Source organism: Ornithodoros turicata, chromosome 2 (assembly GCF_037126465.1).
Source record: "Ornithodoros turicata isolate Travis chromosome 2, ASM3712646v1, whole genome shotgun sequence".
NCBI classification, from domain to species: domain Eukaryota; kingdom Metazoa; phylum Arthropoda; class Arachnida; order Ixodida; family Argasidae; genus Ornithodoros; species Ornithodoros turicata.
Window position 1 is genome coordinate 128,936,265 of NC_088202.1, and position 144,179 is coordinate 129,080,443.

Below are 144,179 nucleotides of genomic sequence, written 5' to 3' on the forward strand. Positions count from 1 at the left end.
CGGAGCAGAACCGGTACCGGACCGTTTATGATAGGACCGGAACGAAAACCGGAACGAAAAACGTTTCGGATCGACACCCTGGTCTCTTGTTCTTCTGGGGATGCGCAGTGCCCCAAAAGAACCAACTGAAACGAAGTCTGGAACAGCCAGCCTAGAGTCCCCACTTAGGGGCCTTGTTTAGCCAGTTTCCGGATCGTTGAATTGATAGCGTCTGATCTTGTGAAGAGTCAGCTTTGGTTGCATAGGAACGTCGTCCTCCGGCTACTAGAAGCGCCAGCTTCACGCCCAAAGAGCCGTCTTACTCTGGAAGGTATACGAAATCGTGGCACTTGTCGAGACAGAAAAATATAATTATAACCAATAATTATAATAACCAAGTTAATTAACCAAGAATAATTATAACTAAGTCATTTGTCGTGTTCAGATTCGTATAATAGCCTTGAGGGTAAAACTATTACTATCTGTACGAGTTGCTTAGATACACCGTCTTCCGCGAGGGACGTTAAATACGGGGCGCCGTGTGGTGAGCTTTCACCGCACGTTAAAAAACCCTCAGGTGGGCAAAAGCAATCCACAGACCGACAGTTGAAGGCGTCACTCATGATCTCAGTTGTCTCGCGACGTAAACCGCAATTATTATTATTATTTATTATTATTATATTATTATTATTATTATACTGTCTTGGTAACGCTGGGCGTCAGTTGCACCTGTGAGATCGAAGCAACGAACTTCACCTTTATTCATTTTCAACGTTCCGACGTGCAAAATCTAAAATGAAGGCACGACAGCAGGAAATATCATCTAGAATAACTCACAAAGCCACAAACAGCGTCTGTCAACAATAGGCTACTGGTAACTTTCAGGACGCTTTCCGACGACCAGACCAATACGGCGATCCCCTCAGCTATCTGACGTAACAATGCAACAACACAGGCGAAGGGGAGGAGATAACTCATTAATCAGGGACCCCCGGGTACTGATTCCCAGAAGGAGCGCAGATTTATTAGCCTAGGTACCATATATCCCCAAAGGTTTCCCCAAATGTTTTCTACTCTTCCCAGGCGAGTTCCCTAGGTCGTTTCCTAGAACGCGGTCGACTTCCGGAGCATCGTTAGCGGGGCCCGAGACCGATTTATCATGCTTTTCGATCCGCTAAGAACAGGGCTACGAACGCGTAAGCGCTGTAGCGGGATTCGAAAGTAGTTTAGGATTCGTATACTACGATTACGGGGCTCTTCAGAGGACCTTGACCTCGGCTACTCTGCTGCGTACGCGGCCTCTGTTACGCTGGAGTGAAATGCATGATCTTGTGAGCTTAACAAGAGTCGTAATGAAATGAACGCAGGGTCTTTCATAATCAGAATGCTATTTTTTCTTTTTTTCAGTCACACGTAGCGCAGGCATAGCATAGTCACAACACATTTCTTGTTCCTGTAATGCCGAGGCTACGCACTAATAAAGAGTTGACTTCGCCGTATTGTACAAAAGATCCCTCATGTCGAAGTGACTCAAGACTTATGTCTAAGGCTGGACACCATTATACTATCACATGGCTGAGCGCGGGTTCAGTATACCCGCGGTTGTTGTTGTTGGTGGTTGATTAAATACCCGCGGTTTTGGCTGTTTGCGGGTAGAATTTAGCTTCGCTGAGGCTCGCAGGTAGCATTCGGGTGTATTCCTGCTCTACATTTGCAACTACACTCTAAGAAAAAAAGGAGTAAAACGGGGAGTAATCGCAGCTTCTACTCCCCTAGTCTGCAATTACTCCCCATTTTAGTCCCCTAACCCGACATTTAGTCCCGACATTTACTCCCCAGGACTGCAAATTGCCACTGAACTTCGCGAATGGTCTCCTGAATGCAACAGACTACGTAAATATGCGCCCTTGGTCAATTTGAACGGCATAAGGCTGTATAACTCAGTCAACGTAGCAATTTTCCAGTCACACAGAGTAAGAAACAGTTAGCGCATCTTTCTTCGCAAATTGTGCACTATGTATGGCCCAAGATTTTATATCACTCGATATATCACGGTTGACGGTTTGCTTCAAAGTATTTTCGTGCATGCACACGAATTATGCACTTGATTTTAAGAAAAAACGTGTGAGGCCCGCAACTCCACATCACTCGCACCAGTTGCGGAAAACTCCTGGAATGATTATGCTATTTATCTTTGTCCGTCAGCACTATACCTCCAACACATGTTGGCTCCGTTGGAGCCTGTAAGCCATCATCACTCTCACATTTCAAAACAATGTCGACATGCAGCGGACACCCTACATGTACTGGTAGCTTTAGATCTCAACAGACTGTGAAGCACGCCGTTTCAGAATCACGACATCACTGTCTGGATGTCCCGGGCGATTTGCAGTCCGCAATGTCGCTGCGCTATCATCATGCAAACGCTACCATTCGAAATTTCTTTTTTTTTTTTTTTTGCAGCCTTACATGTGCTCGATATTTTTGCCGGCACGAGAATCTCCACGCCGTTCTTGATGTGAGTTTATTTTATTATATTTGTTACGATTGCGTGTTAACGCCGCGAAGCAACTGTGGCTATGAGCGGCGTACAGACGTGGACAGATGGAGAGAGGACATCAGGAGGAGTGGGGGATAGAGGGATTCGTATCCTTCCTGGGATGACTTCAAGGGGAACTGTGTCGACATCCGTCTGGAAAGTCTTCGGAAAACCCATGGAAAACCTCAGAGCGTACAGCCTGTGGTAAGATTCGAACCCACCACCTCCCAATCTTCAGCACGACCTTGGTGACCACCAACGAGCGGACGCCTTAGCCCACTCGGCCATGCCGCTGGTTTTTAACAATTACATGCTGGTAGCGAACACAGTTGTAAGTCAGCCTCCATTAATTTCAACATCGAAGTTTAAATGCAACGTTAATTGGGTGTTCGTTTTGCTAACAGATGAAATGGAGAGTTTGGTGTTTGTTTTGCTAAGAAATGATTTGCTGTCTCTGAGGTATAGTAGGCAGTGGAGGAGGAGAGCAGCCAGTACGTAAAAAAAAAAAAGAAGAAAGAAAACATTAAAATTTAATAATGGCGACTATCGTCGCATTGTGTCACAGGAACGAACGCGTCGTTATCAGGCCCGGCAGATGACGACATCAGCACACTATCCAGGCTTGACCGTCGACGGTCGCGCGAAAACACGATGACTGGTGATGGGCACTGGTGCCGGAAACTCTGGCTGAAAATTCGCGGGCGTGTGTGGTCGGCATAAATGCGAAAGTAGTTTATTAGAAGCAGGAGACGCTAAAAGCGACTCACGCCTTTTAGTGACAAAGCAAGATGTATACGTTATGAACGCAGTGCTGCGATAAATCGGACCAATCCATGAATCAGAGATGAACCATGTGTTGTTCTTTTTCTTGTGATTTTTCCCCAACAGACATAATTCCTCATCATTAGAGCGCGGATATTCATGCCAGCGAATGTCTTTCTTTTTTTTTTTGTATGGTTTTGTATCTGGACAATGGAAAAATTACAGTATGATTACGATTGTGCAACGCGAATTTCAGCTGTAGCTGTTGTGTGTGGATGTTGACACTTCTATTGCTGATATATGCACAGCTACTTTAGAATGACGAGTATACTGCCTTGTGATCTGTGAAGCGAGTGGTGATGTGTTGACTTGGGATTAGCGGGAAAATATTACTAAAATCGGGACAAAAGCGGGACAGGAAATACTGAAAAATCGGGACACTTTCCGGGACAACGTACCCATCTCTGAATATGTCAAAACTGCTTTTATATTAGCTTTAGACTATTGTAACTTGTTCTGCGTCACCGAAACCGAAACCTAGCGTTTTGTGATACAGTCACAGCGATTTCCCAAAACATACAGCTACTGCTGTAAGAACAGTTTTTGACTTGGTTTGAGACTGACCAGAATGGGTGCATAGAAATGCATGTTTTTTCACGTTGTTGCACGGTGGCGATGGTGATATAACAAAGAGAAAAAAGGGGGGAAGGATGTGGCATATACACACACACACACACAAAAATGGGATGATGATGTGGTGGGTCGTTCTCCGCCGTTATGGCGGTACACTGCCCCATTGCGCTTGTGGAAGGGATGAGAAAGTGATGATGATGGGAAGGTGTCCTATTAGAGTTCGTCCATTAGTCCAGTGCTGGAGAGGAACTCAGCCACAGCTCGTAGGCCTTGCATCAGATTTTGAGGGGTCCGACCATGGTCCGAGAATTTCGGTTAAGTCGAACTGGCGTTGATCGACGCGTTGGAGAGCAGTTTCGGATGTGGCATATTTCGCATGAAAGTGCATGAAAAGTGCGTACTTTCAAGTGCGAGAGCTTACTTCTTCGCAAAATCGCACAAATCGTAGACTCAAAGTTTGTGGACACAGTGTGACTGACAGTGTGTGTGAGTCACTGGCTGAGTGTCTTTGTCACTCATGGGTTTTATTGTAGTTAGCCATCTTTGTTTTCTTAAGTGATGTGGAGGAGTATAGCCCCGGTTCTCGTACTGAGTGCCTATTTCTCAATTTTTCTTTCTTTCTTTTTCTTATCAACTCAACTCAACTCAGCTTACTTCTTTTTTCATGGATGGTTTTGCTGGTTTCGGGGACGGCGTTGGGTCGTCTTTTGAGAAAATTCTGGTCCGAATCGAATATTTTTCGTGTTTCGTTGGGTTGAGGTGCGGTGTTCAGCTCGTATACATGACATTTTCGGGTAGACATAAACAAGCCCCCGCCACAGCTTCCGGTTGCTAGGAAGACTTAATTCCGGTCCTTCCGCGACTATACGGACACTCAGAACCAGCCCCCATGCAAAATCATATTTTTCGCTTTCCTGATTGGTTGAAAACGGGAGGCGTACGTCTTTTTGTGACAATTTGAGTTGCCACAAAAAGGCGTATACAACCCTCTCTCTCTCAAATCAGAAGCGATAGCGGCATCAAGCGGCACAGCGGTTGGCGCAGAGCGTGTTTGGGGTGAAACCGGATGTCGTTTTGGCACCCTACCGGAAGCGCTGAAAACGGCATGTATAGACGACCCTCTGTTTACAAACACGTGACGTCGGGAGAAGACCGGTTCGAGGTTATATTTTGCTGTGGTGGACAAGAAGCGGGGAAAAGGCGTCGGCTGATAAAGCTGATAAAGCTGATAGTGCCCACCAGCACGCTTTTTGCGGTGGCGTTACGTAGTGAATGACGTACACTCTTAGAAATGAACTTCACCGCATAGCACTCTTCTAGCCAACCATAATCTCGAATGACATCCTTATCTTCCCTAATTTGTTGAAAACGGGAGGCCTACGCCTTTTTTGTGACACTTATGCTGTTCATAATTGTCACAAAAAAGGCGTACGCCTCCCGTTTTCAACAAATCAGGGCAGATAACGATATCATTCGAGATGATGGTTGGTTAGGAGCGTGCTATGCGGTGAAGTTCATTTTTAAGAGTGTAGGGGTGCAGGTCGTCCATAGATGACATTCTCAGGTAAATGTAAACAAGGCCGCGTCACAACTTTCGGTGCCACGAAGACTTCCGGTCCTTCCGCGACTAAAGACGCTCGGAACCAGCCACCATGCAGAATGATAGTTTTCACTTCTTTCTTTGTTTTAAATTCCGTGTTAGCGCCGCGAAGCAACTGTGGCTATGAGCGGCGTACAGACGTTGACAGATGGAGAGAGGACAGCAGGAAGGAGTGGGGCGACACGGGGGTTAGTACGCGTCCTGGGCTGACTTCAGGGGGAACTGCGCCGACATTCGTCTGGGAAGTCTTCGGAAAACCCAGGGAAAACCTCAGACAGCGCAGCCGGTGACAGGAAGTTTTCACTTTCCCGATTTGTTGAAAATGGGAGGCGTACGCCTCTTTGTGGCAATTTGAATTGCCATAAAAAAAAGGCACATGCGGCCCTCTCTCTCCTCAAATCAGAAGCGATTAACAGTATCAGTCGCCATAGCGGTTGGCACAGACCGTGTTTGCCGCGAAACCGGATGACGTTTTTGCAACTAACCGGAAGCGGTGCAGAAGGGCATGAATACAATGCCTGCTCCAGCCTCCACTGCCCGACAGGCGGTACTTCACCTTCGCCACATTACCGTTGCGAAGACTGGCGGCGTTCGCATTTCAATCGGCACGACGCTGTGCCAAACGCAAAGCCATGACGAAACAAGCCTGCAAACAAGCAACACGAAAAAACACGAACATACGTTGTGTATGTTCGTGTTTTTCACGTTGCCCATGTTCAGGCTTGTTTCGACATGGGTTTCGTCCACCAATTAGCCTGTTTCTACGCTACGTTATCAGTCACGAACTCCTAAAGCCTTCAACTCCAATTTGTATCTGAGGCGGAAGTACTCTTTGTTGTGCGCAGCAGAAGGAAAGCGGCTTTATTACCGTGTTATTCCTAATAAGATAAAAGTCTTTTTCTGCATTGCTTTCGTACCAAGAACAATGAAAAACATTGCACCATTGAGAATTTTTACTGCATATTTCGAAGATTTTCAGTGCATATAGTTGCATGCATATTTATACGCGCTTTGCTCATCACCTTTTATACTCCAGACAGACGGGCACGCTAAATGCCATTTCCCTTAGCATTCACCGTGCATTCAGTGAAATGGCATTTATCGTGCCGTCTGACAGGGGTATTACTCAGGTAGAAGATCTCTTTAGCGAGAAACACAGTTTCCTGCAGTGGCAGTTATAACAGGAACAGAACAGTGTGGGATCAGCCCAGTTGCTTCCAAGTAGCAGCTGATCCACGCCACCTGTAGTATAGAGAATTTCAGTCGATATGCGTGATATATACCAGTATATGACCGTGTAGACTGTCTGCGTTCGTGTAAACGTCATTCGAACTGAAGTTATCGTTGATCGACATTCAGTGGAAGTCTGAGGCAGGGGAGAATAACGAAGAAAAATAAACTGAAATTGGATTCAGTTAACTGCAACTTGGTGACCTCAGAGCTGGATATTCGAGGCACCTTGCAACGCATAAGTTATAGTGGGTGGTTTCTTCACGAATTGGTTGCTGGTTGAATTAGTTTTGCACCTACACGTCCAACAACAAGCATCGGAAGTGAAGGCAAACACGAAACGTTTTACATATTAGAGCAAAGGATCGTATACAGTGTCGATCGTCAAAACTCTAGGGCCGTGGGACCCACAATTCAAGCAACGAACGCTTCGCGCTCTATATATAGTCGTGTCTTTCCGGAACAGTGGGGCGAACACAAAGTCTACAGGGTGTTTCACGAAAATCCCCCGGCTGAATAATTCGTGAACAGGTGGCGCTATCGAAGAAATTTCCAATTAGTTAATTAATCTTAATAAATTTTCTTCCGTTCCTAATCTTCCGTCAACCCCGTGTGTCAACCAGGCGGGTGAACACGAAATTGACAGCCGGATAGCTGATCCGAAGAGCGCATTCGTGCACTGCTCCGCGCAAGTAATCTGTAAAACGAAACCGATTAATTACTCAAAAAAAAAAAAAAAACTCTAAGCGTCGATGTGTTTTTTTTATTGCGATATTTTTCGCAGAAGGTCCCGATGCGTAAAACAGAGGTTCCGCAAGCGTGCGAAGTAAAAGTTAAAAGTTAAGATGTTTATTAGTGAGCGTATGCAAATGGGCTGCTCATTACTTAGTTAATGGCCGATGTCCCAAGGATCTTTACCAAAAAGAAATTTCTTCGATAGCGCCACCTGTTCACGAATTATTCAGCCGGGGGGGGGGGGGGGGGGGTTCGTGAAACACCCTGTAGAGCTTGGGGACTTCCGCGAAGAACAATGGAGAGAGAGAGAGATAGAGAGAGATACATTATGACGAAAGACGATGATATGGGGATGACTTTCGCTCATTGAGCAGAATGCCACCCCATTGCTATCGGGGAAAAATGAGAGGATGCATGGTGATGAGGATGATGCTGACGACGCTGACGGGGTCTTAGAGGGAGTCGATCAGGCACCGTCAGAACAGTGGAACTCATCACGTCACTTTATATTTTCGCTTCTTCACTTTTTATTCTCGCACACTCGTGCTGCACTTACTTCACTCGTTCATTACTTTCTTTTTATCTTACTTGTTCACATTCTTTTTTTTTTTCTTCTTAATTTCTCCCGGAATCCCAAGCCGTGGCTGAGCTTTTTGTGTTATCGAGTACACGGACACACGTTTGTGGAATTACAATCCGCATATTTTGTTTCGTATATCCATCCAGTTAATCGCCGAAAGAAAAACGCCGTCGTGACGATCGTTGGCCTCCACGTACTGTGCGCACGTTCACCACGACATCTAAAATATGAAAGATGAAAGTCACTGAAAACGTTAGCCAGCTGTAGGACTCGAACCCACACCTTCTGGATTACCGGTTGTCACCGGTAATCCAGAAGATGTGGGTTCGAGTCCTACAGCTGGCTAACCTTTTCAGTGACTTTCATCTTTCATCGTTAATTTCTTAGGCAACTTGAGGCCTTGTATGTGGTCGTCCCTTCTATGTTGTTCCAGCCTCACACTCTTAAAAATGAACTTCACCGCATAGCACGCTCTTAGCCAACCATTATCTGGAATGATATCGTTATCTGGCCTGATTTGCTAAAAACGGGAGGCGTACGCCTTTTTTATGACAATTATGAACAGCATAAGTGTCACAAAAAGGCGTACGCCTCCCGTTTTCAACAAATCAGGCCAGATAACGATATCATTCCAGATAATGGTTGGCTAAGAGCGTGCTATGAGGTGAAGTTCATTTTTAAGAGTGCAGAACACCAGTTCTCTCATCTAAAATATGACACGCTGGTGTGGTGTTGGTGATTTCTTGTATGGTGAACTATGTTTCTGGTAGCCATGGCCAATCACGTAAGACGTAAGTCAGTCACGTGACGAACTCTATCACGGGCGCAAATAGGGCGGATGAAAAGGCGATCGCGGCGGCCGCGCGTTCTCTGAAAGAGCAGCATTTCTGGGAAGACAGCGCAACGCTTTTCTCATTCTCTCCCTCCCTCTTTCTTCCCCCCTCCCTACTCGATCTGCTTTCCGTTTGCGTTTTTCTTTTTTACACGCGCGCGCGCGACTGGCGCGACGGAGGCGAACATTCCGCGACTGGTGCGTCGGAAACGAAGCAGTGCGCGTCGCAGTCTGCGCCTGTTCACGTCTCAAGTTGCGATTGTGTCCAGTGTCAATCGGAACCACAGGGCCGGGGATTAATGAGGCTCAGGTGAGTGGTCCTCGATATTTTTATTATACGAATATTTTGAGGTAGGCACGCTCGACGCATTTGAAAGACGGCATCCGTTTGAGTGTTTCGTCAAAAATGGAAGGAAAATGAACTGCGTGTTGAAGAAAACGAGTGTTGCTAAAACGTGTAACTGGCTCCAATTTTTATCATTACTTCTGTTCGTGAAGAACTTACGACGTTGCCTACCATAGTAGGCTGTGAGAGGAAATCAAAATGTAATTTCTGTGTGTTGTCCTCTATATTATAGTGCGGTGTGAATATTTTTTTTTTCTCGGGGTCTCACAATTCTAACAGACGCGATGGACAACCGAAATCTACGCATCTTTGCTTCGGCCTACTTATTTGTCCCGCTTTTATTATTTTTATTTTCACAATAGTAATATTATACATGTAAGTATGCAAGTAAGTGCTATAATTACTGTCCATCCCTGGTGTGTAAAAGACTTATGTAGTTTTTTGCGTGTAGTGCGCGGCGTGCAACAGCAACAATTCATTTTAATGTTTGTGATGACGATTTTTTTTTGATAATTTTAACTTTCATGATGTAATAATGTGTTTCATAGCAACAGGTGATGCTCTGCCCCCTTAACAGAGGTTATGTAGAAGATGAGATGCATCATAATGATGAAGATCAAATGAGGACGGAAGTCCTACATTTTCTAGAACGGCGAGCAGTGTTCCTACACTTTAAAAACAGCACTTCACCGCATAGCACGCTGTGCGCCAACCATTGCCACGAATGATAGGATTATCGCTTCTGATTCGAAGAGAAAGGTGGGCGTACGCCTTTTGTGGCGATTCGGATATACGGAAATTGCCACAAAAAGGCGTACGCCCCCTCTCTCTTCGAATCAGAAGCGATAACCCTATCATTCTTGGCAATGGTTGGCGCACAGCGTGCTATGCGGTGAAGTGCTGTTTTTAGAGTGTAAGATAGAGCATTGGCAGTTGTAGTAGTGGCGGCGGCGATGGTGATGGTGGTGGTAGTAGTAGTAGATGTAGTAGACATGTCCTATACCTTTTGAGTCAGGATGTGAGTTCGATCACAACAACGTGGCGTGTGAAACAACAATTACACTCTTAAAAATAAACATCACCGCATAGCACGCTCTTAGCCAACCATCATCTCAAATGATATCGTTATCTGCCCTGATTTGTTGAAAACGGGAGGCGTACGCCTTTTCTGTGACAATTATGAACACCATAAGTGCCACAGAAAAAGGCGTACGCCTCCCGTTTTCAACATATGAGGGCAGATAACGATATCATGATGGTTGGCTAAGAGCGTGCTATGCGGTGAAGTTCATTTTTAAGAGTGTGGGATGCGGTGATTAACCGCAACGATTGCGGCGTGTGAAACAACAACAACAACAATAAATGATGGAGAAGTGATATACGACATGGGATGCTTCCCCGTGGTAGCCACAGGGTCCTACCCCACTTCACAGAGTGTAATGTAAGAGGATGAATTTATGAAAGAGTTCTATATGCTACACGATAGCTATACAGTAACTAGCTATATGCTATATGCTAACCGATGCAATGAATGAGAAAAACGAAAGCGCGAAAGACGGTTTGATTATACCCTCGTGATTGTTTTGTGATTTAGATAGTGTAGAAGGCACTGCCGCTCGATGTGCTCAGACAGCCTGACACTTTTAAAAATGAACTTCACCGCATAGCACGCTCCTAGCCAACCATAATATCAAATGATATCGTTATCTGCCCTGGTTTGTTGAAATCGGGAGGCGAACGCCTTTTTTGTGACACTTATGCTGTTCATAATTGTCACAGAAAAGGCGTTCGCCTCCCGTTTTCAACAAATCAGGGCAGATAACGATATCATTTGAGATTATGGTTGGCTAGGAGCGTGCTTTGCGGTGAAGTTCATTCTTAAGAGTGTATACATACTAGTTGTGTTCAAGCTTGAACGGCATTGCGGGTGCCTCATTTTCGCCCTCTATTTAAGTCGATATATAGTGTTGTTGTTGTTGTTGTTGTTTTTAAGTGTTGAGACAGGTCAGCCAATATTTGGCTTGCCACTCTTCAAAAAAAAAAAAAAGGTTCACCCGGACAAACAAACAAAAATCACACACTCACACACGTAAATAAACACAGGGAAATGAATATGCACACGTAAAGACACAGATAAATAAATATGCGCGGAAGCACGTGTCACAGGTCCCGCAGATTTGCGGTGTTGAGGAATTGTAGCAGGTATAGCCTGCCGCCTTGCGGCAATTGTCGTCTATAGACCATGCACCCAGAATCTTTGCAATGGTAAGTGGCCGGCTGTCCGGTGTCGAGAGACGCTTTTCGAGGACCTTTCTCTCGTCCTCATACTTCGTGCAGTGTAGTAGTATATGGATGTCGTCTTCGCTTGTGTGGCATTGCCTACATGTAGGGTCGTCGGTCATGTTTAGCTTATACCTATAAGCTCTTGTAAAAGCAGTACGAAGTCGGAGTCGATGAATGAGTGCTGCGTCGGTCCGGCTCATGTATCTACAGCCTGTGTATTTATATGGACCATCGAGGGCGACAAGCCTGGGGTGTCTCCATATATATAGTGTTCGAAACCTTGTATGTCGAGTTTATTCGGTTCATATTTACCCTAGACAAAATTTAGTCTCATATACTTAAACGTAACACGAATGTGTTATATAAAGTTCAGCTGCAGCACTGGATACGCCGTTGCTACATTGAATATGTCTGTAACTTCCAGTGTATACCAAGAAGTATGTTTTGTTCTCCCGAGACATTTCTATCGCCATACGCGAGAAATTGTGTTATTCTGGATAACAGTAATTTGATGCATTTTCGCATTGTAAAGGTTCCGAGTATTACGCTAGCGAGGAGGATTCGCGTAGACAACACTCTGCTCATTACGTTCCCATACGAAACGGATAAAATAAAGGACAATGTAAAATCGCTTGCGGCGTGTAATTTGCGATGCGTGTTCAGGTGGCCTTTTTTCTGAGCAAACTGACGAATCCAAGAAAGAGAGCAAATCATCAGAGCAAACGATTACCTCAAATTGATTTTCCGGTAGCCGTCCTCTCTGGTCGATTTCGATCTGGAAGAGAACATCCTGCACACATATGGTAACACTTTTTTTTTACTTTTTTTTTCTTTTAGAAAACGAAACAACAGAGTGGCTAGGATGTGGCCAGTGCGGGGAGGGCTCCCATGTTGAAATCAGGAAACTACTTTTTTACTTCATGGAACGATTTGATTATCAGTGCACACCAAAGGATAACATATCATAGTGCAAGGACGTTGTACGAACAGGTATCGGATAACTTTGAATGAATCTTTGTCACGTAAGCCGCTTGTTTTTCTAAATTTATTTTATTAATGTTCATAATTTAACTTGCTTGTCGGGGGGCGTAATAAGTTGTACGTGTTCAGAATATCTTTTAACACATACTCTGATTGTTCAGTAAAGGACATATAATATTACATTCGATTGTTAGAGGTCAGTCTAGCCAGGCCGTGGTCTAACACATTTCACGAGGAGCTCGATACCTTTCTCCGCTGCAGACAACCTCAAGTGCCTGATTATGAATCACGGGTATATTTGCGTACCCACGTGTCCCCTTGCAGTTCGGTTATTTGTATCAATTTTATATTTCCTAGAAGTGATCGTTGTTTTTATTACTGTATGTGCCTCAGGGTCGTCGGAAGTCCCTCGCCGCAAGGAAAAAAAAAGGGGGGGGAGGAGGAGATGAATTTTGAAGGATGAGTGCATAACGCACTTTCTCCACGCAGAAGAAAAACAAGCAAACATATACAGTCAAACTCCTTTACAACGAAACTCAGGGGACAGCAAAAAAAAAAATTCGCAATAAAGGTATTTTCGTTAAAAAGGATGTCCATTATTGGACCTATAGGGATCCAGCGGGACCGCAAAAAAATTTGCTGTAGTGGTATTTTCGTTAAAAAGGTGTTCGCTATAAAGGAGTTTGACTGTAATAGAAAAACACGTGCTACACGCAGTGCAGGATCTCCTTCTTCTTCTTCTTCGTCTCCCTCCGCAACTTCAACTTACGGCATTCGGCAAATTGGCATATGACTCGCATTTTTCTTTGTGAATAACAAATATGGACAGCTGAAGGCTCAGCGTGTGTCTTAAACGTTGGGTGGTGACAGTATAATGGAATACTAGATTTACGCTGAGAAACAGATTAGCATTACCTGCGTTATCCGCAGTAAACGGTGAACGTGCAAATCCTGTAAAATCCTCATATAGGACGGCGGGTATATACGAGCCACCCTGCCCGATCTTCATGCGTGACGGGGTTAGAGATCTCAACATGAGCTCCCGTATGCCTTTACGACTGTCGCAACCAGAAGCAACCGAGAGAACCAGAGGTTCAAGCTGAAACTACTAAATTATGCCGAAATTGCCCGAAATGAAAGCAAAAATATTCCGAGAGAGCGCTGCGCTTCTCGTCTCGGTAAATGATACGTGTAGCTCGTATCGTGTCTCTTTGCCTCTATGCATTTCCGACTGCTTTCTATTAAGGAGTAGCAGAACCCAGCTTCTAGCGACTAGGATATTTTCACAATATTATCCCTAGCAGCTGCGTATAGATCCTCATCTGTTACATAAACCCCAGTCATCAACAGTAAAATGCAACTGTCGTTGTAGATACTGGTGTCCGTGTTCTTTTGTGATTCAAATCAGCTTTGATTTAGGACTTCGCAACATTCAGAGCTAGCATTACTCAGTAGGCCCAACATACTTTTTAATGACGCGCTATTCACTATATTTTTAATACATGTATACATGAATTGTGCTTGTAATCACTACTGTAGGTATACACTCGGACAGGCCCTTAACGCACTCGAAACAAATAATACAAGTTCGATATGCGAAGAATACCTTGGAAGGCTCTGTGGGAGTGATGCTAAAAGCCAATTTAGGCGATTTGGGCTGATATCGTTCTCGTATAAATAGTGTCATAAACTGAACTGCCGAAACATGCCGAAAACGGTAACGCACCTGATGAAGGCGCTGATTAAATAAGCCGAACAAGCGGGACAAAACGGAAAGGCAGGGCAATGCGGAAAAAATCTCTTTTCGGCTTGTTGGTGGCGTCATCATCACCTCATGAGGAATGGTCATCGAGAGCGACTAGCTGCGAGTGTGAACGAAATTTCATGTCGCTGTACAGAGGTGATGGATGTTCGTGACTATATGTAAATAACGTTTTTCACTGCTGTGATTAAAATGGCGCGCAATCACATTTAAAATCTACAGGTTATGAAACAAACTACAGTTGCGGTGAATTATGGCTGGTAACTTCAAGCAACGGCTATGCTGTAAAGATCTAACGGCAGGAATTTCCACTTTTGGAGTTACATCACACATGGAATACTTTTATTGGTAGGGCAACCAGTGAGGGGCAAAGTGGAATGGGGCAAAAGTGGAAAATCGTCACTGCAGATATCTCACTCTATATAGATATCTCAACAAACATGGATATTTATTCGTGACGTGTCCCTGTATCAGAAATGACTTCCAACTTGGGTGGAGTGTGGCCTGCAAGACCACAAAACAATGAAACTCCCCAATCATCATCATCATCATCATCATCATCAAATGAAGTTTTGGTGGTGGTTTGCCAAAATATCGAAGTTTTTTTAAAGCGTATGGCTTTGCATGTCCATGCGCATTAGCATGCTCCAAAAAAATTCTTGAACTTTCGTATAGCCGATTTACCTGACCTTCCCCTACTAATTCTGTCGTTCGCCTCCGCCTAACGGAAAGTACATATACACAACAATGACGTCTGGTAGCAGGACGTATCCTGAATACTTCCCGGTGAACTTTCTCACCAGGTTGCCCTTGCTCATGATACAGTAGAAGAGACAGTGTATATTCGCGGATCGCAAAATGTCGTCCGTGTTTTCGTTCCAACACCTGCCGCGTTGCTCGCCAGTGCTCTTTCAGGAGCGCACATGTGGCGCTTGCGATGAATGCCACAAACGCACTGCAACGTTCCGTTAAAGCGTCTGTAACACGTCTGGCCATGTTGTGCAAGGAATGGGGGGAGACATCACAAAGCGTGTTGTTTGCTGTACGTCAAGCTGCGTATATTGTCAGTCCCGAGAAATGCATCTGCTGACAGAAGTAATACGTGTACAAAATCACAACGCGAATTGTTTTATGGAATAGAATTGAAATAGAAAGAAAAAACTGGAAACGTAGGTTGCACTGGTGGAGTATACGAAAATTCGATTGTTTAGCGCTATTAACAATGGCTTGCTACGATCGATCATGACTGCCATCAGTTTCTGTCAAGCGCTACGCGTAGATAATATGTATAGGGTTCCGACCTTTCAGGGCTTCCGTTTGGCAAAATTCGGAGGGTGTTTACCGGAGTGTTCAATTTCTGGAAAGTTTCGAGGTTTTCAGAGGTGCGTTTCAGTGACCCTCCGGAAAACTGAAAAATTTATAGAGATTGAAAACTTCGGTAAACGCCCCTCGATATTTACTAAATGAAAACTCCACAAACTACCGTCGTCAGGCTCACAAGGAATACGTAACACGAAGCATAAAAAATAATAATAAAACGTGAAAACATTACAAAGGAGATGCAATAGAATCGGATAGTTGTATTCTAGGTACCCAAGTTTCAAGAATACGATCTGGTTACAACCTGGTGTAATAACGAGTGGTGCTCAGAGAAAACAAACACTGAAGATGTCGTACAGGTCTTTATAACGTCGTTTAACAAACTATTTACATGCCGATATGGCAGAATATCGCTCCGGTGTCGTGCCTTCTGCGACGACTTAAAAGGGAACTGTGCCAGCATTTGCCTTCTAGCATGTCGTGAAGGTCGAAGCTCAATGCAAACAAAAGCTTTACTATGGCCTGTCTAGAGTCCTGCGACTCTACGTAAGCAAACCTCTTGGAGATATCAAGATAGAACAAAACATCTATGTCTATTTGACATTCTGCGTGGTATTATGCTATGCCAGGTAAGCAGCAGTGTTCGAGAGATCCTATCCCTTTCAACAGGCACAAAAATGCAAACGGCCCGCAGGGAAGACATTAAGGATGGGGATCCTCCTCCCCCTGGGGTTCCAACCGGCGAAACTAAAATCGACATGCGCCCTTGTCCGTTCCAAGTCGTGTCTTATATGAAGAAACAACCAACGGGCATATCTGTTATCTTGAAAACTGTAAATCCGGAGCATTCATTTTAGAAGGTGAATCCGAATCTTATCGCAAAGGATGTCATCTGCGCAACCCATGAGAAGATTGTGTCGCACAAGATCACAAGGGATGGGGACCTCGTATGAGTGTACCTTCAGAGGGAGCAGCAGGAAGTCTCCTCTAGGTCACCAGCGTGGATGGCTTTGCGGTATAGAGCCCGCACTACCAGATTCTTATTTAGGGTCAATAGGAAGGATAAAGAATATCCCGAGATGGTGCTCCGACGATGAGCTCCTACGTGCAGCCTTGTGGAGTTGGTACTGCGTTGGTACTTAGTACGGAGTCATCGCAGTAAGGCGTGAATCTTTTTACGAGAGGGAGGAAGATGGTTCGTCCACAGCATACCAACAACAACAACAACAATAAATGGAGAACTGATGATGACATGGGATGGGACAGCATACCGCAAGTCCAGTGTGATCCTTATTTTCGGTCCGTGCCAGACGCTGCCGGAGGATGTCAGACTTGGGTTTACGACACATGTCGTGACGGAATATGTGGCTCCACCAGTCCGATGTTTTAAGTGCCAAGGTTCGGCAGGCCACTACGCAGTAGATTGCAGTGGTAAGTGTGAAATTTTCTCGTGCGCCTACCGCTTCAGCACCTGCACGGCTCGCTAACTGCGGAGGAGGTCATACTGCGTCCTGTGTTCCATATGGAGTGGCTCCTGCCGCGACGGCCTCGAAGGCTCAAAGGGCTCATTCTGGAGTAGCGCGGTCTGTTCGCCCTAATCTCTCACCTACGTGAAGCCGCGGACGAGGGGCACGTCTGCACCAGGGCGCAGGGAAAGTCGCACCCGAAAGGGGTGCGACAACAGAGAAAGATCCCTCGACTAGAGGTTTATTTCCTCCAGTATATCAGGAACACCCGTGGCAGTGGAGCCAGGACACAAAAAAGCTCAGGTAAACCGCGCGAAAAAAAAGATCCCTCTCGGTTACTATATGAGAAGCAAGGGGGTGTCACCTTTGAGATGTTCATGCCACTCCTTGCAGTGCGCTCAATCTTGAAAGCGTTGCAAGCAGCAGCGAAGCTTCCCTAAGTGCAAGCATTCGTTACTCTGGGGCCGGTGCTGAGCAGTAGTAATATCCTCCCTGGGCATGACCGATAGATACAAGTGCACATCTCTATTTCAGTGGAATGCCAATGGCCTGCGTAACAAACTAGGAGACTTTCGTAAATTCGTATTCTGTCACAATCTTCCCGCACTATAGCTCACATGAACCTCGTGTGGATTTCCCCTTCAGGCTTTCAAATCATGCCACATATAGTTTTGCAAGGTCACCAGGAGCCAGCTGAGCTATGCTGTGTATCAGAAAGGACATACCTAGCACAGTTCTCTACACATCCACAGAGGGCGACTTCGAATACGTGGTGTCCGTCCTCCTTCTACACAAGCGAAGGGTAGCTGTGGCCAGCGTATGCACCGCCCCTTCAGTACGCATCGTAGAGGGTGTGGTTAGGGGACTCCCTTCAGCGTCTCCCTAGCAGTTTCATCGTACATGGGGACTTCGGTGATCACTGCGAGAGCTGGGGAAGTCAGCATGCTGATTCTCAGGGACGTTTACTTCAGCAATGCATAGAAGATTTTCACGCTGTGGCACTAAATGACGGCTCTCCGACCCGTTTCTCGCGAACTTTCGTAGTCCAACTGTATCGACATTACTTGTCTGCTTCGTCAGGCTTGCATCTTGCTTGCACTGGAGGACGGATCTCGACACAATGGCAAGCGACCACGTTACTCTTCTTATTTTACACACTGGCACGCCGGGAGGCTCCCGCCTAGAGAAAAGTCACTGATTGAGGAGTCAGGCAGAGGAATTAGTGGTGGATGTTGCCACTTGCACCACTTCACCAACGCAGTCTCAATGGGGATGACAGCTGCAACAGAAGTGTTTCGTGGCTGATAAAGTACAGCAATGTCGATGCGCAGTTCGAAAGGCTGCGGACGCTGCGTCGCCGGGCAGAGAGGGGGTTCCGGTGATATAAGGGCATTATTGACTGATTACTGTAAAGGTTGCAGATTACGATCCGTAATCCGAAGACACTTTCAACTACTGGCTAAACAAAGACGGAGATCTTTCTGCTCTTCGCAATCGCCATTCACACCGACAGGACGCATTTGACATGTGGTTAAAAGCTCGAGTTCCCCGGTTAAACAGCTTCAGCCCTTTCGGCGTTGGCTGTTCATAAGGCTGCATGGGAAATACCGACATGCGTGAGTCTTGCAAGCTTCTCACCAGGTCTTCGGAAGCATCTTCCACTGCAAATCACGGAGTGACGAAAGAAGCGAAGATGCGAGCAATTGATTTCGAAACTAAGGCTCCGGATCCCCATATGAACAGTGACTTTAGTGCCCAAGACAGTGGTGGATCGGGGGGGGGGGGGGGGGTTCAAACGTCCTTCCTCCTTTCGGATTTCCTTCTCTCCCCTCCCCCAATACGCGCTCCTACAAAGAAACTGCCCCACCACCCCCAAACCGAGGGTCTGGATCCGCACTTGGCCCAAGACCTGGATGCAGCCATTCGCCTGTCCAACAAACGCTCAGCATCTGTACCTGACGGGGTCTCGTACACTGCCAGCTTCGTTGGGCACACAGGCGCGTGATGTGCTCCAGACTCTTCTATAAAGTGCTCTTGGGCAGATGGTGTCGTACCTCCGACAAAGAACCCCCCCCCCCCCCAAACTGAGGATCTGGATCTGCCACTGGGCACTGTAGTGCAGTCTTGAAAAGTTGATAGTGTGGACAATGGGGAAAGACGTGTTCCAAACGTTTTTCGCAGTCAATCCAAGACGAAAGACGAGGGAATGCAGTCTGAAGAATTGTTTTTACACGAACGACGCAGAAATATAAATATTCTTGCGCAGGCTGCGGTAAAAGACCCGGTGAACTTTTTAGCTCTTTCCTTGGCGAACCGCTGAGGGTGAAACCCGCTCCAATACATACTATATAGACGCCAAAATACTCGCGACTCCCGATGTCGCTCTGCATGTTTCCAAACCTGTACGATGGGAAATCACAATTTTCTACGTTCCGTGTTCTGTCGAAGGACGTCAAGCCAAATCCCGTACATTACAACGCTCATTGTCATTCTCACCGCTTCGTACGCGTTTTGTGCACCGCTGGGATCCTCAAGAGCCCAGATAAACATTACGAAACCCCAGCAAATGCCGGTGTGAGGACTCATCGGGACAACGATCACAGCACGTCACTTCGAAGCCCGTCTGCACTTGATGGACTGGAAGCAAGATCTCGTATTTCAGTCTCTTATCTAACGAACAAGTTGTCATTAGATGACCTTGAAAGATAACGTGACGCTGCTCATCTGAAATACGTCTCGTCAAAGGAAAAGACTGGCATACAGGTGTACATGCATTATGGATAAGGGGCACACAAGCAGACGTATGTAATGTGTCTCAGCTCGATCTTCAGTGATGTAATATGCATGGGGTATGGGAGGCGACATTCAAGGGTTCAAGACAGTGGATAGCAGGCAGGTAAAATATTTTGTCTCCAACTTCTGGCTTGTTTCGGTAGTGCAGGACTCGGTGAGGGGCTCGTTTGTATTCGTTAGAGGGCGAAGTTATATGTTCCAAGTGCTGCAGCGAAAGTAGCGAATCATAGGGCATGCCAGACAACAGGGGTAAGAAACACGTAAATATAGAAGGCGCTTTGTCGTGTGCGTCTTTCACCTGTTGTCTGACATGTCCTGTTCATTACTTTCGCAGCAGCTCCTGCAACAGAGTACTCGCACAAAACGTCTCAAAGGTACAATAGACAACTTTGAGATTACTTTTAGCTTCGTGTATAGACTTGAGCTCGGAGCAAAACCTGAATATTGAGGTTGCGGTTTCTCAGTAATGCTAAAGTTAACCGCACCACCCTTCCTGTCCTCTTGCATGGACGCGCGGTGGGAAGCTCCAAGGTGAGAATCGAGGATTCTGCGAATCATAAACGACGCCTTTTTCCAGAAATGACTCTCAAAGCCATCCTGTTGCCGTGGGCAGCTCTTCTTATGTGTTGAACTCCCGTCGGCTCATTAATTCGCGGGCATACGCAACATTTACTTTCGGCACCCAAGGCATCACGTCGAACGTCGACCTTCAAACGTTGCTCCCAGGGCATCTTCTCATGACACGAAGAGAACCAGAATTCACATTTTGTTTTCGCATTTGATTGATTTTCATGCCATATAAACTGTGCCGGCACACAAAAGTTAGCAGCCTCACAAGCTGCATGCTTGTGCCATTCTGATTCCTAGCATTGAAGGGCACGTCGGCCCTAAAGTTGGCTTCTCCCACTTATCTGTATTCTTCCCCAATAAACGGGATGTATTTTATCTCGTCTCTTTCAAATATTGAAGGATATTGAAGGGTACGAAGAAATATTTATGTTCTGAACTCTGAAGTATAGCCCAACCCCGGAGGGATTGGGCCGTGCGCGACAAAAAGGCAGAATCGCGGGATTAGAACGTTATATTTTTTAGTTTGATTCTGTCGAGCAATACATCCAGGCATACCGATGCCCCCAATTACCGGACATATTGTAAGCGACACAAAAAGTGTCTAGCATGGAATCGAAAGATGAACTATTGCGTCACACACGGATATTCCCAGGGTTTTCGTCTCGGTCGGGGTTGGGGGTGTTCCGTAAGGTGTGCGACGGCCATATTTGCTGGTTTTCTGATTTTGGGGGTCTTGCAAGATTGGGGGCATTTATTGAACCCAGAGGCACGCCGCAAGTGGCATCTTTTTTTTTTTTTTTGCTCAGGGATACTAAGACCCACGGCGGATCAACACATGCTTTCAAAGTGTACTGTTTCCTGCTGTGCGAATTCCGTCCGCCAGTAGCTTGAACGGCTACTTTACAGTGCATTATTGCCTTTTTTCTATCATGTGGAGTACGACCTAAATTGTTAATTTATAATAATCAGAATTCTGCATGAAACCAATTGTTCTGTAACTGGTAAATATCTTGCCGAGCAGAAATACATAACAGCCATAATAACCATAATAGCATTATTGTTTTATGAAAAGTGTGCTTCTCATCTGTTGTGGTGCTGTCAGTTGTGTCATCATTTGGTCATGCAACGTAGTCAGTGTCTGTTGAAGGCTTCATGAATGGATAAAGCGAAGTTGTTAAAGTTACCTTTGATAGGCATATGAGTTACAGGTAGAGATAAATGGGTTTAAATGTATGTGCGACAGTTACAAATACCTCGTGGGAGAAAATACGCTGATGCAGATACTTCCAGAAGTGTACTCAGTACTTTTACAGTTACTTTTCCATTAAATTGGTTAGGTTGATTTAACGGGCTGTTATTAGTGTTATTAGTTGCATTATGATTAATAAAGCAGATCACCTTGGGTGATACGATGTGATAATGCATAATGTGTTTCATTCTTTTCTTTCTTATATATTCTGCACACACCCCAGATATTAACCATTAGATATCTTTATTTCAAGAGAATAGACCGGACACTGAGCACACCAGACATTAACAAACTAATTTCTCTTCACTTGCATACCTTCTGTGGAGCACAGTCATTTCAAAATTCTTCTCCGTCATGCGGGTTCGAAGACTTGTGCCGACGAGACCCCCCAAGCTAAGTACATAACGGCTCCATCGCGGCACTGCTTGGCAACCCAATGCTATATTTGAGAAATACAGACTTCAGTACAGGGAATGATTGCAAAGCACTCGGACGGGTTGCATAGCCGACTTGTGCCACCTGTTGATGGCGCCTGTCACTCATATATCTTTTTAATGAGATGGAGATCGACAGCGCTTGGTCATAGCTGGGTAAAGTATGTGGACATTGGCAGGGACTACGTTGAAAAGTAACATTACCAAGCTTAGAAGAGGATAATGACACTGATACAAGTTTCCGTTCCTCCTGATGGGACTCATCCACGAACTGTGGCTTTCAACCCGAAGTTCCACTGTCGAGAATGACAGGTGGAAACAGTCTTCCGTCGAGTTCAGTGGACGTCTCGTATTTGTGTGAGTGAGGGCCTTGGCCTGGCCTAGGGCCTGCATGAGCCCTTCTAGTCGTTTTGATGACGGGCATCGGGCAGGATAGGGGTTCTTTCATAACTACATATCAACACCCTGTCGTCTTGGGTGACGCCGCACGAAGTGGACATCTGCCACCTTCTATCTGAATGAGTCTCTCGAAGAGCAACGATGACTGAGGCTCCTGAACGACACGTACCTGATGATCACATGCTCTCTTTCCCTATGTCCTCAGTTCTCCCCGTGTACTTGCATTCAGATTAATGTGTAAGGCATTGACAATTACAACAACAACTTTTTTGTGAGATGATGAATGGGGAGTTTCATCGCTAGGGGCGATACTCTACCCCATTGCTGGAGGTGATGCGGGGAATGAAATAATGAGCCCCTTCACAATAAGGATCGAAGTCCTATGTATCCAGAAAGGTCAAGAGAGCTCTGAGGGGCAGAGCGCTGGTGGACTGTATGTGGCCAGGGACCAAGCAATTTTGTGAGAGACAGCGGGCGAGTGTCCAGCTCGTTAAGGGATACGGAGAGTACGGTTCGGGAAGGTTGATAGCGTGGGCAATGGAGAAGAATGTGCTCTAGATCTTTCACAACACCGCAGTGACTGCATTGGGGATAGTCGACTTGACTCAAGCAAACGCCACTGCGCTGTAGGAGGAGGAGGAGGAGGAGGAGTGTCGTTGGGAGGAACCCGAGAGGTCTGCCTGCCTGATTAGGCGGCATGTTTTTCGGGAAGGGAAAGGTGGTGGAGAGGAGGAGAGGAAAGGGTGAAGTGGAAGACCGAGCGGAATCCGCTCGGGGGGAGGATAGCTGCGTCCATGGGCCGACTTCAGGGGAACTGTGCCGGCATACGCCTATTACACATCTGAGGGAAACCCAGGAAAAACCCCAGACGGCACAGGGGGACGGCACAGGGGGACGGAGGTCCGCGGATTCGAACCGCGGACCTCCCAGTCTCCAAGCGCACGCGTTACCGCTGCGCCACCGGAGCTGGTCCCACTGCGCTGTAAAAGCCACATCGAGGCGCATTCGATGAACTAATGCGGCATCTTGACGAGAGGTATGTCGAGGCATGCGGAAAGCAAGCGCCGGATCAACTCTGCTCAGCACGGCTGGGGGAAATGTCAGCCGTCCATTGGCGGGAAGCCAGGGGAGTCACGAGGCGTCGGAGTACGGAACGACGATCTCCTCTCAGCAGCGCAATACGCGTCTCTCTCCGGGACGAGAGCTGTGTCTGTGGCGTGGTCGGCCTGTTCGTTCCCTTCGACACCGCAGTGGGCTGGAACCCACTGGAGGACCAGCCTGTGGCCTGCGTCGTATAGACAAGGTTGTAAGCCATAAACACATCCATCACCAACGGTGCGCATGAGCCTCGGATGCCAGAATTTTTTCAATTGCTTGCAGCGCAGATGTAGAGTACATCTATACGTACTTCTACACACGCATGAAAAGACAGCAAAAAGAACGTGCCAACGTGCCGAAGGTGCACTTGTGCGATACCTTGTACGTACTTGTGTGGTTCCCCTTTTATATATACAGCTATTACCCGAATTCAATCCCGAATATCATTTTCGTCACGATGGAAATTGATGTTCTGAGGCTGGAACGCAGACGAAAGAAGAACGCGCAAGGGGGCCTCAAGCGCCTAAGAACAATGAAAGAAGGAAGTCAACGACGGGCGTCACGGTCCTACAGCCTGGCCAACTTTTACAGTGACTTCCTTCTTTCATCATTTTCGTTTCCGTTACCATTACCGTTACTGTTCCCGGCGGGAAATTATGAAGCGCAACACCCTTAGCAACAATAATGTACGAATCGAGAGCGAACTTTACCGCAACATTTTATACTACACCCGCGTGGGATTGTAAACGATGTTGTCGTTACAAAGGAGAATTCGTTTAACCTCATTGGGAGCGTGTTGATAAATAATTAGAAGGCTGATTGTATTTATTATGATGCTTATGGATAAGCTAGAGCTTTCCCTTGCATACTTTGAGCATCCATGCCCGGTTGCTTTGTCGCAAAAAATGTTGATGGGTTTTTGCTCTTTTTCGCAAAAAAAAAAAAAAAAAGCGTGTGAGTGGACAATAAACCACGCAGCTTTTCATTTCACGCGCTTTGAGTGGGGAGGGGGGATATATTTATTAGACCATAGGAAAAAATCGGGGGAAAAGTCAGCCAAATGGGACGTCGGCTTGCTGTTCTGCCAAGAAAAAAGAAAAAGAAATGAAATGAACTGTAACCTGTCAACGACGACTACTACTGCAATATAGCATAGTAGTAGCTCTTGATTAAAGCAAGGGAAAAAACTCTGCAAGTTGACAAAGCCCATCGGCAATCTTCTACCTCACACTTTATGACCTTGATTCACCGAGGAAAATTGGCCAGGGCTGGGAGTAGTACTCCTGTCACACCGCAAACTGAATGGCATTCCCAGCGAATGACAGTTGCACCGAATGTCATTCGTTTGCCTTGGATCGAGTTACACGAAGAAACAGGATGTCATTCGCAAATGATGTCACTGTCGGTAATTAAGACACCAGGGCCGTACATATGGTGCCGCATACAAGTACGTTCGCTGTATTTTTATTTCTTTATCTTGATACTAGCGAAACATTAGATCATGTCACAAAATCGTTGGGTTTTCCGGCGACACTTTGTTGGCTGAGTATCACAAGCAAAGACAAGTAAGAAAGAAGCCTATCTGCACCGCACTTGGCAGCATGGCGACTGGGAACGACGGTAGTCCTACGAAAAACAGTCCTTTAGCCTTCGTGTCAAAAGTTACCAAATTCGTGATAAAATACTGGAGTGCAACTTTTCATTCAGCTTTCATGTCTTCAAATGGTTTACCGTTGTCGGTTTTGCTAACTCTTTACTGCGAGGGTACGCAGAGACGGTGCGAGAGGAAAACGCAAGTGAGTTCCCCGAACTCATTCGCATGTATTGCCATTTGGTTTCATCGTGTGACGCGAAACGAATGGCATTCAGTGCGAGTGTCATTCGCTGAGAATGACATTCAACTTACCGTGCGACAGGGGGCATAACATGCGTCCTAATTGTGACCTAGTGAAACACCCCAATAATGGTGCAGTGATACACTACATAAGCTGTAACTACAATGAAGTGTGCAGGAGGGCACGAAGGAAATATCAAAGAAGCCTGGGAGAGGTTACGTTAAAGTGCCACTAACGGACAAAATTCCGTGTCTTCAGTGTTTTACCGAATTGATGCCACGCGTCTTACGAAATATATTCTCAGAAAATATTCTCTCTCTATGTGCCGCGGAAATATAATACAATTAATTTATAGTTTTGAGAAACGCTATACGTCATTAGGTGCGCCATGCTCTTGCATGGCGACCTTGCTCTTAGGAGGTCGATTTCCGTGTCGTAATCACAGGTGCTGTCCGTCTTCCAACGTGGGGCGGAGAGTGGAGACCAAGTAAAACCGGGAAGGGCGCGCGCTGTGCCTGACACGCGACGCCTAGCTGATCAAGTGCAGATTCTACACCAAACGCGCGCCCATAAAACTAGTCGCTCTAAATCGTTTCAATTATATTCTACTATACTTCGTCCGGTGAACTTGGCGCGGTGTTTTTATTTTTGCCTATTTCGGGCTGATTTTTTATCAGTAATGTCCCCTCCTCAAGGTTCTTACTACATACCTTCGTATCATTCAAGTATCCGACATGATTATTATGTGTGTCCCCGGCCACCGTGGCCTTCCACTCACACAGTTGGCAGCCTGTCAAAGATATATCTGTCTGGTCGGCCATTCATGTCCTGCCGCCAATTGTAGAAGTTGTTAGATAAAGAGAGAGGTGTTAACCTAGCGATATCATGGCATATTGCTCGTTGTCAAACACCGTTCCTCTTTCTATCATAGTATCTTCGATAAAAATGCACCGGGGTTGCCCCGAAACCAGCAGGGTGCGGAGTGCTCCACCCTGTATAGGGTAAAGTCAATATCGAAGATAAACCTGCACCATGGCGGTGTTCGTAGTGAGAGACGCCTGATGATTCGATACCTCGAAGTTGAAAAGTTACGCTTTTTGGTTATAGCGTTTCGATTGGCGTGTAGCGCGAGCCCCAGCTCGGCGTAGCAACACGTGGTGACAACGCGAATGTGAGTGCGGCAGACGTTATTGTAGACGGAAGAAAAGATCGGCTATAGCGATGACACAAGCGCAGCTAAAGCAGTTAATTAATGGTTGCTGCCCTTTTTGCGATACTGATCACTGCAAAGCTACCAGATCACATATTGCCACTTAGAAATGTTGTTTCGGGGGTCTGAAGATTTAGGGCATAGCAGAGGTCCTAGAAATCAAATCAGTGGGTGCACCTTATCCCTTTATAGAAATGCTATTTCAACTGACAACTGAGCCCATGGGGTGTAAGAGGTAAGAGTGCTACAGGCCCTCCCCGCTTATTCTCCTGAATTACCGCCAAGAGTTCGTCGTGATTGCTCACCTACGAACTGGAAATAAACGCCTACACCAAGAATGCCATAACGTACGTGTGCTACGGCGTCTGATGCTGCTGTCGCAATGCTCCTTGGGATTGCACCCCGTCGCCCGGTCGACGGTGTGCGTCGGGACAACTCGACTCGTTGATTGCAGACGTCCGGTGCGAACCGGTGCAGTTTATCGAAGATAGGGTGCCGCACCATGGCGCACCGCGTAGTGTATCGAAGATGCTGCTAGTCGAATAGCCCCGACAGACCGAAGTCTACCTGGCGGGCCTCCGGTGTCTTACCCCTGCCCTTTCACCGCGCAGGGATTTGCACTTCCTCAACGTGTATCGAGCGGGATGGCACCGTAGAACATTTTTTCCCCGCAGTCGCTTGCAGTGACACATCCGACAGACATGCTTGATTGCGTCTTTGCGTAAGGGGGAGCTCCTTTTTCGTGTACATTGGCATCAAAGTAGCAGACCAAGCATGCACAGCTGCAGTTTTCATTTGCATCATTATCATTTGGGACAGTGTATACGGAAAAGTGGAGTTTGTCCGTGCCATCTTACATGACATCGGTTGTTACTCACTGTCGTCGTCGCTTTTGGCCTAAAATGCCACTGCGGATTACGAAAATGATAGCTATTTGATTTCGTACTATAAATCAACCTCGTACAAAGACTCAATATGCAAAATGTGAATGCCAACAGTGAACATTCAACGCGTATTCGTTCACAGTTTCGGATTATCCCAGAGTAGATGACGTCACCGCATGAGGAAAAAAAAAAGATCACGCAGCAATATATTTAGCAAAACAAGCAGAAGAGAAACAACGAGGCGGTGATACAACCAGTAAAAAGAAAGCGATAATCTTTTTTGTTGGGCTCGAGCAGTAGCTTATACGCGTCAGCATTGCTTGCCCTTGGAAGTGTTCGCGGTGCTCGACATGTGACGTACAACTTCACCTTTTCATCTCTTGCTCATCCAGGTGCAAAGGTTCAATTCAAACTGCAATGTCCAATGTTGTATGGTGAAACACATCATCTCACCGTCATTCATGTAGTAGTTGTTGTTGTTGTGTGTGTGTTGATCCTCAAGGTGATACGTTTAAGGATCAGCCTGGTGTCGCAAATTTCGTTCAACAGAACCTCGCAGTTTTTTTAATTTAATTTTTTAGTTCTGTGTTAGCGCCGCGAAGCAACTGTGGGTATGAGCGACGTACAGATGTGGACAAATGGAGAGAGGACAGGAGGAAGGAATGAGGGACAGGGGGGGGGGGTTAGGATGAGTCCTGGGCCGACTTCAGGGGGAACTGTGCCGACATTCGTCTAGAAAGACTTCGGAAAACCCATGGAAAACGTCAGACAGCACAGTCGGTGGTCGTAGTTTTCTGGTGAATCCCGCTGGTCGCTTTCGTGCAGCGCAGTGTAGTGTACCGTGCTTGACTTCAGTGGAAAAACGAAACAGAAGGACCAGTTGTAACGCGACTTACATTGCACTGAAGCGACCAATGTAACATGCACACTCAGGACAGTGCAAGTTTTTCTGCACTACACTCTTAGAAATGAACTTCACCGCATAGCACGCTCCTAGCCAACCTTCATCTCGAATATGATATCGTTATCTGCCCTGATTTATGCTGAAAACGAGAGTTTTGCTGCAAAATGCAAAATGACTCTGAGTTGTCGATCCTTGTTTCCAGCTTCTGTTCCCTATCGAGTAAAGTCGTTTCGCTACAGGACTGCGTACGCGTCATCGTGAGTATCTGCCCTTCATTCGAGGGTATCCCGTCACTTCCGCTTGGCTGAAATCCCCAGTTTCACACAGATTGGACATCATTTTTACGTGAGACCGGCAGTCTGGCTCCTCCCGTTACTTTTCCATCGATTACCCCACGTATGGTTCTATTGGACCACCACCACATCCCACTCAACGCCACCACGCGATTTCGCACACACGTTGTAACGTCAGATCGGGTGACATCGCTAATTACCCTCGCCCTTGGAGAGCGAAAAGCGGTGCCCGGGTCATTGCCTTGCATCGGTGAAATATCGCACCGAGAAAAGAGCTGCGAAAGGTCATGCGCTGGGGCTTTCCCCAGCCAGAGGTTTCCCCCCGATGCAGAGGAGAGCGGAAGAAGGTCGGTCCGTTTCCACAAAACGGGGCGGGCGCCGCTCTTCATGGCAGCGAAGAGAGGGGGATGCGAGCGAATGCTAGGGAACGGGCTAGGGACAACGTTTCTTCATAGGGAGTGGAGCTCCCTAGGCACCTTTCTCCGCATCGCGCTGAGCGTGGCGCGTTCGCAATTAGTCATTTTTATCGTTGAACGAACGCTGCTCTCCGTTCCGACGTCTTGCCCCTTTAGAAAGCCTATCGCTGCATAAACGAACAAGAGACAGGAGAAATACGTAACAAAATAGAGAAACGAGCTGCTACCTTTTGAAGTTCAAACTAACAATTGACTCGTTGTTTTGCATAGTTCTGGCACGGCCCTTTGATAGGACCGTGACTCTAGTTTCTTTTATTGTTGTGCGCAGGTGTCCTTCTTTCCTCTTTCTTTTTCTTTTTTTCGGGGAAAGACGATCCCGGGCACTCGCTGCAAAGCGTGATGCTTTTTCAGGAGAGAAAGAGAGAACTGATGTGCTGAGGCTGGAACAACATAGAAAGGATGTGGGTTCGAGTCCTACAGCTGGCTAACCTTTTCAGCGACTTCCATCTTTCATGCTTTTTCAGGGTGGTTACTTATTTTCGGATGTCAAATATTTATGTTTGCGAATGTTCCTGTGCACACGAAAAAAATTTATGAACAAATTACAAAATGGGTTGTGTCAGACTTGTGTGCAAGACTTGTGTCAAACTGAGTCTTGCGTCGTCCTCATCGTCTTGTGTGCTCCTCAAGCTTAAGGAAATGATACCACTTTCTATAGAAATTTACGTTCCTAAGAGAGAATACAGTACTCCATGGAAATTGAAGGAAAGGTCAGATTTTGTAGCTCTGGATATCAGACGTATTATCAAAAACTACGACTTCCTCGTCACGTTTGCATGGAGAGATATGGTAGTGATGAATCAGTTTACTGTGGAGCTCAGTAGAAGTTCGACAATTGGTAATGTCTTCTAACACCCATACATGCACTGGCTTATTTTTCTATATTTTAAAATGCTCCCATCGTATAGAATGTAATTACACAAGTTATCGAAAAACAGTCGAAGCTTTTCTCTGTTTACTCACGACGTGGGTAATCCCGTTGTGGAAAACCAAGTCCAACTACTTAACGAAATTAGTACAATTTATTTCTTCATTTTCAATGCCCGAGCTAAGAAAGTCTCGCTTCGTCTTCTCTTCGGTGTTGCAAGGTGATTTTTATGTCCATCGCTTTTCGGTACTAGGGAAGGCGTCTCTCCCTCTGATCCCTAGGTTCCCTCGCGGTTCGTTTTTCCCGGAATCGCTCCCCAAAAAAAGGAAGCGAGATAAACGAGGTCGCTCCCGTTTATTAAAACTCCCAACCAACGCTGGACAGAACCTTTCAAAAGCATGAAAATACGTATGCGAACACTCGTAAGCTTATCATTTCCCATGCTGGGGAAAAGCAGGAGGATAAATACGACCAATCTTTGTAGTGGTCTGTGGGGTGCATGCCATTTTGCTTGTTCCCATCGTCAGCGTCACGTCATGTCTATTCTCATATAACGCTCGTCTATAGTGCATCGGTCATTTGTATCTCAAGATATAGTAAGTAGCGAGTTTAGTGACGTGTGTTGACCTTGATCTCTAAAACGCATCACGTGCAAAGCCTCGAGAAGATTCCCCGCGCGGGATCTCCAGGAGATCTGCCACTTTATTGTGACGTGTTTCCTGCCGAAATACAGAAAGAATTCTGTACTCTCCATCACACACGCTTGTCTGAATAACACAGTTGTGGATGCAACAACGAGATACGTACGCAAACGTGATCATTTTTCTCAACTGATTCGTCACGCTAGTGAGCCTACCTCTGTACACTTCCAGCTAATGGATTAATGCCGCCATAACTAGAAACGTGGCAAGAACTAAGAGCTGGAAATACTTCCACGGTATACAAAACTTCGTCTGGGCGAACTTCTGTTCCCACCAACTTTTCTTTTTTACAGATATATTCAGGTTATAGAGGCTTGTCGCAACCAGGCTTTCCCGTGGTCTTTAGATAACGTTCTTTCTATGCACTCTAAGAAAAAAAGGAGTAAAACGGGGAGTAATTGCAGCTTCTACTCCCCTAGTGTGCAATTACCCCCCATTTTAGTCCCCTAACCCAACATTTAGTCCCGACATTTACTCCCCAGGACTGCAAATTGTCACTAAACTTCGCGAATGGTCTCCTGAATGCAACAGTCTACGTAAATAAGTGCCCTTGGTCAATTTGAACGACATAAGGCTGTATAACTCACACAACGTAGCAATTTTCCAGCCACACAGAGTAAGAAACAGTTAGCGCATCTTTCTTCGCAAATTGTGCCCTAGTATGGGGCAAGATTTTATATCACTCGATATATCACGGTTGACGGTTTGCTTCAAAGTATCTTCATGCATGCGCACCAATTATGTACCTGGGACTCTTACAGCAGCACGTGAAATGCGGTCTTCACTCTGTGACATTCATTTACTCCCATGCTTATACTCCCGAAAGGGACTATTTTTTGTGGCAATGCAATTACTCCCCAAAAGGAGTAAAAGTACTCCTTTTTTTCTTAGAGTGTACGTGCCTTATAGTAACGATGTAACCTCGGCTCCAAATGGACAAACATGACTTACTAACGCGAAATTTCTGTTCCTTTCCAGTGCCAGTGCTTAGTGAGGGCAACAATACCCTGACGACACAATGACGAAATAAGTACCAACGATGTTGCATGCGTAATCTACAGTCACGAAGGTAAGAGGATCAGCTTCTATACCGTCTCTCTCCATTACTCTCTGTAATCGTCTGCTGCTTAAACGTTGCATAGTAACAGCTGCCAATGAATAGAGTGAAGTAAAGAGTTTACAAAGAGTGAAGTACGCTCGTTCATTCCAGCTCCCATGCGGACGCCGTGCCATAGACAAGGAACGGACTCCGTTCGTTCAGAGGACACTTGAGAGCGTACCACCTGGGTAAATTACTTCTAAAATGTAATTAAATTATATTACTCATTACTCCAGCTAGAATTTAATTAAATTACATTACTCATTACTGCAATTGAAATGTAATGGAATTACATTACAATTCCTACGAAAAAGTAATGACATTACAAAGTCATTACTGCGAGCTTAATCGTACCTGTGTTGAGGATGTGGAAATTCATTGTGGGAGTTGGAATTCGCGCGTTTAACTCGGGAGTTGCAAACTCTCTTTCTGCCAAGTGCCAACACAGAACACAGGCTCGATTCTGTTCTATAAAGTAATGAGTAATGTCATTAAAATTACTGACAAAATGTAATTACGTTGCATTACAAATTACATAATGTCAAAAGTAATGCATTACATTACAAATTACCAGAAAAAGTAATTCATTGCTGTAATTTCATTACAGTATAATGACATTACTACCCAGGTATGCTTGAGAGCGATATAGGCTAAACGTAAATGGCTCTGGGTGTGCGGTACGTATAGCCATGTGATGATTTTCAAAAAAAGAAGAAGAAGAAATCGCAGGTTTCTTTGAACATAATGAAACTGTAGAACGAAACGTAATGAACATGTACCACCAACTCCCCCTACACAGTCCGTTGATTGGTTTCTTTGAAGCCTGGAAAGGAGAATGACGCATGAGGTACGCGGTTGCAGAGAACCAAATGGGGGGTTCCTGAAGAGGCATACAACTTCCAGTAATGCCCTGACCTGCGCAGGAGAGCTGCCAATAGGCAGCCGGTTTCATTCACGAACTACCTACTAGTCTTTCTCTCTCACTCTTCTTTTTTCTTTTTTTGTTATTGTTTATGTATGTGTGTCTGGTTCAACTTGGAACAGCCTCGGCAGTGCTCTTTCATGAGGAGATCTCAGTTGTCTCGCGACATAAGCCCCCAACAGTGGCGTATCTAGAGCTACCTGCGCCCATGGCAACATGGTTAACATGATGTCCTTGGGAATGCGTTTTCGTGTGGTCCGCACTAGGTTTCACACTACAACCTCTCTAATGGCGGGTGCTTTAGATCATTTATGAATGTGCCAGGTTGAGTGCCCGACCTGGCACATTCACACCCGACCACATAATGGCGCCCCTGTCCACCTGGCGCCCATGGCACGTGTCCACACCTGCCACACCCTAGATACGCCACTGGCCCCCAATTATCTTTCTTGAGGAAGAACTTCATGCTCATCTTACAGAGCTATATAGGGACCACTCTGCCATCCCTGGAAGCGACAGAACGTGGTTCACTAAGTCTCGCGTACTTTACTGTGTATTTTTCGTTTGCTTGAATGATATCACTCTTAAAAATGAACTTCACTGCATAGCACGCTCGTAGCCAACCATCATCTCGAATGATATCGTTATCTGCTCCAATTTGTTGAAAACGGGAGGCGGACGCCTTTTTTGTGACACTTATGCTGTTCATAATTGTGACAAAAAAGGCGTACGCCTCCCGTTTTCAACAAATCGGGGCAGATAACGATATCATTCGAGATTGTGATTGGCCAGGAGCGTGGTATGTGGTGAAGTTCATTTTTAAGAGATTTCCTGGGTTTTCCTCGGACGCTTTCAGACATATGTCGGCACAGTTCCCTTAGAAGTCGGCCCAGGACGCACATTCCCCCAGGGCGTCAGTCGTGACGTTGCCCACCTCTGTGAGGCCGACAACGGCGAGCCCTTTTGCCCCCCCCCCCCCCCATTTTTAAGAGCGTACTTTTCGTGTGCTAGAGTGTGGTTCTTCGTACGTTGAAATCTAACGAAGTTTTACTATAGCCTTGCAATGAGAGGAGCCTGCAGCCTCGTCGTGTCTTCCTGTCCGCGTAATTGTTCTTTCAACACTGGATATGTTCCAACAAGCTCATATATTTCCCGTCTGGCAATGAGAGCCGTACTTGCAGTAGAGGTCCCTCTAAACAGGGAAAAAGGTGAGCTTACATACAGCTATTAGCTGCTCTTGCCAGCTGCCCAATGCGCGAGACATACGAGTTTTGCTTCCGAATCGCGCCTGATCCCCATCGAGCACACACTCTGCGGGCATGCAGGTTTATTCATTTGCATTCAGGTTATCAGGGTACATGTTGATGGTACTGTAAAACGAAATCATGGTTTCTTTATTTTCGTGAAGTGCAGGCAGCATCCTGCAAAAGGGCATGTGCGTGACTCCACTCAGCTCAAGTGTACACTCTTAAAAATGAACTTCACCGCATAGCATGCTCCTAGCCAATCATCATCTCCAATGATATCGATTTGTTGAAAACGGGAGGCGTACGCCTTTTTTGTGACACTCATGCTGTTCATAATTGTCACAAAAAGGCGTACGCCTCCCGTTTTCAACAAATCATGGCAGTTAACGATATCATTCGAGATTTTGGTAGGCTAGGGGCGTGCTATGAGGTGAAGTTCATTTCTAGAGTGTACACTCTAGAAACAGAACTTCACCGCAGAGCACGCTGTGCGCTAACCATTGCAACGAATTATAGGGTTATCGCTTCTGATTGGGAGATAGAGGGAGGCGTACGCCTTTTTGTGGCAATTTGGATATATGAAAATTGCCACGAAAAGGCGTACGTCCCCGCCCCCCTTGTCTTCCAGTCACCAGCGATAACACTATCATTCGTGACAATAGTTGGCGTGCAGCATGCTATGCGGTGAAGTTCTGTTTTTAGGGTGTACGCAACGGTGCAGCGCCGATAAGTTGGTCCTTGTTCGTGCATTGGGTGATAATGCGGAAATGCTATCCAAGCAACACAATGAGGCGCGCGGTTTTTAACGGGGGCCTGCATTGTATTATACACTCTTAAAAATGAACTGCACAGCATAGCACGCTCTTAGCCAACCATAATCTGGAATGATATAGTTATCTGCTCTGGTTTTTTGAAAACGGGAGGCGTACGCCTTTTTTGTGACGCGCCTGTGACGGTGTGCACAGCTTCACGTTTTTGGTTTCACAGTTCCGGGCACCGTCACGACTGTACACTCAAAAAGCAGAGCTTCACCGCATAGCACGCTCCTAGCCAACCATCATTCCGAATGATGTCATTCTGTAGATTGATTTGTTGAAAATGGGAGGAGGCGCCTATCTGGGACAGGTTATCTTGTCCCAGATAGGCAACTCCCCCGTGTTTTGAACAAATCAGGACACAGAATGATATTATTCGGAATGATGGTTGGCTAGGAGCGTGCGATGTGGTGAAGATCTGTTTTAACAGTGTAGGTGGAAGGTGAGACGACGCATAAAACGCAAGCAATGGACTCCATCATAATCGCGCACTGCCTGTATTCATTTTTCCTGTTCCAGGCCTGTTCTTTGCCTACTTCTCTCATTCCACTGTCAAACGTGCGTGTCTTCGAAAGCATTTGCCATCAAAGGAACCATTATGTTGGTTTTCCCACCCAACTAACAAAGCTATAAGGAAAGAGCAAGCACCTTAACTCAGAATGAGCTACGTGACATAAGCGGCAGACATTCCTAGCAGAAAACAACAACAACCTTCCTACAGCAACTTTCCTTGCAGAAAGCTCTGCTCTAGGCGCTGGCTAGGTGAGGCTATAGGCTGCCCCTAGCGGCAGTTCTATAAATCGGCAGTAGGAAGCCAAAGTCAAAGATGCATAAGTAGAGGCGGGTATATACCCGCGGTCATGTTCGACATGCGTTACATACGTCGACATGAAAAGCAAGCCGAACCTTAGGAAAACTAGGAAAAATTTGAATACATCCTGGTGACAAAATATTTACTTATCACGGCATTGTAGAAACAGAGCAGCTCAGGGCTATAGGCAGCAGTGTTGAGGGTAACGCGTCACTGTAGCTCAATAAGTTACATTTTTGGTACTTTTAACTCGGCTCGCTACTTTTGAGTTCCGGTAACTTCTTGAGGAACTCGTTTCTTTTTTAGGTTGGGGGTACCAAAAGTCCAAGTCGTTTCTGTTCAATTCTAGAGCTGCACAAATAACGCGAGCTGCGTCTTTTGAAGCGACGGCCATGTGCGGGCCGGTTCAACGCGCACAGCGTGTCTGACTCCGTTTCCTGTGTTGCACGGTGAACGCTACAAATTGTTGTAAAACCATTATTGTTGGCGCGCGCCTAATTCTTGCAGATTGAAAAGTATAGGAATTTTAATAGCACGCGAAAATTTCCAGCAAGGACTGAGACTTCGAAGACAATGCTACAGTTGTTTGCTAGTAAGCGCTTAAACTGCCTTTTCCCACAAACATGTACAATGTACCATTAATTAAATCTAATAAGGTCAATCTAAGGCGTGTCACAAAGAGAGGGAATCAGCCGCGAGCGTTATAGCATCTAGATTTCGCGAAATTTAGTGGCTGCAAGTATGTGGTTGCACCTGATGCGCGATAAATTGGTGTCGTGAAATTAAAAAAAAGATTTACGATTTACAGCACAGTTTACAGCACAAACTGGAATTCATTACCACTTCGTTTTAGAAACGCCACATCGCTCATTTCGTTCAAACTCGCCCTGTGCACAGTCACATTCATACCATGTAATTCACGAGATCGTTAATTCACTGTGATCCTTGCTTGTTTTCTGTGCTAGATCATTTTTAGTACGATGACTCGTAAATATATTCAAGTAAAATCATATAAGTGCTCTTAGCTGCTTATTTGCCAATTTGCTTTGATATTGAGTTGCTTTGCAGCACTTTCTCTCTGGTCAATAACTTGAGGTCCCCGCACTAGTTTTAACTACGGAACCTCTCTCCGTGAAATGACATGTATGGTTTGCACTCAATAAAACAACAAATATACTATATATAAAAAAGTTATGTTATGGCCGTGTATGCGGAAACATAGGTGGCCTTCACCATACACTCTTAAAAATGAACTTCACCGCATAGCACGCAACTAGCCAACCATCACCTCGAATGATACCGTTATCTGCCCTGATTTGTTGAAAACGGAAGGCGTACGCCTTTTCTGTGACAATTATGAACAGCAGTAGTGTCACAGAAAAGGCGTACGCCTCCCGTTTCCAACAAATCAGGGCAGATAACGATATCATTCGAGGTGATGGTTGGCTAGGAGCGTGCTATGCGGTGAAGTTCATTTTTAAGAGTGTAGCGACGAGTGGTGGATTTATAATGAAAGATGGAAGTCACTGAAAAGGTTAGCCAACGGTAGGACACGAACCTACATCTTCTGGATTACCGGTCCAGGGCTCTACCAATTGAGCTAAGCTAACACACATCCCCAGCGACTTCCAAGGGCGCGTCAACGGAAAGGACAGTTAACCACTCTCTCTCACTCATCCCCCCTTTCACTCTTACATTTTTTCTCACTCGTACACACAATCATACGACGGGATCGACGCAAGCGGCATCAGATGAACATGAGACAATTGATGTTCTGAGGCTGGAACACATATAGAAAGGACAAATAGATACAAAGCCTCAATGCCTAAGAAATTAACGATGAAAGTCACTGAAAAGGTTAGCCAGCTGTAGGACTAGGATTTATAATGGCGGAGGTCACTATGTAGAGCTAGATGAAATGCTCCACTTTCATTTCATTTCATTAACTGAAATGCTTATAAGGCGTTACATATCGATCTGGGGGGGGGGGGGGGTCAAACAAAAATTCATTCTCACACGGTCGGATGACATTGTTAGTAACACGGGCAATGTAGGACGGCAGATTATTCCAGTCACGTACACAACACTGTAACGGCGAATTCAGGAAATATTCCGTAGCACAACTTGCGACGAAAGTTTACGGAGCACGGCGCTGGTGTATTCTTCATTGAGGCGACCCCTGCTATAGATATGAGGAAGTGATCGAATAAGAAACGGGTGAACGGCTATATTTTAGTCACCTCTCAGTATATGTCCGCTACGGTGTTCCGTAGTGTATGTCCGCCCAGTGTTCCCTAAAGTTTTGTCCCAAGCTGTACCAAGTACCGAACGCAACATGCAATTTAAATTGGTGATGAACACGGCCAGAGACGAAAAGGGCGCGTTTTAAATATGGCGGTCTGTTGCGAAACAGCTGTTGCGATGGCGTGCAATACAGTTTTCTAGCTCTAATGCCGTTATGCTAATGTTAATGTCATATGCATTATAAACAAAACGCGCAGACTTATTCCGCATTCTCTCCAGTTGTTCTTGCAAATATGTACCTGACATGGGTTCCAGATTTCCAGAATAATCCATCAACAAATACTCGAACCACTTGGCGTGGTTCTTCGAAACATGCGCGCAGTATTACAACCCATCCAACTTAAAATTCTGATATCTGTTTAAAAAAAACATAAAAAATAATATATGAAGACGTCATAGCTATCAAACTCCAATCGGGGGAAGCATCGTGCGGGTGTGATGCGGGCAGGCCCGGACTACCGCGTTCGCAGTGCAGGTACACCCGCATCACACGCCGCGGGTTGCGGGTACGAATGTCACCTCCTCATACACTCTAAAAACAGAACTTCACCGCATAACACGCTGTGCGCGCCAACCATTGCCACGAGTGATAGGGTTATCGCTTGTAATTAGAAGACAGAGGGGGGCGTACGCCTTTTTGTGGCAATTTTCATATAGCCAAATTCCCGAAAAAAGGCGTACGCCACTCTCTCTCTTCGAATCAGAAGAGAGAACCCTATCATTCGTGCCAATGGTTGGTGCACAGCGTGCTATGCGGTGAAGTTCTGTTTTTAGAGTGTAAGGTAACAAAAATGATCTGGGACACATTGGACGACAAATCCTGCAGAGCGTATCGCGCTCAACGCCATCCAGCGCAAATTTTTTTGTACTCCCGGGGTTTTGATTCTGTCGCAACTCCTTCAAGGCGGATCAGCATATATTGCACATGTACCTGGAAATCCCACATGTGCCGCTCCAAGAAACGGCTGGCGCCACATTCTACGAAGTTCAGGAACAGCTGTTGGATACTTCGCTTTCGTGAAATAAATGCGCGGTGCGTACTTGCTTTCTAACCGTTGTGTAATTAGACGAATGAACAAATAAATTCGTTTTTTTTTTTTGCGCTCCGAAAGAAAGGTTGCCGACGGTAGGTCAGTGACTAGGACGCATAACGGATTTACGGAAGCGGAACAAACGAAGAAAATACACGAACCACGCAAACATCGAATTATACACACACACACATAAATGGGATGATGATGTGGTGGGTCATTCTCCGCCGTTATGGCGGTACACTGCCCCATCGCGCTTGTGGAAGGGATGAGAAAGTGATGATGATAGAGAGGTGTCCTATCAGAGTTCGTCCATTAGTCCAGCATCGAATTACAGGCGCCGTTAGAGCTAGCCAAGAAGTGCTCAATGACGTGTCTCGCACAGGCGTCACGCAAACATGGGACGCTCGGCACGACCAATGGAGAGCAGTGTTTTTTTATCGTGTTTTGTTCGCTTGTGTTTGTGTCCCCCACTTCAAACCAATCGACGTCGGAGAACGAAACCAGAACCTAGAGAAAGAGCTTTTTTTTTCTTTCTCCTACCGTCCATGTGGCAAACTAGAAAACGGTAATTGGTTTTGAGTTCGCCGGATGGCGCTGAAGCCGGCACAACGGTACGGTCACGTGACGCTGCGCCGTAAATGGCGAGTTTTCGCGTGAATTGTGATGTGGTGGTGTTAAAAGTTTCATTACGTCCGTAACGCGTCAATAACCCCGTGATCTGAACGAGTATTTCGTGAGAGTTCCGCGCGAACTATCGTTTCTTCTGTTCACTGTAATCGGACCGTGCCAAGGTGAGCTTACGTTCCCAACAAGTGCACCCTGTTCTTAACCCTTTCACAAGGGCTCGGCAGACTGTTTCCTGATGGCTGCAAAAGAGCGTGGTACCGTTTTTGTCTTCCATACTCAGTGTTCGTCATAAAATCACTATGGCGTGAACGAACACAGAAAGCAGCTCTGATTCTGCGCAGACCATATCAGTTATTGTCACTCAAACAAACTGCATCTGTTCCCCAAATTCCATCACGCGCGGGGACGCATACCATTCAGTGAAAACCTACTCTCGGTAAGCCTGTTGATCAGTGTTGAGCCGGGCGATCACGCATAACATATGAAGTGCGTCACAATGAGGATAGTGGTGGACCCTTTCAGTACGTTTTATACGAGTAGACTGAGAGTGTTACAGACAGCACGCATCTGTTACCGGTACGCTTCCGAAGTAGTCAAGGGGGTGCGGTGCTCTCGAACGACAACCTTATTCTCGATAATTACCTGGTGCTTGACATGTTCAACTTGGTCAGTGGGTCATTGCCAGCTTGTCGGAAGGCTTTCATGGGTGCTGTCCACCGTTTGAACGATTCGCGGTGTAACAGGCCAGCGATTGCATTGTCCATCCAAGGATGCTTGTTTTTATATCATACGTCACTGTTCGTTCCCTGACAACCCCAAGCACCAAAGTATGGAAGCACATTAAACGCACATTCACAGATGAATTACGCTGCTGGGCTAGTTTTCACCAAAACAGAAGGAGTTTTGTGACAAAATGGAAACACCAGGATGATTTTTGACTTTGTCAACATCCTAACATGTAGCTCATCATTGATATTTTGATATTGGGGTAGCGATAGCTGTGTGCAGTTATCAAGTATAGTCTTACAGACATAGTCAATCACACTGGCGTTATTTACATGATTTCAATTTATTTATTTTTGAGGTGCTCTTGAACAGGCTGTAAAGGCCTGGGTAACAGTGCATACAATGATGATATGGTGTAGGTGGAAAAGCACATCTCCTGTCGAAGGAGCAACTGATGCTGCAATTCACAATCATATTCATTGTCTGGTAATTGACCACGAAAAACATATTCCCTCGTTGATGCACCATGCTATTTGCATGTCCACTTGGAGGCATTTGAAACCTTCCTGGCCACTATTAGAGCATGCCCCTTCGCACCAAAGCTTCTTGGGATTATCAGTGTTTTTCATTGAAGTGACCTCAAAAGAAATTTGCACTCACTTACATTGCTTTAGGTGCTGGGCAGGAAGGAAATAAAAGGTAGATAAGGTAACATCTATTAAGGCCCCTTTCAATCGAGTTTATTTGTGTAGATTTGAGGTCCACTTAGAAATGAATGCATAATGCGATGATGCGTAAAGTATTGGAGAGATCGTGCCGGGAGACCTACACATTCTACGGATATATACCAATCACTTGGCGCACAACACAGCAGCTTAAGCCCCAGAACGAGTACAGTGGACTTCACCCTATAGTGCCACATCACGTACATTTCTTGAAATACTAAAATAACAAACCAGCTTGCGTGGCATAGTAGATAGGATAACTTTCCGCGCTGGGAGGGTTAGAATCCCGCACAGGCTGTGCTGCCTGAGGTATTCTCTGGGCTTTCCGTCAGTCTTTCCAGACGAATATCGGCACAGTCGCCCCCTGAAGTTGTCCCAGGACACATACTAACCCCATCCCCACTGTCCCCCGTGCCTTCCTGCTGTCCTCCATCTATCCACATCTGTACGCCACTCATAGCAACAGCTGCTTCACAGCGCTAACACAGAATTTAAAAAAAACACACAATGTCGCTCGCAACGTGCTGCAATCCAGGATGGCGTAAGCAGCATCGGTCTCACGGATGCAGAGGCATACACTCTCGACATTCACATCCAACAATTTGATAATTTTAGCCAATAAGGGAACGAAGAAACTCCGAAAACCTAAAACAAACAATGAAACGAATATCCCCCTCACCAGCACATTTGTCCGAGCAGAAGCAGGCCAAATATCTAGTGCAATTACAGCACCAACACCCAGCCATCCTGTAAAACGCTGGCACTGTTTTAGACCTCTTCCTCTCAATATTCACCGATGAATTGGGGAAGTCTTTTCTAAAATACATACTAAACTACTATTACTAATACCTAGTACTAAAAAAATCTGAAAAACATCCGCAAGTAAAATTTCAAAATTCAGATTAGTCCGAAAAGCTGAGCTTCTGGGGATCCAGTAACCAAAAGCGGTAAAAAAAAGTCATGCCCTGGTGATCAGTTGAAAGTGTTAGTTTCCTTTTGTGTCGAGATTGTATAGCATAGCGGGCTGCCCGACCAATTGACAAGGAATGGTGGCACTCTTGATCCAAGCCCACTGTGCAGTGGTCTTTCACTTAACAGTGCACCTAGAAGCACCTTGATATTGGAGTCACTGAATAGAGTACCCTGGTTAGTGACTCTGCTCAGCATGATGACATTTTGAGGTCATTTCCCAGGTCTACTTGGAAAAGGCACAGGCCTAGCATTCACCTCTCTCTATAAATCATGCATCCCCTCCTCCTCACAGCAGACAAAGGGAGCACAGATAACATGCAAGTTGTCCTCTCAAAAGGGCGGCTAGTTGTTGCAACGCAGACCACAAGATGGGATGGAAGCGGAAGCTGCCTTGCGAATATATTCAAAGAATATCTGGATTTGGAGATGTGTACGTCGGCAGCTGATCGAGATACAGATGGTGTTGTCTTCCTGTCGCATAAACGTTTGCGCGTGGCAGCTTCTCGTTCTTTTTGTGAATGTGTCGTTTAATAGCAGGCACTTTTTCTCCGAATTTGCAATATTAGCTCAGGGGTAAAAATAAACAAGGAAAAGCTCAGAATTTTCGCAATATAATAAGCACCCTTCCGAATATGAAAAAAAAAAAAAGAAAAAAAACTCTGATGGCCCACAACCCAGCGTATAACTACGGTTCCGGGGTTGTGGATTTATTGCAAAAAATCCAAAAAACACATGCTGGTAAATTTGGTAAATTTCAAGCGATTTGCAGGGTGTCCACCCACCAAGAAAACTGGGAATTGTCAGGGAATTTACCAAAGAGCAGCTGAAGTCTGGGGAAAATCGCAGACAAGTGCCGTGACGATGCAGCAGTGAATCATGAGTGGCGATAAGTGGTTGAGCGCCCACACTGCACCAGCTTTCCCGCGGGTAGCAGTTTGCCAATACGATAAGCTCGGCGGCAGAAAAGTAGGGCAGCCTCGCTAATACTCAATCAATGATCTGTTTTATGAGGTATTTGTATCAAAACATAGCAGTGGGCACCAAGTTTCCTTGTTTTTGGTCAGGGAGTGGAGATAGTCAGTGAAAACCTGGAAAAGTCAGGGAATTCGAAGGTTAAATTTGGTAGGCACCCTGAATTCGGGTTTATCCGAACAGCTCCGCTTTTGCGGGTTCCAGCAGCTGAGAGCTCAGCAGGGAAAGCCATTCCCTAACACGTGGTTGGGGCAGTTAGTTTCCTTTTTATGTCGAGGCTGCCTTGCACCTAAGGTTACCAGCCAACACCTGCGAGACCGGGAAGGGTGACCCTCTCTACCTAATGCAGCAGTCTTTCACTTAATGATACGCTAAGCAATAACCAATATTGGTGGCTCTGTCGCATGTTGCCCATTAATATGCTGTCCAAGCAAAACAAATATGTGCACATGTGAATAACATGCGAATATTTGGCATTGCTGAGCAAGAAGCAGGATTGTACACAGATTCTCCTGCGTCTTTACTTGAATAATAGTGTTAGCCTATCACGATATTAAAAATGGTCGATGTGGGCTCCTGTGAAGGTCACATGCCGTTGGGATCATTATCTGGCCACTTGGGCTTCGTGCATCATCTGCTATGTTAGGCAATGTCACTTTCTGACAGGCAAGGCATATACCTGCTTGTGAGGCACTTAAGCGTAGGCCCGTAGGACGTAACAAACCGTCTTGGCGCCTGGGAAGGAAGGTGGAGTTTCCTTCTTTTCTGATAAGAGACAGCAGTTTCCAGGGAAATGAAGCTGTATTCGCACGAGTGTGCAGTTCATACCTTTCTGCATCTGTTGGTGATGATGCAAGGCTAACCAGAATGTGTCTTCCTTGAAGTGCCGCTGTTTAGAAGACTTTCAGTCTTCATATTGTTTCGTTCCAAGTAGCATCGCGTGCGTTTCTTGCTAACCTGTCAACGTGTGCGCGACTTTATGTGAGCATCACATGCTGATGCACTTCTTATGCGTTAGATATTGCTGGATACGAACTGTGACCGAATCAGTGATAAGGTAGGTGGGGATTTCACAGAACACCAGAACATTTTGAAATGAATGAGTTCATTTTGTGACAGATTGAATGCTGTCGCTTGCTTTCCGTTCTCATATTAAGTGTGGTGTATGTACCCTTATTCCGCTGTCATTTCTAAGCAGCATTAGTTACATCTCACAACCATAAAAGCATTTTGTTTATGTTACAAGTTATATGTAACCACCAAATATACAAGAAAGGTATATGCTCCATCCAAATGGGAACATTATGCAATATTTTAGGGAGCCACCTTAGCTATTTTAATGCCACTGTGAGCATTGGTTAGATATCTTTCACCTGTCCTAGTTACAGCAATACAGAAAAATAACTACACTAGTGGAAGTAAGTGACTAAGCTATCCGTATATAGCAGCCACAAGCCGGCCATTTGGCAAGTGGAGTTTTGCTGTTCCTCATGACAAGCAAATTTTATGCAGGGCGAAATAGCTGAGCAGCAAGATCTGATCCCAGGACTTCTGATAGTCTTTTGTCAAATTCAACAAAGAGTGGTGTTGGAAACCCAAACTTGCAATAATATCGCAGCAAACACGTGACTGTCTCTGTGTTGCTTGTAAGATCCACCACTATAATAATTGTATACAATGTGCATTGGACGTATATCATTACTGTAATTGAAAGTGGTGTGTACCAAACATGCTGAAAGGTGAACTTCAGACACTGTTCTTCTACAGGGTCCGATAACTCATGAGACCGTAAGTTAGGTGGCCGTAACTATGCCACATGTAGGTTATGGCGTGCTGCAATCAAAAACAACTTTATTTTAACGTTGATGATTGGTATTATGTTGAAAAGGCGACTATGGTAAGATTTGTGCTCAGAGTGAAAATATGGCAGTATGTTTGTCACTTTGATCTTGTCACCTGGACATTTGTTGATAGTCTGTAGCAGTGTATTTCATGTGCACAGAAATAACTTCCTCAGTGGCGTAATCATGGGGGTTCAGGGGCTCAACTACCCCCAGTCGTACCTTTGGTAGAGCATTGGGAGAGGGAAACGAGGGGGAAATTGTCCTCCCCCATGTAAAGTCCTTAGAACCCCTCACAAAATATTTTTCTGGCTACTTCATTGAGCTTACATAATGTTTCTGTCACAATGCCACGCAAGAACCAAATTCTGTTTTATTATCTGTCCTACTAGGACTAGATTAGTGGACTCCAATTAATCCCCCTGCTTCAATTAATTAATCCAAACTCACGGCAGAGAGAATAATAGTTGCATAGAAGCTGAGAAGCTTGAATACTGAAACTGAAGCCGCAGTGATATCGTGACAGTGAACCTGTAGCAGACATCAACTGTGGAAGGGGTCACATGCTCATGAGCAGTGTTGTGGACTTAACGAGTCAAATTGGATTTAAATCAATTCATGTTTTTCTGAACACCGCAATCCAAATCCAAATCATCTGCCAAAATTGTGATTCAATCCAAATCATCTGTCAAAAATGTGATTCAATCCAAATCCAAATCCTCGACATATTTTCCCCGTAAATCAAATCCCAAATCAAATCCACGAGCCCTTTGATGGATTTAAATCCGGATTTAAATCAAATCCCCAGATTTAAATCCGCAACACTGCTCATGAGCATAGATTGAGAAGTTCCCCATCAAAGAGAACTCGTTACGAGATAAGTTACCGTGTGAAAAATGTAACTAAGTTAATAACGAAGCCTAAACTCTAACTGAAACCTAGCTTCAGCCTAAAATGTAACTCGAGTTACTTAAAAAAAGAACGAGTTACCTCCAAGTTACTTCTGGCACAAAATAGCATTAAGCAAGTGCAGCGTGCGTGAGCAGTTGAGTTAGACCTTGAATTGCCTGCGGAGGAGAGCAACACGCCTAGATGGTTTTCGTTTATGTCCAACAATAGACCTCTCCCTGTTTGTAAACAAATGACGTCATAGTGTTCGCCAGCGCCACAAATTTGGTAGAGTAGAACTACGCTCGAAGCTAAAGGCGAACAAGTCGCCCCCGAAAACCATGGTCTTGAGGGGATTACGATGGTTCCTGAAAGGGACGCTTTCTTTGGTCCTACTTTTCTTTCAATGGGAGGTAGAGAACAAGTGCCCGTCCATGGACCCCAGCCGTCTCCTTCCGATTTGTTTCGGTTTCAGTCTGTCTACCAACGTGATGATGACGTTTCTCTGATAGAGGTCTATTCGAACGCTTTGCATCTTACTCCCTGTGGGCGCACAATGGTTCAGCTTCTTTTCAATGGCAGCGGTTCTTACTTCCTGAATAGAATACTGTCATTGATTTAATATCACGTTTCATGGAAGGAACCGGAAAGAAAGCAAGAAAATATGTGGACGTGAGTGAAAAGCGAATTAAAAGTAACTTTGAACTTAAGTTACTTTGGCGAAGTTACCTGAGAAAGGAACGAGTTCCTCTGAAAGTTACCGCGGCTCAAAGGTACCGAGTTAAGTCACAAGTTACCAAAAAAGAATTTAGTTACAGTAATGAGTTACTTGTAACGAGTTACCTCGAACTCTGCCCATGAGAACCAGTAGGAACTATTGAGGCTATCCGTCTTCTAACATCTTAAGTCAAAACAACACTCTGTTCAAAGATTCCTGTATTCACCGCCTATGGCATGTGGAGAAATAACACTTTTGACTCGACGTTCCCACTTGCAGTGCAAAGGATGTGTGATGCAATCAGCTACAAGTGTCAAAGTGTCACCTTTAATGCTGTAGGCTTTCTAGGCTCGGGCTACTGAAGCTGTGGCACCCGAGAACTCTATTGAGTCAATGTATCATTTCAGCACTCATGATACAATATAATTAGGGAGTGACTTTTTCGGGTTAAACCCGATTCCGCCCGGTTATTCCCCCCCGAAGTGACCTCCGACCAATTCGGGTTCAACCCGATTTCTCCCCGAATTCCAGTCACTATGAAATCCTCAAGTGACGTTTCCACTGAAGACTAACAAAGGTCGCCACGTGTAACACATGTAAGAATGGGTCACTTACGTTCCCAGCAATACACCCATGTGTGTCAACACTGTCTATGCCTTCGGGGATTACCGCTGGAAGGTCACGAACCCGAAAAAAAAAAAAAAAAAGAGAGATTAGGAAAGGACTTAATAGACAAGAGGAGAAACAAAAACACCCGAAAACACTCGAAGGCACAATTATCGCCCGATTTCTCCCCGAAGTACAGGTTTAAAAATAGCGCCCGATTTTTACCCCCCGAATCTGAGAAAGGCATTTAACCCGAAAAAGTAACTCCCTAAATATAATTTGTTACGTGGGGTCGCAGTGTTGTAGAAAGCGTGTCCAACTTAATGACTGCAATGCATTTCCTCCTCGTTTACACGTAGATGGCGCTCTGGGCGCGGTTGCAGGAGCTCCCTCGTGAGCAGTTGCGTCAGTGCCAGCTCATCTATGGAGAACACTTCCCCATTGAAGTACGCTGTGCTCTGGCCCCATGGATTGAAGAGAAACCCTGGGTGGATATGGACACTGAGTCCCCCTCGTTGGACCTGTATGCACCACAGGTGTTGGCCACCCTGCTTGAAGAGCTTCAGAAAAAGGCCAACTCTGAGGAGAACTTTGTGATGAGGCTCAAACTTCTTGAAGCAGTCAACTCATTTAAGGTACAGTTTATTTTATGCACAGTGTAGATATTTCCCAGATGTTACAAACAATCTATAAAGTGTTTGCTTTGTAAAGGTTAAAATTACTTCGTTTTACATTTTTGGCACAGTACCAAAAATTAACGTCATACTGTAGTAGTTTTTTTTTTCTTGTGGAACTATTTTTTTTGTGCTTCTCAAAAGTCACGCAGTTATTGTGAAAATGTCCGTCGACATGACGTGTAACATGTTTGACATTAATAACTAAAGAACGCCCTTTTCGATATGTAGCATGCTGCTAGCATTAGTATGTTGTCGGCATTCCACCCCAGAAGTAGCAACCTGCAAATGTTGAATGAGTTAGATGAGCAACTCAATGCTGATCAGTTAAGTCATCGAGGCTGAGGCCTTTTCGTCCAAAGCCCCGCGGGTCTTTTCATACTGGAAATAAAGAGATCAAAAGCGTTACTCAGAACTGCATTCACACGTACTTCCAGTAAAAAAAATGAGAGATTCACGTGATTTTGTCATACAGTGTCGATACTAAACGAAAGGAATTTAGTCTTCTGATGCCCCACTTGGAATGCCACCTTACACAAGATCGACCTCTGAAGTGATGCGAGCTTAAAATTGGACTTCACCTTCAACTTTTCCTCATGAATTTAAGTTCCTGCAAGGTATTTTGCTCTAAAACGTGAAAAAAGAAAAGCAGTAGAATACAGTAACATCATGCAAGCTAGCTGGCATAACTGCTATGGCAGTAGCATCTCCTAGAGTTTGAAGAGTTCTGGAACAAGAACCAATGGATGAGGAAATTGCAGAGGTAGGACTGCACTGGCTCTCAGAGTCGTCCTTGTACAGCGACCACTCAAGCTAAAGGAGATTCTACCATCCTTGCGGAAAAGGACTTCTACAGCGTTTGTTCAATGTTCCTTTATGAACATATTTTACGAACTTCAGTTATTTGTGATAATTCGAGAGTCTAGCTGAACATAAAGAGAAATGGATGAGCAAGCTGGAGTACATTTGAACACTTGAGGTTTGTTCGTTGGTTCCGCTTTTTGTCTAACACCTCAGTTTCAAGAATACTGTCAGTCTTTATTATCAATGGTGCCTCATGCTTTGCGTGAGAAATTTGGAAATATGCCCACATAAAAGTTACCTTTTTTACTACATTATCATTGCCCTAGACCTTTTGCTACTTTTTGAGCTTGCCAACTGTAATTTGAATATGTAACAGCCAACCAATTCAGCCAATAAAAGATGAACTCTGCTTAAATGGAATGTGCCATTATGAGAAATAGCAGCTCATCACCAAGGTACCAGTGCTAAGCAAGCTGGTGTGTTCTTTAGAGCAACTATTCTTTTTGCAGTGCACAAACAAGGATAAAAACTGTAACAGTGAGAGTGTTAGTATAATAACTTTGTCACACTTATCCTTGTACATGTGTAGCAAGATTTGGATTTGTGCTCCTTTTTTTGTGCAGCAAAATTACAGTCACAATCCTGGCGCCCTTATCAGGGTCATCAAGAATTGTCTTGCCACTGAACTGCGCATTGTGCAGCATGCAGAAAACGTAAGTTTCCAATGCAATATGTAAATTGAATCTTGTACTCGTTAGCTATTATGGCTGATTGGTTCTGGGTTTTCAGAGAATCCTTGCATGCTCAGAAGCATGTTTTTTGGAGTGTATTACTTTCCAAGAATTTTGAGTTCTGTCATTGATTTATTTTTTATTTGTATGGTTTCGTGGTGACATAAGCTTACCACACCTCGGTAGATGTCACAAAGGTGTCTGACTAAGATAAAGGTGATTCAGGGTTGTTTTAGGATAGGATGAAATGTGTCCAGTAAATTTTGATCTGACTTGATTTGAGCTTAAGGAAAAATAAAATGGAGATTTCGGCTTCACTAGTGTGAGGCCAGCAACTCCACATCACTTGCACCAGTTACATTGGTGAAAAACTCTTGGAACCATGATGATGATGATTTCCAGCAAGTTTATCCTGAATCAGTTGCTTGATTGTATGCTGAAAGCTCCCCGCAATCATCCTTTGCTGTTGAGTGGCACCGTTCATTGCAGTACATGTGTCTTGTCAAAATTTCCTTGTAAGAAAACTGATCATTCGTTGACCATAAAACTTTGATGGTGTGTTCCTGTCCACACTTGTCCCATAAGACAGAATTAGTCACACCACCGTATACACAAATATCAATCATACCTTTTAACGATACATGCTGATTGATAATTTTTTTAGTAACAGTTGAAAAATACACAATGGTAATTGCTTGGTAACATTGCCTATAATATTGTTGATATTAAAAGCATTGCTGGTGGTGAATTTTTAACTGCAATAATTTTGTATTTGTACGCTTAGCCCTGTCATAGGTTAGCACCCCACGTGGCTGGGCCACAGGACCCACACACAGAGATCTGTCAGCAATTGGAGAAGCTGAGGCGACGTACGCAGGTAAGGGCAGCCGGGAGGTGAAGGAGCATTAACCCTTTCTCTGTTATTTTCAGCTACAGGCCCTGGTGAGGTCTAGTATAATTAGCTTTCGTTCATGCATGTTTCGTTCGTCAGTGAGCATGTATTTTTAACTAACCTTGGATGCCAGCCATTTGTTTTCATGTATTGGTGCGCGAATGGTTAAAGGAAGCGATAGAGCAGCAGTTCTTAACCGGGGTGGAATTTGAGGCTGTCACGAGGGGAATGCACCGTGCAACATTCGTCTCCGATCGGCCCTAAAGTGCACTGTGCATAATATTATGCATTCATAGGACACAAGCAGTTCTCTCGCGAGGAATGCCTTGACGGTACGTCACGACGGCTCTTAGGTGCGCACGATACTGGAAGGGCTCGAGTGTTAAAAACACTGTGGGCTGTGTTATGAATAGACCCTGAAGTTTTAGGGTTAAACCCGATTTTTCCCGGAATTTGCACCCCGAATCAAGGTCCACCTGTTTCGGGTTAAACCCGATTTCTACCCGCAAAACTGCACCTAAGCTATGCACCTGAAGGTAAAGACATACTAATTTTTCACAAAATACACGGTTGACCTCTACTTCTGATACTTCTGACACTCTGGATGAGCGCTAGAACGAACGTTTAAGCTGCAATAAAGCCTGATTTCTCCCCGAATTCAGTCTGATGGTAATTTTTACACCCGAATTTGCATGAATTTTTTACATTAAGTTATTGACCTGATTTTCACCCCCCGAATTTGGAAAAAAATAAAACCCGAAAACTTCAGGGTCTAGTTATGAATAAGTCCTTAGTGGGCTTGGTAGGCATCTGTGGAAATGACTGCCCATCTAGGATTAGCAGCTGGGTGACATTTTTCACTCGGGTTGTGAGCTGGTTTGAAAATAAACTCTGTTTTGTCACTGGTGAAAGCTGTTGTCATTCGCTGCCAAGTACGAGGAGTATTGTTGAAGCAGGAGTTGCTACGTAGCAACACTGTCGTGGGGAACTGTATGGAATGAAATGTTACTATTTGGGTTAGATGGGAAATGCTGGCTGGTGGGAACATTGTGGAACATTTGGAATACTTGGTGCAGGACCGCGTGTTATGCTACATTTTCCATTCTTCATACTCAGGAAACCGAAGAAGAGCTAAGACGTATGATACAGATTCAAGAGTCCTTCGTTATCCAATATCAGGAGTGTCAGAAACTTCAAGGTGAGCTTGTGCATCTGCTATGTTTTTTACAGTTCCTACTCTCAAGCATCTGCTTACATATTTCCAGAAGCAAGATGCATGTTATGTCTTCCAGACTTATCGAAAGTTTATCCTGGGTGATGCTAGAAATTTTTGCAGTCTTGATTAAAAAAATGAGATGGTACGGTAGACAAGTGCATAGTAGCTTCAGATCATGAAAGGGCCATGCTCAGAAGCAAATTTTCCCGTGTTTTAGTTTGTGCAGCAGATGCCACAAATCATGTGACATGTCTGCTAGCCCAACAGTTGCCTTGCATGCAGGTGCGATTAGTGCTGCACAATAAGCCACCAGTGCCCAGGTTATCCAAAAGTGAGATGCCTTGGATCTATGGAGGTCTCCTGTAAAAGCTAATACTTTTTCGAAACAAATGTCTAATCCTGTTTGTTCAGAGACAGAGTCCAAATGATTTCTCTAGGGTACAAACACAAGAAGCAGACATGCAGGTCTCTAAGGTGGCTGATTTCCTGCACTATGATAGTGGCAGTTGCATTGTTAGGGGCAAATTAGTCCTCTGGTATCAAAATAACAGAGTGTAAAATTGAGTACAGTAGGACCTTTCTATAGTGAAGTTGGTCGGACCTCTAAAAAAATTCACTACTTATATCAGTATCTGCACTACATCAGTAGTTAAAAACTGGGGTTTCAACACATTGGGACCGCTCATTTTCGTCACTTTATGCAGGTTCACTACAGAGAGGCTCTACTGTATCAATGTTTATCAATGACAAAAAATGTACACATAGCACACACAACATTTTGATGCTAGAAGTGCCCTTGAAGCAATAAGGTGTGACATAACAAGGAGGCTGGTAGCACAGTTCGACAGGAGTTCACACGTGATACTTCAGCAAAATGCATTTTCTCCACCCTGCAGCACTCTACCAACAACAGTCTGCACAGCCGACAGGGCAAGCAAACATGGAGCTCCTCACCAAAATGCATAACGAAACCAAAGCCATGGAACAGGCTATTAGGCAGAGGGTGTCAGAACTCAGAGACATGCGAATGGTATGGAAACTCTTTTGTTACATGGTGAAATAGCATAAATGGTAATGAATGGTGTAACGGGTGACATAGCATAAACACGTTGTGTAGCATGCACCATTAGGCAAACTCAGGCAACTTGACTAGAATCGTACCATTATTGAGAAAGTGGAAGGGAGCAAAAGTTCCAAGGGACTAGAAAATTATCGTGTGCATTACTGGCGTTGGAAGTGATTGTTCGTTCAAGGTGGCACATCAGGTCCGTCAAGTTGCTGCAAGTGCCATTCACTTCCACATACTCATGCACAACATTAATCGAAACTAGTACATCTGAAAATGCCAGCATGTGCAATGGCTCATTGTCATCATCCTCAGTATGGGTAACCATACTACAGTTTGTGTTAAGTACATCCTCTGTAACGGTTGCGGAACAGATTTGATCATCGCCTTCGAGTCTTCCGTACTCCTCATACGGCATGAAACGTTCTTCATAGTTAACAGCGCCGGCGGGGACCTGTACTGTATCTTGTTGCCACAACTTCTTGCGAAACAAGGGTCGCCAAATAGATACACCGGGCATGTTTTAACAAACTAAGTGGGTTTTGAGGTGTAGGTTCTTCGAATTATGGGGTCAGATTTCAATGCCAGACACAAGACAGCAGAAAACCTTCAAATTAACCAGGGTTTCAAATTGAATGTATACGGATTAGTGAGGTTCTACCGTATGTAAGCACACTTATTCCCTAAGAAATGGAGCTATAAAATTGCTACAAATGAAGGATAGACATGCATTTATTTATGACGAATGACACAACATCTGATAGTTTGCTGCCGAGCCAGCCTTGCATCAACACAGGCTTTTTGAAATGCGGTAGACTCCTCTTAAACGAAACTCAGTGGGTGTTCAATTTGTCGAGCTTTCATCCGAGAAAATTTAGCAGATTTTATGAAGTACAACTTTATTGCAACAGCATCAAGCTCCACGAATACGGATGACTAGGAAAGAGAGTCGATGGCAGTTTGTGCTGCACTTTACGGTTGACTTTTTTGCTAAATAGGCAAGCGTACCTGAGAGGCTTGGTAGGAATTCCATGAACCCCTCGTTTTTTTGTTCCTACAGGCGTTTGCTGATAAGCAGCAAGAGACAGCATTGCAACTGAGCACTTTGCAAACACTAGTGCTAGATGAAGAACTTATTAAGTGGAAACGTGCTCAGCAGTTGAGTGGCAATGGAACTCCATTTGAAAATAACCTTGACCAGATACAGGAATGGTAAGTCTAGGCAAATATTCCCTGAAATAGTTATTCATTGTGCACTGGGGGCCCTGTTGACAACCTGATGGCTCCTGCATGGGTGCAGGTGTGAAACACTCGCAGAACTAATCTGGCAGAATCGTCAGCAAATCAAGAGGGTGGAACATCTCTCTGCCCAAGTGCCCATTGGCTCGGCAGCCAACGTGTCTGAGCGCTTCACTACCCTCAATGCCCAAGTTACCAACCTGCTCTCATCTCTTGTCACTAGGTAAGCATGCGATATGTTGAGTCACTTTTTAGTTTCTATAGAATATTCTTGTACAGCAATTACAGCTCAGTGTTTGCTACTGTTGTGACGAATTACTAATAAGCGATAGTAACCGATAGTTAGGGCCTCTGGCATTCTGCTGCGGCAAACTCAAAATTCCGCGGCAGCGACTTGTAAATTCCACGATTTTCCGCGGCAAGCAGCCCACGGCAGCTTGAAATGGGAAACACTTTATTTTCTTGGGTAATGTGGGAATAAAAAATATTTTATAAACTTAGATTCAAACCACTGTTTTGGCTTAGCATTACATGATATCTTGTGTTCTCCCCTGACAGCGAATGCCATCTGTTGCCAAAAATCATTTTATTTTTAAATTTTTTAATTTTTTAATTCCGTGTTAGTGCCACGAAGCAACTGTGGCTATGAGCGGCGTACAGACGTGGACAGATGGAGAGAGGACAGCAGGAAGGAGTGGGGGACGGGGGGGTTAGTATGCGTCCTGGGCCGACTTCAGGGGGAACTGTGCCGACATACGTCTGGAAAGTCTTCGGAAAACCCAGGGAAAACCTCAGACAGCACAGCCGGTGACAGAATTCGGACCCGTGTCACATCCCAGTCTCGTCGTGGAAAATCATTTTATACTTGCTGAAAGATCTTTCGGTGTCTACAGGGTTTATAGGAATTGACGAATACATAACAATAGACTCTAAATTTGGAGCAAGCACGCTCATTCCGTTCCAAAACCCAATTGTATTTACTCGCATAATTTGGGCACTTTTTCTCCCCCAAAAAAGTCTGGAAAACTTGGGGGTGGGCATTGTGTGGGAACGTTCGTTACGATATTGAAATGACGCAAAATTTCAGAATTTTAGTATGCCGGTTGTGTGGGCTCACGGTAGAGCCGATATTGACGTTATCACTGCATTGCACAAGCGCGAAAGAAGTACCCAAATACCGCACAACCGCCGACGGTCGGGAGGCAAAATGCCGGCCCACTACCGCTGATATACCGGTGAAATACGTTGAGACGCTGCTGGGAGACGCCGCTAGTCATTGCCTTACCGATAGTAACCGAATACTAACCGATAGTAGCACGTGAAAGTAAGAATGTCATCACTGGTGCTGTAGTGGCATATCCTAATTTATCTGATATGGCTTATGCCGTTTAAACTATATGTAATTGCAGAGTGTAAGTACAGTTACCAACCGTTTTTTTCAGACGTGTTTGATTATTCCGCTTCCGTCACGGGACGGTCATCCTCCTATAGAGTTAATATATAACAGTGCCCGAAACTTCGAAGGCCGTACGTTCCATTGCTCGATTTTTTTTATTTGATTTGCCGCCCAGCATGTGTCCCAGCCAGTGACCACCAGGAATTGTTACCACCTTATTAATTATGATCTGTATCCTTGATACTATCTCGAACTGCATCCTATGCTATAGAACTGCTGGCATGAAGGTATAGATAATCGCGTGATAATGCGCATCCAACTCCGCTTTCCTGCCCTGCCGCAGTCATGGCCACCATGCCTCTGTCCTCTGCTTTCAGTTTGAGTGTTTCTGGTGCTTCCCGACACGACGTGTAGAGATCTTGGCCTGCAACAACAAAGCGATTTTGGTCTAAAGTGTTCTAAAGTGATGGCCTTTGATGGCAATGAATATGCTGTTGATGCTGCAATGCTATTGATTAACTGGTCTTAACATTTGCTTGTCAGAAATTCTTAACAAACAATGCTTCGAACAATGAACACTACCACTAAAAAGGTCGTGTCATATGATGCTTCAGGCCTTCCCTTCAGTATAGTCTGTGGCATGAATTATTGCTAGGGCCCGTAATTTTAGGCATTTGAGTGTGCCTTTCAAGCACATGCTGAGTGCTGCATATTGCTTTTCGTTTCTGCATGTTTGTGCCTTTTGTGGCTTCTTTTTGTTCGTTTTTTTCAGTACCTTTGCTTTATAGAAAGGGTTAATGTGTATATGGTCAAAAGATTTGGCCTCTCTTGGCCTTTCAAGTTCATCGAGGCCAGTGAACTAAAAGTGTTGTTCAGTATAGAGTGGTTCTAGGCTGCCTCAGCATTCATGTACCAGAAGTCGTGTATGGTACCGTAGCCTTTAAATGCGCAAGTTTTTAGTGCATCAATTTTCAGGCCCTAAATATTACTACTGCTTGGTTGTTATGCCTGGTCCTGGTACCCTCATTGCAATGCAACACGGCAACTCCATGGGCCCAGAAAGGCCCTGGTGTAATGTTACATGTGATGGATGTGGGGCACCCATTGTTTACAGTCAACCCTCGATTTATGAACACCCTCGGTTCCCGGAAAAATCGTTCAGAAATCGAGGGATTCATAAATCGAAAATTCCATTATAAGTCAATACTATCGAGCTGACGAAACAGTATTTGCGAGTTGGGATTGTGTTTATAATGCAATATATTGAGTAATTTTGCTTTCGACCATGCCTTCTGCTGTACACTCGGTCGTCCCTAACGCGTCCCCAGGAAACCCGTTTGTTGTTCGGATTTCGAGGGGTTAAAACCGAGGGTGCAATACCTGGAAAAAGATTCATCCGCTCCGGCATCATTCATAAGACCACGGAATAATCCGTTCATAAATTGAGGGCAAAAACGCTGGGCTACTCCTAGTTGGTTATCAGAAATTCCATTCATTATTCGGATACCGAGGTTCATAAAATGAGGGAAAAATGCATGTAAAAAGTTTGGTTCCTCATGCTCCTGTTCATAAAACGAGGGAATTCATAAATCGAAGGTTCATAAATCGAGGGTTGACTGTATATGGTTTTATTGTCTTGCTCAACCAGCACCTTCATCATCGAGAAGCAGCCGCCCCAGGTGATGAAGACGAACACGCGTTTCACAGCCACTGTGCGCCTCCTGGTAGGAGGAAAACTCAACGTTCACATGACACCACCTCAGGTTAAAGTCTCCATCATCAGGTACGTTTGACACTAGTGTGGGTCCTCTGGAGTGTTTCATGCACGTTTCTCGAATGCTTTGAGAAACACTCGCTCTTGTGAAATTGTAACTGTTGTGAAATTTTCAGTGAAGCTCAAGCTAATGCACTTTTGAAGAGTGACAAAGTTAGTGTAGGGTGAGTGGTAATAGGGATAGCATAATTTTGGAGCACCAGCTATTCCTAAGGGCACATCATGACTGAAATACTGCTCCATAGGGATGCCAGTGGTGATATCCTCAATAATACCGGCACAATGGAGTACCATCAAGCAACAAGACAGCTCAGTGTTAGCTTCAGAAACATGGTAAGTTCTGTGGGGTGACCTTGATGTTTCTCATTTTTCCAAACAAATGGAATAATAGCAAACAATTTCAGCAGCCTCCATTTTAACATGGCACCATAATATTTGCAATGCATTAGTGGGCTTCAGTTGGGCTCTAATTATGCAGCAAAGGGTTAGTTTATGCTGTGGAACTATCCACATTGTCAATGTAGTTTTTTTTTTTTTTTTTACTGCTTTTGCACAGTGCAGCTCAGAGCCAGTAGCAGATTTCACTTGGTACACGTCTGCATGCAGTTAGTTAGTACATGTATTATTTCTGTAGTGTTTATCACCGTGGAAGCTTTGTCAGTATGTAGTTGTTTATTGTCCCTTTATAAACATAATGGTCATGCTGCATATGTGTTGTTTATTGCGGAGCATTCAGTGTAGCTAAAGCTAACGACACGTTCTGAGCATTGCAAGAAAGAACGTACGTTTAAGGTCAATAATGCTGCGATTTTTTTCTTATTTGTTTAGCAATTGAGGAAAATCAAGAGGGCAGAAAAGAAGGGAACAGAGGTGAGTTTAACTGCACTCTAATATTTAATGCTTGCATCTGATACTTTGGCTCGTGCATTTCATTTGTGCAGTCCGTAATGGATGAGAAGTTTTCCCTGCTGTTCCAATCCCAGTTTAAAGTGGGTGGTGGAGAGCTAGTGTTTCAAGTCTGGGTAAGTGCAGTGCTGTGTTTCTCAAGCCGACTTGTGTCATACCTTGTCTCATAAATCTTGTTATATGTGCTGAGGAAGCTGCCTCAACAGCTTTTTTTTTTTTTTTCATGAAGTTACAAGCATAAAACCATGGAGCCATGTTAAATGCCATCTCATTGCTCCTTTAAGTCCTCGATATCCTGAACAGTTACAGTGGTAGCATAAGACAATAGGTGAAGGGGTGTCTTATGGTCAAAGCACCAGCTGGTCTAAGCTGAAATAAGCTGAGCATGAGCAGGGCCTTGTGTTTTCGGGTTTTATGACATTTACAGAAACGTTTATTTCAGGTGCCGTAAAACAGGGTAAAATCGGGTGATACCCGGTGGGGAAAGCAGGTTATCGGATGAAAGAAAAGGAGCACTTCTCGCATTTTATATGAACACAAAATGCAGAACAGTTGTGCTGAATGTGCAGCACTCAACGTTTTCTTTTGCCCTTATCGATGGCTGAATGGGCACTTTGCCAAGCTAGTTTTCAGGTTTTCCACTAAGTGCTGATGATGCAAATTGGGGGTAAAACCGGTCTTAACCTAAAACAGTGTTCCTGTGTGGTTTTAGCACTTCCACAAATTCAAGCTACTGACAAACCCGAAAGCATGTTAACTTTCTCTTTTTCTGCTTGATGTGATGCACAAACCAGAATGTTGTTTTATGTAATCAATTTATGTAAAGTGTATGTGACTGCTATGATTAAAAAAAAATAAAAACAGAAAAAGTTCTTTCCAGTGCCGTGAGTTTAGCATGCAGAGTAATGAACTTTGCAAGAACAAGAGAAAGAAGAGAAACAAACGAAACATGTAATTACGCAGTGTCCAGTTCTTTCTTTTTTTTACAAGCTTGGGACATAGCAACAGTCTGAAAGATACTATGCTTGCTTCAAACATGTTCCATTCTATGGCTTCTGCACCAGATGCCAGTCCACGTGCAAACTGAACCTGGTCATGAACTGAACCTGGTCATGAACTGAACCTGGTCATGAACTGAACCTGGTCATGAACTGAACCTGGTCATGAACTGAACCTGGTCATGAACTGAACCTGGTCATGAACTGAACCTGGTCATGAACTGAACCTGGTCATGAACTGAACTTGGTCATGAACTGAACTTGGTCATGAACTGAACTTGGTCATGAACTGAACTTGGTCATGAACTGAACTTGGTCATGAACTGAACTTGGTCATGAACTGAACTTGGTCATGAACTGAACTTGGTCATGAACTGAACTTGGTCATGAACTGAACTTGGTAGCGAACGCCAGTGGATATAGGTCGGACCTTGTGTCTTCAGGTTTAATGTTTTTGAAAATTTGATGGGAGGGGGTGTGTAAAAATCTTATTTAATTTCAGAAACCATAAAACAGTAAAATCTGGTTACATTGTGTTGAAAATTAAAAAAAGGGTGGTTGTCGCATTTTAGATGAGCACAAGATGCAGTACAGCCGTGCTGATTGTGCAGTGCTTAGCACTTTCCAGTGCACATATTTGTTGCGGAATTGCCACTTTACCAAGTTCGTTTTTTAGGGTTTTTCGGCTTGTACCCTAAGTGATGACGATGCAAATCGGGGTAAAAACCGGATTCAACCCCAAAACCGTTTTTTAAAACCAGATTTAACCCCGAGAACTCGAGGCCCAGATACGTACCTACCTTGTTTGAACATAACCGATATGCTCTATATGTGCATATCGGTTGCTTTCCCTGCTAGATACAAACCACAGTTCTTGTTCTGCTAGGAGAACTGCTACGTTAGCGATATTAGCAACAGTGCTAAGTATCAAATTACCCAATTGCTTTCCTATACAACAGCTGGAAGCCACGTAAGGATAATGAAGATTTACTCTTCTTTTTTTGGTATCATACTAGATGGGATATTCTTCCATATTATATCATTTTGGCGCAGACACTTTCACTCCCAGTCGTCGTGATTGTGCATGGAAACCAGGAGCCACATGCATGGGCCACTGTCACATGGGACAACGCCTTTGCTGAACCGGTGAGTGATTAATGGCAGACTTCACAGCGACGTTTCAGCGAGCAGGTGTCGGTATGACCAGGCGGTACCAAAATTCGTTAGCTTACAGGCGCAGCTCTTAAAGGAACTAAAAACGATGACACAGGGAAATAGTACAGGAAATTGTATCAATATAGCAAGGTTGCAGATGAAGAAAAAAAGCACTGATTACGTGATGGGGAATACAGTCAACCCTCGATTTATGAACACCCTCAGTTCCCCGAAAAATCTTTCATAAATCGAGGGATTCATAAATAGAAAATTCAGTTAACCGAGTACTATCGAGCAAATGCAACAGTATTTCCGAGTTGGGATTGTGTTTATAATGCCATATATTGTGTAATTTTGCTTTTGACCATGCCTTCTGCAGTATCAATCTCTCAAAGAACAGACGTTAGCGCATTCACACTCTGCGTATTATGCAATACTAAATTGTTTAATTTTGCTTTGGACCATGCCTTCCGTTGTGTCAATCTTGGAAATAAGAGATGTCACCACATTCGCATTGGACTGGTCTCGGATTTCCTCTGGGATTTTTAACCTCCGTTTATTAATCTCCGGGTGACAGCGACCACCTTATTCCTCAACTGAGGTCAGGAACACTTGGTCGCACCTTGTGCGACCCCGGAAAACCCGTTTGTTGTTCGGATTTCGAGGGTTAAGAACCAAGGGTGCAATACCTGGAAAACGTTTTTTCCGTTCAGGCGTCATTCATAAGACCACGGAATTATCCCTTCGAAGGTTTCTGTTGACCTCGGAACGATCCGTTCATAAATAGAGGGCAAAAACGCTGGGCAACTCCTAGTTGGTTCCCAGAAATTCTGTTCATTATTCGAATATCGAGGTTCATAAAACGAGGAAAAAATAAATGGGAAAAGTTTGGTTCCCCGTGCTCGTGCTCATAAAACGAGGGAATTCATAAATCGAAGGTTCATAAATCGAGGGTTGACTGTTCATGGCAGATAAGGTAGTAATGATTCACGAGCCCAGTGTGTTTTGAGAAGTGGTATATGTATGTTACATCGTAAAGTTACATCATCAACATGAAGTACATCATCAGTAGTAATCATGAGAAGAAAGAAGTATGCGAAAAGCCAGTGTGGCGCGAGGATAGTGACATCCGTCCGCGGCTGCTTTCTCCAACTGTTTTTGTAAATTTGATTTCGCAGTTGTAATACCCCGCAGAGCAAAAATATTTTGCGTGTTGACTCATGATGGAGAGCTTGAGGAATGAAACCGGGTTTTTGAGCTGTGTTAGATGTCACAATGTTGCTCTTTAAGAGCTTGGGATGAAGTTCGCAGTTGTAGATGCTATATATGGGAACTGTGATAGAAATGAAGCACAATTTGGAGCAGCCACAATAAATGTGCTTCACTCAACTCATATGGCTGTTAGCAGAGTATTAAGGTTTAGCCATTGGGAAGGCCTCTGTAATTGAGAGGAGTGATCACCCCTGTGATAGAGGGGCGCATGTGCTGCATGGTACATGCAGGGGCGAGTGCCATTTGCGGTGCCAGACAAGGTGCCCTGGCCCCAGCTTGGAGAGGTGCTGAGCATGAAGTTTCGATCGGCCACAGGGAGGGGACTTTCAGAAGACAACCTGCGTTACCTAGCTGGAAAGATATTTCGCAGTGAGTAGTGACTTGAAACTTTTCATTTTTACAATCCTTCATACCCTTGATGTTGTAATGGTGGCAGTATACTTGTTTGCTCCGTCCAGAAATTATATTTAAAGTGAGCGATAAAAGAAAAGCAAGTGGTACTTTTCTGCTACTTGAGTAAGAAACAGGAACTGCTTCACTAGTAGCACCTGTTTCTTATACCGCTGTCACACCAGGCAGTCTTCAATGATCATTGAAACCAACGGCCACTGAATATGCACGTAGGGCCTCCTAGAATGTAATGTGTCAACCTGTCAGAGAGCATTGAATCCAGTGCTGTTTGAGAAGTTGACACGTTACACGCCAGGTGGCGCTACGCACACGTTCAATGGCGGTTTGTTTTGATGATCATTGAAGACTGCCCGTGCGACAGGGGCAATAGTCAAGTAGCTGAAAAGTAGTGCTCGTTTCTCGTTTATTGCTCGCTTTCAATAAACCTTTTGAACACGTTAGAGCAAACACCCTGTATAGTACTGTCTGCCGTTGCCTTTATGCAAAGGTGCCATAACACTTTTGCTGTACGTCCGTGTGTCCTCTGCTTTTGTCTAAAACGTTGAACCAACTTTGAACTCGATAGTGGAAGACTGGCTTTGTGATGCTCGTTACAAGGAGCTGGCCTCCGGCTTTGGTGACCACGTCTACGTCACTCTTTAGAATGTATAGTGAAACCCGCGTATAACGATATTGACGGTAATCGCGAATTCCATCGTTATACGGGGTACATCGTTAAACGAGGGCTGACCTAAATAGCGCGTCCGCAAAAAGTTGCGCGCCACCCCGCGTGTAGCAAAAGAAACAGATGCTAAAAAAAAAAAAAGAAATAACGCGAAGCTGTGTGACATCGCAGTGGCTTGGGAAAACAGCGATCAGAACTCGTGGAGGGAACCAGACAACATAGCAGGACAACTTCTGGCAAGACTACACCGTCACCATTCCGCAAGTCGGCTTCACCTAACGCCTGCGTGCTCTAGGAGAAGCTCGCTTTAGAACACTGTCGCACGACTCGCGGGTGGAAAGCACGTGCTAGGCCTTTTGAATCATCTCGCGAATTTGAGCAGCATTGGCCAAATACGGAGACATAAAAGCGTTACCACCTACCTCTTTCACTGACAGTACTGGAAAATGAACAGTCGCTGTCTATTTTCTTGCCTCAATTTTTATTTTGGTTTAATTCTGTTGATGTGAATTTCGGATGATACGAATTTTTTCCGCTACCCCGTGAGATTCGTAGCATCGAGGCTTATCGAGACTTATCGCGTCGAAAATCGCCACGTGGTTACGCGCACGGGACAGCGTCCAACATCGTTATACGAATACTCGGAACCGCGGTCTCCATCGCTATGCGCGGGTCGTTTCCCCATAGAACCAATGTATATTTTGACGGTAAAATCATGAACCATCGTTTTACGAGGGATATCGTTATACGCGATATCGCTATGCGCGGGTTTTACTGTATATTAAAGATAAAGCGTATATGACTGCGCACAATGATGCACATGTATCCGCTCCAAAGCACCGTTTTGTTGTTCCAAAAATGGACTTCTGCCTACTCCAGAAGAGACAAGCAGCACGGCCGAGCGGGTTGAGGCGTTCCGCTCGTTGGTGGTGGCCAAGGTCTTGCTGAAGGCTGGGAGGTGGTGGGTTCGTAACCTACCACTGGCTGTGCAGCCCTAGGTTTTCCCTGGGTTTTCCAAAGATCTTTCAGACGAACGTCGTCACAGTTCCCCCTGAAGTCGGCCCAGGACGCATACTAACCCCCCTGTACCCAACTCCTTCCAGCTGTCCTCTCTCGATCTGTCCACCGCCATCTGCCCACCTGTCCTCTCGCCGCTCATAGCCACAGTTGCTGCGCGGCACTAACACACAATAAAAATTAGAAAAAATAATAATTTAAAAATGTGTTAAATAATAAATATTTATTAAAAAATATTGTTATTTTATGAATTATTATTTTTATTATTAAAAATATTATTTTATTTTTTCATTAAAAATATTGTATATTAAAAATATTTATTAATTTATTTATTATTTATTTGTTATATTATTATTTGTTATTAAAAATATTATTTTATTTTTATTATTAAAAATACTATATATTAAAAAATATTTTAAAATGTGTACTAGAAGGTGCTCTAAAATGGCTTGGTTTTGCGTTATTTTGCATGTGTGCCCCACATCCTGTATAGACATTGCTGTCCTTTGCAGACCCACAGCTTCAAGACAGCAGCCTAATATTGGTGAGCTGGGCGCAGTTCTGCAAGGAGCCCCTGCCTGAGCGCAACTTTACCTTCTGGGAGTGGTTTTATGCCATCATGAAAGTCACTCGAGAGCATCTTAGAGCTCCGTGGAATGACAGGTGACTATAATTGTATAAAATGGGCCGAAATTCAGCAACTCTGAACCCTGGAATTGAGGAACATGGAAATTAGACTTTGAGCCCTTGTCTGGTGCTGTATTGTTGAACATTGCTGTCAGGGTTCCTAGTTGTGGGCTTTCTCCAATAACTTACACCCACTTTATCACCGTGTTGACGTGAAATTGAAATGCCCGAATTTGTTCTGAATTACAGTGTCGTGTGGGGGTTCGTTGGACGGAGGCAAGCCGAGGATATGCTTCGCCAATGCTGCAATGGAACTTTTCTACTCCGCTTCAGCGATTCTGAACTTGGTGGAGTCACAATTGCGTGGCTGCACGAGGATCCTCAGCAAGGTGATGACTAAAATTCTGGAAATTTTGATCAGAATTGCCATGGTTTGTCGATTAGTATTTTGGAGTGGGCGATGCCTTTGAAGCTTAGCAAATACTTTTTCTGTGATGGGATGCTGTTGAGTTTTTTTTTGCTAGCTAGCTAGGTGCCATATTTGACCTCATATACAGTCATGCCTGTCTATAACGATATTGATGGGAATGCAGAATCCGATCTTTATATTGGAGTTATCGCTATATTTATTCATTTATTTCTTCATTCCTCAGTACCCCAAGGTCCTTGCAGACATTGCATGGGGGTAGTGGGTACGAGTACACATATTACAAGAAATGCTAACAGACACTGACATGCAACACGAGATAATACAATTAATGTAGTAAGCAATACAAACATTTCTTTTGCCTCTTTCATGTAATGAGAGCATTGATATGGTTCAGAAATAGTTTGTGGTCATTGCTAATTCTAATCGGTAGCGGTAGAACAAAAGGAAAGTCCTTGGAAATCCTAGGAAAATCCTTGGCTATGCCTAAGTCACTTGGTTTTCTGCTGCGGCAAATTCAAAATTCTGCGGCACCGACTTACAAATTCCACGACGTTCCACGGCAACGAGTCAACGACTACTTTGAACGCGAAACACTTCATTTTCTTGGATAATGTGGGAACAAAAAATATTTTATAAAATGACAAGTTCAAAGCAGTGTTGTGGCTCAGCATTACATACATGATATCTTGTGTTAACACGGAATGCCCTCTATCATCTGCAATCATTTTATACCTGCTGAAAGATCCGTGTCGTTCATATTCAGCAAATAGCCGAATGTTCGCAAACCCGAATATCGGGTACAGTGAAACCCGCGTATAACGATATTGACGGTAATCGCGAATTCCATCGTTATACAGGGTACATCGTTAAACGAGGGCTGACCTAAATAGCGCGTCCCTGAAAAGCCGCGCGCCACCCCGCGTGTAGCAAAAGAAAAAGAAACAGATGCTAAAAAAAAAAAAAACGCGAAGCTGTGTGACATTGCAGTGGCTTGGAAAAACAGCGATCAGAACTCGTGGAGGGAACCAGACAACATAGCAGGACAACTTGTGGCAACACTACGCATCACCATTCCGCAAGTCGGCTTTACCTAACGTCTGCGTGCTCTAGGAGAAGCTCGCTTTAGAACACTGTCGCGCGACTCGCGGGTGGAAAGCATGTGCTAGGCCTTTTGAATCATCTCGCGAATTTGAGCAGCATTGGCCAAATACGGAGACATAAAAGCGTTACCACCTACCTCTTTCACATGTCAGTATTGGAAAATGAACAGTCGCTGTCCATTTTCTTGCCTCAATTTTTATTTTGGTTTAATTCTTTTGATGTGAATTTCGGATTATACGAATTTTTTGCGCTACCCCGTGAGATTCGTAGCATCGAGACTCTACTGCATCTTATCGCGGCGAAAATCGCCGCGTGGTTAGAACCAATAGAACCAATGTATATTTTGACGGTAAAATCATGAACCATCGTTTTATGGGGGATATCGTTATACGCGATATCGCTATCTGCGGGTTTTACTGTATTCGATTCGCGAATCGAATACTTCGAGTGATTGATTTTTTATTCGAATTCGAGAACTCGAATATCCGCACCACCCCTAAAAATAACGGATGCCATGAAATTCCGTGCCAAACGAAGGATTCCGCGAAATTTCGCAGAGTCACGGAAGACCCAGGGCCCTAGCTACACTGTTTGCATGCTGCAGCCGGTGCGCCGAGCCTCCTTATCTGCGGATGAAGTACAACTCTGTGGCCCCCTCATAGCGTTGGCACACTGACTGCGCTCGCTCCGCGCTTTTCTTTTTCAGTCTTCTCTCCAATTTGCTGCAAAGCCAGCCAATGGTGCGTTGAATAAAATGCGAGGAACAACGCCGCGCCCTTGACAAAGGTTCTGTCATACAGCTGTCCCTCTAAAAAGTAAATCCTTGATATGCCAGCCGGGCAATCTCGTTCGAATAAACCGTCGCACACATTCATTATGTTCAAATTACCGGGCATTTTTCTCATTGAAATACGCGTGGCTTTGCCGACACCCTACCGTCGCTTCGTATTATCCGGAAGTTCGAATTAAGGGATTTTGGATTAACAGGATTGCAGAAAATCTTAATGTACTAGTATTTCATACCTCTAGAAAATGTTCTTTGGGGCAACGTTCTCTCTCAAAGTGTCAGGACGTTTCCGTTGACCGATGACATTGTGCGCTTCTTTTTCAGACACCAAGGAAGTGATTATGATCCAGCCATTCACCTCACGAGATTTCACCATTCGCAGCCTTGCGGATCGAGTGAGCGACCTTCAGCAGCTCACTTACATGTACCCTGACATCCCTAAGGATCAGGCATTTGGGAAATACTACACTCCCATAACAGGTATGCGGTGTCTTCTGATCCCTGATGTTGTGTTTGCGGGGTAAACACCACATGAGATGCGTAGTAGATAGTGGAATAGACAACAGTTTTCAAGGACTATTTTGGGCTGACTTTTCAAGGGCTGAATTTGCTTCAGAATTCGGCACAACATGCAAACTTGCTCACTGTAGCACTTGGCACTTTAGCTCACGTTTGGGCCAAGACATGGCCTGCAGGTATACGTACCTACGATCCTCAATATATTTATTGTAATTTTGATCTTGGGTATCATTTTTGAGTGCTACCTTGCAGTCACCATTTCGAGTTAGGGGTCAAAATAGTAAGCCCGTAACTCTGTAGGAGTGAGCTGCAAAACGTATCAGGATTTAATGCATAGAGCCTGAAGATTTAGGGTTCAACCCGATTATTCTTCTGATTTGCACCCCGAATTGAAGGGTGCCTCTTTAGGGTGAAACCAGATTTTTGCCCGGAAAATTGCCCTCACTGAGACGTCTCTAGGAATGCACTCTGACTTGTTTGGCAGCAAATTCAGTTACATCACCGTTTGTACCAAACCAGTGCACTTAGTTTCAGTAACTGAGCCTGATATCTCCCGAAATTTAGCATACTAGAAGTTTCTTCACTACCTGAATCTCATTTCTAAAACCTGTACATCACTGTACCACTCAAAAGACAAAAGATATCCAAGCAAGCATTAGTGTAATGTTAGGTGCTACAAAGTTTTTGGTCGTGCATGTGGTAGTTTTGTGAGACAGACATAACATAGATAGTTGACTTACTTGACTTACACTTCTTCTGTAGCTATGGCTCAGGTGTTTTTGTTTATATTTTTCGCAGATACCCAATCTGCAACAAGTAATGGTTACGTGAAACCTGTCCTGGTTACTCAGATACCTGGGTAAGTGTGTATATGCCTCTATATTATATTTTAGGACAAATGTATACCATAAAAAAACTTGCACACTCTCTGCTGAGATGCCAAGGTATAAATGTAGTGGTATTTCTGCTGACCCGTGCTTATGCCAAGACATTACAGTCGCCGACCGATTTTGCGAACATGCTCGATTATTTGGACGCGTTCGCGGAACAGCCACAGGCCTCATAGAGTTAATGTATAACAATGTCCAAAATTTCGGATGCCGTACAGCTCCGTCGCTCGATATTTCGGACACGTGTGCTCAGCCAGTTAGCGGTCGCCAGCTCACCACGTGCGCATGATGAGATGTGAAGGTCAAGGAAACCAAAAAAATAAAAATTGAGGCAAGAAAATAGGCAGTGGCTGTTCATTTTCCAAAACTCTCAGTGAAGGAGCCGTGTCGTGGTGCTTCGCAAAGCCGAGCACGTGCTGTCCACCCGCGAAGTAAAGCGAGCTTCACCTAAAGCACACAGGCGTTAGCTGAAGCCCACTTGCGGAATGGTGACGCCTAATGTTGCCAGATGTTGTCCTGATATGTTTCCTCCACGTGTTCGGGATATCGACGACTTGCTGTCTCCCAGCTAGGGTTGCCATCAGGCGGGTATCATATCGGCGCGGCCTGTTATTTGGGCGCTCTGCCGGTTGCCGGTAGGAAGGTGATACCGGCAGCCTTTTGACGGTATTTGTGGCTCAACACCTTTCATAGGGGGTTTTTACGGGGTTTTCCTTTCAACATTCCACTACGGCTTGAATAAATCTGGAGCACAGACCCAACTCCGTAGTCACCGGTCGTTTTCTTAGTTATTCATTATTATCATTGTTGTCTTGAGCGAGTACGCTCCTTTTTTCTTTCTCTCTCTCTCTCTGTACACTCTCCACCCCTCACCCACTTTCCCTTTCCCACGAACATTTTCTTCTTTCCCTCTATTCCACCTCCTCTCCCTCAGCCGGTATTTTGCACTCCGAAAGGTGGCAACCCTACTCCCAGCGCGTCCATCAAGCTCTGTGCTAATGAAGGCAACTGTGGTGCTTTAGTCCGTGTACAACATCATTTCGGGAAGTAGCAGCTGTAGAATGTCAATGTAAATGGAAGTAGAAGCCGACGCTATCAGGCAGAGATGGAAGATTACCTGTTCAGGATGCATCAACAACATTTTCCAGCCTACTAGTACTTAATAAAGTTTACTTTTGAAGCGAAATTCATTTTTTCGGACTCTTGCGCGATCCCTGCAGAGTCCGACATGTTGGACGGCGACTGTACACGTATGATTTCGAGTTCCAGAAAACATCCATCGGTCACGGACTCCCGCCCAACTCGCACCTTCTTAACACCGTCAGCACAAACAATCACGTATTGAACATTGTTTTCGAAGTCGAGCGCTCACAAATTTCTGTGCAGACTGAAGATCCGCTCCCACATATGACACACAATTTCCTCTGGCCCAAATTGCCCCCTCCTCCCCCTGTTACCTTTCGTAGTGCATTTGGAGGGAGGGAAATGAGGGGAAATCCTCCTCTCCTAAGTAAGGCCCCCATAGAACCCCTCCTGAAATATTTTCTGACTACGATGTCGGTGTCGCAGGGTTTTTGTTAGAGATCAGAAAATGGGAGCGCGTGGTGCAATCGAAGATGGCAGCATGCAGTGCCTATTAAACATGTGGAATGAAATATCTGTAGTATTCAGTCAGTGTGAGTCAAACTTGTAACATTGATGTCATTCAGTTATGCCATACCTAGAACTGTGCACAGGTCTGAAATTGTGCTAAGACATGGACGACCAATATTCGCATGGTGGAGCAATAGTGAACGTTTCCTGCAAGTGTGTGGTGCATGCTTTTTTTTGCGCAAGTGGTCTATAGTGCAATTTTCTTGATATTCATGCATCAGTCAAATGCTGACTCAAGGCTGTGTTCAAACAATGCAACGTTAGTGGTGTGAAACTGAGTTGTGCTGACTGGTTGCAGTGTGTGAGTAGTGAAGCCATAATGGTGCAGCTTGGTTTCAGAAGTTGCAGGAGGGATCATTACACAAGCAATTCTTCTTGCAAACTAAAAACTGTCACTTCCCCAGAGATGTCCAATCACCATGGCTTGTTTCCATAACACAACTTCCTATGCTTCCAAAGCTTCCACTGCTTTAGCCGAAACAAGCATGGGGTGTGAGGATGCGGGTAGCATGCTGATTTAGTTTTAGTTTGGAGATTTAGGAAGCATGGCATAATAGTTCAGGTAAAACACTTTGTTACAGTGTATTTTTACGTTACGTCGTTGCAAGTTGTCGACCCTATTTTTCGCTTACCTGGGCAAGTGAAAAGTCACAGCAGTTGATAAACATTTAGGCAAATGAGCTTTTGCACAATGCTAGATATGAATGGAATGCAATATAAGAACAAAAGCTCAAATTTGGGAAATCTTCATTATTTGGGGAACATATCAATAGGGTTCTTAATTTTCGGGTTAAACCTGGTTTTTCGTTTTCGAGAATTCGGGTAAAACCCGATATCTACCTGAAATCCTTGCGGTCCTTCAACTCGTAGTCATGGATAAACCATCGGAAAACTGAATCATAATATCAGCAAAGAGAGCTATTTGTGACATCCTATTTGTCCTCCTTTTATAATCCCCTCCTGCAGGAGAAAAAAAGACTAGCTTTTATGGAGCTCGGACAAGTGTTTGAATACTGCGGTCACTCACTGCCCCCAGTTCCGAGTGGAAATATAAAGATACTTCTTTCTCGTCCCAGTGTCACAGCAGTGGCTTGTTTGATATGCCTTTCGTTTCACCCGAAAATTTTCCGATGACATATCAAGCAGAGTTTGTAGCGCCCTATTTCTCCCCGAGTATAATTTCTCGTGTGTAAACAGCACCCGATTTCACCTCACCCCCGAATTTGAAAAATCATAAAACCCGAAAACGATGTATTGTATTTGTATTTCATTCTTCAACGAACACGGTAGTGTAGTGTGGCATGCAAACCTGCAGTTAGGATGTGTCAAGTTGCATGCTGTCAGAAAGGAACTTACTAAGTGACTCTGACTGCACGTATTGTGCCATGGGAATAGACCCTAAGTATATATTGTGTTTCCTTGCAGGCTAAGTGGCTTCCTTGGCATGGATAGTAATCCGTCCACACCTCAGTCGTTTTTCCACCCCCACTCTCCGGACACCGCGGCAAACACGTACCACGATGGTTCCAGCGCGCTTGACCAAGCCATGCAGTAAGTGAACCGCACAGCTTCTTTTTTCTCTAGCGTTTGAAGATAAGGCACCCCTTGTGAAAGGGTGTCTCCTGGTACCAGGGAAACAACACTGGTCTTGGCAAGACACAATGATTGGTGCACTGATTGAACTGCCCTCGTGGGACCATTGTAAGAACTTCCAAGGGGTACTGTTGCTTGGACTGTTGGACTGTTTTGAGAGGAGGTGCATCAGCCAGACTACAACTGCGTTGTAGCGTGTCCATAATCCGTCCTTTCAGCGGTGCGCGTGTGTGTGTGGGAGGGTTGTTTGGGGTCTGTATCTTTTTGGAAACTTCAGAATGGTGCTGTTTGCTGTCTGCATGTCATGAGAACCTGTGGTGTTTCATGTTAATGGAACGTTTTTATTATCAGTCACTCCCGCTTTGCCAACATGCAAAGAGAACCTGTCCCAGTAGAGCTTGAGTGTTATTCATGTTTGTAAAAAAAAACAAGGAAAAAAAAAACATAATTACACGATTGCTGCACCACGGCTGATCTTGTCAGCTTTATAAATAATATTTACATACATTTTTTTAAATGAGCTTAGACTTCTTACTGAACCAAAGTTGACTAATCATTGTGAAGGCTGTCAGCCTTTTGTGTCTGTAAGTGAGAGGCTGGGATAACTGCGGCAGTAGATCTGGCTTTGGCCAGGCATGAGGCTTGCTGAGCTTTGTGTGCCATAATGGGACATTCTTGTCTAACAAACATGTAAACTGAGAACTGCTTAGTAAAGTGAAGTAGCAGTGGAACTTTTTCCAGATGGGCATGTCTCACTTTGATGAAACTGAACCGCTTTATTTGTGGATTGTACATAACTTGTGTGATGCTGTGTAAAAGTCAGTATAATGTAAAAGAAGGAAACGTCTGCAACAAAACTGAATAAAGGTAGTAAAGGGCATATTTACACTAGTAGTGTGGGTCCTGCAGGAAGCCTTGTTTTTTTGTCTGTGCCTAGCATTGATACAGGCACTCCTGTATGTAAGTAAGCGGGGTTTGTTCAAGCAAATGCACACCCCTGTGTGCGCTATGATGGCTGTTATGCCAGAAAACTTTTAAAGATTGAGGTCTCTCTTTCCTGAGTTACAGTCATGTCCCGTTTATCTGGACACTTCGGTAGTTGCCCTGTATCATTCGGATATCGAATTTCCAGAGAAGCAAAATAAAGCGAGTCTAAGTGTACAGTTTCATTAAATGGTTATGAAAAAAAAAAAAGAGAAAATTGTGCCCTGGCAGACATTATCTTACAAACTCTTCTAGAGTAGACTAGTAGAGTAGTAGACTTCTGACAGAAGTCTGCTTGACGCTCTTCAGGATCACTAGAAAGCCACTTCTCTTTTTCCTGCAGAATGTCATAGATCGTGACCCCAACATGGCGACATCCAGCACATCTTTAGCCCAGACTTGAAGGCTAGAAATTAGAGCTGTGCGAATGGCAAAATTTCCATTGCAAAAAGTTTACGAATATTTCAATTACGCTGTGAATCTAGTCAGAATAATTTCTTCGGATGACGAATTGAATCCGAATAATCAGGAAAGGCCCAATTCTAATGATTTCGAATACCTTGTGGTGCAGTATTTTGGTGGTGGTGTGCTCATTAGATGATGGTCTGCTCCAAACATGTGGCCCTTCTCACCCAGCATAAGATCGTGAGAGAAGTGTCCCTCGGTGTTGTGTATGGCAGACTGCATTGGTGAGATGAATTGCATTGAGGGTTGGTCAACATGGTCCATGCAGCCTGCTTTGTGTGAATCTCCTCAGTTTGATGTTTACATTGTGAATTTTCTGTACTTTTTTTAGAAACTGCACACGGTATTTCCATCTGTTACTGCACATAACTCTGAAAGTTGGGAGTACATTTTACTGGAACCTGCAGTGCCCAGAGTACGGTGTTGATCATGGGCTCACAAAATTCGTAGACTTCAGTGTCACAAAATATTGTAAACAGTGTAATGTGGGCTTCATGTAACGCTCGAGTGTAATGAAGTGAAGCAGACTTGCAGAATGGAGCTGGCACACCGAAAGAACAATGGCGGTAACATGAAGTAAGTTTCTCCTAACCCTTGGACGTAATTAGGCGAAGCCCACTTGCAGAATGGCTATAGCGATACTTTGCTTCAGTACTATTAGAAAAATATTAGAAAATTTCGAACACTGAAAATAGGTTGTGAATAGCATTCGAATAGTACGAGATATTCGTTTCATATTCGAAATTTTGAATATTTGCAGAGCTCCACTAGAAATACTTTCACTAGGCTTGTCTAGCCAAAGTTCACATATCGACTTGTGCCCCCATGGAAATCTGCCACCTTGTGCACTTCACCAGAGCCATTACTGCTATCCGTCCACACCAGTGAGAGACGTGTGAGCAACACGGGGTCAAAGAGTAGATCAGAAGGCTCCCCGTGAGGTGATGTTGCTCCAGGACAATGAGAAATGACAGTAAATACCAAGGACTGAGGACATTGACACTTTTCCGGCTACACGAATCAAAATAACGCTAGTCCTGGAACATGGTTACCAGTACTCCCTTGTCTGGATACAAATAACGAATTCTGGTTAACTAAATCTAAAACCTGTGGTCGCAAGCTCGTTGACGATCCTGCAGATTGGATAACGAGTTTTGTGGTTAATTGAATTACGAATAAGCGGGACGTGACTGTATTTGAATTTCATTGTTTCTCGGGCGTTGGTGGACTTATGTATTTGTGCGTCGTCCACAGATAGAGCTCACGTTTGCCAAATTATTAGTTTGTGTTCTTGACAGCGCAGTAGGGGTTTGCTATTCTAGCATTATGCTACTAAATGTGCCTACAGTGCTGCTACATAGAAAAGACTTCTTTGATATCTCACAATCAGTTTTTAGGTACATACTCTTGTTCCTCTGGCGGCAAGGGACAAAGCATTTTTGTCAAGTTACTGCTTCCATAGTAGACATGCATGACATGTGTACACTACCATGCGTTGTCCCATGTAAATATGTTGCAAGCACTTTTCATTGTACACCCTTGACACCATTGAGAAACGTTGCTGCTGGATCATATTTCTACTAAGATGAGAATCATGTGTTAGAGACTGCCAAGGTCAGGGTGTCTACCAACCTGGAAAACCTGGGAATTTTGATACGACTGGAAAAGTCAGGCAGGAAAAGGTCAGGGAAGTTGCCAAAAAGCAGCTGACATTGAGGAAAATCAGACGTGTGCCATGATGATATGCAGCGGATCGAGAGTGCTGAATACTGTGGTTCAGTGGCCACGCTACCGCAACAGTGCCGCGAGTAACAGCTTTACAACAAGCTCAGAGGCAGGCAGGTAGGGCAGCCTCACGAGGAAGTGACCTTCAACAAAATATATATATGTAAAAAAGGAAAGAAAGTGTCATAAATGAGGTGCCGTAGGAAGTCTGCCTACTGCAGGGAAAAAAAAAACTTTTCTTAAACAGTAAGGATAAACATATATTTGTATTCTCTTTATTTGCATTCAATAATTGATCCCCACATTCCAATTATTCAGTGCATGATCAATGAGTGATCCATCACAACGTAAGAGCAGACACCAAGTTCCCTGTTTTTTTGGTCAGGGAATTCGCTTGCACTAGTCAGTGAAAACCTGGAAAAGTCAGGCGATTTGAAGGCTACAATTTGGTAGACACCCTGAAAGTGCACATGTGGAACAGGGAATGGAATTGCACGTGCGTGCAATGAAGTACTGCATTATCAAAGCACATGCTGGTTCGAGTTGGCACACCAGAGCCATATAGTACCATACAGGACTGAAAATTTTGGAAAACATTTTTATACTCCAACTCGTGTGCTGTAGGTGGTATGTACTTGTAACACTCCAGGAAAGCGGTTTGGAACATTTTAAATGGTGTACAACTAGATTTCGTAAATCTACATGTTGTAATGACGAAGTCTCGGTATTCGGCGCACATTTTTGAGGATGACGTTTTTCTTTTTTGTAATGCCGCGGTGCCTCTTTGTCTGGACAGACAGTAACTTACTACAAGGACCTACTACTGCTCAATTTTTACCAACTGAGTCAGTAGCATTCAAAATCCGTCAGTAGTGACGTCTGTTTAGCCACATGTTACAGATAAAATATAGCGCCCAATTCTGAGCTACCATTTAAGAAAAGCACTCAACATGATTTTCAAATTATACTGCTAAATATCATCAGGATAGTGCCAGTGGCATTAGATTTACAGTAATTATGCGGAAACATCATGCCAATTGTAAAGAAGCTGAAATATATATGGTTAGACACTTCTAGTGCCATTCCCAAGTACTTCAGTTGTGCTGCACACTGCATTTGCTAGTTTTAGACCACAGTAAAAATAGTGGACGCTACGATGCTGATTGATCTACAGTTAATTGCTGGACGTACACATGAGGCATTATTAGTTGTGATCAACATTGTCAGTGCCCATCAATATAATTTTTCGTTTCATCACTATGAAAGGCTCGCATATTTTTGGAGAAGTCACTTTTTGAAGATTTTATTGCAGAGACTATATTGTTGTTAACAGCTTTAGAAGTTACTACTGCGATGTTTTATGACACCTTGGAGCATGTCCTCCTCGTGAAATGCTACTAAATGCTTTCTGATCTCGAACGACTTGCTACATTGTACTATATGAATATCGCATACACCTGGCATCTCCCTTGAATGGGATCTGTATTTATGTACACCTCTGTATGCTTTGTGTGATGTAACATCTGTAAAATCCTTATGTTAACTGATTGAATTGACAGAATTGTTGAAATGCAGAGGTCTAACTTTTTCTTTTCATTGTGTTGTTATTCTGGACTTTGAGAGTGAGTGAGAGAGATTGTTCCTGACTTGTACGTTTCTCAGTATTTTTTTCATGATGTACAATAAATTGATCAGTGACTCTGTCATGACGACTTAGTTTACTGCTGATAAACTGGATTTGCTACACTGAATGATAGTTTTACCAGAGACAAAAAAAAAGAAAGGTTTAGGTTTCACTTCCACATGGTTAAGCAGTCTTAAAAACTGAGGCATTACACGGAATCCATGATTGAAAGCCACTTCATTGTAGTAGCACACTGCACTGCAACACCTCATCACACAGAAGCACAAAGGCTTAAAAAGCTTTGTTAACTGAAGTGCGAACAGTGCAGATGAGCACTAAAGGCACATCTGGCCTTTGGCAGGTGATCGTAGCTTCTGCATATTTGTGAATGGGAGGCACGCTACATGGCTGTGGAGTGTATTGCTTGTACTGTGCCGTGCATGTTCCTTGCTTTTCCTCTGTGTCATATGTAACGTTCACTGAATGAAGTCAGCAAGTTTATGTTAGCATACCATTGTTCTGTTCCCCTGTTGTGTATGTGCATTTTCTCTGCATCATAAATCTGACCCATCTGTGGTTAGCGGTAAGCTTACTGACGGATTGAAATATATCTAGAGCCTGAAGTTTTAGGGCTTAACCCGATTCTTCACCGAATTTGCACCCTGAATTGAAGGTTGCCTCTTTAGGGTGAAACCTGATTTTTTACCCAGCAAATTGCCCTCACTGAGATGTCTGTAGGAAAGCACACTAACTTGTTTGGCAGCAAACACAGTTACATCACCATTTATACCGAACCAGTTCAGTTAGCCTAAGTAACTGAGCCCGATTTCTCCCCGAATTTAGCGTACTGGAAGTTTTTCCATCCGAATTTGCGCGAATTTAGAGCGCATGTTTATTTACCCAATTTTTACACCCTGAATTTAGAAAAAAATATTTCCCAAAAACTTAGGCTCTAAATATATCATAGCAAACATCCAGTTTGTTTCAATACTTCCTCATGTAAATCAGAGCGTTCCTCCTGGGGCTGCTCTACAGGTTGACCTGCTGCATTTGTACGCTGCTGCCACTGAACACAAGCTCATTTCGGTGTTCAGCCTAGCAGTATTCTGGACAATATGGCCTGCCCTACCAAAATTTTCTCTTTCTGAAGAGGTGACTAGTCGAATACTCGTTGAGAAGCCCCGCTGCAATTGAGGCATAAAATGATGCTATTAACTTTGACCTTATGCGTGCAGAGTTCTCTTTAAGCTTTTTTGAGCCTGGAAACCAGGACAACGACAGGGATGGGGACCATGCAACTTGGACGTATGGCTGGCAGCAGCGAGCGGATAGCATCAGGGCGAGAGGGACGATGTCACAGAGACCTAACGCCTGTCCAAGTTGCTACGGTACGCTCCTTGTCGTCCCAGTACTGGTGTGACATTGACTTATGCACAGATGTATGTCCTTGGGTTGGGGGTTTAAAAGTGACATTCATGTTTGCACTTGAAAGTTTTGAAAATGCACAAGTGCAGTTTGTGAAAGCCACAAAAGTGCAATGAGGTAGTACAAGGGCAGAACGCGCGAGCTCATGTGCGGTGCTTCAACATTTTTTTTCTGTGTATCATTCCATTTCATCAGCTTTTCACCAATGACATGTCAAGCACCAGGTGCTCTTTCTGATCTTTCAATACATTCTGCTGTTCCATGCTCGTTTGTACTTTTCTTGTCAAGCCGGTTATTCTGGATATGATGTACCCAACCTCTCAGATAGCTTAGTGTTTCATGTGATCACTTTAACATAGTCTTTGCAAATTATTCAGTTCCATGTTTTTTTTTTTTAATTTTCAATCGCTCCATGCTTTATTCCCCCTCACGTACCAGCCTGTCTTTGCAGTGCCTCTTGCATTTCTGTCAGTGACCTATGACATCAGAGGTCTCTTTTTTTGCTTCCTTTGTGTGTACATGTGCTAGGAATCCTTGCTAAGACATAAAGTATCATGAACCAAAAGAGCAGGAAAGAAAAATGAATGGGACGGAATAACATGACCCTAACCTGAGAAATGTCATGTTGTCCCGCAATTCTTTCCCGTTGTTTAGTTCGTATATTTGTTCTGCACAACGCATTTTGTGTAGTCGCGTGGAAGGCACTTGGATGCATGGTTTGTGGCGAGGACAAGAGAAGAGGTGGAGAGAATGTAATGCTTGGCCCGTTTGTCTTTGCCAGGGCGGGGCTCTCTGCACCTGACCTGGACTACATGGGCGGCGACATGGATCTCACAGAGCTGGACATCCCGGTTGATTTTTCAACCATCAACATTGGGGAACTTGTCAGCTTTACTAAGTGAGCCTCTCTCTGGCAGGTGAGAGCAGCCTCACCAGTCTCTCCACCTCTGCAACATCTTTCCTCTCCCTCATAAAAAGACACTACTGCTTGGCTGCTCAGAAAATGTGTTTGAAATGTAAATTGAGGTGTTGCCTGGAAATTTTGGGAACTATATGACACAGTACAAAAGTTTACCAAAAGCACGTGGACAACCCTGCGGCCATCAGCCTCTGTTATTCCAGGCGGAGCCTGCTTACAAGCAGAAGCACAGTTGCTGTTGGGATATGGTGCTGGCCTTTCTTGACTTACCGGCTTACCGTTCTGCTTACTGTTATTTGATCGATCGATTTTAATCCTGTCTGTGTAAAACCCTCATAGCTTTTTATAGCAGTCAAAAGCTCCAAACCTCAATCATGACACACAGTCCTGTCTTCTTTTCTTTGCTTATTTTTCTCATTCAAGTTTTGTCAATGTACATGTGCACATATATGTCAAATGATTGCAGTGTCAGCGTAGATAGTCCAGATTCACAACAGAAACATCAGTTTACTTTGTCATTTTATATCAGCTGATACATGGAGGAGACTTTTCCATGCGTGGTTCACCAGTGACTGTGCTTCGTCTAAATTTCATGTGTTTGACCTGGATTGCACAGCATTTCCAGAGGTGTAAGCATTTGTTTTGAAAAACTTCTCTATTCTGAAGATATGCACCTTGAATTTGAAGACTAAAACGACAACACAACTACACAAACTCAGATGTAGTTGTGTTATCCTTTTAGTCCTCAAACTCTAGGTATGAATCCTCAGTCTACGTCACCCCTGCACTCATTCTTTCTTCCCTAATCTGTTGGGATTGTCATGGCGTGGCACAGTTTATCTATGTAGGTGCTGCAAACTCTGAGAGCTATAGCTCAGTACAGCAGAGTGGTATAGCTTTGTTCATGTGTCATTACTAAAGGTTACGGCCTGGCATCAGTTATTCAGTTATTAGCAAGTTAGATATTGCACATTCTGTAGGTTGCCTGCACATTTGACTGTGTTGCTAAGGCCTACTTGTGTAGATCCTCTAGCATCAGTAGCATCAAGTAAATGAAGCTCATTGTCCCAAGCGACAGGACTGTTTTTTGCTTTTCTTTTTGAAAGCACTTTTTGTGCATATGCATCTTGCTATGTGGACCCCACGTTCTTGTATGTCTTTTCTATGTTTACTCTGTGATTGTGTGGTTGCATTTAAATTCTTTGCCCACTCCGGATTGAATGGAGGGATCTAGAAATACTGTAGGAGGCACATTATGGGCACAAATATGGCTTGTTTCAAGGCTGGTATTCTCACTGAAACGTAATGATAAACACGTTCTCAAAGTCCTTGGAAGATGCAGATGGTGCCATTGTAATATACAGCCGAAATAAAGTTTGCAAAGAGCACCATCAAAGGAAACCTACACAGAAGGAATATTTTATAGATTAACATGATTTAAATTATGTAATTGAATTAACTCGAATTAAGTTATTTTACAAAATACTACTTCTGTTGAAAGTTCCCTTTGATGGTGCTCTGTGTGAACCTTATTTCTTCAATATAATCATAAAGATATTGAAAAAGGTGCTTCAGCATAGCAAAGTTTCTCTCTTGTTGAAAAAGGTGTTTCAGCATAAGTATATGAGCCTTGAGTTCAGCTCACATTTAGCATTGTAATTTGCGATGTTGCACTTGAGTACTGTTTTGGATAACATGCAGGCCTTCATGGAACGTCACATTACAGAAATGACAAATTTCATCTTCAAATCGGTGTTCAACTTTGCGTCAGTGCTAGAGAAGCATGCTTGTGGATATTGTAAACCATCGCTTTTCTTCACCGTAGTTATTTCTGTAAAATTTGTGGCGTGTAACTGAACACAAGGCTCCAGCATGATTGACACTTTTTAGAGAGGTCACCTTTTATTTACATTTTTTTTTCCCCCTATGAAGCGGTAGATCGCTATACACCACCTAGGTAGGTCCTTCCCCATTTCCATGTTTAATGGTGGCACTGAATCGGGTTAAAATTTGGGCTGCTCGGTAAGTCATTATTAAAAAAGCGATAACCGCCCCATGCTGGGCACATAGAGGTTGTTTGTCAGACCACTGCCTGTATGTGTGTCCACCATGGGGCTTTTATTTTTAGTTGTGGGAGGGACCATCTTGCACATAGGCCCTGTCTTTTATGCCAAGGTAAAGCGGATGAAGGTAGCAAAGTAAAACACTCTGAAGCATTTTCTGTTTGTGTACTTACATTGCCCAGTGGTGCACCATGGTAGCATGACAACTGTTATTTCTAGCATTCTACAAGGCAAATTTGCGAGTTTGTGCACATTATTAGGTTTATTTGAATAATGAAGTTTTGGTTGGAATCAAATCTGAGATGAATGTTGTTTTATGTGCTGCCGCCCAGAAGACGGATTTGTTGTCAAATATTCTGCATGGCTACTTTACCTAGAAATTGTGTCTTCACTGCGACTATGAGTATGGTTATTGCCAGGCTTGTATGGTAGACTTAGTTACCACATATGTATATCTCTTGAGAGCAGAGGAGCCATTCTACTTGTAATGGTAGGGAAAAGCAGTTCCACTTGATTTTCTTGTGGCATACACAATATTGTTCAATGTTTTATTTCTCACAGTATTTGAATACTATAGCAAGCCTTTTTAACATGCACAATGTATTATGATTAATGATCACTTCCTCTTAAAAAACAGCTGCAGACACGTATCCTGTCCTTTTCATTTGGATCAGTGGTTTTTGGTTGTGTCACAAATCATTCGTTACTTTCGATTTACAAGACATTCTTCCAGATTTGAAGGGCGCGTAGTGTTACCCTTTAACATAATTGCTTTCCAGCTTTAAGGCAGAAATAAAGGGTACGCTACATAGACAAGCGTCTCCACCATCGATAACTTAGCTTTGAATGTAGCATAACGTTATTGACAACATTAGAAAAAAAAGCACACACACCATGCACAGCTTAGAGTCAGTAAACTGAGTTATAAACAAATGCATGTTGCAGATTTGCAGGACTTCTGAATTCTGTCACACTGGATTGGATTAGTTTGACTGAGGCATGCATTGAAATTGCTTTGAATTAAATTGCTTCGGCTGTCAAACTCTGCCCGCAAAAACCCGAACTGCCCAGTCTGTATACTGTCATGACAGATATTCGAGGCCACTACTATATCTGAAGTATTTCAGAAAATACTCCTCTCATGGCTCATGCCTCCACTAAACACCAACCCATCATCACAAACTATTCAGGTCACGCAACACTTTGATACTCAGTCGAATACCTCACATATATTTGCACATCCCTACACATTACTGGAACCAGGATTCTTGCATTTCATAAAGTAGGATGTTTCCCAGCTTTTTCAAAGCACATGGAGAACTGCATTTATGTGAAGTATTTTCTTGAAAGCTTCCTTCATTTCTATCACATTGTACATGCACAATATTATTCAGGTAACTTCTATTTATTACGCAGTTACTTACGCATATTATAATGTGCATCTTTTATGAAACTGCATTGAGACATAACTTCCTAGCATATTTATGAAGGACGGCTTCATAATTCTGTGATGCATGACTCCTGTATGCATGGACCTTAAATTGGTGTTCAGTAGACCCTATTCTTCCAAAACTGAATTTCACATTTGCAGTGATATTGACCCACAAGAAGTGCTTATCATGAATGCCGAGCATCCGTGTGTCAGTGAAAAGGAATACATTGTCATGGCCACATAGCTGCGTTGCTTGTCAGGATCACACTGCCCCTGTAGTGCTTGCACTGTAGATCACTCTTAGCCACTACTAGTGCCCTGTCACTGCCATAAATAGTTTAGCTGACACTTAATAACCTTCATGTGGGTATGCGTCTAACCTTGAAACAAGTGGCATTTTTGTCATTTCTGGAGCTTCCGTTTGGATCGAGAATTTAGTGAGCGAAATGACTTATGTTGGGTTGCCACACGATGTATGGTGGGATTGGCGCCGATTATGGTTTCTCATGCTAACATGTGTTGTACGAAATAGTTTATGAAATCTGAAACAAAGTTCTGTCACCATGCATGGGGACATGGACGTTTGTTTAAGACACACACCAATTGAAATGATGTACAATATACAAGAATCATTTCATCATACACCAAAGTTGGCATAAGATATCACTAATGGTTAGTTATCACTTTTTCCTTTTGATTTATGATTTATGAAAGATACTGATTTTACTGCTACTACTGACTTTTTGCAAATTTGCAATCTACAGCTTGACCCCATGGTAGAATATTCTACACAATTTCATTTGCAATCTCAAATTTGATAGAGCACCCACTGTTCTAACTTTACAAAGGGACGTCGTGCAAGAACACCTCGAAGAATTATCTGACTGCTTTCTGTAAATATTATTTCGTTTAAGCTACATGTTACTTTTTTTTTGTTTTGTTTGTTCAGCTTTAAGAGGCATGTGCCAAGTGTGAGGTCTTCAATGTGATCCCTGTTGTGAGGAGAGGTTGCAGTGAAGTGTCTGTTTTGTTTCATTGCCATTCCTCATCATGGAGGTAGACTCTTTTTATCAAGTACAAAGCAAATTGATACTGAAAATGCACAGTTTATACGTACGTGTTGGCATACGATTGTATATGCTGTCATATGCGCAGAATAAAACATGTTGGTTGAATGAGCTGTATGTGGTTTGCTGCAGCTTACTGCTTACGCATGTAAGGCTTGACTGGGCACCTAAACTATCCTTGTAAATTAAGACTACGGAACCTTTTTCTGTCTGAGTGGATAGTTACTTGTCCACCTGGGAAGAAACGCCATAAAACAAAGAGGCAATGGCAGAGGTGCCATATGCAGGGTACCACATTTCTCAAGTGAAAACGCTTGATTTATACTGTGGGTGAATTACAGTGAAACCCGCGTATAACGATATCGACGGTAATCACGAATTCCATCATTATGCGGGGTACATCGTTAAACGAGGGTTGAACTAAATAGCGCGTCCCGAAAAGTCGCACGCCACCCCGCGTGTAGCAAAACAAAACGATGCTAAAAAAAACCTCGAAGCTGTATAACATCGCACTGGCTTGGGAAAACAGCGATCAGAACTCGTGGAGGGAACATATCAGGACAACTTATGGCAACATTATGCGTCACCATTCCGCAAGTCGGCTTCACCTAACGCCTGCTTGCTTTAGGAGAAGCTCGCTTTAGAACAATGTCGCACGACTCGTGCGTCGAAAGCACGTGCTGGGCCTTTTGAATCATCTCGCGAATTTGAGCAGCATTGGCAAAATGCGGAGACACAAAAGCGTTACCACCGACCTCTCTCACTGACAGTATTCGAATCCCGGTGCCGGATGTGCTGTCTGGGGTTTTTCCAGGGTTCTCCTAAGATGCTTTCAGACATATGTTGGCACAGTTCCCTTAGAAGTTTGCCCAGGACGTCAGTCGTGACGCCCACATCTGTGACGCCAACAACGGCGAGCCCTTTCGACCACCACTGACAGTACTGGAAAATGAACAGTTGCTGTCTATTTTCTTGCCTGAATTTTTATTTTGGTTTGATTCTTTTGACACGAATTTCGGATGATCAGAATTTTTTCCACTACCCTGTGAGATTCGTATCATCGAGATACTGTATCTTATCACTACGATTTTCGGCGCGAGGTTACGCACACGGGACAGCGTCCAACATCATATATGCGAGAACCGCGGTCTCTATTGCTGTATGCAGGTTGTTTCTCCACACAAACAATGCATATTTTGACAGTAAAATCATAAACCACCGTTTTACGAGGGACCTCGTTATCTGCAGGTTTTACTGTAGGTGCGTTATCATGTGTACACCACCACCTTGTAAAACTATTACTCAAGTGCTGTAAAGCATACCAATGTCAGTCGGCAGGAGTGGAGCATGTACGAGAACAATTTTCTAGTACTGTGCCGATTAGCTTTCAAGAAACGTTTGATACTTCAGTGCACAGACAATTTTCTTGCTGCATTCTCATAACCTTCTTGACTGCCAGAAATGGCTTATGTTAGGAAACTGTGTATATGGCACTACAATAATACTTTGCAAGATGAAATTCACATGACCCTGCAGCTCGGATCTTTGCATTTTTAAAATTCACACTGTTTCCATAGTTTCTGCAAGGAATGGGAGATAGCTGTATATCCTTTATTCACAAAGGTATTTTTCTACTTCTGTACATGGCAATAAAAAGAAAGCATTTTGCCTGTTCAAATAGATTGGACTACATCCTCATATGGTTGCCAGGGCATCTGTTGGTGGTGGAGCACCAGCAGCTTCTTTTGCAACTTCCGTTGTTTTCTCTTCTTCCTGCGGTGTCTCTTCTGCACACTGTACGTAGGTCTTGAGAACCGGCTCTCTTGGAGGCATCCAGTCTGGTATGATCTTTGCATGAATCCGCCATGTTCCATAGACATTTGCTAGGTGTTTTTCAAAGACAACATATTCCAAGACATCCTTGGCCATCGCTTCACTGCCGTACATGAGGCGCCCAAAGCGGTCATACACCGCAAGGGTCTGTAGAAAAACACGGAAGTGTGTAAACACTAAAGTTCCAAAAAAGTCTCATCATGACAACTGATGCTGCAACCAAGGGTGAGTTAATAACAATACAGTGGACTCTCATTAATTCGAACTCGAGGGGGGCTGGGATATTTGTTCGAATAAAGTGGAGTTTGAACGAACGGGAGATGCTCTCCTGGAAGGCAGTGTGGGTGCAGACGCGTTGCGACGCTCTTCGCATAGTGTTACACGTTCGCGGTACCGGTTTCACTGTAACACGCATTTAAATGGTATTAGCATAATTCAAATCTTTACTGCTGCCAAACTTCGCCACTATCTGCGTTATGTTCCCAACGCCAAACCGATGTTACGGGGGAGAAAAAAGCCGCTAGAGCGTCACGGCTGTTACGACTTTGAAGGAAATACGGGACTTACATGTTCACAAAAATTTATTTACAGAAATTATGAAGCAAGTTAGGGTTGAAGGCAGTCAGTAATTCGCTCTTGCAAGCGTTTCCTGGAGCGAGACCGTTAGCATCGCTTTCAATTTGAACACATCCACATTTTCCTCAGAAGAAAAATCGCGTACTGTCATATCCAGCGCCGATGCTGTACATCAGATGCACTGGTTCATGGCTTGGATCATCCGAATCTTCGTTGCTACAATCCACACGGTCCCTCTGGTCTAGTTCGGCTGACGCACGCGGCATCTATGATGTCCGCCGCATTGGTCAAGAGACCAGTCTCCACTCCGTCATCTACGCTGACATGGTGCCAGTTACGGAAATAAACGATGACAGTGAACGGGTTGTAGAACGATATTGACAGTCGCGAAGTCATAAAAACAAGTGACTGCACGTGAACGCACCTCCACCCTTCATGGCCTCCACAAGAAGAGAGAGAGGGGGGTGGAGTGAGAAACGCAAGCGTTCGCGTAAGCTTCTTGCTGCTGTCATAAAAGGCTCAAAGCGTCCTTGAACAGAACAAAATGGGCAAAAGGACACGCGCACGGTACGGAAGGTCGATAACCAGGGAGATATGGGCGCTGTGCCCCATTCTGATCCGCCGCGCGAACTCCGTTGGTTCTAATTATCCGGCGTATACCCTCGTCTGTTTGAGTTAACGAAAGATTCTCCTCATTGAAATACATGTGGCTCGGACGGGACCTGGACGAGAGTTCAAATGAAAGAGATTCTATGTATTTACAGTGATTGTCATGCGTCGTACAGCATAATATGTATTAGTGTACTGTTACGAAGTCCCGCAGGAATCTTCAACCTCGAGCCAATGGACAATGATTAGACCCTGATGTTTTAGGGTTAAACCCGATTTTCCCCCAAATTTGCACCCCGAATTGAGGTTCACCTATCTAGGGTTAAAGCCGATCTCTACCTGCAAAACTGCACCTAGGCTAGGCACCTCAAGGCATCGGCATACTAGTTTCTTACAAAATATGCGACTGTTCCTTACTTCTGGCACTCTGGATAAACGGTACAGTGAACGTTTTTTCTACAATAATGCCCGATTTCTCCCGGAACTCAGTTTGATGGTAATTTTTCTGCCCGAATTTGCATGAATTTTCGACATCAATTTATTGACCCGATTTCTACCCCCCGAATTTGGAAAAATATAAAACCCGAAAATTTCAGGGTCTAACAATGATCATGATCAACCTCTTGACGATCAACCTTGATCATGATCAATCTCTTGTGAACAGTCTGCATATTTTGATAAAGTGTAATCTTACCACCATGTAAGGTGTTACGTGCATCATTTTCTGGGACGTTTGGTTCATCTACAGATATTTTGCTATCACTGGCTACTCTTCTGGACTCGTGGGTGACCTAGGGAGTCACCCACCTACTTTTGAGTGAGTGTAGGATGAGAGGTATAAATAAAGCAGTTTGTCTTATTTTATACGTGGGTTGGTCAATAAAAGTTATCGTTCTGCTGAGATTGCAGAAGATGTAAACCTTGTTGCAGCAGTGCAGGATGTAGTGGCACAAAGAGCATGGGCCATGATTGAAAATTATTGTAAAAGAAAGTAAAGCATGTCGGGGGGAAGCCTACTGCAGTATATCACACGGGTTAAGCACTGATCTGTTGGGCACGTGCTCCCTTTATGCCCATGCTCGTTTATAGTAAATGTCGTCGACGTCATGAATGGGCAGCTCGCATGCGTGGCATGGGAATCGTTTCGTAAAGAGTCCTCCACACCGACATGGAGCCTTTTTTCAGAACATTGGAGCACATTCAGAGACGTACAGTGTGGACAGTCAGGAAATACCATGGGGCACACATACAAAGAAACTGTCTGAACAACTGGCACATCATGGCTTGGCCTGGCTTGGCTTCTAGATAATGCAGTTATTGCCTCAAATTTTGTGGCACAGTAAATTGGACCCTGATGTTTGTGAAGAAGTTTTATGAAACATGACGCCGTATGTCCATACCTGCTGCGTGTGGAGGCGTAGAGTAATTTGCGCCATTACGTTCTCCTTGGTTATCATACCTTCCGTGCGCACGTGCACCACTCGTGGAGGTTCCAAGCTTTTGAGGAACTGCCACTTGATAGTCTTTAGACGTGCACTATATACCATGTCCTGCAAGGAGAGAAGCCAAGCTTATGCTTGAATAGCAGATAAAGCCAACAGGGCCTCAGTGGGTGCCAACAGGTTGCTGGATGTGTTTGGCAGACTGTAACAATATCGCGTACATCTACATGAAATACAAGACCATAATTAGAGCCTCAAGTTATAGGGTTTTACCCGATTCTTCCCCGAATTTGCACCCCGAATTGGAGGTTGCCTCTTTAGGGTGAAACCCAATTTTTACCCGGCAAATTGCCCTCACTGGGATGACTGTAGGAATGCACTAACTTACTTGTTTGGCAGAAAAATGCAGTTACATCACCGTTTGTACCAAACCGCTACAGTTAGTTTGAATAACTGAGCCCGATTTCTCCCCGAATTTAGCGTACTGGAAGTTTTTTCACCCGAATTTGCATGAATTTAGTGCACATGTTAATTTACCCGATTTTACCCCCCGAATGTAGGAAAAAATATTTCCCGAAAACTTCAGGCTCTAACCATAATGCCATGACAAGCAGCCTGTGTACAATGCGGTTTGCTCTTGACCTCTCTGTCACACTCGGTGTGTAACCATGATTGGGGATAGCTGTGAGGATGACACGTGATATACATTACCAAAGTCAATGCAAGTGAATCACTCAATTCCTGCAATTTAACAAAAAAAGCCGGCATCTCCTAGAGCATGATGGCAATACAACGTTCTATCATTGTTTCACTCAACAGACGTGTCATATAATTCTCTGCACCAATGGTAAACTTTGACCCAAGTTTTAAACCAAGGGGAGTCACGAACAAAACTGCATCAATGGTGTCTGTTGCAGTGGATATAGAAGTATTTTCCACAACACACCGACAGACCCACAAGGTTGCTCATAAATGGTCTTTGCACCAGTGAGATTTTTGGGAAAGGAGGAAGTGGTGTCAAAGAATTAGCAATAGCAGGGGGTGCTGTGTAGCCAATACAGTTGATACAGAATGACACGAAAAACTCGTACTTTGAAACAATTGGACGTGACATGTAAGAGAAAAACAAATGTGCTTCATCCTTGAAAGCAAATTCAGGCCATATCTACCCTACTGGATACTGGATCTGCCAAACTGCACACGTATACTGTTACCCTGTACAGCTGTGTCAGTGGAAGCAATATAGCAGTTTACATACATCTTCATATTTTTCACCTGACACCACCACTGCATATTGAGGACCTTTAACAATACCTTAAATAGGTATGTTCTGAAAGACCCTAGCATCCCATACTACAATGCCAAGGAGACCCTACAGTCTATTTGTAAATTATACTTACTGGGTAGCAGTATTCTGTGACCAATTCATGCAGCTTGTCCTTGTTCATGCTGAAATGTAACGGAACATTGACATTACCTTTAACGTGCAGAATGAAAGAGGATGCAAACAGACAAGGAATTAGGGTTTTAGGGTTAGACAAGGTTTTAGGGTTTAACCCTATTCTTCACCGAATTTGCACTTCGAATTGAAGGTTGCGTCTTAGGGTGAACTGGCAAGGGTTTTACCCAGCAAATTGCCCTCATCTGTAGGAATGTACACAAACCTGTTTGGCAGCAAATGCAGTTACATCACCGACTGTACTAAATCAGTACAATTAGTTTGAGTAACTGAGCCAGATTACTCCATAAATTTAGAATACCGGAAGTTTTTTCACCAGAATTTGCATGAATTTAGAGCACACATCCATTTACCCAATTTTTGCCCCCACCAAAGATAGAAAAAATATTTCCCCAAAACTTCAGGCTCTATGTATAAGTGGCTAATTTCATAGTCCTAATACTTCACAAATTTGGGTGCAGGCATATTTGAGGAGTACTTCACGGGAGTTTAATTTCGTGGTACTTTGATCCTGCACCACTGGCTCCCCCGCTGGAGGTTTGCACCAAAGTACAGCAGTCACTCATCCGTTTCCTTGTGAGCGAGAGTGTGAAATCCATCGTCATGCATTGTCGCATGAAAGCACAGCATGGTAGTGCCTGCGTGTCACTGCAGCAAGTGTATAAATGGCCACCCAAGTTCACAGGAGGCAACAGTGCAACACAAATGTGCTGAGCTCGTCACGCCCTTTTTTTGGAATCACCAGGGTACACTTGTTGAACAATAAATGCCTAGGGCACAAACAGTGAACAACAAAACGTGTTATGATCTCTTGTGTCACATTTGAAGCCAGCCACCGAAACTAAATGTTGTGGACCGCTCAAATTAGAGTGCACTGCTGCTCCAACACGACATCAAGATCACATATGACTACACTTCAATAATCTGTGATCTTCAGTTCAAGTGTCTTCCACATCTGCCACATTCGCTTGATGTGGCATCGTTCGGCTGTCCCACATTCATCAGTCTCACGGAGGAGCTCGGCAGCTGGAAGTCTGGTTCCGACGGAGATGTCGAGCAAGCGGTGCACGAACCCTACATGCCCAACCCAAAGACTCTTCTTCTCTGCTGGAATGCAGGCGCTTCCCAAACAATTGCACATCGGTATTTTTCTTAAATTCTGTGTTAGCACGGGCGAAGCAACTGCAGGTTATGAGCAGCATACAGACGTGGACGGATGGAGAGAGGACACTAGGAAGGAGTGGGGGAAAGGGGGAGGTAGTATGGATTCTTTGCAGACTTCTGGGAGAACTGTGCTGACATTCGTCCGGAAAGCCTGCTGGAAAACCCACGGAAAACCTCAGACAGCACAACCCCACTTCCCAGGCTTCAGCACGGCCTTGACTACCACCAACGTGCAGATGGTCTTACCTGCTCGGCCATGCTGCTGGCGCATCTGCATTTAAAAGCGGGGAAACTACGTCGAAAAATGATACCTTATTTCCTAGACTAATCAGGTTTGATTAACTGTCCACGAAATATTTAAGGTTACTTATTGAATCACACTCATACCATTCAAACTTTCTAGTTCTTCCTCACTCTCAACAGCAATTCTTTTAAATTACAAAACAACTATCCTTACTCTGCGAGGGCCTTGTGTGTGTCAATGTAGATCTGCTGGGCCAGTTCAGCGAATTCCGTGATGTCAAAATCATCCTCAAAGCCCCTCACTTTACGGATGGCCAGCATAGTGCGACCTTTCTTTTCCAGCTGTCTCATTCGTTGTAAGGCTCCCTGCATAGTTGAATATAACAATGAGAATGCGACACTGCAGTTACACGCATACACTCCAGTTGTATACTCCTTTTTGAAGGGAGTTGAGAGATTATCTGCAGTTGTGCATGTTTTAAGCATCACCGTAGTCCGCGTATTCAACACAGAAAACCACATGTGTTGTCACAACAAATCCCTTCATGGTGCGAGGCCATATCGAGTTTGCAGGTCGCCCGGCATCCACCCGGGAAAAACTCTGATGTGGAACACACACCGTTACCCTTTTGCAACACTTATTTCAATGTATAACTAGGGCCTGACTTTTTAGGGTTAAACCCGTATCCGCCCGATATTTACCCCCCGAACGAAATCTGTAAAATTCCGGTTTAACCCGAATCTACCCGAAAACATCCGGGTCGCATGGCACACTCATAAGCGTGCATTAAATTAAAGTTTGATAACATTGCTAAACATTAGTTCCATGTTAAGACAAATTTTTATTAAACAAAAAAAAATCACCCGAATACACCCTAATTTTCAAACGAAAAATATCGCCTGATATTTACCCCCCGAATTTGGCCAAAAATAAAACCCGAAAAAGTCAGGCCCTATGTATAACATGCGCATCACCGGAAAATACGGTACAGCGCTGGACAAAAGTGTACAGAACACGATCCGTCACATTCTTTCCTTAGTGTGACACACTAGCAGCAACTGGGACTGTACGGACTTACAGAAATGAACCCGGGTAACCCAGTCACCAGTTTCCGAGTCAGTACGGCACCATTCGCTGCTAGCTTGTCACTCTGAGGAAGGAATGCGACGGAACGTGTTTTGTAAACTTGTGTCCAGCACTGTACTATCACATCTAATGGTCATCCGCACCATTTAACTTTCCCTCCAAATATTATCACATCACTGTGATAACAAAGTGCCTTTCTGTCAGGTTCTCGTCTCAACATGCTTTGTCGCCACAATGATGTCGTGCTGGTGATTTTATGCGATTCATTAAGGCTTCGGTCCCACTCTTCCCTTTCCTGTCGCTTTGACAACGTTTCATGCCCTCTGCTCTCATGGAAACAAGCAAGGAACATTTAACTTTGGAAGAAAATACAACATGCAGGTTGCATGACATGTTAGACTCAAACATTATGGCTGATTAGGCCTTACATGAGCATGTTTCTTCTGCCTACCTCCTTTGAGAGCATGGTCACCTTTCCATCACCTTCGGGGGGTACGTATGGCTCAAACAGCCCTCCTGGAACAGTACAGTGCACAAGTTCTTGGACCTCAACAACACAGTTTTGAGTGAACTTTTCTTAACTTGGAATATAGGAAAATTTCAGTAAGAGTAGCCAACAACACTATAAAAAATAAATTCATTCTATTAGCAACGGCTATTAAATAATCAAATCTGTATAAGAGTAAAGTATCAAAAAAATTATGTAATAAAAATGGAACACAGTGCATGGTACATCGTAACTGCAATACCTGAACAGCTGATAAATACAGGCTTCTCTGTCCAGGGCCTCGCTGGTGCGATGCCTTTCTCTTTCAGTTTTGATCGCATCTCTTCAAGCGTAAGTCGGTCCTTCAATCTTATCTCTTCATAGTCTGGCAGCTCTATCTTCACGTACTACACAAGTGCACAAAAAGAATGTGTAAGGGGTTGAGACAGGTCATCCCAGGTTATCAGAAATTAACGTAGAAGTCACTTCTATGCACTGATGCACCTGCATGCAAACTTTCTATACACCTGCATAGAAAGTTTCATAGCGAAAAGGGTAGTAGAAGCGGGGAAAATGCTAGAATGCTAAAATGGTCCTAAGGCTAGGAGGGTTTGCACCACAGCCCTCTAACGTAATCCAGTTCTCAACCTGCACTGTGATCTCTGTGAGTTCACTGCTTTCAAGTAACTGTTGCACATTTTTTGCAATTTTGTTCCCATGTTCCACCAAAGATGACCCACTTCTGTGGCCCATTAGCCAGTATTGCCCCCTCTTTTTCCTTTCAAATATTTTTCTTTGCATAATCAAAGATACTGTTCTCTCAGTAACAATACAAAAGGACTTGGGATTAACCCATTGCACCATTTATGATTTATGTGAGCAGCAATTTTCGTACTTTAGTGGCCCTTTGAGCAGGAGGGAAGGAAGGAAAGGAAACAATAATAATCCTTTTGATTGTAATACAATTGCTATAACTCTGATGTGTGCTTCTATTACTCTGTACGTTACTGACTCTTTCCACTACTATTATAAACACCAGCTCAGCTCTACAGCGTTTCCCTCAAACGTGTTCCCCTTTTGGCTGTGGAGGTTTTTCACCCCCATTCTTAATGCCCAAGTGATGTAAGGAACAAGACCATCTGCAGCTATTGTGCAGTCTATAGCCTCCATAATGTGTCAGTGTACCTAACGGGTGCACCTAAGGGATGTACCCAACAAAAGTGCTAAAGGAAGATATATGAAGCAAAGAGAGAGGGAGACAAGGAAAGGGTTCTGGATAAAGCAAGAAGAGCACACGTGTGTCAGTGGGGAGAGTGCAAACATTAGTGACAGGGAACGAGATTATTTGGCTGTACACCTTAAAACTGCAATGTTAAGCACAATATCAAGTTGCTGACAGTCGGCACTCAGTGTTTACGTTGTCCTCAATGTTTGGTCCAAGTGTGAAGGTCTGGTTTTTAGAGCTTTTATTCTTATCATGTCTTACTACCGACAAGCCCAAAGTAGCGCTTTATTGAAAGTGGAACACGATTCAATTTTCCTACTCTTTAACCTCATACCTTCAGCCTGCGTTCTCTCTTGAACTTTGGATTCCAGTGTTTGTTGTTCTTTCTCTCTCTCACTTGCATACAAGTAGTAGATGGCAGTTGTGTCAGAACCTGCAAGGAAAGAGTAGTTTTTCCATACTTGCATTAAACACGGGTTAAAAACCAGGGTGTAAGATCGCTTCGTGTCTGCTCTTTTATTGGTTTGCGCTTGTTGGCAACGCAGTTTTTAATACCGTGTACACAGTGCATTCACTAAAGTGCAGATGATTGTGCACTAAAGCCTTTTAAAATATACATGCAACTATGAACTGAAATCTTAAGGATGTCGCATATCTACGAAGATATCATAAATAATATATAGATATATAAGATATCATATCAATAAAGATTACTTTGCTTTGCAAATATTACTTTAAAAAGCATTGCAGCATGCAAAATTGCAAAAATCTCACGTCCTCTCACTGTGGCCCATCGTGCTCGGGAATCATTCCATCTCCACATCAATTCTATCCTATGCGTGTCATACTCATTAAAATGGCAGTTCATTTATATTCGAATTATCGAGACTATTCATACAAATACAGAAAAAAGATGTGTATTCTGCCCTCGATAATATGACTTGCTGATGGGTTTCGGATGACGCACACCTAAGCTGATCTATGAATTTCAGGATGACTCATGCTGCTCTTTGTGGCAGTGGCCAATCTACCTGACAGGGAAGTGTCCTTGGTTATCTGGTTGTTGGGACATGGTTCAGGGAATAGAGCTGACAGCCAGAACTAGGAAGCAAACATACATCTAATCCGATAGATAGTTATCTGATGGAACAGTTTAAAAATAATGTGTCAAAAAATCAAAATTTCAAAATGCACTTTTAAGTCTGAGTCATGAAAATATGCGTGGTGTCGAATTCCTGAGTGCCTAGGTAGTCGTCGCTATTTAGTAACTCTATTCGTCACTACAATACATTCCCTTCTTTCCATGCTCGGTAGCTGAAAGTTCCACGCTACTTTTTCGTTTTCTTCGTCAACCTACTTGCTACATTCCTGCAGAACTCTTCTAATCAGTCCCATTGGTTTGGACCAGAATCGTATTTTAAGAACTCAAGTACAAGAGCATGTCAACAATTTAAAAAGAATTACATGAAAATTTCCACTCTAATGGTCACTGATTTTAGTTAAAAGCGAAAAAGTGTAACTCCATGGGGCGCACTTTTGAGGGGACCTTTTCTCTGGGGACCTTTCCCCTGGGCACGTTTTTTCCGGGGCATTTTCTCCGGTTCCCATTAAACACACAAATGGGCCCATAATTTGTAGAATGCACGCAAGCAAGGTGAAGAGGGCTTAGGCCAGAACGAACTAAAACAAGCTTTCATACATGAACCTGCACTTAAAACATTTGTGCGATGCCGCAAACTTTCCAGGCCAGGCTTTGTTTATTCTTTCTAATCCGTGTTAGCACTGCAAAGGAACTGCCAGGCTTTCTACAAGATGCTTTCAACTCATAGTAGTCTAATGCAAAGCGTAGTTGGCAGGTGAGCGGCTTCTACTGATGATCTCATCATTGTAGTGAGATCTTCCTTGCAATTTATGCTATTGTGTTTTCTACAGGTGATATATATATATGTATTCCTCTCAATTATATCACAATACAGAATTAATGTAGCAACGATGAATTTATCGCATAATGAACCACTTTCTAGAGCACAAATGTTTGTGATGTAACGTTTTCATCCATTCATATTCTTTGCATCCTTCAACTTTATTAACTGTACGGTAGTAGTTACTTAGTGTGGAGAGACGAGCAGGTTGATAGGAGTTCATAGCTGAATAAAAGAGAAAACCCAGCAGTTAATTTGTGTTCGCGCAGTGTCAGACGTTTTCTTTTGCGTGCGCCTTTATTCAACTGTGAGTTGATTGATACCTTACTTTAATTTCCTTCATTACTCCCTCTACGCAGCTACATTCTAAGAAAGTGCAAGAACAAATGAAAATGTGTAAAGGAAGCCTCGAGTACACTCCAATTGGACAAACGGATTTTTCGTTTAAGCAGGACCGGGCCTTTCGTAAAATGCAAACCTGTTTTCAATAGTTGGTGTTCGATACCATAACACTACGATCCACGTTTTGTATGTAAGCCATAACAGTCCATTCCTTATTTACAGACTAAATTCAATCGGGTACTTCTGGTGATATGCTGGTACTTCATTTGCCTATTCGCCGCTCCAAAGTCGTGAAGAAAAAAAAAACAGCTGAAACAAAGGTGTGGAAGATAGATATTCTTCCCACCATGATTAACAGCAGCAACAAAGTGTAACGTACACATTTTTGAAGAAAACTTTGCCGTAAAGCCGGCAGCACCACGAATCTCATGGGGGCAGCCATTGCAAACTAGCAAGTCCGGACGCACGATGCTTTCTAGCCATGTGTGGATATGAAATTAAAGAAAAATATTATAGTAAAATAACTAGTATTACGGTATTTTACCACACAATATAATAAAAGCAATATTTTGATGATTCTGTGCAGATTTTTGTGAACGAACATCGAGTGCGAACCGGCTAATTTGTGTCCGCACGTCGCATTGGGGTTAGGGCTGCTGAACCTGAGTTTACTTCAGTAAGTATTTTGGTCTCTCTTTTTCTTTCTTTTTTCTCCCATTCGAAACCGCACAAGAAACGTGCTGGTTGCACGCGCATCTGCTTTTAAATTCTGTTAGTGGGCTTGACTCCTGTGAATATTGGCTTCTCAAACTTTTAAAGTTTCGACAGAGTCACGGAATTAAGCCTAACCATCGGAAATCCTTATCGTTGCTGGGTAATAGGTCTCTTTCGATATTTTCTTGTGTATGGAGCTTGTAACCAACATAGCAGTCTTTTTTCACATAATCTTGCGTTGCTAGAAGTCTCATTAGATCAAACTAAACGCTTTAAAACAATCGAAGCGGTTAACCCTACGTATTATGTGGAGCATCGTTCTAGTTGGAACAGTCATGGCGATTTTTTTCTCACTTGAAACCAGTTTGAAGGGTGCTGTGTTGTGAGCTCGGCGCCGGGTGCACGTTCGCATTCTGAAGCCTTGCTGTTACTTCTACATCTCTTTAAACAACGTCAAGCATAGCTTTTTTTTCCTTAAATACGCATGCTAGATGCTGAATAACTTTGCGAAGCCATCATACTGGAGGAGCTAACGGTTGCAGCAATGTTGTTAGCGTAAGGTTTGATGACAGATATGCTTCATCGGGAGCTTAAAGTGTATCCTAGCCATCGTAAACGACATTGTCTTGTTGCTTATGCCAAAAAAAAAAAGCGATACCGAATAAAGTGACCTTGGCCGCGAGTTTGTGGCCGTGACGTCAGCAGGGTTTTTCGACCTTGCTGTCTTCAGTCAGATGGTACAGTGCAGTTTCGAGCAAATGCAACCGAACTTTTGTTGAAATCAACTGCTTTTTTTTTACTCTTCAGCTTTTTCGAATTTAGTGACAACGAGAATGAGCGAATTGTGCGTTAAGTGTTGCGATATAGTGCGCTAAGCAAGCTTGAGCTGTGTGTAGTGTGCCTCATCGTTACAAATTACGTTGTTCAAGTAAGACCACTTGACCTAGAGTTGCTTTAGCTGAAGTCTGCTACTTTAGGTGTAAAAGCAGTCATCTGGTCATGCTGTGACATTTGGCATGTGTGACATGATGGTATTTTTCACGTTTTGTCCAATAAGTTGTCTCCCACTTTCTAACTATAGGGGCAAAAACATGGATAATGTTGCTCTTAAGCTGCTTTAGGATCTAAATGTCATTGTCCTCTGTCGAACACACATTTTACTATCTTGTGAGCGGCTCTAGCATACTTGGAACATCTCTGCACAAGATATAACATTTCGCTTTGCAAAATATTGAGAACACACTCTCATTTCAGCTGCTTTTGTATGAGTCAGAAACCCGAAAAACCGACACTATCAGGTCAACGCATCAAGACCAGGAAAAGAGGTGAGAATTGGAATGCAGATATGTCTGGCAATAAATCTTCGAGTCCTATCTTAAATGTCCCGTGTGTGCCATATCAGCATCTGTCTAGCTTTAATAAAACCCAGGTGCATTCTTTCAGATGAGAAGGAGAAATACGACCCAGTGGGTTTTCGTGACGCCCTTCTACAAGGGTTTGCCGAGGCCGGCTCCGACCTAGAAGCAGTTCACAAGTTTCTTGACTCTGCTGGGTCCAAGTTGGACTACCGTCGCTACGGGGAGGTCATATTTGACATTCTCCTTGCTGGAGGAATTCTAGGTATGCTTCTGTCATAGGTACCTACCTATCACCAGTGGGATTAGCGGTAGAGTGCCTGCTACTTTGCCTCCCAACCATTTCCAGCTGCTTGGTAGGAGCGGTAGGCCTAGAGATGTAAAATTTCCGGAAAATTTGAGCCTCAGGAAAAAAAAAAAAACAGGTTTATTTCGTGCTTTTTCCGAAAATTTGGAAAAAAATTAAGACACTGTTACTAAGATAGTGAGACTGTCACAGCAGATAAGACAGCGGTCCTGCTTGAGCCAATAAGGAGCTGTAAGGCCCTGTTGGAAGACAAGAAAACTGATAGCATTACGACGGCAACGAAAGGTAGCCCATCAGCCACCTTTTCAGAGGCAGCCCTTTCGCGTCTGCGAAAGGAAGACCGTAAGGGAAGGGTTGTTTGAAACTGTGCGGAAGGTTCTCTTTGGAAGCGAAAGAGGGATCGGAAAGGAATGTAGCATTTCAAAATTCAGGCCTCGATCCCTGCAGTCGAGAGATTGCTCTCCTGGTGGTGACATGTCGCTTTGGCAGAGATGTCTGCTGCTATTTCCCCCTTTTCTCCAGGGGCTCACGATTTGCACAAGGAGAAATGCACCAACATTCGATCAACAGCAGTCACACTATTTTACTCAAGTGCCATGGACACTGTGATTAATGGCGACGGTGATCTTTCGCTGCTGCTCATCAAACCACATTGTAAACTGAATGCAAAACCGAAACTGCGGTGCCTCACAATGTGCTGGCATACGTAAGACACCATCTCGAATTTTTGAAGTTTTTTTTAAACCTGCGAGCGACTGAAAAAAATGAAATTACTTCTTTCCTGGAATATTATTTTCTTCCCTTTGCATCCCTACGTATGCCCACATTTTTTCGTGCTTGGGCATTGTAGTAGCAACGTTAATGCCGTCTCTACTAGGAGCTAGACTGGTGTACTAAGTGGGAGTATCGTGTCTGAAAATTCAAATTCAATGTTACCGTATAATTTTTGCACTACCAACAGAAAGAGTGCACAAATTATGTGAGCAAGTACGTTATAGTCCAATGCATATTGCAAGACTACTGGGGGCTTCGAGTATGTGACAGTGACATGAACGAACTGTGGAGTAGAATATTATGCCTAAAACTGAACAAAGCCTTTTGCTGAATATTCATTTTTAATCTTTTTCTGTTACGATCGCAGCTCCTGGAGGTAGCCTCATTGTGGATGTAGACTCGGCCAAGCCCTCACAGACGGACACCTGCATTTTTGCTGCCCCCAACAGCATTGACGCACTCAAAAACTACGCCCAGCTCATCACTAAGCTCATCCGAAGGTACAAGTACCTGGAAAAGACGCTTGAAGACGAGTTCAAGAAGGTACCATGCCCTTTTCACACACTTTTCGTTTTTGCAGTTCTGTTTTTGTAGTTTCTCGCGATTAACATTTGCGATAAATGGTTTTCAGGTTTTGATATTCTTGAAGGGGTTCACACCCGAGCAGCGACAAAAATTGGGTCGGGTGAACGCTCTCCTGTTGGCCGGGGGACAGTTGCCTGCATCTGTGCTGGCAAATGCACTGCAGGATCACCTCGTAAAGGACGGCATTGCTCTGCAGTATCTGGTTGATGTTCTGCAGACATGGCTGGAAGAAAAGGATCCCTCCACTCTGTGGGCTGTGCTTCGCAAGTCTGGTATGGACTCCAGGCTGATGGTACGTTCCACCAATGTTGTATATAAAGAGTGCACAAGCTGTGGTTTACTCTAATGTGGTGACCATGTAAAGCTTCCTGCTCCAGAAATATGTATATATATACAGTCGAACCTCGATATAACGAAACCCACGGGGACTGCAATTTCTTTAATTGTACCGAATTGTAGGTCACGGATCGCGACCTTTGCGAGGGCGCGCGCTGTACATAAGGGTCAATAACTCCCGCTACGATGCGGAAAAGTTTTTCGTGAAAAATGACAACAACTACAAATACAGCGCCAAAGTGCACCTACGGTATTTTATTCTTGCGTGAAATAGCCGCTTATTTGCGTCTGCGTCATGCCTAGAAGATGCGCTGTCACGCATTGTTCGTACGCTGCCGAAGCCTCCGCAGCGTTCTCCATATCGTGTTGCGATCTCCCGCAAACCTTCTACGTCTATGACAGTGTGTTTTCCGTGTTTCCGTTGCTACGGCATGTTTGTCCCCGTCAAGAAAATCATCTAGGCTGATTTCGTCACTTACGGCGCCACGCGAACAAAGCGTTTCTCACGCGCGTGATGGTGCCTTGCGTCTCGTGCTCTTTTTACTTGCCTGCAACCGGACAGTTCAAAACAAGCGCGAAAAGGAGAAGCCTCGGAAGAAAATCCCTAACCTTCCAATGACTCAGACTTCCTTTTGTAGGCACCAGGTTCCTCTTGACCCTAATTGCGCGTGCCATTTTTCGCTGCGGGAACAGGGCGCTGCTTGCGCCCTTTGTTTTCGTGACCCTAAAGTCGGCTTTGGGGTCATAAACCTTATCTCGTTCTTTCGCTGTATCGAGGCGGCGGCTAAAAAGTGTTTAGTTGTAGCGGGAGTTAAAATACATTTATCTCTATGGCCCTCTGCCGGGGAATCCAAATTATTTCGCTCTATCGGGAATTTCGTTATATCGCGTTTCGTTGTAACGAGGTTTGACTGGTTTTTTTTTTTTGCAGGATATTTGTTTATTTTTGTTTGAGAGATTGTAGCTTTATATGCATTAGTAAGGCCCTCTGTTTTCTGCTGCGGCAAATTCAAAATTCCGCGGCACTGACTTGTAAATTCCGCGATTTTCCGTGGCGAGCAACAGCTGCATGCAGCTGCATGCAGCTGCAGCTGCATTCAAAGCACTGTTGTGGCTCAGGATTACATACATGATATTTGTGTTCTCATCTGACGTGGTCTGTCGCCCGAAATCATTTTATGCCTGCTGAAAGATCTTTTAGCATCTACAGAGTTCATAGGAACTTTATAGGAAGGAGTTTACAATACATGCCCTGGGGAAGTTACATTTTTAGTGCACCCCTTTTTGTTCTTGGGCTGTAGCCATTATTTAAAAGTCTTCTTGAAGGCAACCTCCCAGATATCAAATCAAAATCCCCCACTGCTACTGCTAAACCGCATACGGGAGGGACGCCGCCCCTTCCTCAGGTGAAGTATACACAATAAACTTGGGCTAATGTTATTCTGTTTTGTCCCGCAGCATACACAATTTCGTAAAGCAGGCTTCAATTTTGTAGGGGCGGCTTCACCTCATGCAGGAAAGCGTCACGTGAAGCCCACTTTCGGGAGGTGTCGTTCGTATTTGGCGAATAGTCAAATTATCCGGAAACCCGAATATTGGGTATTTCGATTTGCGGATCGGATACTTCGAGTGATTGATATTCGATTCGAATTTGAGAACTCTAATATCCACACACCCTTAAAAATAAAGGATTCCGTGAAACTCTGTGCCAAACGAAGGATTCCGCGATTAATTCCGAATTCCACGGAATCGCGGAAAACGAAGGGCCTTATGCATTAGTAATGCGCCCCAAGCTTCAAATGTTGCTCCGTATTAAATAGCACAGTGATGACAGTGCTGTACCTCGTCATCTTCTTTCTTTTGTCTATGTTCTGTGTTTGTGCTTTATTTAAAACGTTAATCTGCACCAACTAGCCCAATTTCTGACCTCTTTGCTACTTTATTCTTTTGGGATAGTGGCTGCAAAGGATGCAAACGCAGTCATTATGGTTGTGTTTCTAACTGAAATGTGAATGCCGTACATGAAAAAAAAAAAGAAATATGGGTTTAGGCATGTGTGCTCTAGCTGGTCAAGCTATGGTTGCCAGAGCCGTAGTAATTTATCTCGCCCCGCAGGAGTTTTTCCCGGTAAGCAAGAGGAGCACGGAGAATTTTACGGCCACTTTCAAGACTCACAAAATTTCCCAGCTGCTCGACTATCAGGTACACAATTTTTTTCTTTGTCAGTGATGAAGCGTGTGCTTACAGTAATGTGGTCTTGCAGAGAGCTCAAATAAGTGCCACAGTGAAAAAGGACCTGCAGCAGCAAGTTAACAGTTTTCTCAAGAATGATGTGCCTGTTAAAGAGGTAGGCCTCCTGTTTTCTGTGCACTTTCTTCTTTTGGGAGCTTGTACTCTGCCTGATTGTATCAGTCTGTCTTGTATGCAGTGTCAGTGTCTTTCCCACACTACTTCGAACAGGGCCACACTTCCTATGTCCCAAGATTCAAACTTTTTTTTTTTTTTCCAGATAATCCAGAGCGTGAAAGAATACATGACTAAGTATTCCCTTCCGGAGCATGAAGTGGTGGTTCTCCTATGGACGACACAGATGTCCGGCATGGACTGGAACAAGAAAGAGGAGCTTGTGGCAGACCAAGCCCTGAAGCACCTAAGGCAGTATACATCCCTACTGCAGGCATTTGCCACAACCCCAAAAGCGGAGGTGGCCCTGCTGGTGCGAATTCAAGAGTTCTGCTACGACAACATGAATTTCATGAAGGTCTTCCAGAAGATTGTCATCCTCCTCTACAAAGGTGAGCGTTCCATTTCGTAAAGAGGGAGAGAGATCGATAAACGTGGCTTCTGAGGTTGGATAAGACAGTGGTGCTTAAAGGGACCATGAAACGATATTTGACGAGCCTACAATCATTTTGTTGCTCTGTACTAAAGAATTCGACCTGTCTCATATGAAGTTGAAAATCGTTCGTGTAGCGAAATTATTCGATATTTACCACGGCCGTGAATGGCGGCTGCTACGACCCGCCTGCAAGGTGGATTGGCGGATGGTCTTTTTTGCACGCTAGCTTGCAAACTTTGGCATGAAATATGTTTTAATTAGGGGTGTGCGAATCCGAATATTTTAAGTCGAATCGAATGGGGGGAAAAAATTCCGAATACCGAATCGAATATCGAATATTCGTGCAAAATTTACAATATGTGACTTTCGCACTAAAAGTTTCCATTTCGTAGCCCATGCCTTTAGTGTAATTTTTCTAGCATTAACTGTTACAAGAGAGACACGCAATTCTTCTGTTTAAAGCCCCTACTCTTTAATGTTACGTGAGAGTGTTTCCTGCTTTTCGGGTGAGCCTACACTTACTGGAGTGGTTACCTTAATTTCAAAATTTTATGCCAGGCAGTAGCATATTATACGGATGAGGCTGTAATTGTTTCAGGCAATCACAGGCCATTTGTGAAACAAACGAATTGGCATCCTGCCTCAGCTTTGCCATGAACACCCTTTAGATTCTTTGCACTTGCCCTAGGAAGTTGCACTACTGAAATTTTAGATGCAAAGGACATCTTTAAGACACCCTTCTTGTTCGTGGGCTGTAGTCATTATTCGAGAGTCCTAACTTTTTAAAGGCAACCTCACAGAGATCAAATCAAAGTCCCTCGTCGGCACCGCTAAACTGCATATGGGAGGGGCGCCACCCCTTCCACAGACGATGTCTACAGAACTAACTTTGGATAACGTTACCTTAAACTAAGCACTGTCCTGCCTGTGTTGGTCCTGCAGCAAGGGCAATTTCGTAAAGGAGCCTTCACCTCATGCACGGAAGCATCAGGTGAAGCCCGCTTTCGGGTTGTGTCGTTCGTATTCGTGGAATAGTCGAATATTCGAAAAATCGAATATTGGATATTCGATTCGCGAATCGAATAGTTGCGCGTTTGATATTCGATTCGAATTCGAGAACACGAATATTCACACACCCCTACTAATAACCGTAAGGCCAACTGCAACCCAAGAGAAGTTTGGTATAAATTATTAGCGGTTGTAACCACGATATGAGCTCCGTGCCTGTGTGATCCGCGCCATCTATTGGCCTTTCTCACCATCCGCATCTCTTTGTCACGGTATCCCTGCTGTTTGCAAAAATTCTGATCCAAACGATTGATTTATTACTGGCCTACTACAGTAAAACCCGCGGATAGCGATATCGCGTATAACGATATCCCTAGTAAAACGATGGTTCATGATTTTACCGTCCAAATATACGTTGGTTCTATGGGGAAACGACCCGCGTATAGCGATGGAGACCGCGGTTCCGAGTATTCGTATAACGATGTTGGACGCTGTCCTGTGCGCGTAACCACGCGGCGATTGTCGCCGCGATAAGATACAGTAGAGTCTCGATGCTACGAATGTCACGGGGTAGCGGAAAAACTTCGTATCATCCGAAATTCACATCAAAAGAATTAAACCAAAATAAAAATTGAGGCAAGAAAATAGACAGCGACTGTTCATTTTCCAATACTGTCAGTGAAAGAGGTAGGTGGTAACGCTTTTATGTCTCCGTATTTGGCCAATGCTGCTCAAATTCGCGAGATGATTCAAAAGGCCTAGCACGTGCTTTCCACCCGCGAGTCTCGCGACAGTGTTCTAAAGTGAGCTTCTCCTAGAGCACACAGGCGTTAGGTGAAGCCGACTTGCGGAATGGTGACGTGTAGTGTTGCCAGAAGTTGCCCTGCTATGTTGTCTGGTTCCCTCCACAAGTTCTGATCGATGTTTTCCGAAGCCACTGCGATGTCACACAGCTTCGCGTTTTTTTTTAAGCATCTGTTTCTTTTTCTTTTGCTACACGCAGGGTGGCGCGCGACTTTTCGGGGACGCGCTATTTAGGTCAGCCCTCGTTTAACGATGGAATTCGCGATTACCGTCAATATCGTTATACGCGGGTTTCACTGTACTGCTAGAAGAAAAAGAAAGCTCAATATAGAGCAGAACTATTACGTTCCTGAAGTTGCAAGCTTTCAGAAAAGCAGACAGTTTCTGCCATTTACTTTACAGTTCTTTTTAAGCTACCGGCCATCACTTTGTACCACAACTGGTTTCTGTGTCTTCTAGGGTATAAGCAGCGTTCCCTACTGCATTTGTGTGATATTGTGCTGCTGCGTTTTGTTAACTGTCTCAGTGTAACGTTTATTACATTGCAGCTGATGTCCTGAGTGAGGATGCAATCCTCAAATGGTACAAGGGATCCCACTCACACAAGGGTAAAAGCATCTTTCTTGATCAGATGAAGCGCTTTGTGGAATGGCTGCAGAATGCAGAAGAAGGTAGGTCAAGATGCTTCTTTTGAGAAACCTAATGCCAACAAACAATGTTCAAAAGAGAATACTGATTCATGGTGCATTCATATGTCCAATTCTGTATTCACTGTACTTGGGAAAGTTAACGTAAAAGAAGTAACCTTTGGAGGTTTTTAGCAAAACAAAAATAACAATATCGACCAGAACCCTTAGAAGCAGGGTTGCCCCATCTTTGGGGCCATGGGTTTTCCGCAAAATTTCACTGAATCCGCAATCGATCACGGCATCCTTCGTTTTGGATGGATTTTCCCGGAATACCTTATTTTGCACGAAATTTTAAGCGGAAATCCGATTGGATTGAAGGATGTGATTGGCGCGATGTGTACAGTTACTAGTGATGGCCAGTAGTTAACTACATGTAGTTAAACTACCTGATTGTAGTTAAAAAGAAGTTAACTACTTGCAGAAATGTAGTGGCAACTACTAGTTCAACTACTATTTTAAGCACTTAACTACAGTAGTTAGGTTACTGAAGGCGCCAACTACTTCCGATTTTGCCGCAAAGCTTTACGGCACGATTGGGCTTCCGACCTTTACCTTGAGCTACTTGTTTGATGAGAACGGAGGTGCAGAGTAGTTGTGTCGCGCATGCGTTCTAAATCTTCACTTTTAATGCTTGTCTAGTGAAGCCTCATTTGCTGCGAAATAATTCTGAAACTTAGTTTATCGCGTAGGCACAGAAAGAATCCTGACGCAAGCTTTGTATTTGACGATCGTAGCAATGGCTTGCGCCAAAGTTTATTATTGCTCGTGATTCATATTTAGGTGTCCAAGAACACTACAAGGGATTGGTGTCGGTGGACAACGTTAAGTAGTTATAGATGTAGTTAAACGACATTGCAGTAGTTAAAAAAGTAGTTTTAACTACTCCCCTGAAAAGTAGTTGAACTACTAGTTAAACTACTCAATCGCAAAGTATTTATTAGTTATAGTTAAACTACTGTAGAAGTAGTTACAGTCGAGCCCACTTATAAAGGTCACACCTACAACGAATGCTCGCTTATTACGAACTACAATGACGCGACCGTCAAAATATGCATTAAGCCTATGGTATTTTTTTCTCAGACACAGCGAACAATTGCGCGCCCGCAGCTCGCTTACAGCGAAATGACACGTGCATAAAACTTTTATGAAAAGCCGAGGAAAGTGCTCCCTGTTGCCCTTTTCCCCTCTTCTATGCGCCCTTTCCTCCTCCACCTCTTCCTGAGGCGCGCCTCCAATCCTGCACGTCAGGCGCCGCACGGGCTTTGGTCACGTGCTGGCCTCTCTTTCCCTTCAGACCGCCGGCAAGCCCGTGTCACCCGCGTCTCGAAGTCTGTTTCAGTCCCGTGCACGACGGTGAAAGAGTAGGAGATTGGAGACACCATGGCGTCAACATGCGGTGCCAAACGCAAAGCCGTGGACATTGGAACAAAGGTTGCAATCGTTACTGACCTGGCGAGGGGCGAGAAGAACTCGGATTTGGCTAGGAAGTATGGTTTGTCCAGGTCCACGATATCGACAATCGCAAAGGACAAAGAGAAGTTTTTGCACGCCACCATCAACGCCGACCCCACGACACGGAAGCGGATTCGCAAGGCGACCTACGCAGACGTCGAAGATGCCCTCTTGAAATGGTTCGTGGACGCCCGGTCTCGGAACATACCGATCAGTGGGCCATTGATGCTATCAAAGGCAAAAGACTTCGCATTCCTTTTGGACTTTCCTGATTTTAGCCCCGGGAATGGATGGCTCCATCGGTTTAAGGTTCGCCATGGGATCGTCTTCAAGGGTGTCGCCGGAGAAGCCGCTTCTGTCAACATGGAGGATGTCAACACGTGGCTCGACGAAAACATTGCTACGATCGTAAGCTACAGTGCGCAGGATGTGTACAATGCCGACGAAACTGCATTATTTTATCAAATGCTTCCTGCAAAAACGCATGCACTGAAGGGGGACAAGTGTAGTGGTGGCAAGAACAGCAAGCTTCGCATAACTGTGCTCTTGTGTACGAACATGGACGGCAGCGACCGGCGCCTGCCGTTTGTAATCGGGAAGTATCAGAAGCCGCAATGCTTCGGCCACTACGTGCCAGTGCGCTATCGCCACGACAAAAAAGCTTGGATGACCCGCGACTTGTTTGCCGAGTGGCTTGTAGAGTTCGACCGCGACATGGCACGACAAAAGAGGAAGGTCCTGCTTGTGCTGGACAACTTTGCTGCGCACCACGTGAAGCCTTCTCTGGCGGCGGTCACAGTGTTGTTTTTGCCGCCGAACGCCACGTCGAAGATTCAGCCGCTGGACTTAGGCATCATCCATGCGTTTAAAGTGTGCTATAGGCGGCGTTTGGTGCAGCGACTCCTGGTTGCCATCGATCGTCCAACTGTTGACATCCCGCTTCGCATCTCCTTGTTTGGTGCCGTGGAAATGATCAAGGCGTCTTGGATGGAAATCAGCAGTCAGTGCATTCTCCATTGCTTTCGCAAGGCGGGATTCATGGATGCTGTCAACGAAGACGATGTGGTTTTGGATACTTGTCAACAAGATGGGCTCCACGAAGAGTTGTGGAAGCGCGTCGTAGATGCGGATCTGGCTGATCCCAGCATTGGTTGGGACGACTTTATTGGCGCAGACGACGGCGCTGACATTGCAGAGCCGTTCACCGATGAAGGCATCGTGAGTGAGGTCAGGGCAGAATGTGACCCACAGGATTCTGACGAGAATGACGAAAACGCGGAGCGTCCCCCGGCGACAGTAAGTTCGTCGGTAGCGATTTGAGTATATTGCTTCCCTGAAGCGACTTGTGTGCAGCAAAGAACTGGGCGACGATCATTTGGCCGCACTGAATAAGCTCGAGAGCACCGTGATAAGCTCGGCTTTCGGCGCGCAGGCCCGTATCACTGACTTTTTCTCAAAATAAACATGCATAGTTGTGAATTCTGGCGTTTCCTCACTTCACTATGGATGGTTCACTTAGTACGAATGCTCGGATATAACGAACAAATACCGCGCGACAGTGAAGTTCGTTATAAGTGGGCTCGACTGTATCGGCCATCCCTGACGGTTACTACGACGTGCAGTGACTGAGGAGCTGTATTGCACGCTCACGCAAAAGGGCGTCCGATAGGAGCGCGTCGCTCCCAACTGCTCCAGGGTACACGTGACCCTTTGACGTCTTTACTCGCATGTTTCGGGCTCCTCTAGTCTTGCACTAAAAATGTCAAGAAAACAAAATTGCGTAATTCGCGCACCCCCATTTTTGCTCGTGGATATCTGGCACGAGCGTCTCAGGGACCGTGGTGATTGACGAACCCTGTATATATGAGGTTGATTCCAATGAAAACGTCTAAGGAATTTGCACCAACTACAGGGTGTTTGCTCTAATGTGCCCGCAGAAATTATATTTAAAGCGAGAGATAAAAGAAAAGAAAGTGGTACTTTTCTGCTACTTGAGTAAGAAACAGGTACTGCTTTACTAGTAGCACTTGTTTCTTAGTCAAGTAGCTGAAAAGTAGCGCTCGTTTCTCTTTTATCGCTCGCTTTAAATAAAATTTCTGGACACATTAGAGCAAACGCCCTGTATATTTCGCGTGGGTGAAATCAGGTTTGTATTGTCCGACACAATCACCTCAAACGTCAATGTACTTGAGCCAGTAATGCGCTAAAGCATGAATACCCTGTGGAAAAAGTCGTTAGGGTGTGTGTGTAGCCAACCGTGCACTTCATTCTTGACTTCACGGGCACCTTGAAGGGTGCTAGGTTGGGGGATAGGCAGGACGTGGGACATTTTGGGACAGGACGCTGGAAGTCTGAGTCATTAGTGTAACATGGGTTACGACTGACGAAGAGGAAGTCAGACTGTTGTGTAGACGACGACGACAATAAAGATTCATTCTTTCATGCACCATCCTACATGGTGTCAGAAGTGTCGCGAGCTGCGAAGCATTCGATTTTGGAATGGCCGATGGAAACGGCGAGTCCAGCCCCGGACAACACCTCAATCCCGTCATGATGTCAAGTTTACTACCGCCACCCAAAGCCCTGGACACAACTGCGGCCGACATCTGGCAAGAATGGAAAAAGTGGATCATGGAATTCGACTTATTTGCGATGGCGACACACCTCGCGCAGCAGACTGACAGCGTGCAGGCAGCCACCTTTCTGATTTGCATCGGAGAAGAAGGTAGGAGAATTTACAACACGTTCGCGTTCGACAGCGAAGACGATAAAAAGAAGCTGAAAGTGCTCAAGGAAAAGTTTCAATCCTACCTGAAGCCCGCTGAAAATCTTACCTACCATGAGTATGTCTTCGGTAAACGAGACCAGAAACCGAATGAGCGTTTCGATGACTGGCTCACGGATTTGAAAGCAATGATACGCAACTGCGAATATGGAGATCTCGAAAACCGGATGCTAAAGAGCAGAATTGTACTGGGGACGAACGATAAACAATTGCAACAGAAGTTGATAGCTGAAAACCCGACCTACGAGAAAGTTCTCGAAAGGTGCCGCATAAAAGAGCGGTCACAAGAACAGTTTAAAGAGATTTCGAGCGACGAAAGAAAGTCCGAGGCATGTGCAGCTGTAAACGTCCTGCAACGGAAGACCTCACACTGCCCCAGATGTGGATACCTGGAGCACCGTACTAATTATTGCCCTGCAGCAGGCAAGATCTGCAGCAAGTGTGGGACCTTAAACCACTTCGCCAAAGTTTGTCGCAACCCACCTGAAGAGCACAGAACGAAGCACATAATGAGGGGTCACACAAGGAAACCGGCAGCTACTCGCAAGACCCATGAAAGGGAGAGGGTGAGGCAACTACAAAGTAGTCCGCACACCGAAGATGACAGCGACGAGGATTATTTCTTGAATCATTTGTCAATCGGGGGCGTAAGGAAGCATGATCGCTGGTCAATGAGATTGCGAATTGAACAAGACGACGTGCACTGCAAATTGGATACTGGAGCCAACTGTTCAGTTATTCCATCAAGACTGGTGAAGTTGCTTACTCAAAAGAAGGTTAAGAACTGCTCAACAACGCTCAGTACGTTCTTCGGACACCGAAAGAAAGCTGTAGGGAAAGTGGCTCTACAGGTGCAGAATGCTGGTCATTGTATTACTGAAGACTTCTACGTGGTGCAGGAAGACGTGCCAACTACACTCAGTGGATCCTTGTGTGAACGACTCGGTCTGCTAAAACGAATTGAAGCGATATCAGAGACAGATACCAATCCACAAGTGCAATATCCAGTAGCAAAACCGTACGACGATATTTTCCACGGATTGGGAAAAGTAAAAGACGTCGTGTACAGCATGAAATTAAAGCCTGGAGTGCAAGGCGTCGTTCGGCCAGCCAGGAAGGTTCCAGTCGCTATGAGACAGAAAGTATACGAAGAATTGAAGAAGATGGAGCAGGATGGTGTTATCTCAAAGGTTGAGGGACCAACAGAATGGTCAAGTTACATGGTGGTGGTGGTTAAACCAAACAAAGTCAGGATATGCATTGATCCAGTCGACCTCAACAAGGCCTTATTGCGAGAACACTATCCTATGATGACGTTAGAAGATGTAGTGGAAAAAGTTGGTCATCCGAAGTGGTTTTCGACACTTGATGCTGCTTCTGGGTATTGGCAAATACTACTCGATCCTACAAGTTCTAAGCTATGTACTATGAGCACGCCGTTTGGGCACTACCGCTTCAACAGAATGCCTTTTGGTATATGCACGGCTCCTGAAGTTTTCCAGCGAATAATGCACGAGATCTTGCATGATTTGAAAGGGGTGCAAGTCGTCATGGACGATATCCTGGTCTGGGGTGACACAAAGGAGGATCACGATGAAAACCTTCGGAATGTGCTGAAGAGGTGTCGAGAAGTCAATCTCAAGCTGAACCCTAAAAAGTGCCACTTTGGAAAAAGCGAAGTGAAGTATCTCGGACATCTTCTCACGGTTGACGGCGTGAAGATAGACCCCGAACGAACAAAGTCCATAGAAGCAATTCCGGAGCCAACCAACGTCAGAAGACTCAGAATATTCTTGGGAATGATTAATTACCTGTCCAAGTTTCTCCCGCGGTTATCAGAAAGGGCAGAGCCACTACGAGAATTACTGAAGAAGGACGTAGCGTGGGTATGGGCTGAGAGCCACCAACAAGCCTTTGAAGACCTAAAAAAGGGTCTAACGATGGCACCCGTACTAGCATACTATACGCCGACCAAACCGATCACGTTATCGGTAGATGCAAGCGAGACCGGTGTTGGCGCAGTGATACTGCAAGATGGCAAGCCTCTCAGCTATTCATCGAGAACGTTGACTGAGACTCAGCAGAACTACGCTCAAATAGAAAAAGAAATGCTGGCGATAGTTCATGGATGCACAAAGTTTCGCCAGTACCTATTGGGACACAGAGTAGTGACGGTGGAAACGGATCACAAACCTCTGGAGAATATCTTCAAGAAGCCACTTCATCAGTGCCCACTGAGGCTTCAGCGTATGCGGCTCTTACTACAAGCCTACTCGATCGAAGTAAAGTACAGGCCAGGAAAGGAACAAGTTCTGTCGGATGCTTTGTCAAGGTTTCCAGACACCCAGAGGATGGTCGAACTTGAAGAAAAGGTATACGTGAATGCTCTGGAATTCGTGCCTGTCTCACAAGAAAGGCTTCGCGATATCAAGGAAGCGACCCATACAGATGACGAGTTACAACAGCTCAACAAGTATACGACCTCAGGGTGGCCCACTACAAAAGACAACGTGCATCGTCTAGCTAAGCAGTATTGGTCCTATCAAGAGGACATTCATCTCGAAGACGGAATATTGCTTCGATCAAACCGGATCATAGTACCAAGCAAATTAAGGAGGACTGTAACTAAGTTGCTTCATGCTGCGCACGCAGGAGTAGAGAAAATGAAAAGAAGGGCGCGAGAGACAGTATTTTGGCCCGAAATGAATGCGGACATCGAACGAGAGTACAACGAATGTCGCCAATGTCAAAAATACCAAGTGAAGAACATCAAGATGCCATTACTCAGCCACGAAGTCCCCACATTACCATGGGAACGTGTCGCAATGGACTTGTTTACTCACAATCAAGAAAAATACGTTGTGATGGTGGATTTTTATTCCTTCTTCTTCGAAGTCAAAAAGTTGGGAACCACAACTGCAAGTACCATCATCAACTTTTGTAGGACGACATTCGCAACACATGGCCTGCCAATTGCCTTGATTACCGATAATGGTCCACCGTTTTCCGGCGCAGAATTCAACGACTTCTTAACCAGAATGCAAGTGAAACACGTCTACTCCAGCCCATACCACCCAAGATCAAATGGGATGGCCGAAAGAGCGGTGCGCCAAGCAAAACAACTTCTGCGGAAGACAAAAACTGAGGACGAATTTTTCTACGCAATCCTGGAGTGGAGGAACACTCCAAGAGATAACATTCTCAAGTCACCAACACAACGACTCATGAGTAGAACGGCAAGGACTCTCCTTCCCACGAGTGCAAAGCAATTAGAACCGCGAGTCGTTCCACCCACAGCTGTAAAAAGAAGACTGGAAGAAATACGAAGACAGCAAAAGTTCTACTACGATCGATCCTCCAAGAGCACACCGGATCTTGAAAGAAACTCACACCGTCACACTCTACGACACCTTCAGCAAGACGTGGGCGCCAGCGGTTGTTGTAGGCAAAGCCAAAACACCGAGATCGTACATTGTACAGACTCCTGAAAAGTCTTGTGTTCGCACCCGAGAACACCTTCGAGAAGCGAGAACATCCACAGTACCTGTAACTCAAGATAACGAACCAAGAACAGAGAATGTTCTTGAAACCGCAGGAACAAATCACCAGAGCCAAAGAGCTGAAGCTGAAATCTCATACAGGAGGTCAAACCGTGAAAGGAGGCATCCTAAACGCTACCCAGAAAACGACTAAGTTAGGTTCTTGTTGTTCTGTAATCTTTTTTTTTTTCTTTTTGTCTCTCTCTATATATACACGTACATTTCTTTTTTTTGTTTGGTTGTTTATATCTTGGAAAGGGGGATGTAACATGGGTTACGACTGACGAAGAGGAAGTCAGACTGTTGTGTAGACGACGACAATAAAGATTCATTCTTTCATGCACCATCCTACAATTAGGAGGGTAGGAGACAAATAGGCATTTAGGTAAGGGTTGTAAGGTGTGCCATATAGGGAAAGCCACAATAAGCCACCACAACTGTGTCTCTGACTTCGAGAAGCTGCAAATTGAAATGCCCTTGCCTTCTTGTCATTGCTACTAAAATTTTGTTGGAGAAGCTGATTGGGTGGTGGTCCATCATACACATCCACTGCATTTGATACAGGAGGTGTGTGAACACATCCACTGGCCTCGTTTACATTAACCCAACAGGAGCAAGCTGTATCAGGTTGTCGGGTCCAACTCTGTAACGTAAACCCTGTCAGGTCGCGTTGACGTCGAGGTGACTCAACCCGATACAGTAGAATCTCGATGATACGAATCTCACGGGGTCGCGGAAAAAATTCGTATCAAATGAATTAAACCAAAATAAAAATTGAGGCAAGAAAATAGACAGTGACTGTGCATTTTCCGTTACTGTCAATGAAAGGGGTCGATTGTAATGCTTTTGTGTCTCCGTTTTTGGTCAATGTTGCCCAAATACGCAAGATGATTCAAGAGACGTAGTACGTGCCTTTCACCCGCGAGTCGCGCGACAGTGGTCTAAAGGTTGCTTCTCCTTAAGCAAGCAGGCATTAGGCAAAGCCGACTTGCAGAATGGTGATGCGTAATGTTGCCACAAGTTGTCCGGATATGTTCCCTCCACGTGTTCTGGGGTTTGCTGTTTTCCGCTAGAGCGATGTCACACAGCTTCGCGGTTTATTGTTGCGAGGGGGTTAAAAGGTCAAAACAGAGATAAGGTTCTGGGCCGTTCAATTTTCCCTTTGATCTTATCTCCGCCACCACCAAAAGGAAAGTCATTGCTTGCATTGCGCTCCATGATGTAAGGGAGTTCGTGGTGAGGATCGCCCTCCCTTTTCGAAAGACGCGGCAGCATGACTTGCGCGCTCTCGCGTCACGGGGGAACGACCTCTGTCGCATCCTCGGCTCATTTGTGTCATCCGTAAAGGCAAGATAACGCGTTCGTATCATCCGAACTCTAATACATGGGAAGAATAGGCATTCTGACCGGGACCGGAAAAGAATTCGTATCATTCATGATCGTATCATCAAGATTTTACTGTAGTAAGACGGGTATGGTGACTCACTCGGGCTAAGCTGGACTTGCCAAGCGCTGCTGTGGTTGCCTCCCGTTGGGGTGAGTTTGTGTAGACGAGGTAGGGTTTGACTTAGCCTGCTAGTCAACTCAACCCACTCCTTTGGGGTTCATGTAAACGAGGCTACTCTGTGGCACAGTAGCAGCAAAGCAGCACAGGTATGTTTCATGGTACAGTGTTGTGCTCGTTATCATGCTTGTCTCTCATTGAGATGCAACAGACAAAGTTTGTCGCCATTCAGGTTAGCCTTTCACTGCACCTTTAAGGTGCTATCATACTTTAGAGCAGATCATTTTGGGACTCTTGCATACAGTCCACACCATGCCATGTGTGCTGTAGGCTACAAGCAAAATGGCTTCCAGTGTTTGCAGCCCAGCAGTAGCTTAGGCCTTCGTGTGTAGAGAGCACAATGGTAGCTACCTATTTTGCGTGAGAAACCACCATATACTGTTCAATTACATTACTGCGACATTACTGTTAATTCGCATCGTCTACCAGCGTATTTTTCTGCCGCACAAAGTATTGGCTTGGCACATGTCATCACGATAAAGCATGTGCTACTTTCTTTCAGAGTCTGAAGGTGAAGATTGAGGAAGCAGGCTCCACTGATAACCCGCACTCTACGCCTGCCACCGTGCAATCGTCTGCCACCTCTACTGTCGGGGACATCTTCCTTCAAATGCCCTTCCCTTGTCGCCTTTGTACACACACAGACTATTTTTGTAACCGGCAGCAGCAAAGGCTGTTTCGGCCCTTTGTCTGGCAACAGTGGTGACCAAGCACGCGAAGTGTAAGCACGGTGGTACAGTTGCGTAGCAGCGAAGAAGACTGGGTTACAGTCTTTGTTTTGGAAGGGGGAATGAATGATATGCAGAGTAATGATTCTTTTTTTTTGTCTCCCTGTTTTTTACCTATTTGTGTCAGGCCCATTGCTTTCTGTTCATTATTTTCTAATTAAAAGTAATAAAATTCTGTCTCTTGTAGCAAGGATGGGGCTGCAAGCTGGACAAAAATGTTTTGTTTTCGCTGCTTTTGCTTATTACACCACATGCTACTACACTTGGCATGTGACTCATCAAATTGTTCAGGCAAACAATTTCCGCAGTCAAATGCATCACAGAGCCGATGTGTGAGGTTTGGCAGGGAAGCAATGCAGGATTGCAAGTCTCACCTGGCACGAGACCAAAGCATGATAAAGAGCGGTGCATGCCGTTACCTTGTAGCTACACTTACCCACTGGAAATATGTCGAGAGTCGTTGAATTCCGTTCACTTGTTCTTTGACAGTAGGGGGTAAAGCTTGCCTGGTATGTCAATGCATTCAAAACAGTCCATTTATTGAATTTTGGAAAGCCGATAGTTTTTTACACTAATTGGACTGTTGACCGAAGTGCTGTGCATAAGTGGGAAAAGGTGGGAAGAAAATTTTGTGGATCTGCGAGTACATAACGCATAAGCCAGTAAAATGAATATTGAGGATGAACTTCAGACGGATGCCAACACTGGCACTATTTTGCCAGTGAAATTTGATCGTTGCGCGAGTTGCTACATTGAAGGGGGCAAGTGGACGACAAAGCAGTTGCTTGTTCTGCTTCAATTCTGACTCATTCTCGGCGCTGCCTTGTCCGCGAAGTTTGATACTTGCTCGAGTTCATGTGTTGCAAGAAGATAATCGAATGACAAAACAAATTTGGTGCGCTTCAATTGTGATTCACCCTCTGCGCTATTTTGCCATTGAAGTTAGATCCTTGCGAGAGTTGCTACAAAGAAGAGGGGCAAGTGGACGACAAAGCAGTTGGTGGTTTTGCTTCAATTCTGACTCATTCTCGGCGCTGCTTTATTGGCGAAGTTCGATACTTGCTCGAGTTCACGCATTGCAAGAAGATAACCGAATGACAAAGCAAATTGGTGTGCTTCAATTGACTCACCCTCTGCACTATTTTGCCAGTGAAGTTAGATCCTTGCGCGAGTTTCTGCATTGAAGGGGGCAAGTGAACGACAAAGCAGTTGCTTGTTCTGCTTCAATTCTGACTCGTTCTCAGCGCTGCTTTATCTGCGAAGTTCGATACTTGCTCGAGTTCATGCATTGCAAGAAGATTACCGAATGAGAAAACAAATTAAATTTGGTGTGCTTAAATTGTGATTCACCCTCTGCACTATTTCGCCAGTGAAGTTAGATCGTTGCGCGAGTTTCTACATTGAAGGGGGCAAGTGGTCGACAAAGCAGTTGGTCGTTCTGCTTCAATTCTGACTCATTCTCGGCGCTGCTTTATCGACGAAGTTCGATACTTGCTCGAGTTCATGCGTTGCAAGAAGATAATCGAATGACAAAACAAATTTGGTGCGCTTCAATTGTGATTCACCCTCTGCGCTATTTTGCCAGTGAAGTTAGATCCTTGCGAGAGTTGCTACATAGAAAAGGGGCAAGTGGTCGACAAAGCAGTTGGTCGTTCTGCTTCAATTCTGACTCATTCTCGGCGCTGCTTTATCGGCGAAGTTCGATACTTGCTCGAGTTCATGCGTTGCATGAAGATAATCGAATGACAAAACAAATTTGGTGCGCTTCAATTGTGATTCACCCTCTGCGCTATTTTGCCATTGAAGTTAGATCCTTGCGAGAGTTGCTACATAGAAGAGGGGCAAGTGGACGACAAAGCAGTTGGTGGTTCTGCTTCAATTCTGACTCATTCTCGGCGCTGCTTTATCGGCGAAGTTCGATACTTGCTCGAGTTCATGCGTTGCAAGAAGATAATCGAATGACAAAACAAATTTGGTGTGCTTCAATTGTGATTCACCCTCTGCGCTATTTTGCCAGTGCAGTTAGATCCTTGGGCCAGTTTCGACATTGAAGGGGGGGCAAGTGGACGGCAAAGCAGTTGGTGGTTCTGCTTCAATTCTGACTCATTCTCATCGCTGCTTTATTGGCGAAGTTCGATACTTGCTCGAGTTCACGCATTGCAAGAAGATAACCGAATGACAAAGCAAATTTGGTGTGCTTCAATTGTGACTTTATTCAGATTCGCTAAGCTCTGTGCGTGCGCTGCTTTCATTCTATGACAGCAAGAATCACCTCGTCAAGCGAGTACGAGCGCTTGCGACCCAACTTTGTTCCCGAGGCTTTTCAATCTGTCTCTGCTGGGTCCCCAGCCACACTGGGATCCCGGGGAATGAACGAGCCGACCGTGAGGCTCGGCGAGCGTTGGCACAAGAGGAGTCAGCTCTAGGACTACCCTACCAAGACATCCTGCCAGTGTTAAAGAGAGCTGTCTGCACACAGTGGCAGCAGGAGTGGGACATGGAAGAAAATAACAAGCTACACCTCACACAGCCACACGTTTCCCCCCCGCATCGAACTGAACACATCAACAGATCATCCGAAGTTCTTTACGCGAGATTGAGGATTGGACACACATGGCTTACGCATCACCACCTACTCAGAGGTCAGGATCCGCCAGCTTGTGCGCACTGCGGTGACAGCTTGACTGTCTTGCACGTACTGGCATCCTGCCCTCACTTCGAACACCAACGCCAACAGTATTTCACCGCATTCTACAGATACCATGTCCCACTCCACCCAGCCCTTCTACTGGGTGACACTCCTCTTGTGCCGTTTGATAACGTCATTAAATTTCTGACCACATGTGGGTTTCTTAGTCAGATGTAGATGATAAGCATTGCTCCGCTTTTATCCAATATCACTGAACTCATGTAAATATCTCATTGTCACACTTTTGTCACACATTGTCACACTAGCTTGCTTGTTGTCGTCATCCTCTTCTCTCTCTTATCCTCGTCAATCTCATCGCTCATACCTGTAGATAGATTTTAACTACCACACACTCTCTCTCACATCATCTTTCCCATAATCATCTCCGACACGCTCACCATGGTTTTGGCGCTCTATGGCCTTTGTTGCCTTTGTGCCATTAAACACATCAATCAATCAATCAATCAATTGTGACTCACCCTCTGCACTATTTTGCCAGTGAAGTTAGATCCTTGCGCGAGTTTCTACATTGAAGGGGGCAAGTGAACGACAAAGCAGTTGGTCGTTCTGCTTCAATTCTGACTCATTCTCGGCGCTGCTTTATCGACGAAGTTCGATACTTGCTCGAGTTCATGCGTTGCAAGAAGATAATCGAATGACAAAACAAATTTGGTGCGCTTCAATTGTGATTCACCCTCTGCGCTATTTTGCCAGTGAAGTTAGATCCTTGCGAGAGTTGCTACATAGAAGAGGGGCAAGTGGACGACAAAGCAGTTTGTGGTTCTGCTTCAATTCTGACTCATTCTCGGCGCTGCTTTATCGGCGAAGTTCGATACTTGCTCGAGTTCATGCGTTGCAAGAAGATAATCGAATGACAAAATAAATTTGGTGCGCTTCAATTGTGATTCACCCTCTGCGCTATTTTGCCAGTGAAGTTAGATCCTTGCGAGAGTTGCTACATAGAAAAGGGGCAAGTGGTCGACAAAGCAGTTGGTCGTTCTGCTTCAATTCTGACTCATTCTCGGCGCTGCTTTATCGGCGAAGTTCGATACTTGCTCGAGTTCATGCGTTGCAAGAAGATAATCGAATGACAAAACAAATTTGGTGCGCTTCAATTGTGATTCACCCTCTGCGCTATTTTGCCAGTGAAGTTAGATCCTTGAGAGAGTTGCTACATAGAAAAGGGGCAAGTGGTCGACAAAGCAGTTGGTCGTTCTGCTTCAATTCTGACTCATTCTCGGCGCTGCTTTATCGGCGAAGTTCGATACTTGCTCGAGTTCATGCGTTGCAAGAAGATAATCGAATGACAAAACAAATTTGGTGCGCTTCAATTGTGATTCACCCTCTGCGCTATTTTGCCATTGAAGTTAGATCCTTGCGAGAGTTGCTACATAGAAGAGGGGCAAGTGGACGACAAAGCAGTTGGTGGTTCTGCTTCAATTCTGACTCATTCTCGGCGCTTCTTTATCGGCGAAGTTCGATACTTGCTCGAGTTCATGCGTTGCAAGAAGATAACCGAATGACAAAGCAAATTTGGTGTGCTTCAATTGTGATTCACCCTCTGCGCTATTTTGCCAGTGCAGTTAGATCCTTGGGCCAGTTTCTACATTGAAGGGGGGGGGGGGGGCAAGTGGACGGCAAAGCAGTTGCTGGTTCTGCTTCAATTCTGGCTCATTCTCATCGCTGCTTTATTGGCGAAGTTCGAGACTTGCTCGAGTTCACGCATTGCAAGAAGATAACCGAATGACAAAGCAAATTTGGTGTGCTTCAATTGTGACTCACCCTCTGCACTATTTTGCCAGTGAAGTTTGATCCTTGCGCGAGTTTCTACATTGAAGGGGGCAAGTGAACGACAAAGCAGTTGCTTGTTCTGCTTCAATTCTGACTCGTTCTCAGCGCTGCTTTATCTGCGAAGTTCGATACTTGCTCGAGTTCATGCATTGCAAGAAGATTACCGAATGAGAAAACAAATTAAATTTGGTGTGCTTAAATTGTGATTCACCCTCTGCACTATTTCGCCAGTGAAGTTAGATCGTTGCGCGAGTTTCTACATTGAAGGGGGCAAGTGGTCGACAAAGCAGTTGGTCGTTCTGCTTCAATTCTGACTCATTCTCGGCGCTGCTTTATCGACGAAGTTCGATACTTGCTCGAGTTCATGCGTTGCAAGAAGATAATCGAATGACAAAACAAATTTGGTGGGCTTCAATTGTGATTCACCCTCTGCGCTATTTTGCCAGTGAAGTTAGATCCTTGCGAGAGTTGCTACATAGAAAAGGGGCAAGTGGTCGACAAAGCAGTTGGTCGTTCTGCTTCAATTCTGACTCATTCTCAGCGCTGCTTTATCGGCGAGGTTCGATACTTGCTCGAGTTCATGCGTTGCAAGAAGATAATCGAATGACAAAACAAATTTGGTGCGCTTCCATTGTGATTCACCCTCTGCGCTATTTTGCCAGTGAAGTTATATCCTTGCGAGAGTTGCTACATAGAAGAGGGGCAAGTGGACGACAAAGCAGTTGGTGGTTCTGCTTCAATTCTGACTCATTCTCGGCGCTGCTTTATCGGCGAAGTTCGATACTTGCTCGAGTTCATGCGTTGCAAGAAGATAATCGAATGACAAAACAAATTTGGTGTGCTTCAATTGTGATTCACCCTCTGCGCTATTTTGCCAGTGCAGTTAGATCCTTGGGCCAGTTTCTACATTGAAGGGGGGGCAAGTGGACGGCAAAGCAGTTGGTGGTTCTGCTTCAATTCTGACTCATTCTCATCGCTGCTTTATTGGCGAAGTTCGATACTTGCTCGAGTTCACGCATTGCAAGAAGATAACTGAATGACAAAGCAAATTTGGTGTGCTTCAATTGTGACTCACCCTCTGCACTATTTTGCCAGTGAAGTTAGATCCTTGCGCGAGTTTCTACATTGAAGGGGGCAAGTGAACGACAAAGCAGTTGGTCGTTCTGCTTCAATTCTGACTCATTCTCGGCGCTGCTTTATCGGCGAAGTTCGATACTTGCTCGAGTTCATGCGTTGCAAGAAGATAATCGAATGACAAAACAAATTTGGTGTGCTTCAATTGTGATTCACCCTCTGCGCTATTTTGCCAGTGCAGTTAGATCCTTGGGCCAGTTTCTACATTGAAGGGGGGGCAAGTGGACGGCAAAGCAGTTGGTGGTTCTGCTTCAATTCTGACTCATTCTCATCGCTGCTTTATGGCGAAGTTCGATACTTGCTCGAGTTCACGCATTGCAAGAAGATAACCGAATGACAAAGCAAATTTGGTGTGCTTCAATTGTGACTCACCCTCTGCACTATTTTGCCAGTGAAGTTAGATCCTTGCGCGAGTTTCTACATTGAAGGGGGCAAGTGAACGACAAAGCAGTTGGTCGTTCTGCTTCAATTCTGACTCATTCTCGGCGCTGCTTTATCGGCGAAGTTCGATACTTGCTCGAGTTCATGCGTTGCAAGAAGATAATCGAATGACAAAACAAATTTGGTGTGCTTCAATTGTGATTCACCCTCTGCGCTATTTTGCCAGTGCAGTTAGATCCTTGGGCCAGTTTCTACATTGAAGGGGGGGGGCAAGTGGACGGCAAAGCAGTTGGTGGTTCTTCTTCAATTCTGACTCATTCTCATCGCTGCTTTATTGGCGAAGTTCGATACTTGCTCGAGTTCACGCATTGCAAGAAGATAACCGAATAACAAAGCAAATTTGGTGTGCTTCAATTGTGACTCACCCTCTGCACTATTTTGCCAGTGAAGTTAGATCCTTGCGCGAGTTTCTACATTGAAGGGGGCAAGTGAACGACAAAGCAGTTGGTGGTTCTGCTTCAATTCTGACTCATTCTCATCGCTGCTTTATTGGCGAAGTTCGATACTTGCTCGAGTTCACGCATTGCAAGAAGATAACCGAATGACAAAGCAAATTTGGTGTGCTTCAATTGTGACTCACCCTCTGCACTATTTTGCCAGTGAAGTTAGATCCTTGCGCGAGTTACTACATTGAAGGGGGCAAGTGGACGGCAAAGCAGTTGGTGGTTCTGCTTCAATTCTGACTCATTCTCATCGCTGCTTTATTGGCGAAGTTCGATACTTGCTCGAGTTCACGCATTGCAAGAAGATAACCGAATGACAAAACAAATTTGGTGCGCTTCAATTGTGATTCACCCTCTGCGCTATTTTGCCAGTGAAGTTAGATCCTTGCGAGAGTTGCTACATAGAAAAGGGACAAGTGGTCGACAAAGCAGTTGGTCGTTCTGCTTCAATTCTGACTCATTCTCGGCGCTGCTTTATCGGCGAAGTTCGATACTTGCTCGAGTTCATGCGTTGCATGAAGATAATCGAATGACAAAACAAATTTGGTGTGCTTCAATTGTGATTCACCCTCTGCGCTATTTTGCCAGTGCAGTTAGATCCTTGGGCCAGTTTCTACATTGAAGGGGGGGCAAGTGGACGGCAAAGCAGTTGGTGGTTCTGCTTCAATTCTGACTCATTCTCATCGCTGCTTTATTGGCGAAGTTCGATACTTGCTCGAGTTCACGCATTGCAAGAAGATAACCGAATGACAAAGCAAATTTGGTGTGCTTCAATTGTGACTCACCCTCTGCACTATTTTGCCAGTGAAGTTAGATCCTTGCGCGAGTTTCTACATTGAAGGGGGCAAGTGAACGACAAAGCAGTTGGTCGTTCTGCTTCAATTCTGACTCATTCTCGGCGCTGCTTTATCGGCGAAGTTCGATACTTGCTCGAGTTCATGCGTTGCAAGAAGATAATCGAATGACAAAACAAATTTGGTGTGCTTCAATTGTGATTCACACTCTGCGCTATTTTGCCAGTGCAGTTAGATCCATGGGCCAGTTTCTACATTGAAGGGGGGGCAAGTGGACGGCAAAGCAGTTGGTAGTTCTGCTTCAATTCTGACTCATTCTCATCGCTGCTTTATTGGCGAAGTTCGATACTTGCTCGAGTTCACGCATTGCAAGAAGATAACCGAATGACAAAGCAAATTTGGTGTGCTTCAACTGTGACTCACCCTCTGCACTATTTTGCCAGTGAAGTTAGATCCTTGCGCGAGTTTCTACATTGAAGGGGGCAAGTGAACGACAAAGCAGTTGCTTGTTCTGCTTCAATTCTGACTCGTTCTCAGCGCTGCTTTATCTGCGAAGTTCGATACTTGCTCGAGTTCATGCATTGCAAGAAGATTACCGAATGAGAAAACAAATTTGGTGTGCTTAAATTGTGATTCACCCTCTGCACTATTTCGCCAGTGAAGTTAGATCGTTGCGCGAGTTTCTACATTGAAGGGGCCAAGTGAACGACAAAGCAGTTGCTTGTTCTGCTTCAATTCTGACTCGTTCTCAGCGCTGCTTTATCTGCGAAGTTCGATACTTGCTCGAGTTCATGCATTGCAAGATTACCGAATGAGAAAACAAATTTGGTGTGCTTAAATTGTGATTCACCCTCTGCACTATTTCGCCAGTGAAGTTAGATCGTTGCGCGAGTTTCTACATTGAAGGGGCCAAGTGAACGACAAAGCAGTTGCTTGTTCTGCTTCAATTCTGACTCGTTCTCAGCGCTTCTTTATCGGCGAAGTTCGATACTTGCTCGAGTTCATGCATTGCAAGAAGATAACCGAATGAAAAAACAAATTTGGTGTGCTTAAATTGTGATTCACCCTCTGCACTATTTTGCCAGTGAAGTTAGATACTTGCGCGAGTTGCTACATTGCAGGGGGGTGGGGCAAAAGGACGACAAAGCAGTTGCTTGTTCTGCTTCAATTCCGGCTCATTCTCAGCGCTGCTTTATCGGCGAAGTTCGATACTTACTCCAGTTCATGCATTGCAAGAAGATAATCGAATGACAAAACAAATTTGGTGTGCTTCAATTGTGATTCACCCTCTGCACTATTTTGCCAGTGAAGTTAGATCATTGCGCGAGTTGCTACATTCAAGGGGGCAAGTGGACGACAAAGCAGTTGCTTGTTCTGCTTCAATTCTGGCTCATTCTCAGCGCTGCTTTATCGGGGAAGTTCGAGACTTGCGCTAGTTCATGACTTGCACGAAGACAAACGAATGGCAAAGCAAATTTGGTGTGCTTCAATTGTGATTCACCCTCTGCGCTATTTTGCCAGTGAAGTTTGATCGTTGCCTGAGTTGCTACATTGAAGGGGGCAAGTGCACGACAAAGCAGTTGCTTGTTCTGCTTCAATTCTGGCTCATTCTCAGCGCTGCTTTATCGGGGAAGTTCGAGACTTGCGCTAGTTCATGACTTGCACGAAGACAAACGAATGACAAAGCAAATTTGGTGTGCTTCAACTGTGATTCACCCTCTGCACTATTTTGCCAGTGAAGTTAGATCGTTGCGCGAGCTGCTACATTCAAGGGGGCAAGTGGACGACAAAGCAGTTGCTTGTTCTGCTTCAATTCTGGCTCATTCTCAGCGCTGCTTTATCGGGGAAGTTCGAGACTTGCGCTAGTTCATGACTTGCATGAAGACAAACGAATGGCAAAGCAAATTTGGTGTACTTCAATTGTGATTCAACCTCTGCGCTATTTTGCCAGTGAAGTTAGATCGTTGCCTGAGTTGCTACATTGAAGGGGGCAAGTGGACGACAAAGCAGTTGCTTGTTCTGCTTCAATTCTGGCAAATTCTCAGCGCTGCTTTATCGGGGAAGTTCGAGATTTGCGCTAGTTCATGACTTGCACAAAGACAAACGAATGACAAAGGAAATTTGGTGTGCTTCAACTGTGATTCACCCTCTGCACTATTTTGCCAGTGAAGTTAGATCGTTGCGCGAGTTGCTACATTCAAGGGGGCAAGTGGACGACAAAGCAGTTGCTTGTTCTGCTTCAATTCTGGCTCATTCTCAGCGCTGCTTTATCGGGGACGTTCGAGACTTGCGCTAGTTCATGACTTGCACGAAGACAAACGAATGGCAAAGCAAATTTGGTGTGCTTCAACTGTGATTCACCCTCGGCACTATTTTGCCAGTGAAGTTAGATCGTTGCGCGAGTTGCTACATTCAAGGGGGCAAGTGGACGACAAAGCAGTTGCTTGTTCTGCTTCAATTCTGGCTAATTCTCAACGCTGCTTTATCGGGGAAGTTCGATACTTGCGCGAGTTCATGACTTGCACGAAGATAAACGAATGACAAAACAAATTTGGTGTGCTTCAATTGTGACTCACCTTCTGCGCTATTTCGCCAGTGAAGTTAGATCCTTGCGCGAGTTACTACATTGAAAGGTGGCAAGTGAACGACAAAGCAGTTGGTGGTTCTGCTTCAATTCTGACTCATTCTCATCGCTGCTTTATTGGCGAAGTTCGATACTTGCTCGAGTTCACGCATTGCAAGAAGATAACCGAATGACAAAGCAAATTTGGTGTGCTTCAATTGTGACTCACCCTCTGCATTATTTTGCCAGTGAAGTTAGATCCTTGCGCGAGTTTCTACATTGAAGGGGGCAAGTGGACGGCAAAGCAGTTGGTGGTTCTGCTTCAATTCTGACTCATTCTCATCGCTGCTTTATTGGCGAAGTTCGATACTTGCTCGAGTTCACGCATTGCAAGAAGATAACCGAATGACAAAGCAAATTTGGTGTGCTTCAATTGTGACTCACCCTCTGCACTATTTTGCCAGTGAAGGTAGATCCTTGCGCGAGTTTCTACATTGAAGGGGGCACGTGAACGACAAAGCAGTTGCTTGTTCTGCTTCAATTCTGACTCATTCTCGGCGCTGCTTTATCGGCGAAGTTCGATACTTGCTCGAGTTCATGCGTTGCAAGAAGATAATCGAATGACAAAACAAATTTGGTGCGCTTCAATTGCGATTCACCCTCTGCGCTATTTTGCCAGTGAAGTTAGATCCTTGCGAGAGTTGCTACATAGAAAAGGGACAAGTGGTCGACAAAGCAGTTGTTGGTTCTGCTTCAATTCTGACTCATTCTCGGCGCTTCTTTATCGGCGAAGTTCGATACTTGCTCGAGTTCATGCGTTGCAAGAAGATAATCGAATGACAAAACAAATTTGGTGTGCTTCAATTGTGATTCACCCTCTGCGCTATTTTGCCAGTGAAGTTAGATCCTTGCGCGAGTTTCTACATTGAAGGGGGCAAGTGAACGACAAAGCAGTTGGTCGTTCTGCTTCAATTCTGACTCATTCTCGGCGCTGCTTTATCGGCGAAGTTCGATACTTGCTCGAGTTCATGCGTTGCAAGAAGATAATCGAATGACAAAACAAATTTGGTGTGCTTCAATTGTGATTCACACTCTGCGCTATTTTGCCAGTGCAGTTAGATCCATGGGCCAGTTTCTACATTGAAGGGGGGGCAAGTGGACGGCAAAGCAGTTGGTAGTTCTGCTTCAATTCTGACTCATTCTCATCGCTGCTTTATTGGCGAAGTTCGATACTTGCTCGAGTTCACGCATTGCAAGAAGATAACCGAATGACAAAGCAAATTTGGTGTGCTTCAATTGTGACTCACCCTCTGCACTATTTTGCCAGTGAAGTTAGATCCTTGCGCGAGTTTCTACATTGAAGGGGGCAAGTGAACGACAAAGCAGTTGCTTGTTCTGCTTCAATTCTGACTCGTTCTCAGCGCTGCTTTATCTGCGAAGTTCGATACTTGCTCGAGTTCATGCATTGCAAGAAGATTACCGAATGAGAAAACAAATTTGGTGTGCTTAAATTGTGATTCACCCTCTGCACTATTTCGCCAGTGAAGTTAGATCGTTGCGCGAGTTTCTACATTGAAGGGGCCAAGTGAACGACAAAGCAGTTGCTTGTTCTGCTTCAATTCTGACTCGTTCTCAGCGCTGCTTTATCTGCGAAGTTCGATACTTGCTCGAGTTCATGCATTGCAAGATTACCGAATGAGAAAACAAATTTGGTGTGCTTAAATTGTGATTCACCCTCTGCACTATTTCGCCAGTGAAGTTAGATCGTTGCGCGAGTTTCTACATTGAAGGGGCCAAGTGAACGACAAAGCAGTTGCTTGTTCTGCTTCAATTCTGACTCGTTCTCAGCGCTGCTTTATCGGCGAAGTTCGATACTTGCTCGAGTTCATGCATTGCAAGAAGATAACCGAATGAAAAAACAAATTTGGTGTGCTTAAATTGTGATTCACCCTCTGCACTATTTTGCCAGTGAAGTTAGATACTTGCGCGAGTTGCTACATTGCAGGGGGGTGGGGCAAAAGGACGACAAAGCAGTTGCTTGTTCTGCTTCAATTCCGGCTCATTCTCAGCGCTGCTTTATCGGCGAAGTTCGATACTTACTCCAGTTCATGCATTGCAAGAAGATAATCGAATGACAAAACAAATTTGGTGTGCTTCAATTGTGATTCACCCTCTGCACTATTTTGCCAGTGAAGTTAGATCGTTGCGCGAGTTGCTACATTCAAGGGGGCAAGTGGACGACAAAGCAGTTGCTTGTTCTGCTTCAATTCTGGCTCATTCTCAGCGCTGCTTTATCGGGGAAGTTCGAGACTTGCGCTAGTTCATGACTTGCGCGAAGACAAACGAATGGCAAAGCAAATTTGGTGTGCTTCAATTGTGATTCACCCTCTGCGCTATTTTGCCAGTGAAGTTAGATCGTTGCCTGAGTTGCTACATTGAAAGGGGCAAGTGCACGACAAAGCAGTTGCTTGTTCTGCTTCAATTCTGGCTCATTCTCAGCGCTGCTTTATCGGGGAAGTTCGAGACTTGCGCGATTTCATGACTTGCACGAAGATAAACGAATGACAAAACAAATTTGGTGTGCTTTAATTGTGACTCACCTTCTGCGCTATTTCGCCACTGAAGTTAGATCCTTGCTCGAGTTGCTACATTGAAAGGTGGCAAGTGGGCGACAAAGCAGTTGGTGGTTGTGCTTCAATTCTGACTCATTCATAGCGCTGCTTTATCGGCGAAATTCGATACTTGCTGGAGTTCACACATTGCAAAGAAGATAACCGAATGACAAAACAAATTTGGCGTGCTTCAACGGTGATTCACCCTCTGCGTTATTTGGCGGTGAAGTTAGATCCTTGCGCGAGTTGTTATATTGAAGGGGGAAAGTGGACGCAAAGCAGTTGCTTGCTCTGCTTCAATTCTGACTCATTCTCAGCGCTGCTTTATCGGGGAAGTTCGATACTTGCGCGAGTTCATGACTTGCACGAAGATAAACGAATGAGAAAACGAATTTGGTGTGCTTCAGTTGTGACTCACCTTCTGCGCTATTTCGCCAGTGAAGTTAGATCCTTGCGCGAGTTGCTAGATTGAAAGGTGGCAAGTGGGCGACTAAGCAGTTGGTGGTTGTGCTTTAATTCTGACTCATTCAGAGCGCTGCTTTATCGGCGAAATTCCATACTTGCTCCAGTTCATGCATTGCAAGAAGATAACCGAATGACAAAACAAATTTGGTGTGCTTCAATTGTGACTCACCCTCTGCGCTATTTTGCCAGTGAAGTTAGATCCTTGCGCGAGTTGCTACATTGAAGGGGGCATGTGGACGACAAAGCAGTTGCTTGTTCTACTTCAATTCGGACTCATTCTCACAGCTGCTTCTCGGCGAAGTTCGATACTTGCTCCAGTTCATGCATTGCAAGAAGATAACCGAATGACAAAACAAATTTGGTGTGCTTCAATTGTGACTCACCCTCTGCGCTATTTTACCAGTGACTTTAGATCCTTGCGCGAGTTGCTACATTGCAGGGGGCAAGTGGGCGACAAAGCAGTTGCTGCTAATCCTGCTTCAATTCTGGCTCATTCTCAGTGGTGGTTTTTCCGCGAAGTTGGATACTTGCTGGAGTTCACACATTGCAAGAAGATAACCGAATGACAAAACAAATTTGGCGTGCTTCAACTGTGATTCACCTTCTGCGTTATTTGGCGGTGAGTTAGATCCTTGTGCGAGTTGCTACATTGAAGGGGGGGGGGGCAATGGACGACAAAGCTGTTGCTTGCTCTGCTTCAATTCCAACTCATTTTCAGCGCTACTTTATCGGCGAAGTTGGATACTTGCTCGAGTTCATGCATTGTAAGAAGATAACCGAATGAGAAAACAAATTTGGTTTGCTTCAACTGTGATTCACCCTCTGCGTTATTTTGCCGGTGAAGTTGGATCCTTGCGCGAGTTGCTAGATTGAAGGGGGGGGGGGTGCAAATGGACGACAAAGCCGTTGCGCTCTTCTTCAATTCCGACTCATTCTCAGCGCTGCTTTATCGGGGAAGTTCGATACTTGCGCAAGTTCATGACTTGCACGAAGACAAACGAATGACAAAGCAAAGTTGGCGAGCTTCAACTGTGATTCACCCTCTGCGTTATTTTGCCAGTGAAGTTAGATCCTTGCACGAGTTGCTGCATTGAAGGGAGGCAAATGGACAACAAAGCAGTTGCTTGCTCTGCATCAATTCAGACTCATTCTCAGCGCAGCTTTATCGGGGAAGTTCGATACTTGTGCGAGTTCATGACTTGCAGGACGATAAACGAATAACAAACCAATTTGGTGTGCTTCAGTTGTGACTCACCCTCTGCACTATTTTGCCAGTGAAGTTAGATCGTTGCGCGAGTTGCTACATTCAAGGGGGCAAGTGGGCGACAAAGCAGTTGCTTGTTCTGCTTCAATTCTGGCTCATTCTCAGCGCTGCTTTATCGGCAAATTTCGATACTTGCTCGAGCTCACGCATTGCAAGAAGATAGCCGAATGACAAAGCAAATTTGGTGTGCTTCAAGTGTGATTCACACTCTGCGTTACTTTGTCGGTGAAGTTGGATCCTTGCGCGAGTTGCTAGATTGAAGGGGGGCAAGTGGTCGACAAGGCAGTTGCTTGTTCTGCTTCAATTCTGTCTCATTCTCAGCGCTGCTTTATCGGCGAAGTTCGATACTTGCTGGAGTTCATGCATTGCAAGAAGATAATCGAATGACAAAACGAATTTGGTGTGCTTCAATTGTGATTCACCCTCTGCACTATTTTCCAGTGAAGTTAGATCCTTGCGCGAGTTGCTACATTAAAGGGGGGGGGGGCAAGTGGATGACAAAGAAGTTGCTGGTTCTGCTTCAAATCTGACTCATTCTCAGTGCTGGTTTTTCGGCGAAGTTGGATACTTGCTCGAGTTCAGGCATTGCAAGCAGATAACCGAATGACAAAACAAATTTCGTGTACTTCAACTCTGATTCACCCTCTGCGTTATTTTGCCGGTGAAGTTAGATCCTTGCGCGCGCGAGAGAGAGAGAGAAATACATGATGACGATGATATGGGGATGACTTCCGCTCATTGAGCAGAATGCTACCCCATTGCTATTGGGGGAAAATGGGAGGATGGTGATAAGGATGATGCTGACGACGCTGACAGGGTTTTAGAGAGAGTCGATCAGGCCGGTAGTTTGCAGGAATTTGATGAAGGGTCGCAAGACGTGGTCCGCGGTCGCAAGACATGGTCCGCGGTCGTTGGCACACCACACTCCGTGCACAAGGGACTACTGGCACACCCTATCTGGTAACGGTAGTACGGCGAAAAGGCAACATTCTGCCGTAAGCGATGTAGGAGGGACTTAATGACGCGCGGTAAAGATGTCGGTAAGCGACACGAGAATGTTGGGTCTACAATTCCCAGTATGGTACTGGCCGGGACATCCCGACGCCATTGTTCGACGGATGAGGAGGCAGCCCAGTCATGAAGAAGGGACCGTCTGTCGCCCCTTGGGAGAACAATCGGAACACACTTGCCCTGGTGGTGAGCGGCCGCTGCGGCAGCGTCGGCAACGTGGTTGCCAGAGATTCCGCAATGACCCGGAATCCATTGAAAAGCGATGGTGTGGCCCTGGGCAGTTATGAACTTCAGTAGGCGTAGAATGTTTATCACAAGTGTGGCCAGTGAGCCGCGGAGACCTGAGGTTTTCAGGCATCGAAGAGCTGACTTGGAGTCCGTACAGACTACCCATCGCCGTGGATCGCAGGTGGCAGCATATTGTAAAAACAGCAGGATCCCGTACAGCTCGGCTGAGGTCGAAGAGGTGCGATGGGACAACCGGCAACCCCGGGTGAGCGGTATCGAAGGTACCACAAAAGATGAGGATGACGAAGTTTTCGTTGAGGAGCCATCCGTGAAGACCGTGCAGAACCCGTCATATGCGGTGCCGATGAAATCCATAGTCAGTTGCTGTAGTACGAGGTCGGGGTAGCTCCTTTTGTTGTCCGTGATTCCTGGGACAGAGGCGGTGACGCTTGGCGACGGAAGTGTCCACGGGGCCGTGCCTTCAGCGGCGGGGCTGATCACGAATTTCGGAACGCGGGATTTGAATGACATACATCCGTGGATCGGTGTGCTGCGCCTTGCCCGAAGCTTCCGGATGAGCGGGTGGTGGCGATGGTGTGCAATCAGGCGGAGATACTGGCGCACAGTTTCTGTGTTTCGGAGAACTTCAAAAGGGATGTCGCGGGCTTCCGCAACCACTAGCCTTGTCTCGGCCCCGCGGGGGACACCGAGGCACACCCGTAGGCTCCGTGCCAGCATAGCGCGGATCCTCTGTGCTAAGGTGCTGGGGAGATCGTGAAGCACAGGCAGACTGTAGGCGACTGTGGCACGAATCAAGGCGTTATGCAGCCTCAGGAGGTCCTTCTCATCACGTCCCCACCTCATTCCAGCGAAGTGACGGATGACAGCGGTCCAGCACTGAACTTTCTTCTCCATGCCATCGATGTGACGTTTCCAAGAGAGGCTAGTGGTTAGGGTTACGTCGAGGAATTTGTGGTGCTGGACATTTATAAGTGGCCTGTCCCCAATGTGCAGACGGCATCGCTGCATGGATTTGCGGGAGAAGGCGAGTGCCGCACTTTTCTCCGCTGATATTTCCACCCCTGCTCGGAGCAGGTAAGTGTGAATGTCGTCCAATGTAGCCTGGAGGCGTTGTCGAATGGCAGGGCGAGATGTAGCAGTGGACCAGATGCATTCGTCGGCGTAAAGGGACAAGTTGACCTTCCTTCGAATGCAACTCTTAATGCCCGCCATTACAACATTAAATAAGAGCGGGCTCAGGACGCTTCCTTGTGGAACACCCTGAGGGACCGGGAACAAGTCGGTGTCGCCTTGTGATGTGCGGACGAAGACGGACCGTTGTTGGAGAAAGTCCTGAAGCCAACATAGTGTACGATGCGAGAGACCGGCTTGGTACAGATCATGCAAGATGGATACGTGACTGACGTGATCCTTGCGCGAGTTGTTACATTGAAGGGGGGAATATGGACGACAAAGCAGTTGCTTGCTCTGCTTCAATTCGGACTCATTCTCTGCGCTGCGTTATCGGCGAAGTTCGATACTTGCTCGAGTTCATGCGTTGCAAGAAGATAATCGAATGACAAAACAAATTTGGTGTGCTTCAATTGTGATTCACCCTCTGCGCTATTTTGCCAGTGCAGTTAGATCCTTGGGCCAGTTTCTGCATTGAAGGGGGGGGGGGGGCAAGTGGACGACAAAGCAGTTGGTGGTTCTGCTTCAATTCTGACTCATTCTCATCGCTGCTTTATTGGCGAAGTTCGATACTTGCTCGAATTCACGCATTGCAAGAAGATAACCGAATGACAAAGCAAATTTGGTGTGCTTCAATTGTGACTCACCCTCTGCACTATTTTGCCCGTGAAGTTAGATTGTTGTGCGAGTTGCTACATTCAAGGGAGCAAGTGGACGACAAAGCAGTTGCTTGTTCTGCTTGAATTCTGGCTCATTCTCAGCGCTGCTGTATCGGCGAAGTACGATACTTGCGCGAGTTCATGACTTGCACGAAGATAACGAATGACAAAACAAATTTGGTGTGCTTCAACTGTGATTCACTCTCTGCGTTATTTTGCCGGTGAAGTTAGATCCTTGCGCGAGTTGTTACATTGAAGGGGGAAAGTGGACGCAAAGCAGTTGCTTGCTCTGCTTCAATTCTGACTCTTCTCAGCGCTGCTTTATCGGGGAAGTACGATACTTGCGCGAGTTCATGACTTGCACGAAGATAACGAATGACAAAACAAATTTGGTGTGCTTCAACTGTGATTCACTCTCTGCGTTATTTTGCCGGTGAAGTTAGATCCTTGCGCGAGTTGTTACATTGAAGGGGGAAAATGGACGCAAAGCAGTTGCTTGCTCTCCTTCAATTCCGATTCATTTTCAGCGCTGCTTTATCGGCGAAGTTCGATACTTGCTCGAGTTCATGCATTGCAAGAAGATAACCGAATGAGAAAACAAATTTGGCGTGGTTCAACTGTGATTCACCCTCTGCGTTATTTGGCGGTGAAGTTAGATCTTTGCGCGAGTTGTTACATTGAAGGGGGAAAGTGGACGCAAAGCAGTTGCTTGCTCTGCTTCAATTCTGACTCATTCTCAGCGCTGCTTTATCGGGGAAGTTCGATACTTGCGCGAGTTCATGACTTGCACGAAGATAACGAATGACAAAACAAATTTGGTGTGCTTCAACTGTGATTCACTCTCTGCGTTATTTTGCCGGTGAAGTTAGATCCTTGCGCGAGTTGTTACATTGAAGGGGGAAAATGGACGCAAAGCAGTTGCTTGCTCTCCTTCAATTCCGACTCATTCTCAGCGCTGCTTTATCGGGGAAGTTCGATACTTGCGCGAGTTCATGACTTGCACGAAGATAAAGGAATAACAAAACAAACTTCGTGTGCGTCAATTGTGATTCACCCTCTGCGCTATTTTGCCAGTGAAGTTAGATCCTTGCGTGAGTTGCTACATTGAAGGGGGCAAGTGGACAACAAAGTAGTTACTTATTGAGCTTCAATTCTGACTCATTCTCAGCGCTGCTTTATCGGGGAAGTTCGATGCTTGCGCAAGTTCATGACTTGCACGAAGACAAACGAATGACAAAGCAAATTTGGCGTGCTTCAACTGTGATTCACCCTCTGCGTTATTTTGCCAGTGAAGTTAGATCCTTGCACGAGTTGCTACATTGAAGGGAGGCAAATGGACAACAAAGCAGTTGCTTGCTCTGTATCAATTTTTTTATTTATTATTTATTTATTTTTTTATTTGCTAATACTGCCGGCAGCCTGTTGACCGCCAAGGCAGGGATTACACACAAACTCAAACACAATAAAATCACTCAACAGGAATTCCAATATAAGATTGAGTTGCCTTTAAAAAAGAAGTGACATTATTTAATTCCGTCACACTGGTAGGCAAGCAATTCCAATCCCGCACTGTGCGTGGAAAGAATGAAAAATTGAGAACGTTTTTCCTGGAACGAAGCTCCCGTATCAATTTACTGTGTTTTTGCCTTGTTGGCCGACTGGAATTGAATGTCAAATAGTCATCAAACTTTAACCCTGATCCGCCGTATATGATACTATGCAAAAATTTCAGTCGCATGAGTTTCCTTCGAAGAGCCAGTGGGGGGAGTCGAGAAGTGTCGTACAGCGCTGTCACTGATGATTCCCTTACATACGCGTTGTAAATAAACCTTAAGCCCTTTTTCTGTACATTCTCTATGCGGTTTATGTCAATAGTCGTGTGGGGATCCCACACGATATCCGCGTACTCTAACAATGGACGAACTAATGTTGTATAGGCAGTGAGCTTCGTTCGTGGAGTGCAATGTCTCATTGTCCTGCGTAAGTACCAGAGCTTACGAAGCGCTTTCGACACCATTGCTTCGATGTGAACAGACCAGTTCAAATTAGACGTGATAATGACTCCTAAATACTTGTATTCATGGACCTGTTTCAGTATTGCATTATTGATATTATACAAGAAATCGAGTGGTGTCTTCTTAGTAGTGATTCTCATTTGCACACATTTATCGATATTGAAAACCATTTGCCACTTCTTACACCAGGCAGATATCGTTTGCAATGAGTTATTCATGTTCGCTTGATCGCCCTCGACAAAAATTCTGGAGTACACTATGCAGTCATCTGCAAAGAATCGGCACTGTATTGCTGTGTTATCTGTATGAAGATCATTTATAAAAATTAAAAAGAGTAACGGCACTAGCACTGAACCCTGTGGGACGCCAGAAATCACAGGTAGCTGCGAGGAGTCACCGCTTGCAACACTCACAAACTGTTTCCGGTTGGTCAGATAGGAGTCCAACCAACGTAACATCCTGTCATTCTGAAGCAAGGTTTTCAGTTTGATTAACAGTTTGCGGTGTGAAACTCTATCAAAGGCCTTCGACCAGTCTAAGAACACCACGTCGACTTGACCATCGTCGTCGACAACGGTGGCAAAGTCATTAATTATGTGCACAAGCTGAGTTATTGTTGAGAAACCCCGCCGAAAGCCGTGTTGCTCCTTTGTAAAGAACGAGTTGGTCTCTAGGTATGTTATTATGTGCTTAGCAACGAAGTGCTCAAGCACCTTGCTGCACGTGCTCAACAGCGATACCGGTCTGTAATTAGTGACACACGCACTATCTCCACTTTTAAATATTGGCACTATTTTAGCTATTTTCCAATCATCTGGAAATTCCCCGGCCTGCAAACTAAAAGAATATATCACTGCAAGAAACTTAGAACAGCGCTCAGCATACCTTCGCAGAAAAGTATTAGGAACGCCGTCCGGTCCGCAAGATTTTCTCGGATTTAATCTAAGCAAACTGTCTAGGACACCCTCTTCTCTAATAATTAGATCGTTGATACAGTGTCTGTAAGGAGAAAGACTCGGCGTGACAGAATTATCTGTTGTGTGCACAGAACAAAAAAAGCGATTAAATTTGTCCTCTACGCTCTCTTCACAGACAGAAGTCGGACCATCATGATGACCAATGATGACCATGACCATCAATTCAGACTCATTCTCAGCGCAGCTTTATCGGGAAGTTCGATACTTGTGCGAGTTCATGACTTGCACGAAGATAAACGAATAACAAACAAATTTGGTGTGCTTCAATTGTGACTCACCCTCTGCACTATTTTGCCAGTGAAGTTAGATCGTTGCGCGAGTTGCTACATTCAAGGGGGCAAGTGGACGACAAAGCAGTTGCTTGTTCTGCTTCAATTCTGGCTCATTCTCAGCGCTGCTTTATCGGGGAAGTTCGATACGTGCGCGAGTTCATGACCTGCACGAAGAGAAACGAATGACAAAGCAAATTTGGTGTGCTTCAACTGTGATTCACCCTCTGCGCTATTTTGCCAATGAAGTTAGATCGTTGCGCGAGTTGCTACATTCAAGGGGGCAAGTGGACGACAAGGCAGTTGCTTGTTCTGCTTCAATTCTGGCTCATTCTCAGCGCTGCTTTATCGGGGAAGTTCGATACGTGCGCGAGTTCATGACCTGCACGAAGAGAAACGAATGACAAAGCAAATTTGGTGTGCTTCAACTGTGATTCACCCTCTGCGCTATTTTGCCAATGAAGTTAGATCGTTGCGCGAGTTGCTACATTCAAGGGGGCAAGTGGACGACAAGGCAGTTGCTTGTTCTGCTTCAATTCTGGCTCATTCTCAGCGCTGCTTTATCGGCGAAGTTCGATACTTGCTCGAGTTCACGCATTGCAAGAAGATAACCGAATGACAAAGCAAATTTGGTGTGCTTCAACTGTGATTCACCCTCTGCGTTACTTTGTCGGTGAAGTTGGATCCTTGCGCGAGTTGCTAGATTGAAGGGGGGCAAATGGACGCAAAGCAGTTGCTTGCTCTGCTTCAATTCTGACTCATTCTCAGCGCTGCTTTATCGGGGAAGTTCGATACTTGCGCGAGTTCATGACTTGCACGAAGATAACGAATGACAAAACAAATTTGGTGTGCTTCAACTGTGATTCACCCTCTGCGTTATTTTGCCGGTGAAGTTAGATCCTTGCGCGAGTTGTTACATTGAAGGGGGGAAAATGGACGCAAAGCAGTTGCTTGCTCTCCTTCAATTCCGACTCATTCTCAGCGCTGCTTTATCGGGAAGTTCGATACTTGCGCGAGTTCAGGACTTGCACGAAGATAAACGAATGACAAAACAAATTTGGTGTGCTTCAGTTGTGACTCACCTTCTGCGCTGTTTCGCCAGTGAAGTTAGATCCTTGCGCGAGTTTCTACATTGAAGGGGGCAAGTGAACGACAAAGTAGTTGCTTGTTCTGCTTCAATTCTGACTCGTTCTCAGCGCTGCTTTATCGGCGAAGTTCGATACTTGCTCGAGTTCATGCATTGCAATAAGATAACCGAATGAGAAAACAAATTTGTGTGCTTAAATTGTGATTCTTCACCCCTGCACTATTTTGCCAGTGAAGTTAGATACTTGTGCGAGTTGCTACATTGAAGGGGGCAAGTGGACGACAAAGCAGTTGCTTGTTCTGCTTCAATTCCGATTCATTTTCAGCGCTGCTCTATCGGCGAAGTTTGATACTTGCTCGAGTTCATGCATTGCAAGAAGATAACCGAATGAGAAAACAAATTTGGCGTGGTTCAACTGTAATTCACCCTCTGCGTTATTTGGCGGTGAAGTTAGATCCTTGCGCGAGTTGTTACATTGAAGGGGGAAAGTGGACGCAAAGCAGTTGCTTGCTCTGCTTCAATTCTGACTGATTCTCAGCGCTGCTTTATCGGGGAAGTACGATACTTGCGCGAGTTCATGACTTGCACGAAGATAACGAATGACAAAACAAATTTGGTGTGCTTCAACTGTGGTTCACTCTCTGCGTTATATTGCCGGTGAAGTTAGATCCTTGCGCGAGTTGTTACATTGAAGGGGGAAAATGGACGCAAAGCAGTTGCTTGCTCTCCTTCAATTCCGATTCATTTTCAGCGCTGCTTTATCGGCGAAGTTCGATACTTGTTCGAGTTCATGCATTGCAAGAAGATAACCGAATGAGAAAACAAATTTGGCGTGGTTCAACTGTGATTCACCCTCTGCGTTATTTGGCGGTGAAGTTAGATCCTTGCGCGAGTTGTTACATTGAAGGGGGAAAGTGGACGCAAAGCAGTTGCTTGCTCTGCTTCAATTCTGACTCATTCTCAGCGCTGCTTTATCGGGGAAGTTCGATACTTGCGCGAGTTCATGACTTGCACGAAGATAACGAATGACAAAACAAATTTGGTGTGCTTCAACTGTGATTCACTCTCTGCGTTATTTTGCCGGTGAAGTTAGATCCTTGCGCGAGTTGCTACATTGCAAGGGGGTCGGGCAAAAGGACGACAAAGCAGTTGCTGCTAATTCTGCTTCAATTCTGGCTCATTCTCAGTGGTGCTTTTTCCGCGAAGTTGGATACTTGCTGGAGTTAACACATTGCAAGAAATAGCCGAATGACAAAACAAATTTGGCGTGCTTCAACTGTGATTCACCCTCTGCGTTATTTGGCGGTGAAGTTAGATCCTTGTGCGAGTTGCTACATTGAAGGGGGGCAATGGACGACAAGGCTGTTGCTTGCTCTGCTTCAATTCCGACTCATTCTCAGCGCTGCTTTATCGGGGAAGTTCGATACTTGCGCGAGTTCATGACTTGCACGAAGATAAAGGAATAACAAAACAAACTTCGTGTGCGTCAATTGTGATTCACCCTCTGCGCTATTTTGCCAGTGAAGTTAGATCCTTGCGTGAGTTGCTACATTGAAGGGGGCAAGTGGACAACAAAGTAGTTACTTATTGCGCTTCAATTCTGACTCATTCTCAGCGCTGCTTTATCGGGGAAGTTCGATGCTTGCGCAAGTTCATGACTTGCACGAAGACAAACGAATGACAAAGCAAATTTGGCGTGCTTCAACTGTGATTCACCCTCTGCGTTATTTTGCCAGTGAAGTTAGATCCTTGCACGAGTTGCTACATTGAAGGGAGGCAAATGGACAACAAAGCAGTTGCTTGCTCTGCATCAATTCAGACTCATTCTCAGCGCAGCTTTATCGGGGAAGTTCGATACTTGTGCGAGTTCATGACTTGCACGAAGATAAACGAATAACAAACAAATTTGGTGTGCTTCAATTGTGACTCACCCTCTGCACTATTTTGCCAGTGAAGTTAGATCGTTGCGCGAGTTGCTACATTGCAGGGGGGTCGGGCAAAAGGACGACAAAGCAGTTGCTGCTAATTCTGCTTCAATTCTGGCTCATTCTCAGTGGTGCTTTTTCCGCGAAGTTGGATACTTGCTGGAGTTAACACATTGCAAGAAATAGCCGAATGACAAAACAAATTTGGCGTGCTTCAACTGTGATTCACCCTCTGCGTTATTTGGCGGTGAAGTTAGATCCTTGTGCGAGTTGCTACATTGAAGGGGGGCAATGGACGACAAAGCTGTTGCTTGCTCTGCTTCAATTCCGACTCATTCTCAGCGCTACTTTATCGGGGAAGTTCGATACTTGCGCGAGTTCATGACTTGCACGAAGATAAAGGAATAACAAAACAAACTTCGTGTGCGTCAATTGTGATTCACCCTCTGCGCTATTTTGCCAGTGAAGTTAGATCCTTGCGTGAGTTGCTACATTGAAGGGGGCAAGTGGACAACAAAGTAGTTACTTATTGCGCTTCAATTCTGACTCATTCTCAGCGCTGCTTTATCGGGGAAGTTCGATGCTTGCGCAAGTTCATGACTTGCACGAAGACAAACGAATGACAAAGCAAATTCGGCGTGCTTCAACTGTGATTCAACCTCTGCGTTATTTTGCCAGTGAAGTTAGATCCTTGCACGAGTTGCTACATTGAAGGGAGGCAAATGGACAACAAAGCAGTTGCTTGCTCTGCATACAATTCATACTCATTCTCGGCGCAGCTTTATCGGGGAAGTTCGATACTTGTGCGAGTTCATGACTTGCACGAAGATAAACGAATAACAAACAAATTTGGTGTGCTTCAATTGTGACTCACCCTCTGCACTATTTTGCCAGTGAAGTTAGATCGTTGCGCGAGTTGCTACATTCAAGGGGGCAAGTGGACGACAAAGCAGTTGCTTGTTCTGCTTCAATTCTGGCTCATTCTCAGCGCTGCTTTATCGGGGAAGTTCGATACGTGCGCGAGTTCATGACCTGCACGAAGAGAAACGAATGACAAAGCAAATTTGGTGTGCTTCAACTGTGATTCACCCTCTGCGCTATTTTGCCAATGAAGTTAGATCGTTGCGCGAGTTGCCACATTCAAGGGGGCAAGTGGACGACAAGGCAGTTGCTTGTTCTGCTTCAATTCTGGCTCATTCTCAGCGCTGCTTTATCGGCGAAGTTCGATACTTGCTCGAGTTCACGCATTGCAAGAAGATAACCGAATGACAAAGCAAATTTGGTGTGCTTCAACTGTGATTCACCCTCTGCGCTATTTTGCCAATGAAGTTAGATCGTTGCGCGAGTTGCCACATTCAAGGGGGCAAGTGGACGACAAGGCAGTTGCTTGTTCTGCTTCAATTCTGGCTCATTCTCAGCGCTGCTTTATCGGGGAAGTTCGATGCTTGCGCGAGTTCATGACTTGCACGAAGATAACGAATGACAAAACAAATTTGGTGTGCTTCAACTGTGGTTCACTCTCTGCGTTATTTTGCCGGTGAAGTTAGATCCTTGCGCGAGTTGTTACATTGAAGGGGGAAAATGGACGCAAAGCAGTTGCTTGCTCTCCTTCAATTCCGATTCATTTTCAGCGCTGCTTTATCGGCGAAGTTCGATACTTGTTCGAGTTCATGCATTGCAAGAAGATAACCGAATGAGAAAACAAATTTGGCGTGGTTCAACTGTGATTCACCCTCTGCGTTATTTGGCGGTGAAGTTAGATCCTTGCGCGAGTTGTTACATTGAAGGGGGAAAGTGGACGCAAAGCAGTTGCTTGCTCTGCTTCAATTCTGACTCATTCTCAGCGCTGCTTTATCGGGGAAGTTCGATACTTGCGCGAGTTCATGACTTGCACGAAGATAACGAATGACAAAACAAATTTGGTGTGCTTCAACTGTGATTCACTCTCTGCGTTATTTTGCCGGTGAAGTTAGATCCTTGCGCGAGGTGCTACATTGCAGGGGGGTCGGGCAAAAGGACGACAAAGCAGTTGCTGCTAATTCTGCTTCAATTCTGGCTCATTCTCAGTGGTGCTTTTTCCGCGAAGTTGGATACTTGCTGGAGTTAACACATTGCAAGAAATAGCCGAATGACAAAACAAATTTGGCGTGCTTCAACTGTGATTCACCCTCTGCGTTATTTGGCGGTGAAGTTAGATCCTTGTGCGAGTTGCTACATTGAAGGGGGGCAATGGACGACAAGGCTGTTGCTTGCTCTGCTTCAATTCCGACTCATTCTCAGCGCTGCTTTATCGGGGAAGTTCGATACTTGCGCGAGTTCATGACTTGCACGAAGATAAAGGAATAACAAAACAAACTTCGTGTGCGTCAATTGTGATTCACCCTCTGCGCTATTTTGCCAGTGAAGTTAGATCCTTGCGTGAGTTGCTACATTGAAGGGGGCAAGTGGACAACAAAGTAGTTACTTATTGCGCTTCAATTCTGACTCATTCTCAGCGCTGCTTTATCGGGGAAGTTCGATGCTTGCGCAAGTTCATGACTTGCACGAAGACAAACGAATGACAAAGCAAATTCGGCGTGCTTCAACTGTGATTCAACCTCTGCGTTATTTTGCCAGTGAAGTTAGATCCTTGCACGAGTTGCTACATTGAAGGGAGGCAAATGGACAACAAAGCAGTTGCTTGCTCTGCATACAATTCATACTCATTCTCGGCGCAGCTTTATCGGGGAAGTTCGATACTTGTGCGAGTTCATGACTTGCACGAAGATAAACGAATAACAAACAAATTTGGTGTGCTTCAATTGTGACTCACCCTCTGCACTATTTTGCCAGTGAAGTTAGATCGTTGCGCGAGTTGCTACATTCAAGGGGGCAAGTGGACGACAAAGCAGTTGCTTGTTCTGCTTCAATTCTGGCTCATTCTCAGCGCTGCTTTATCGGGGAAGTTCGATACGTGCGCGAGTTCATGACCTGCACGAAGAGAAACGAATGACAAAGCAAATTTGGTGTGCTTCAACTGTGATTCACCCTCTGCGCTATTTTGCCAATGAAGTTAGATCGTTGCGCGAGTTGCCACATTCAAGGGGGCAAGTGGACGACAAGGCAGTTGCTTGTTCTGCTTCAATTCTGGCTCATTCTCAGCGCTGCTTTATCGGCGAAGTTCGATACTTGCTCGAGTTCACGCATTGCAAGAAGATAACCGAATGACAAAGCAAATTTGGTGTGCTTCAACTGTGATTCACCCTCTGCGTTACTTTGTCGGTGAAGTTGGATCCTTGCGCGAGTTGCTAGATTGAAGGGGGGCAAATGGACGACAAAGCAGTTGCTTGCTCTGCTTCAATTCCGACTCATTCTCAGCACTGCTTTATCGGGGAAGTTCGATACTTGCGCGAGTTCATGACCTGCACGAAGATAACGAATGACAAAACAAATTTGGTGTGCTTCAACTGTGATTCACCCTCTGGGTTATTTTGCCGGTGAAGTTAGATCCTTGCGCGAGTTGTTACATTGAAGGGGGAAAATGGACGCAAAGCAGTTGCTTGCTCTCCTTCAATTCCGACTAATTCTCAGCGCTGCTTTATCGGGGAAGTTCGATACTTGCGCGAGTTCATGACTTGCACGAAGATAAACGAATGACAAAACAAATTTGGTGTGCTTCAGTTGTGACTCACCTTCTGCGCTATTTCGCCAGTGAAGTTAGATCCTTGCGCGAGTTGCTACATTGAAAGGTGGCAAGTGGGCGACAAAGCAGTTGGTGGTTGTGCTTCAATTCTGACTCATTCAGAGCGCTGCTTTATCGGCGAAATTCGATACTTGCTCCAGTTCATGCATTGCAAGAAGATAACCGAATGACAAAACAAATTTGGTGTGCTTCAATTGTTATTCACGCTCTGCGCTATTTTGGTAGATCGTTGCGCGAGTTGCTGCATTAAAAGGGGCAAGTGGACGACAAAGCAGTTGCCTGTTCTGCTTCAATTCGGACTCATTCTCAGCGCTGCTTTATCGGCGAAGTTCGATACTTGCTCGAGTTCCCCGCAGGGGGCACCGGCTTCGGCTGGTGTTTGGTGAGTGGCGCCACCACGTACCCCAGCCGCCAGTCCTAAGGTGTTAACCGTACCGTGCCGAGGGGATTTAAGGTGAAGGGTAGAAACCTTGAACGGTGGCGGTCGGGGTCTTGGTCAAGCACCGGCCGATGGGTTTTCTTTAAAACTCCGGGACCTTCCCACATGTATGAATGTGAAGTGTGGGTGACCATCTGGAACATTCGTTTACTTAAACCTTATATGGGTAAAAATTCTATTCCTTCCTCGATCGCGGGCGGAAAGCGCTCGCGGACCGAAGTTTTCAAACAGGTGTTTGACGCCTTTCAAACTAAATACATTGTTGTAAGCAGTGTGAACACAGAGACTGAAAAAAAAAAAACACTCCACTCGGGAAAATGTCACCGTTCTTCATCGAAAAGGCGGTGGCATCTCTGTCAAAGAACGTGAAAGAAATCAAACGCCTTAGATCAGGTGACCTACTGCTGCAATGCACTTCTGAAGCCGACTGCGAGCGTATACTGAACACACAGGAGATGCACGGGATCAAAATATCAGCAACCTTGCATAGGACCCTTGATACCTGCCGTGGTGTCGTGTCACTAGCGGAACTCATTGACGTTCCATCAGAAGAGATACTGGAAAATCTAAAAAGCCAAAAAGTGATTGATGTCAGGAAAATAAAAATCCGGAAAAACAACGAGTATATAACAACGCGCAACACAATCCTCACGTTCGACTATCCGACTTTACCAGAAAGGCTAAAGGTAGGGCATCTGACTGCAGAGGTGCGGCCATATATCCCTAATCCACTCAGATGCTTCAAGTGTAACTGCTTTGGCCATCCTTCCGATGCTTGCAGAGGTTCTGCGTGCTGTGCCCGCTGCAGCAAACAGGACCACGACTCTAAGGAGTGCAGAGGGCCGGATCACTGTGTCAACTGCGCAGGTGACCACCCTTCGTACTCTAGGTCTTGTCCAAAGTGGAAGTTTGAGAAAGAGGTGATGCACATCAAAGTCACACAGAAACTCAGTTATCCAGAAGCCAGGAAGAAGGCATCTCAGTTCTCGTTCCAGAAATCCTTTTCATCTGTTGTTAAAGAGAAACCAAGGATGATGTCATGTGCAACACAGACAGAGAATACCATACAAAGTGAAGTAACATGTACAACTCTTTCTCAAACACCAACTCCTGTAGCAGTAACCACAGTTTCGCAATCCTCTTCCGCGGCGTCATTTTCACAGACACCGCCTTCGTCATCGCAAACTGTGGAGGCAAGCTCCATGGAATGCGATGACGACACGAGCTCGCAAGGCTCTTTTACGAGCGTGAGCTCGCAAACACAAAGGAAGCCTAAGAGCAGTATGTCGGGGAGTGGCTCACTCCCCGATATATCACCTAAGGAACTTGCGGCTGCTCGGAAGAAAACTCCGAGGCAGCCCATAATGCCCCCAAAGAAGAAATAATGAAAGGTTCTTTACACAGTACACTCTTTCCAATGACGAAGACGCCTCTTGTGCACACCTTTTTCATTTTCTATACTATGGCGATCCTTCAGTGGAATTGTCGAGGGCTTCTCACTAATCTTGATGATGTCAATGATCTTTCGTACAGGTATGATACACTCTGCTTTGCACTACAAGAGACTTATCTTAATCCGCAACAGATACATACACTCCGCAGATGGAACCTGTTCCGAAACGATCGGGTTGATGCAACACGTACATCTGGAGGTGTTGCTATCCTTACACCAAAAACCCTCCCTACAAAGCACCTTCCACTGAAAACAGCACTTGAGGCAGTTGCCGTTCAAATATGTCTTCAGGGGGTCATAACTGTATGTTCCGTATACCTACCACCATCAGCTGTGGTAGACCAGAACACACTGGAAACTTTAATTGACGGGCTCCCACCGCCTTTCCTCTTACTGGGAGATTTTAATGCCCATAACTGCTTATGGGGAAGCTCGAGAGTCGACAGGCGAGGAAAAATGTTGGAAAAGATATTTCTAGAGCTATCTGTCTTCTTAACAAAGGAAGTCCCACTTATGTAAGTAGCGCTAGTCAGTTTTTCTCCGCTATCGACCTCTCTTTGTGCAGCCCATCAGTGTTTCAAAGCATTGACT

At 44.8% G+C, this 144,179-nt stretch overlaps 4 protein-coding genes across 18 annotated transcripts; 3 read left to right on the top strand and 1 right to left on the bottom strand.

The window, feature by feature from the left end:
- The first annotated feature begins 9,065 nt into the window (after window positions 1-9,065).
- Window positions 9,066-82,701, top strand: LOC135386105 (signal transducer and activator of transcription 5B-like). 14 transcript variants are annotated; one of them, XR_010420599.1, is made up of 25 exons: window positions 9,066-9,200; window positions 31,741-31,831; window positions 31,973-32,067; window positions 47,429-47,704; window positions 49,171-49,260; window positions 50,063-50,155; window positions 50,209-50,220; window positions 51,287-51,368; window positions 52,283-52,416; window positions 53,513-53,664; window positions 53,753-53,914; window positions 56,736-56,870; window positions 56,978-57,025; window positions 57,107-57,194; window positions 57,690-57,731; window positions 57,803-57,883; window positions 59,819-59,911; window positions 61,393-61,561; window positions 63,797-63,947; window positions 64,161-64,300; window positions 66,554-66,709; window positions 67,547-67,607; window positions 70,717-70,842; window positions 77,889-79,592; window positions 79,632-82,701. XR_010420599.1 is itself a non-coding variant. In XM_064615841.1 (24 exons), the coding sequence occupies exons 4-24, from the start codon at window positions 47,429-47,431 to the stop codon at window positions 78,007-78,009; spliced, it is 2,412 nt and encodes an 803-aa protein (XP_064471911.1). In that variant the 5' UTR covers window positions 9,066-9,200; window positions 31,741-31,831; window positions 31,973-32,067; the 3' UTR covers window positions 78,010-82,701. The 14 variants fall into 14 exon arrangements, 12 of the variants coding, with proteins under 12 accessions (XP_064471911.1, XP_064471903.1, XP_064471912.1 ...); XR_010420600.1 differs by lacking the exon at window positions 50,209-50,220; XM_064615841.1 differs by having other exon boundaries at window positions 77,889-82,701.
- Window positions 82,702-84,183: 1,482 nt separating this feature from the next.
- On the bottom strand, window positions 84,184-95,438 carry LOC135386108 (large ribosomal subunit protein mL45-like). The gene is made up of 8 exons (XM_064615846.1): window positions 95,357-95,438; window positions 93,048-93,146; window positions 91,751-91,895; window positions 91,453-91,517; window positions 90,129-90,280; window positions 88,449-88,497; window positions 87,007-87,156; window positions 84,184-84,568 (listed from the first exon to the last, which is right to left on the bottom strand). Exons 1-8 carry the CDS (start codon window positions 95,417-95,419, stop codon window positions 84,284-84,286), a joined length of 1,008 nt encoding a protein of 335 aa, XP_064471916.1. The 5' UTR covers window positions 95,420-95,438; the 3' UTR covers window positions 84,184-84,283.
- A 138-nt stretch (window positions 95,439-95,576) lies between these two features.
- LOC135386109 (protein krasavietz-like) lies at window positions 95,577-114,674 on the top strand. Of its 2 annotated transcripts, none has more exons than XM_064615847.1 (10): window positions 95,577-95,653; window positions 96,946-97,016; window positions 97,135-97,311; window positions 98,495-98,670; window positions 98,759-99,004; window positions 101,164-101,250; window positions 101,312-101,395; window positions 101,558-101,843; window positions 104,248-104,370; window positions 114,231-114,674. In XM_064615847.1, exons 2-10 carry the CDS (start codon window positions 96,956-96,958, stop codon window positions 114,248-114,250), a joined length of 1,260 nt encoding a protein of 419 aa, XP_064471917.1. In that variant the 5' UTR covers window positions 95,577-95,653; window positions 96,946-96,955; the 3' UTR covers window positions 114,251-114,674. The 2 variants fall into 2 exon arrangements, with proteins under 2 accessions (XP_064471917.1, XP_064471918.1); XM_064615848.1 differs by lacking the exon at window positions 95,577-95,653 and adding an exon at window positions 95,726-95,851.
- Window positions 114,675-142,452: 27,778 nt separating this feature from the next.
- On the top strand, window positions 142,453-143,520 carry LOC135385025 (uncharacterized). The gene has a single exon (XM_064614202.1). It carries the CDS (start codon window positions 142,453-142,455, stop codon window positions 143,518-143,520), a length of 1,068 nt encoding a protein of 355 aa, XP_064470272.1.
- Window positions 143,521-144,179: the final 659 nt, after the last annotated feature.

Bases quoted from the DNA above. Each gene is read 5' to 3' on its own strand.
- LOC135386105 (XM_064615833.1), top strand. From the start codon at position 47,429: ATGGCGCTCTGGGCGCGGTTGCAGGAGCTCCCTCGTGAGCAGTTGCGT. The intron at 57,195-57,689 runs GTAAGTTCTGTG...TTATTTGTTTAG, and splicing joins GTGTTAGCTTCAGAAACATG to CAATTGAGGAAAATCAAGAG. The intron at 70,843-73,093 runs GTAAGTGAACCG...GAATATTTGCAG, and splicing joins GCGCTTGACCAAGCCATGCA to AGCTCCACTAGAAATACTTT.
- LOC135386108 (XM_064615846.1), bottom strand. From the start codon at position 95,419: ATGGCTGCCCCCATGAGATTCGTGGTGCTGCCGGCTTTACGGCAAAGT. The intron at 91,518-91,750 runs GTATTGCAGTTA...GTACTGTTCCAG, and splicing joins TGTATTTATCAGCTGTTCAG to GAGGGCTGTTTGAGCCATAC. The intron at 87,157-88,448 runs GTAAGTATAATT...CTCTCCTTGCAG, and splicing joins TCACAGAATACTGCTACCCA to GACATGGTATATAGTGCACG.
- LOC135386109 (XM_064615847.1), top strand. From the start codon at position 96,956: ATGAGTCAGAAACCCGAAAAACCGACACTATCAGGTCAACGCATCAAG. The intron at 97,017-97,134 runs GTGAGAATTGGA...GCATTCTTTCAG, and splicing joins CATCAAGACCAGGAAAAGAG to ATGAGAAGGAGAAATACGAC. The intron at 101,844-104,247 runs GTGAGCGTTCCA...ATTACATTGCAG, and splicing joins TGTCATCCTCCTCTACAAAG to CTGATGTCCTGAGTGAGGAT.
- LOC135385025 (XM_064614202.1), top strand. From the start codon at position 142,453: ATGTCACCGTTCTTCATCGAAAAGGCGGTGGCATCTCTGTCAAAGAAC.